The following is a 109,982-nucleotide window of genomic DNA, read 5'->3' on the forward strand; positions in this document are numbered from 1 at the left end:
ATTCCTGGTAGGTCACTCTGCTGGAAAAAATACCTGAGAATCTCTCAATACCCCAGCAGAGGAGGGCAGGGCTGTGCCTGGGGGTTCTCCAGCTTCTCTGCTCCACTACCTGCAGCTGGCTGCATCCAGGCTCCACACAGCGCCCTCTACTGCTGGGCAGGAGGCCCAATGCAGGGAGGGCATCACTCTGAGCTGCTGTTGTAGCCACTGCCAAAGTTGTCCAAAGTGCTGCCACCTCCCTCTCCACAACATGGCACCAGAGGCCCAGCTCCTGCTGTTGAAAAGCAGAGAGACACCTTGTCAAGACTGATTCCCCTCTCTGGCACTTCGAGTGCAGAAGGTGGGGACCCGCAAGCATTCTAAAAATTAATACTGGCCACTCCAGGCTGGTAGTAAACTCCCAAGGTCACAGCTTCTTTCTGACCTTGGATGGTTAGGTGCTGCCACCACCCAAGTGCAAAAAAACCCCTTGGGACCCAGGAAGGCGCACCTGGGAATTCCTCCCTGTGTGGTACCCTCAAGCCCTTTCACACACACCCCCGACCCTCCGGGGAAGAGCGGAAAAAGAAAACAAAGGAAATCAGCACCCTGTTCCCTTCTTTCCCAGAGAACCGCCTGTGGACTTTTTAACCCTTTACAGGTAAAGCAAGTAGAGAACAGCTACTAAGAGGAATTTTATAGCTAACTGGCTGGCTGAGTGTCCATGAAAGGGAGCTATCCCCCCCTTCATTTATCACACACTTGGCCAGCCCCTTCTGCATCACGATGAGGTGGCCTCAGCCTGACACTGTTGCCATCACACAGTTGCAGGCCCAGCAAAGGGACTAGGAGAAAATCAGGCCATCACGAGTCCTACTCAAATGCACTGAGGTACTTGGAGACCAGCCCTTTAAATTGAGGGACTGCCCCACAAAGTTCAGGCTGGGAACTGCATATTGTGGGGTGGGGGAGAGGAAGCAAAAAGCAAACAGGATGTTAGGAATCATTAAAAAGGGGATAGAGAATAAGACGGAGAATATCTTATTGCCCTTATATAAATCCATGGTACACCTACATCTCGAATACTGCGTACAGATGTGGTCTCCTCATCTCAAAAAAGATATACTGGCACTAGAAAAGGTTCAGAGAAGGGCAACTAAAATGATCAGGGGTCTGGAACGGGTCCCATATGAGGAGAAATTAAAGAGGCTAGGACTTTTCAGCTTGGAAAAGAGGAGACTAAGGGGGGATATGCTAGAGGTATATAAAATCATGAGTGATGTGGAGAAAGTAGATAAGGAAAAGTTATTTACTTATTCCCATAATACAAGCACTAGGAGTCACCAAATGAAATTAATGGGCAGCAGGTTTAAAACAAACAAAAGGAAGTTCTTCTTCACACAGCGCACAGTCAACTTGTAGAACTCCTTACCTGAGGAGGTTGTGAAGGCTAGGACTATAACAGCGTTTAAAAGAGAACTGGATAAATTCATGGAGGATAAGTCCATTAATGGCTATTAGCCAGGATGGGTAAGGAATGGTGTCCCTAGATTCTGTTTGTCAGAGGGTGGAGATGGACGGCGGGAGAGAGATCACTTGATCCTTACCTATTAGGTTCACTCCCTATGGAGCACCTGGCATTGGCCACTATAGGAAGACAGGATACTGGGCTAGATGGACCTTTGGTCTGATCCAGTACCACCGTTCTTATGTTCTTATGTAAGGGATGGACACAAGTGGAATGGGGAACCGCATAGCAATGAGGGGCAGGGGGAACTCCATAGAGAAGGAGGAAACAGAGAGGAAAGGGGAATGTTACAGTGACTGAGGAGAAAGGGGAACCCACAGCAGGAGGGATATGTAGGAAGAAAAATCCACAGTGATGGGGAAGAGGAAACCCTGCACTGGGGGCAGGAGAATACAGGAGAAGGGGGAACCTCAAAGCAATGGAGGAGAAAGTGTACAATGAAGGGAGAGGGGAGGAGATGCATTAAAGGTGGCAGAAGGACATGACAGTGAAAAACATTAAGGGGTGTTTGAGAGGAGAAGATGCTCCATGAAAACACCAGAGGAGGGAGCAAGTTTGGGGTAGCAGGGCCAGTGAGCTTTTCTCCAAGAAGGTAACAGCTAGGGAACAGAGGAAGGGTGGTTTTGAGTAGGAGGCTCATGGGCTTCCTGTAGTGTCTCTAGTTTCTGATAAATATTTGTAGTGTAGATGGAAAGGAAGGGTGGTTCGATGGTTCAGACTGGGATTTAAGAGACTTATGTTGAATTCCCTGCTCTGCCACAGACGTCTTCTGTGACCTTAGGCAAGTTACTTAGTGTCTCAGTTCCCCATCTGCAAAATGTGGGGAATAGCACTGTCCTGCCTCACAGTGTTGTGAGGATAAGCACACTAAAGATTGTGAGGCACCCAGACACTATGGTAATAAGGCCATATAATCACTTTAGGGTATGTCTACACAACAAACAAATAACTTGCAGCAGCGACTCTTAGAGCCCGAGTCAACTGACTTGGGCTTATGCTGCGGGGCTAAAAACAGCACAGTAGATAGCCAGGTTCGGGCTGGAGACCAGGCTATGAGACCCAGTGAGGGGGAGAGGGTCTAGGACAGTGGTGGGCAACGTGTGGCCTGCAGGGACGTGCTGGCTGCTGCTTCCCGCAGCTCCCATTGGCCGGGAACAGCAAACCGTGGCCACTGGGAGCTGCGGGGGGCCATGCCTGTGGATGGTCAACGTCAGCAAAATGTCTCGCGGCCCGCAATCAGATTACCCTGACAGGCCGCATGCGGCCCGTGGGCTGCAGGTTGCCCACCACTGGTCTAGGAGATCAACTGCAATTTTTAGCTCCACAGCATGAGGCCAAGTCAGGTGACCTAGACTGTGAGACTCTCTACCCTGGGTTTCATTGCTGTGTAGACATACCCTGAGATAGATGGGACTATAAGTGAGCTTTCTTTGTGCCGGCCTCGTTAGTTTCATGGTTCACCATCGAGATCACCCACAAACTAATTTTATTCCCTTTAAAATGGATTCTAGCAATCACCTTGAAACAGGTCTTGTGCCAGCATGCCCCTGCCTCCCTGACATAGTACATTTTACCAGCACATTGTTGGCTGTCTGGAGAGTTAAAAATATGATGAGAGTTTTGTGACAGACACCATTTTGTTAACCGAGTGGTATATTGTGCAGTCCAGCAGATTTTAACGATGGATAGCACTGCTGAAATGTACAAGTAATCCCATGATTTTCATAAATCATTTACATTTGGCTGTGGAAACCGACATTGTTACAAAGCAGTTTTATATGCTTCATTTCTGTGCAAAAAAATCCACATATACCCCTCCCCAAATAACAGCCACAGTGGGAATTAAGTGCATTTGGTACTGCAGATATATGTGCAAAAAGTCAGACTATAATATCTGGAAACACAGAAGAGTTTTCCTTGTGAACAAAGCCCCTAATCAGCTCCACAGAAGAACAGTTTATCATTTCTTCCCATCAGGAGTTTTTTTCCTTCTTGATAAATATTGGGTGAGAAACAGCATTTTAGGAGCAGTTAGAATTCTGTGCAACAAATTAAAGGCTTGGGAATGGCTTCATTGAATGCCTTTAAATTACAAGCATGTGACCAGATTGCTGTATAGCTCCCTAAACCATTTGACATTTCTTCTTGTTAGGGCGAACTGCTGCTTCATCCACTTTTGACCCTGATATCTTATGAAAGAGCAAGTTGCTCTCCACTAAGTTTAAACAATTGCCTGTACTAAATGCTCATAATAAGTGCAGTGGCCTGTTAAATGAAGTTTGAATTCATTCAGGATATGTTAATTTTATGAATACTTTTGAATAAGTAATTATGATCTTTTTGCCTGAAGCTTGTCGTTGGGATGCTGAAGTAATTAAGGTGCCACTTAGCCAGTTTTTATTTGTATGCTACAGCAAACCAAAGGAAGGGAAATGTCTAGGTAAGAAATATCCAGTTATATTCTGGGAAAGGAGAGGACTTGGGGATAAGAATTAGAAAACATTTATCATCAGGCAAAAAGGGAATGAAATAAATTCCTGGAGCTGATTAAATAAAGAGATGGTTGAAGAGTTCTGCTTATCAATAGCACTCATTGCAGCTGGGTGTCCAGAAGCAGAAGCACCAAATGGAGTGGTTTGGGAACAATTCTTTCATGTGGAATGGAGCATGACTGTCTCATGGTAGTGCACTAGCATATGTCTGGTAAACGGGACAATTCACATCAGCTGGTCATAACCAGATGAGATCAGCCTGCTGTCTAGAGAAAAGGGTGAGAACATGGAAATACCCTGATGCTCACTGGCTGAGAATTTCATGCATTTCCCTCCTTTTTGACAAGTGCCATGGTGTATCCACTAAAATCTGACAATCTATTTTTAACAAATGCTTGTTGATTTCTATGTTCTGTTGTAATAATTTTGTTAGATCCTTTTCTCAAACTTCCTTTATCTGTTTATTACCATCTGACTAAGGCCTCCGTCCTGCAGCCCTTACAATGAATAGTGCTTATTCACACGAAGTCCCACAGAAGACATTAGGGCGACTTGCTTAAATGCTACTCAAGGTGAGTAAGTGTTGCACAATGAGGCCCTTATATTATTGGGGTGGGGGGTCTTCAGAGGTGAAAGTAAGCCGGTACGAGCCGGTACGCAGTGCTGGACCCGACCGACTTCCCCAGACTGGTGATTTAAAGGGCCAGGGCTCCCTGCAGCGACCAGAGCCCAGGGCCCTTTAAATTGCCTCCTGAGCCCTGCTGCCGCTCCCCGGCTCAGGCAGTGGGGCTCGGGTGGTGCTTTAAAGGGCCAGGGCTCCCCGCAGCAGTAGGAGCCCCTGGCCCTTTAAATCACAGCCAGAGCCCTGCCGCCGCTACCCCAGGGCTACAGCAGCCAGACTTGGGCAGCGCTTTAAAGGGCCGGGGCTCCTGCCGCTGCGGGGAGCCCCAGCCCTTTAAATCACCACTGCAGCCTGGCTGCCTGAGCTCTGGGGTAGCAGCGGCAGTGCTCCGTCGGAGATTTAAAGGGCCCGGAGCTCCGCTGCGGTAGCGGCGGCCAGAGTCCCGGTCCCTTTAAATCTCTCTGGAGTCCCAGGGCTCCCAGCCGCCTCTGCAGCTGTTAGCTCTGGGGGTGATTTAAAGGCCCTGGGGCTCCCAGCCACAGCCGGAGCCCTGGGGCTTTAAATCTTGATGTAAAGGCCCCGCCTCTTCTGGTTGAGGCCCCGCCCCTGCCCAGGACTCCGGCGTACCAGTAAGTCCTTTAACTTACTTTCACCCCTGGGGGTCTTTCTGTTAAGAATCAAACTCTAATGTCTGTAAAGTGCCACGCACACATCTGACTGTAAAAGTAAAAGAGAGACGAGGTAGGTAAGGCAATACATCTCTACCCCGATATAACGCGACCCAATATAACATGAATTCGGATATAACGCGGTAAAGCAGCACTCCAGCAGATCAATGCAAGTTTGATATAATGTGGTTTCACCTATAACGTAGTAAGATTTTTTGGCTCCCAAGGACAATGTTATATTGGGGTAGAGGTGTATCTTCCAGTGGACCAACTTCTGTTGGTGAGAGAGATGAGCCTTCAAGCTACACATAGCTCTTTTTGATCTCTGTGCAGCTCGAAAACTCATCTTTCTCACCAATAGAGGTTGATCCAATCAAAGATATTGCCTCACTCACCTTGTCTCTCCAATATCCTAGGACTCACACGACTACAACAACAGTGCATATAAAATTAACAAACAATCCTAAATGCTATGGGGTAATACAAATAAATAAATAATAATAATATAATGTGCTAAGTGTGTATGACTTTAATAACAATATTTGCCTTATATTAGCATAATAAATGCGCTCCTCCAATTCTGGATGTGGCAACAGTAGCCAGAAGGCATTGATTGGAGTTGCAAGAAGCCTGCCTCACAGACTTTGCATTGTCTGTAGCATGTGATGAAGTACAGTACACTGTTGTTTCTGGAAATACTTAGAATCTGGATGTCTTGTTCAGTTGTCTGGTCATCTGTGACCACTGAATAATCATAACTATTACTGAGAATATAAATATGAAAACAAAGGATTAGTTTTTCTCTTCAGTTTGTTTGGGGAATAGAGTGATTTATTTCTGAAATTCCAAGAGTTGAGGGGAAGCCATAGAAAAGTCTCACAGCTGAGGTAAAGAGAGTGTTGTCAGATATTCAGCAAATAATACAAACCACAGAAAATAGAGGAAGGGAAATGTCATAGGTTAGCTGGTCCCTGTTCATAGAATAGGCCCAGCAGCTCTGGACCTGAACAGGTGTATCCAATCCAGCCAATTAAAAAGGGTTGGGCAACACCTCGACCTATAAAAGGCTGCTGGGGGGAAGGGGAAGAGGAGAGATAGAGTAAGACAGGTAGGTGGGGAGGGAAAGCCACAGTGGAGTAGCATGGAGTGGTGTGGTGGGTCTCCTCGAGAAGGGGGCCAGGTGCTCCAGGACACAGCCCTGAGACTGCTGCCCCAGAGAGGAAGAAGAGCTGGGAACCTGCCAGAAACCCCTGAGCCAGGTGGAGCTAAAATTTGAAAGGACTGAGTTAAAACTATTTTATTGTTTGTTTGCTGGCTTTTGTTAAGAAAACAAACCTCCTTGCAAGATAGTGGGGGTAGCAGTGTATATTTTGGAGCAGGAGAGAAATCCTGCCCGCTTATACAAAACATGTACATTTCCTGGTTGAGAAGTTGGCATATGTTTTGAGCCACAGAACTGATGATGGGTGGATGTGAATTTCCCAAGTTTCCAGTCTCTGAAAATCTAGCACAGGGTGTGGCTCTCCTGGAACAATGATCGCAGTAGGGAAAACGGTCCATTCCTCACAGAGCTTGCTGAGCAATTGGTATCTTATAAATACTCCTCCCCAGCCACGCACTAAACTACAACCAACAATGAGACAACCAGTTTCATCATCCCCACTATTTCAGTGCCTCCCTTCTCAACTTTTCATGTGGAGCTGGGACTCCAGCCCTTTCCACACCACTTTCACTCTATTGGGTTCAACAGATGTGTCTCAGTCCAGGGGTGCCCAAACCTGGCCCATTCCATGCAATTGTTTGGAGTCTGAGAACAGCACATAATTTGCATGGAAGGGAGCCATGCTCAGCTTTAATCTGGAGGTACGGCTGAGTGCATCCACCTTTCTGCATGGCCAGGCTGTCTGGCCAGGCCTGATACACTTCATGTAGTGGAAAGCAAATGGCCTAAAGCAATAATTGGGGCTTTTTAATTGCCAGACCATCTGAATCAATATGGAACATTGCATGCTAGAATCTGTGGTCTCTATGGACCTCAACCCCCATATGAAAGATGAGGGCAGCTGTGACCCTCTCTCTACCCAGCCCCACCTCAATCAATACCTACCAACATTTAAGTCCCAAAAGGTGTGATTAAGACACTGCTGCACCAAGTTAGGATTCCCTTCTCTACAGCCTATTGGCTGTAATGAAATGACCTGAAAACCCTGGTCCCAGGAGGGTCAATGGCCAGATGTCCCTGGAAGGAAGCTCACCGCCCCTCCCCCATGGCTCCAATCATTACTGTAGTTGGTTTCCCTGTGCCTTAGCTTTAGTGAGTTGCATTGAGCTCTCTCCTGGAATAAGTTACTTTGCAGCAATAAACCCAATGAACTCACAAGCAGATGATCTGGATGCTAGTTTTTTCTTTATAGTACTAACATACATCTTTTGTTGGTGCTCTTGGAGGTGTCACATACCTTTGAATTTGTATGTACCTGCAGAACTGCCTGGAGTAGGGTGAACAGAAATGTATGTCTTTACTAACCCATGGTAGGAGCTCGGTTTTCCAAATCCATGTTCAACAGTAGTCTCTCTGGAGAGGCTCAAGGAATGGGGTGATAGCCCTTGTGAGCCTGGATGTACTAGCAAGTCTTTAATTGAGCCCTTCTCTCATGAGATTAAGGATCTGAGACCTTGCAAGCTGAACATTCTGATGTCAGGAGTCTCTGCTCATTCTCTAAAGGAGGGGAAGTACTGCTGTGGAGGGCTGGAAGGAAAGGCTTCGGTTCACTGTGGCAGAGCTGATTGGGAGGGACACTAGATAGGTGAGGAGAGGGGTTGGTTTGGAGAAATGAATAAACAAAAAGCACCAGTTGTCAGGCATGTTAGGTATGGCTTATAGCTGTGTATAAGTAGTGTGTTTAGCTGTGTTAAATACCTGCACATTCTTCCCAAAAGGCTGTTTCAAGATCATTATTTCCAAGGAGAAATCTAACAGACTGCATCAGGTCAAAATAGGTTTATAATCTGAGGCTCTTTCTATATATGTTTTTTCCCACCATATCGTCATCAAATAACCCAAAGGAAGAGACTAATGCATGTATCTTGTATTCTGCATGGTTGGTTTATTATTGACTATATGTCATTCCACACAGAATACATGGTTGGATTGGCATATTGGTTAGCATAGTAAAGGTAGGGTATATGGTAATTGATGGGGCATGATTAATAATCTATGTAATGTTTTTGCAGTTATTTGTGATTTTTTATTATTTTCTACTTGCAGGTTCAATATTATTTTTGTTTTAAAATTCTGGAAATCTGGAAGAGGCATGTATACATCTATGGCTTTGCCGCCAGTGGCAGATATGATCTTGGAGAAAGAAAGGACTTATGAATATTATGGCTCATGTCCATGATTTCTCCCTTGCACGTGAGTCTGTCTCTAAGAACAAGTAATTAGTTGTCTGTTGTTCAAAGACAGACACACATGCAAGGCAGAAATAGAATCACTCATGCACAGATCAAGGAGCTGGGGGATGAGTGGAAACCAAGGTCAGTCTGGCCACAGGTTAGGCTCTAGATTAGTTTCTGCTGAAATGTCATGAGAAACCATTTGCTGATAATATTATGAGAACACAATCTAGGTCACAGCCACAGAGGGAGACTATTTGAGGGAGAGACTGAAGGCAAAAGGGAGTACATCAGACAGATGTCTGGAAAAGGGATAGGGTTCAGAGTCTAGGTTTGTACCCCAGCAGACCTGACTCAGCCCTTCATCATTCTTTGACTGGTGAGTAACTGAGTTGAAGGAAAGGTGACCAGATAAACCCAAATGTGCATATGTCTAAACAATGGCCTTGCAGTTGTACAGATAAAATGTGTGCTGTCACCAGAAGATCTCCACTTCCGCTCATACAGTTTCAATACTGGCAAATATATGGAAAAATAATGAGACTCATACAACAACCAAGATAAAGTTTCACAATATTATTGAGATCCCTACATTGTTACATGCTTCTGAAACTTAGCCAATGCTAGACACCCACAACAGGAAATGTAATGCACGTGCATGCCATCAGAGATGCTTGCAGAGAAGACTTGGAGTCTGCAGGTGGGGAAAAAATAACTAATGCTGATGTGTTAGGACTGGCCAACAGACTGTAGGGATAATAATCTGAAAAAGAAGACTGAAGTGGTTTGGGCATGTTGTACAGATGTCAAAAAAAAGTATTCTTAGACAAGCCCTTAATTGGGTACCACTTGGTGGAAGATGGGAAAGAGGACAACAGATGAGACATAAGAAAACCATTGAGAAAGATGTCACTGTCATGTACACAGACACAGTGGAGCAAGAAATGTGGCACTAGTCAGACAGAGGTGGAAAAAGTGGGTTGCTTTGTGTCACAAGGCAGGAGAGCATCTAATAAAAATGTCTATCTTAATTAGAGATATGCACTTTACTGAATATCATAGCTCACACTTGTTTTTATGATTTTTTTTTCCAGTTTCAACAGTATGGAACATGTAACTCCTCCCTTCATTTGCAACAAGCAAAGAAAGATCCTCTGAAACCATGACTGTGAGCCAAAAGATGATACACAGTAATGCTACTAGAGTTTACAATTCTGAGAAAGTAGAATATTCAGCTAGAATAATTCAGCATAATAAATATTTGGAGCTACATTTGCCTAGAAAACCATTTGTTTGCTAGCTGTGACAGAGATGCAGCAGAGAAGGTGCCTCAAAACCCCATAAAAACAAGCACTTGTGAAAGGAAAACACTGATAGAATGAATGGCACATTAACGTACCTTCTAAAAATTATTCCAGATATGGCAGCAGATAATAGAGCCAGATTCTTCCCAGAAAGTGTCAAGAAAATAATGAAGGACCAAAAGAGCCTGGAAATGAACTAAGCCTAGAATTCATCTCAAATGTAGATGACAATTGCAACAAGGATAATAGCATAATGGAGTCTATTAGTGCAGTAGGAGGCAGAAGTGCACAATATATACAGGGGCAAAGAGTCATTTAAGATTATTTTGTGATCTAAGTTCAAGAGCGACAAGGAAGGCAATCATAGTTGTAGTCATGATAACACAAAGAGAATGTGTTGAGTTACTAAAGGAAATTGGGATTTATTTTCCTTTGCATGCAGGGGGGAGGGGTGTGAGTGGCATCTTTAGTGCCGTCTCCAAAATGAGAGTTCTCTCCAACTAGCATTTGTTGCAAAACAATATGAAGTTCAGTGTCTAAGCACGGGCTGCTACCCAAGCAGAGAGGAGAGCTGATTTGACATTCCCAGCAGAGCTATGCCAGTGCTGGGCAGCCTGAGAGTGATCCCAACCTTTCCTGGAGTTCCTGGGATTGTCTTTCAATGTTCAGGAGTTTGGATCAGTCCTGTTTCCAGGAAGTGGGGATTGTGAAGCCCCTAAAGAAAAATGACCAAGGAGGAATTGTCTCTTGCTCTTTTCTTTGAGTTCATCAGAGTGAAATTTTATAATGGTATTTCCAGAGCCACCTGGTTCTTCCTTCTCACACAGAAGAGCAGTGCCACCTGCTGAAAAGAGATGTGTATGTAATAATGACTTGTGATTCCAGAGACCAAATATTCAGGGCCTGATTCTCCACAGCCTCGTACCTCATACAATAGTGAGGGTGAAACACTACCAAATCAGAGTGGTAGCACTTTACACCTCCACAAAGTGAGTGTAAGAGACAACACAAGGTGAAGAGAATTACACCCTAGACTATTGTCTCCTAAACAACAAGATCCCCACCCCTACCCCAGTGATATCCTTCAGAAGAGGATATATGTGCAGCTAATGATGAGACCAAGACAGTTTGCAGCTGACCCTGGGTCTTTATATAATTGAGATAGTTATTTAAATTCTAGTTGAATTTATTAAAGCTGGAGATGGGTCTGAGCTACAAGGCGGAGATGGATTCAGCCTCTCCCAAACTCTTGAGTGGATAGATGAAGGTTTGGCTACACGCAGAACTGGGCAGCAAGATGTCTTCCCCCCTCCACCAAAGGCTGATTAAAATTCAGTCATTGTAGAACCTTGGAATATAAGAAGCCCTCTTGAGAGAATTATCAACTTGGTGTTGGTCGAACATCTCCCTGAGGGTTTCTCTACATAAACATAACCTGGTTTAGAGTGGGAGGGAAGGATTGCTTTGCCATCTTCTATGATGGGGCCTTCTGCTACTGAGGAATGGGTCTCTGCCTTTAAGGTTTTCCAGAGATTTTTCTGGTTCACTAATTAAACTCTTCTTTGGAAATTCTAGAATTCAGGGGCTTTCTCACTTTGGTATTTATAAATACCAGGCCCCCCCAGCTAAATTCCCTTCCTCACCTCGCAGTCCCAATGGTGCAGCAGTGATGTCATAGTGGCCTAACCCATCTACCTGCCTTTGTCTCTTACCTGAATGTAAGGCCAGGAAGCTCCTAGCCTGCCCAGTGCTTTCTAGGAGGTGGAGGTGTGAGCAGCACTTGGTTGCTTTTGAGCAACTTGAGACATCTGGAAAGGTTTGCCAGATTCTCTTGTATATACAAAAATAATCTATCAATACTCTCAATAGTACTCGAAGTCTCCTAAACAGTCTAGTGCATCTGGACTGGCTACTGTTTTATTACTGACAATAGCTGCATTGTTTCTTCTCATACTGACAAAGTGAGTGAAATTCTAGAACTATGGAGAGATAGAGAGTGAAGGCATTTCATGTTAGTGATTAAATGTGAAACTTTCTTGAAGCTGTGTGAATCAGCTGGGATCCTCTCCAGCAGGGGGCAGTGTAAGTGAAGCTGTGATCCCTTCCCTTCTACTTCCCTGGCTTTCTCAGTTCTTCCTTTGCCCATCTCTTACCGTCCTCCCTCCTGGCTGCTCTGTCCCTTCCCCACTCCCTTGATGTTTTTCTACAATCTGTTGTGGAATGTCACTGCTCCAAAAGACTAGTTCAGAGATGGTTGCATTTGGATGGAAGGCAAATGATCCCACTACCACAGAATCATGGACACTGGAGATTTGGTCCATTTCCATGACATCTGGGCTGCCATGCAATGCAATTCCTTGTGGAATATTCTTGAGTATTTCATCCATTCTGAATGTAAATTCTAGACATCCTGTACCAGATTGTTCAGGCCCCTGAGGGTCCTCCAGGATGGAAAGTACCATATTTAAGGTACGTGATAATTTGATGATAACAAATGGCCTGAGCAATTTGTATTTAACATGTTTGGGGGCCAGTTCCAGGAACCATTCTTTTCTGTTATAAAAACTTTTGGGGTTAAAATGCAAGATACCTAGTGCTGAGGGATTAATTCCTCCAGGAAGACCAAGTAGAGAACTAACCTCGTTTTGAGGTGTCTTAGAGAGCTGAGGAGGGAGCTCAGGGGCTCCTTAGCTGAGAAGGTCAGCCAGGCCACTTCTGTATCCTGAGAAGAGAGGGAGATTTAGAATGCCCCAAAGTAAGTTCCACCTCCCAGAGAGGAAGGTGTCCTCTTCCTTGCTTCTGCTGCACTAAAGAACTCCCCTGACACCCAGCAATGTTCCTCACTGAGACCTTGTGTCTTGGCTTCAGTCTTTCTGACCATGAACAGGGGCCACAGTCACCAGCAGTAGATATTTTCATCTGCTTGTCCTTAAATGGCAGGGCTGATATTCTTCCTTACCAAAGTTTAACTTATAAAACTGTGTCATCTTCTACAGATTGACTGACTGTTGCTCTTGGCTGCCGTTGTGTTGTTTGCCATTGGCTTACTCCTAGGGAACATCTGTTTGATCAATAACACACTAATTACAGGTGAGAATTCACCTGGTCTTATCATATTTCTGTAATGTACTTGCCGTAATCTCCAGTGTCCCAGAAGAGAAGAGTCTCTTCACCCCAGCCAGCTTTGCTTTTATAGGCTAGCCCTTCCATTCATCTCTAAGATCTGCTCCTATGAGTTGCTATGGAATTTTGGTCTAACAAATGTATTGCTTTAAATATGGAGCATTGGCTTGAATATTGAGATCAGAGTCTGCCCTGCCTATTGCAGTGACCCAGTGCCTATGTTGATAGTGACTGGGCCAGTTATTGTATGATGGTATCACCTAAAGCAGATGTGGGCAAACGCCAACAGGACTGTCCTGCCCAGCTCCTGAGCTCACAGCCGTGGAGCCTAGTCCCTGGCCCTCCCCCGCTGTCCCCCCTCTCCCGCAGCCGGGCTGCGGGGGCGGGCTGCGGTCTGGCCCGCCGCTCCCGCTGGGCAGTGTGGGGAGCACAGCTGGCTCTGGCTGGGTGTCGCGGCTGCTGGTAAGGGGATGGGGAGCGGGGGGTCCTGGGGAGCAGTCAGGGATGAGGGGGCGGTTGGATGGGGCGGAGGTTCTGGGGGCGGCGGCCAGGGGTTGGGGGACAGGAAGGGTTGGGAGTGGGAGTCCTGGGGGGACCGAGTGGGGATGTGGATAGGGGTCGGGAGGGCAGTCAGGGGACAGGGAGCAGGGGGGGAGGTTGGATAAGGGGGTTGGGGGATCCGGGGAGAGGGTGGTCAGGGGACGAGGAGCAGAAGACAGTTGGATAGGGGGTGGGAGTCCCAGGGGGCGGGAGTGTGGATAGGGGAGGGGAAGTCAGGGGACAGGGAGCAGGGGGATTGGGTAGGGGGCGGGGGTCCCGGGAGGGGGTGGTCAGGGGACAAGGAGCAGGGGGGTTTGGATGGGTTGGGGGCTCTGAGGGGGGCAGTCGGGGGCGAGAAGTGGGAGGGGGCGGAGGCCAGGCTGTTTGGGGAGGCACAGCCTTCCCTACCTGGCCCTCCATACAATTGTGCAACCCCGATCTGGCCCTCGGACCAGAAAGACCACCCCTGACCTAGAGACTCCAAACAAGAGACCCATTGTGCTAGAAATTGTACAAACATGTAGTAAAAGTCAGTGGCTGCTCTGCAGAGCTCACATTCTCAATAGGTGACATAGACAAAGATTGGGAAGGGAAACAGTGACTTACCCAAGGTCACCCAGCTTCAACCTCCTCCATGTAAAACTTATAGGCATCTCAGGTAAGAATCCTCATGGTCTCTGCATAACTCCGTTCTTTCAGGACCCCCTCCAAGTCTTTGGTTTCATCACATCCATTAGAAGATTTGTCTGTTTCACCACTATTTAAACTAATGGGCACTCAGCATCCTGCTGTTCAGGCTTCAGCCTCAGCCAAATTGTAGAGAACAAATGTACAGGATTAACAATTAGTATTTTACCTAGCTTATTTGGGATCGGGGAGAGAAAGCAAGGGAGCAATGCTGGATTAAACTTTATTAAGATGGAGTTGTTTGTTTGCCACACATCAGTGCCTTCTGCCTCTGTACCCTTCCATTAGGGGGGACTTCACAACCACAGACTCAAACATCTAATAACCAGGAAATGACCAGTTAAGGTCTCTCGTATATCCCTTGGTGTGTGGGAGGGGTTTCCCCCCTCGTCTTCTCTCTTAGGACCTGGACTGACCAGGATTCCCTGCACCAAGCTTTCCCTCCTATTTAACTATCTTAAAAAAAAATGTAAGGCTGAGGTGGTTAGTATGTGCAGAGAAGGGGTAAAAATGTACTGAACCCAAAATGAGGCTGTGAAGAAAAGTCTCCTAGATGGCTGGATCTCCTGCATATTCCCGACCAGAACTTTGGAACAATAGAAGGGGCCATTCCCAAATAATCCATCCTATGTTTTACAAAGACACCCATGTGTGCTGGTACAGCACTTTGGGAGTTTTAATACTGTCATCTATAAAATATCATGCATACCTGCTGAAGGAATGGTCACCATAGGGACAGGTTAGAATACACTTTACAGGATTTCCCTCCAAATAACACCTTGGATATTTTTGTTCAAAAAGATAACTGGAAAGGTTATTAGTAAACCAGGTACTAAACTTGAACCCAAAGTAGTAAGGCCTGGAACAGATATCAGAGATACAGGATAAGAAATCTCTTGGGGCAAGGACCATCTTTTTATTCTGTTTGTACAGCACCCACTGCAATGGGATCCTGATCCATGACTAGGACTCCTAAGCACTATGCTAATACAACTAATCAATAATAAGAACTCTAAAGAATTGGTATAAATCTTATTTCTAACTGGGGTCTTAATTCCCTCTGATACAAATTGGTTACAGGAAGAGGGGCATCTAGATTCTAAGTGTTCTTTTCCCCTGGATATTACTTAGCAGACAGTTTCAACATGCTTTTTTTCCCTCAGAAACACAGTTTAGTCCCCTGTAGCTCTCTCACTCCTGGCTAATCCCCCCTCCCCCTGCAACAGAGAAAGAAAGCATGTGACAAGTTACACAACCTGGGGAGGATGGGGAGGAGAGGGCTCAAATCAATCTCTCTGAAGACTTCCAGATGTCATTGGGGATGTTAAATCTGTGTAGCTGCCCTCACGCTAGATAATACATACAGTAGTGTCAAAGAGAACATTCATATTCATTTTCTTTAATTCTTCCTACTATTGTCCAATGACATGAGACTTAAAACTCTTGATCATCTTACTGATGGCTAATTGTCACTGTCAAATCAGCTCTTCCTTCTTTTTTAAACTAGCATGTCTTTGAGCAATGTCTGCGTCATTGTTTCCCTAAACATAGATTACTGGTCCTGCCTGTCTGTGTAGATTTGCTCATGTGCCTTAGACGGACCATTGCTAGATTGGACTGACCTTAATTTCTTACATAAATGTTCTACAGAAGTTTTTAAAGCTGTGTCATTCTTTATTCTCAGACTTCACTTGTGAGTGGAAAAAAGTTCAGTAGCTTTATTTCTGTACTGTAGCTAAATACTGAACGGAAGAATAGAAATTAGAAATAGAAGAGAGTGATTAGGTCCCATCTTGTCCTTCTCCAGGGAACCATTGTAGGATAGCATGTTCTCCAGTTCTTTGTCCAGTCTTGTTTTATGGGGCTCAAGCACTGGACCTTTTGCCATTTCCCTAGAGTGACTATCTATAATCTTCTGGATACACAGATAGCACTATTATTTGTGTTTTCGTAGTGCCTAGAAACCCCACTCAGGGACCAAGACCCCACTGTGCTATATGGTTTCCTGTAAAATACAGCTCAAATTGAGGGAATCTTTCCTGATGTTTATTAGTAATACTTTTCATTTCCTACAGCACATTCCATTCATGGATCTCAAAACACTTAAATGTGCGTGAAATACCCCTCCCAATGACCTCTTTGTGAATAATAATACTTATCTATTACCCCCATTTTATAGATGAGGAAACTAAGGTACACAGAGATAAGAGCTCAATTCTGCAAGCACTCCACATTTAGATATCCCAGTGATTTAAATGGGATGGCTGTACAAGGAAGGTGTGCTGGATTGGAGCCCTAAGCACCCCAAGATCACACAGGGAGTCTCTGCAGCCCAGATTAGAACACCGACTTCAACTCACAGTCCTATGCTTTAAGCACTAGGCCGTGCTTTCTCTCAGAAAGAGAAGATGGTAAGGGGAGGATGTGGTTTTATGGGGGGTTGGTTGGTAACATCACTCTTTCATCTGGTTTTATGAGCAAGGGACCCAAAGCAAATAGGCAACAGTTAAAAAGTCTCACATATTGCCCTGCTCTCCCCTCCCCCTTTGTATTTTTCTTTATTTACAGTGTAAGCTCTTTGAAGCAGAGACCTGAGGGTGTAATGTGGCCCAATCTTATCCAGTAATAACTGTGCTTCCTGTTTGGGACTTATAAACTATGGTGACTGGTACTCTTAAAATCCTTTAGATTGATTTAGATACAGTAATAGCCTTACTCAGACTTTTGCACAAGCACCCTGGAACGCTCGCCTTTGCTTTCTGTGTTTCACCGAGACACTTCAGTGGGCTTCTGTCAGTTCTGATTACAAAGCAGAGGCAACTGACCTTGCTTTTTCTTCATGGTAAACTCTCCCTTGAATTCAACTTCCTCTAGGATACTGGACTCCAGCTGGGAAGCTAAGAAAGAATTCTGAAAGCAGCAAACCATGCTCGGACCGTTATACAAACATACTATAGGTATCCATTAATTTATTTCTAAGGCTCCTTTCAGATTCTGATAGAACCATTGAAAACCACCGGGCAGAACTATGGAATAGGAGGAAACTACTATGTAAACCAACAGAAAGGTTTTCAACCTGAATTAACATTAAGAGCCCATACGCCTTACCCTGCTCAAACAGCTTGTTAAAAATGTGGATGTTTGTGGTTTTAAAAACTGCCTGTTTGTTTAGGAAAAGGGTATTAGAAAACCAGAGGTCCTGTGACACTGGAAAAACATTTCAATAAGTGTCCTAAAAAGATTTAAAATAAACACGCACAAATTCTTCTGACTCATTTTGCCTCATCCACCACAGCCAGCCTTCAGCCAACTGGAGATGATCACCAGAAGTCACACTGACATTGTCCTTCTGGAGACCCCTCAAGCCTCCTTCAGAAAATAAAAGCAAGACAAAAGGGTCAGCCAGAACCTCCTAGGAGTCAAAGGAAAGGATCTCTCTGAAGACACGTCTCGCTTGTCTCCTAGAAAGAATGTCTGCAACTACCCCTGCAACATCCACCAGCCAAGCATTTACAGATCACTTCATCAACACTGTGCTCTCCTTCTAGACACTTCTTGGAGCAAATTGCTTCTAGCTGGCATGTGTCACATTGCCCTGTGTGATGAAGGGAGCAGAAGGTGATAACCTGCCCTCTGCCCCAGGTTATTTGGCTGCAGCACAGAATGCTTGGATGAGGCTTATTAGAAAAAGCTACTACAGAAAGCCAGTCAGCATGAAAGCAATGGATAGGACACTGCATACAGCAAATATATATAAAAAAGAGACATGGCTTTGACCAGTCTGACATGTAGGTAGTCTGGATCTCTCTGGGCACATCGACAAAGTGATAAAAAAAACTGTGGCTGGCCCAGGTCACCTGACTTGGAATTGTGTTTGAGAGCAGGTTGGGAAGGGCACCTGCTCACGTGAGCATTTTGCTATAAGTTGTCAGTTTGAATCCTGCCCACAATGGTAATCATTACAAATGGCTACTCTTAGACAGGGGTTTGGAGGCCTTGGTGAAATGAATTTCTGGTCTCAATTTAGCTTCTCGTGGGCAGGTGTCCATTCTACAAAAACCAGCATCATAATCAGCACCCTCAGCAGAGAACTGAAGACTGGCTCCTTCAAACCACAGCTGAGGCACATACACTTACACTACCCTGTCAATCTTAAATGATATATAAACATAATGGTAAAATCCTGGCCCCAGTGAAGTCACTGGGAGTTATGCTATTGCCTTCAGTGGAGCCAGGATATCACCCAACATGTTTCAGAATATTCATTGATTGCCCAGTAGAACTGATGGCAAAAATAGATCCCTATATAATATATTATGTAGGGTTACCATATTTAAAAAATAAAAAAAGAGGACACGCCACGGGCCCTAGCCCCGCCCCTTTCCCACCTCCGGCCCCACCCCAACTCCACCCTTTCCCCACCCCTTCCCCAAAGTCCCCGCCCTAACTCCCCCTCCTCCCTCCCAGCCACGCAAAAAGGGCTGCCCGAGCGCTACTGGCTTTACGGTTTGCTGGGCAGCCTCCAGACCCTGTGCCCCTGGCCGGCGCTTCCCCAGCGCGGCTGGAGCCCGGGAGGGGAAGCGCCCAGCCGGGGGCGCAGGGTCTGGAGGCTGCCCGGCAAACCATGAAGCCGGTAGCACTCGGGCTTTGGGCAGCCCCTATGCCTCCGGACCCTGCGCCCCCGGCCGGGCACTTCTCCTCCCCGGACTCAGACTTCGGCTCTGTTTAAGAGCCAAGCTGCCCGAGCCAGCACTACCGGCTTCGGGCAGCCCCCTTGACTCCGGACCCCAGCCGCTGGCTGGGCACTTCTCCTCCCCGGCTCCAGCTGCTCTGCTCCGGCGGCGCAGGGTCCGGAGGCACGGGGGCTGCCCGAAGCCGGTAGCGCTGGCTCGGGCAGCTTGGCTCTTAAACAGAGCTGAAGTCTGAGTCCGGCGAGGAGCAGAGCAGCTGGAGCCGGGGAGGAGAAGTGCCCGGCCGGCGGCTGGGGTCCAGAGGCACGGGGGCTGCCCGAAGTCGTTAGCGCTGGCTCGGGCAGCTTGGCTCTTAAACAGAGCCAAAGTCTGAGTCCGGGGAAGAGCAGAGCAGCCGCAGGAGAGGAAGTGCCCGGCCGGTATTTTTCCCGGACATGTTCGGCTTTTTGGCAATTCCCCCCGGACGGGGGTTTGATTGCCGAAAAGCCGGACATGTCCGGGAAAAACCGGATGTATGGTAACCCTATATTATATATGCTAAACTTTCCCTCTTTGTACATGCTTAATTAATGACTTTCTTATACTTGGTTGTTCCTGTTTTGTGGACAAAAAACGGTCATCGGTCTCAGGGCTGTCAGTACAGCATCTTCCACTGGCATTAAACTCACTTAAAAGATGTCAACAGCTCTGGTGAATGATGAAGATGAGTGGAGATCTTTCTTCCCAACAGCAATGACACTAGAGGATGAACTGTGGAGCATGCAATCTAAACATTTCTATAGCTAATGCTTACTCTGCATTCCCCCATTCTGAAAGCCACATCAGGAATTGTCTCTGAGGCTTTTTCAGCACTATGCCTCCCAAAGAGGTTTACCATTACCTGAACCTCTCCCTAGATGCTATTGTTTATCAGTGAGAGCCATGCCGGTGACAATAGACAAGTGTAGAAATCATCTTAATAAAATTTTTAAATCTGTTCATATCAGAACACTGAGAATTACTGCATGCAGCACTGAAGATAAGGAGAATTCCAGGATGCTGTCCTAAAGGTGCCACACATAGCGGGGCACTCTCACAGACAGGCTCTGGAGTGGTTTCTCTACGGGAAAGGGGTATACTTACTTCCATTTATTCTAAGAGGCTTGTTCTGGTGGATTGGAGGAGTGGTAGTTTGGTTAACTAATGTAGATTGGCTGACACATTGGATATTTTTAATGCTCGTATTTTATACATGCCTAGAGATTGCTGATAGGCAGATTTTAAATGACAACAATTAGTATCGTTCATTTTACTCTTTCTAGGTAAATCTCAAATCGGTGCAAATTTTAAACCCTATGTTAAGTACTTAAATGGGGCTGCAGTCATACATAGACCTTGCTATATATCATAATCAGTCTTTATGACTGAATACAACCCAACTCTAACATTACATATAACCAACTAATTTAAAAGCTGTGCAAGTTTCTGGCCAAAAATTTAGCCAGTTTTCTTTCCTTCTACCACTGCTTTTATTTGAAGAAACATAAGAGAATCAATTATTTATGATTTTTGTATACATGGATATGAAGTTTATTATGAACTAGAGAAAGCACTTTGAAGTTTCTAAAACTTAGCAATGTTTCAGCATTCATTTATGTTGGTCATTGTCAATTATTTGACCACTGTCAGTTTGCTTATAGAGACAAGGTGGGTGAGGTAACTTCTAAGCTGGTCCGATAACAGATATTACCTCACCCAGCCTCTCTCTCCAAACGGCTACATTACTTATATTATAGTCACAGATCTCCCTCTTGTGGCCAGTTTAATACAATTAGACCTTTCTACACGTTGCTCTTCCACAAATCCTATAATTCAAGCAAAACCCTGCCACTTCAACAACCTTTCAGCAAAGATGGCTGAGCCAAGTGCTGTGCCTGTTCACAAGTATACTACAAAGTGCCAGCAGAGGACAACCCAAAGGAGCAAGATGCTCACACAATATCCCACCTCCCGCACTTAGCACCTGTGGGTCCCACCGATGTGGAGGAGAAGAACTCCTCTACAAATTCCTTTGATCCTGATGACAGATGGGCCACTATTAATGAGTCAAGTATATAACCAGTTTGCACAGGAGGAATTAATGTGCTCTCTTCTCCTTTAAGGGTAAAAGCAGGCCAGTGTAGATACACCTACACATAGGCGCTGACTCCGTGGGTACTCCGGAGTGGGCTGGAGCACCCATGGGAAAAAATTAGCAGGTGCTCCGCACCCACCGGCAGCCAAGCTCCCGCTTAGTCCCCCTCCAGAGCGCACCACGTCCCCACTCCTCCCCCCCTGCCACCTAACAGCTGTTTGGCGGCACTTAGGACTTTCCAGGAGGGCGAGGGAGGAGCAGGGATGCGGTGCGCTCAGGTGAGGAGGAGGAGAAGAGGCAGGGTGGGGACTTGGGGGAACGGGGTGGAATGGGGGCAGGGACTTTGGGGAAGGGGTGAATGGGGGCAGAGTGAGGGCGGTGCAGGGGTGGGGGTCGAGCTCCCACCGGGCAGAGGGGAAGTCGGCGCCTATGCACCTACATAGCCCACAGGAGCAAGCCTCCCAGCCCGGGTCGATAGACTTGGGCTCACAAAGCTTATACTACTGTGCTAAAAATAGCTATGTAGACTATGCAGTTAACTCACGCGATTAACTCAAAAAAATTAATCACGATTAAAAAAATTAATCATGATTAATCGCACTGTTAAACAATAGAATACCAATTAAAATGTATTAAATATTTTGGATGCTTTTTCTACATTTTATATATATTGTATTCTGTGTTGTAATTGAAATCAAAGTATATTATTTTTCATTATAAATATTTGCACTGTAAAAATGATAAAATAGTATTTTTCAATTCACCTCATAAAAGTACTGTAGTGCAATCTCTGTCGTGAAAGTGCAACTTACAAATGTAATTTTTTTTGTTACATAACTGCACTCAAAAATAAAACAATGTAAAACTTCAGAACCTACAAGTCTACTCAGTCCTACTTCTTGTTCATCCAATCGCTAAGACAAACAAGTTTGTTTACATTTACAGGATATAATACTGCCCTCTTCTTATTTACAATGTCACTAGAAAGTGAGAACAGGCATTTGCATGACACTTTTGTAGCTGGTATTGCAAGGTATTTACGTGCTGGATATGCTAAACATTTGTATGCCCCTTCATGCTTTGGCCACCATTCCAAAGGACATTCTTCCATGCTGATGACGTTTGTTTAAAAAAACCCATGCATTAATTAAATTTGTGACTGAACTCCTTGAGGGAGAATTGTATGTCCCCTGCTCTGTTTTACCTGCATTCTCCCATATATTTCATGTTATAGCGGTCTTGGATGATGACTCAGCACATTTTGTTCATTTTAAGAACACTTTCACAGCAGATTTCACAAAATGCAAAGAAGGTACCAATGTGAGATTTCTAAAGATAGCTACAGCACTTGAACCAAGGTTTAAGAATCTGAAGTGCCGTCCAAAATCTGAGAGGGACGAGGTGTGGAGCATGCTTTAAGAAGTCTTAAAAGAGCAACACTCCGATGCCAAAACTACAGAACCCAAACCACCAAAAAAGATGCTGACCCAAGATAATGAAAATGAACATGCATTGGTCCGCACTGTTTTGGATTGTTATCGAACAGAACCTATCATCAGCATGGAGGCATGTCCCCTGGAATGGTGGTTGAAGCATGAAGGGACATGAATCTTTAGCACATCTGGCACATAAATATCTTGCGAGACTGGCTACAACAGTGCCCTGAGAAAGCCTGTTCTCACTTTCGGGTGACATTGTAAACAAGAAGCGGGCAGCATTATCTCCGCAAATGTAAATAAACGTGTTTGTCTGAGTAATTCGATGAACAAGAAGTAGGACTGAGTGGACTTGTAGGCTCTAAAATTTTATATTTTATTTTTAATGCCGTGTTTTGTACATAATTCTACATCTGTAAGTTCAACTTTCATGATAAAGAGATTGCACTACATTACTTGTATTAGGTGAATTGAAAAATACTATTTCTTTTGTTTTTTTACAGTGCAAATACTTGTAATCAAAAATAAATATAAAGTGAACACTGTATACTTTGTATTGTGTTGTAATTGAAATCAATATATTTCAAAATGTAGAAAACATCCAAAAATATTTAAATAAATTGTATTCTATTATTGTTTAACAATGCGATTATTCACGCAATTGTTTTTATTAGTGTAGACCCATTGCAGCTCAGGCTCTGAAATTCAGTGAGCCTTGACTTGGCTTCAGAGCCAGAGCCACAATTTCAAAGTGCTGTCTACACAATTATTTTTCAAGCACTAGCATGAGTCCTGCTAGCCCAAGTCTATCAACCTGGGCTGGAAGGCTCACTACCTCAGGCTGTGTAGGCATACCCAATAAGGCCCTAAGGCTGTATTTGCACTGGAATTTTCCATAAAGCCTACCACTGTTGCACTAACTGGTGCAACTCCACTGGTCCTAGAAGCAATGGTGGGAAAACTAGTGTAGACTGGCCACCAGCATTTTAACGCTGTGGTAATGATCCAAGGTTTAATGATGCTGGAGAATTCTAGACCCATGTCTACACTAGCGCTCCCACCAGTGGAGCTGCTAGCACAGTGATGGGAGATTTTGGAAAAAATTGAGAGTGCAGTGTTATAAAAGTATGATCTCACTTGTCTCCCACCAATAGACAGCCCCCCCAGCTACATTCTATTCTAGCTAAACCTCTCCTTATTTGGCTGTATGCTTAGTGGATGAACACCATCAGCCTTTGTCTTACCTTAGCACAGGTGACAGAAACTGGAACAGCCTGCACTATCAAAAATCTATGTTAAGTGCAGGAATTGAGAGACAGTAAGAAGTGCCAAGATGAATTGTGTTAGAAAGCACAAACTAGCTGCATGGCTTTGAGTAAACTGATTCTTATGAGTTTCTACCAGAAACTTGTAACCAGTAGAGACAACTTGTGTTTTCACACTTTAGGTCCAGGAGTAAGAGATTTTCCAGGGTAACACTGCAGACTTCAAGTAGCAGTATGGATGAGAGGCCGTGTTGCCCAATGGACAGAGCACTAGAGTTGGATGCAGGAGACTGGGTTCTATTTCTGCCACTGCCTTATGGGTGTCCTTGGCAAGTCACTATGCCTTTCTGTGCCTCAGTTTCCCTATCTGAAAAATTGGGGTAATGATTTGTCCTTTGAAATTCACTGATGAAAAGCACTATATAAGATGTAGGTAGGAGTATTTTATACTCATTACTCATTCTATTAGTTCCATTGTTCCCAACAGCTATTTAGGCCAGACTTTGAACTCCACTGAAATTATTCATGTAAATTACTATTCACTAGTATAAATAAGGGGCTATATATGTTATAAGAGGCTATAAAAGCCTTTGGAGTTGTATCTGCTCAATTTATACGTGACAAAGCGGCGTTTGTTCAGACCCCTTCTCTTGAACATAATTCTGCACTCCACAAGCTGTGACAGACATTTCAGAAGGTGAGGGAGGAGGAGTTTAATGCATACAGACATATCAGCCAAGGGTAGATCTATTTTTTAAAGTAAGTTTTTGTATTGAAAAGAAAAGGTGGAAAAAAATTGTGCATAGAGGGGTCTGATTCCTATCTTGTATCCATATATTAACATCTGAAATAAAGATACAACCAAAATACACGTTGTGTAATATGTTCAAAAAAGGGAGAGAAAAAGAAAAATAAATCCCAATAGTCAAAATAAGGGGTTGGGAGCAAGTTCCTAGTTGCAACATATTTTGTCTTTGTTACAGCATATTTGCTGTTCTTCAGGGGCTACAGCTCCAAAATTACTTTGACCAAGAAGATTAAAAGGCAATGGTCATTTGTTTCTTCTGATAAGCCAGTAATAGGATTCCAAACCCACAGCAAATCATCTGAGGTCCTAAAGATATAAAATGTCCAAAGACATGAATCTGAGTAGTGTGGAGATGGTGAAGTCCTTTAAGCAAGTGTCTGTTCATTTCATCAGGGTGCCCTACAACCCAACAAACAAGGAACACAAGGAATCATCTTGTTCAGACAACCTAATAATGGAGTAGCTGGTACATAGTCTCCTGTGGGCCACCTTCCATAACTGCAGGTCCAGGGACTTCCTTGACAAAAAGTTCACTGGGAGAAGATTGCAATGGTGCAAAGAACTCACACACTTGCATACTAGAGTAGCTAAGGGTGTATCCTAACTGCAGCACATGCTGCTAGGACTTCGGTAGGACCCTCAGTGAAAAGTAAAGAAACTTACATATACGGATGGAAACCCCAACCAGTGCAAGTGACCTGCTCTCCTTTGGCTGAATTTTGCCTGGGGCACAGAGGACAGGCAGTTGCATGGAGGTGTAATTTATATCTGCTATTGCAGGAAAAACGGATCTTTCCCAATCTTTTCTACCTGGAAGATCAAATATTTGATTTTGGACATTGCACAGCTGTGGGGAGGACATGAATTATCAACTTTTTAAAAAATGTCACTCTTCAGTCTGAATTTCAATTCTTACTGACCTTACAAGTAACACCTCCAACTACTTTAAATTTGTTTATTGACTTGATTTCAAGCTGACAGTGTCCCTTTATTAAAAAAACCCTCTCCTCTGCTGCATTACTAATCCACTTTGTTATTAAATTACAGAATTAATGAAGCCTAATTTACTAATTATTATCTATTCTGTTTACTTTTTGCAGTCAATTCAGCTTGGCCAATGAGAATGGTCTAGTCAATTTCACTTGTATTTAGCATCAGCTCCGGATCTGGGATCTCAGGTGCTTGGACCACATTGCAATAGTTTGTGCATCACAATTCAAACAGATGACAGCAGGGCACAGAGCTCTTTGGTTTGCTAACATTGCTCAGTGCTGGAGGAACAATAAAACATCCAGTCAAAGGGACAAGGGAATCATAGAATCATAAGACTGGAAGGGACCTCCAGAGGTTATCTAGTCCAGTCCCCTGCTAACCTGCTCTTAAAAATCTCCAATGATGGGGATTCCACAACCTCCCTAGGCAATTTATTCCAGTGTTTAACCACCCTGACAATTAGGAAGTTTTTCTTAATGTTCAACCTAAACTGCCCTTGCTGCAATTGTCCAATTCCTTTTTGTCCTAGCCTCAGAGGTTAGGGAGAACAATTTTTCTCCCTCTTCCTTGTAAGAACCTTTTATGTACTTGAAAAATGTTATCATGTCCCCTCTCAGTCTTCTCTTCTCCAGACTAAACAAACACAATTTGTTCAATCTTCCTTCATAGGTCATGTTTCCTAGACCTTTAATAATTTTGTTGCTCTACTCCAGATTTTCTCCAATTTGTCCACATCTTTCCTGAAATGTGGCACCCAGAACTGGGCACAATATTCCAGTTGAGGCCTAATCAATGCAGAGTAGAGCAGAATTACTTATTGTGTCTTGCTTACAACACTCCTGCTAATACAGCCCAGAATTTTTTTTTTAAAGCAACAGCATTACAGTGTTGACTCATATTTAGCTTGTGATCCACTATGACCCACAGATCCCTTTCCAGTTCTCCTTCCTAGGCAGTCATTTCCCATTTTGTATGTGTGCAACTGATTGTTCCTTCCTAAGTAGAGTACTTTGCCTTTGTCCTTATTGAATGTCAGCCTACTTTCTTCAGACCATTTCTCCAGTTTGTCTAGATCATTTTGAATTTTAATCCTGTCCTCCAAAGCACTTGCAACCCCTCCCAGCTTGGTATCTGTTACGGCTTTTATAAGTGTACTCTCTCTGCCATTATCTAAATCATTGATGAAGATATTGAACAGAACCGGACCCAGAATGGAAGGGGCGCTAAAAAGCAGTTTACGCAAGCTCACGGCAGCTCCAGGGAAGCGTGAAATGAACCCGAGCACCCACCTGCCCCCTGTGAATGGCCCAGCTGGATGGGACCTGGGTGCTGCCCTCAGGGCCAGCCACCCCTTGTGCCCCCAACTCTCCCTGCCTGGGCAAAGCTCAGAGGTGGCACGTAGCCCTGGCCCTAGGAAGCCGAGCGTTCAGAAGCGCCGAGCCTCGCAACCAGCACCTGGGGGCAGCCCCCGTGAGACAGTCCCAGTCACCCACAGTCCGCTCCCGCGTAGCCCAGCACAACCACGGTCTCGCCGGGGCCCCAGGGCATGGAACAAGAGTCGCCGGAAGCTGCGCTCACGCCCAGACTGAGGCTGACCTGCCCTGGCACCCAAGCCACTAGTAAAAACACTTCCCCCCAGCAACCCCCTCCTTCATTGAGCCTGGAACTGTCGCGAGAGCGGCCGCGCACGGTATCCTCCCCCACAGCTAATTCTCACGAGATCCCCGCTGTTTTTCCTTTATTGCTATGACCCAAGGTCTCGCGCGAGCTGTGTCAACTAATCGGACGGGCGGAACTCATTGTTAGTCTCGCGATGTTTGGTGATGGCTCCGCCTCCACGGCCCCCTCCCCGAGTCTTCCTCGTCCCCCTCCCCACGTAGAGTTAATATGGTCGCCAGCGATGGACCCTGCAAGGCCAGGTCAGTGCGAGCCGGGCTCGGCGGGGAGGGGCGATTCCTCTCCCGAAGGGCTCCGGCTTCTGCCCAGCGCCCCCGCGTTCCTGGTCTGGTGCGACCCCCCCCCCCGTTACCGACCCGGCTTGTACCTCGGCCCCAGCTCCCCCGGCCTGGGTCCGCGACCCCCGCTCGCAGATGGCCCCTGGAGTGATGGTTATTCCCCCGCCCCCCCCCCCGGTGCCTTTATCGTCTCATCACCCCGCCCCCCCCCGGACCGGGGCCGCTTGCGACGCCGTCGCTGCCCCCCCCTTCACACACACACCCCGCAGCCGCCTCCACTATCTGCCGTCCTTTGTTCAGCCCCTTTCCGCTATCCCCGGCTTGCACGGACGGGCTCGCAGTCCCTGGGCTGGGGGGGGGGCTCGGCCGAGTCTGGGTGAATCCCTTCTCCGCTGGGCAGGGCCCAAGGCGGCGTGGAGAGCCGCCCGTGGGCACCACTGAGCGGCACCGCGAGCAGCTGCCCCCTCGCTCCTGGCACCGCTCCGTATAGATCTAACGGTGCTGCGTAGCGGCCCCTGCTGCTGCCCCGCACCCCATCCCAGGGGAGTTCTCAGCCTTCACCCCCCGTGCCCCTCCTTGTCTGCACACCTCTTAGCTGCCCATCAGGGACCCGGTGCTGCTGACTTCTCTCGCCCCCCTCCTCCCCCCACAGCGAAATGGCCAAAAAACTGCCCTGTAATTAGGGCGGGGAGGGTGTCAGCTATACCGGACCCTGAGCTCAGAAGGGCCCTCATAACACCTGTTATGAATGGGATGGAGGACTCCCAGCGAATATGCTGTACTGGGCCCCAAATTTCTCAAGACAGGCCTTTCTGTGACCCAAGTCTCTCAATCCTTATTGGGCTCTTTTCCAAGTCATGGATCAGAAATGGGTTGAAAACAACGGATCTCATACTTGTACTCTTCTTGGGTACCTTTTACAATAGATAGGCACAGATCAGACAGGGCTTTGTTTTTTAACCTTTAATTCAAAAGCCCACCATGTAGAAACTGAGTCTTATGTAGTTCATTACTTCAAAAGGTTGAAGGGTGTAGGTTCATGTTACTATTTATTAAGCTGCCTCACTTTAAATATTTGTGAATAGATACCCTAACTCACCAAGTATCTCACTACCTTTTTTAAAACTAGTATCTCCAAATCTTTCAGTTATTTTTATTGACCATTTCTGGTTTCTCTTTAAGTTCATTATCCTGTGAACATTTAAGCACATGAGTAACATTATGCCCGTAAATGGACTACTTGAGCATGTTTGCAGATTCTGGGCCTTACCATCAAAGCAAAATAATTTGTAAAGTGCCCATGATGCTGCATTTACATTACAGTGAAAATGTAAGCAAAGTAGGAGGTGAAAACAAGGCAACCTACTAAAAAAGATAAGCTTCTATTGCTGATACAGTCTTTTAAAATCAACAGAGACCCTCTGCCTGCAAAAACTTATGCGTATACTTAACTTTACTCACCTGGGTTGTTCCATTGATTTTTGTAAGACTGGGAGTGGGTGGTGTCACAGTTTTAACTTTTGTTTTAAAACCAAATTTGAATTTCTTAAACTATATTGAGTTCTTTAGGCCTTCTTAAGAGATATTACAGACATTGTTCATTTAGGTTAATATTATTTGAGTGGCAATAAATATTCTTTTTGTATTCCTTCTGAAAACAATTTCAAATTAAGATGCAGTTCTTTTCTACAGATTTTTTTTATCTTCACTTTTTAAATAAGGTCCATTATAAAGTGCATTTCTGTCTGTTATCTTTAGGTACTTATATGGCTCTTATTACCATAGTACTTCACAATCTTTAATGTACTTATCCTCACAACTCCCCTGGGAGCTAGGGAATAATCATTTTGCAGATGGGGAACTGAGACTAGATGCCAGATTTTTAGGCACCTAAAGATGCAGAAGTGGGTTTTAGCCCACGAAAGCTTATACCTAAATAAATTTGTTAGTCTCTAAGGTGCCACAAGTACTCCTCGTTGTTTTTGCAGATTTTTAGTGGTATTTAGGTATCTAGTGGGACTTACAAAGGTTCCTAGGTGTCTAACTCCCATTGAGTGCCTGACTCCCTAAGAGATTTTGAAAATCCCACTAGGTACCTATCTGCATCTTTAGGTGCTGAAATATCTGGCCCTGAGTGATTTGTCCAAGGTCACTCAGGGACATCTGTGGTGAAACAGGGAATAGAACTGCATTCTTTTGAGCCCCAGGCTACTGCCTGAACCACTGCACCATTCTTTCTTTCCACTTATTAATTTGCTGCATTATTTTTCAGAATGCCCGTTCCAGTACCTAATTGAAACATTAAATGACAATCCAGAGAAGAAGTTCTACAATATCCCTAAACTTGGGGGCACCAAGTATGGTAATACTACTTTTTAATAGCTTTTTAGTAGTATGGTTCCACTAGTAAATATGCACCAGTTATGTGATGCAGGAGGAGTGACTACATTGTCTTTAGTAGGTTTGTATGAAAACATGTAATTTTACCCTGAACATGCTGTTTTATTAAGTTGATTAATAACTTGCTTTAAGTGAGATAAAAGGAATGATGCTTAACCAAACTTTTCTACTAAGGGAAAAGTGAGGGATACTTTTACAGGCATAATAAACATTTCCACTACAGAAAATCACCACTTCTGTTATGGAATTAACAAGTGGTGACAAAAACATAAACTCTGTGTTACCTCACATGTAAATAAATGTTTTTACTGAAATGAATTCATGGTGGTCACATAAATGCAGAAAAATTATGCATCATTGACTCATTTACTCTAGTGACAATCTCATATTTCTTTGAGGGTTTCCTTGTGTCACAGTTTAGTGCCAAAAGCATCTGTATTTCCATGCATGGTCCAACAAGGGTACCTGCTGTCAGGTTTCTGGCTCCCTCGCTGTTGTCTTTCCTGGGTGGAGACCTCCTGACTGGGTATTTCCTGCCTGAAAAGTTCCTTGATTATACTGTGTATTCACCATCAAAGTCAGACTCCCTGCTTTGCCTTTTTTCTCAGAGATGATTAACAGTGCGGTTTCCATAGTCATAAGTTACCAAACAGCACTTCCTATGCAAGAATATTCTTTGGGTATAAACATTACAGAAAAAACATTAAAGAAATAAAAGAACCTACATGCATGCTAATAAGCTTACCAGAGATCAGCCCAGCTGTCTTTAGTATGGACTCTGGCAAATGAGTCCTTCAGCACCTCTCCAAAGTGGTTTCTTTTGTGGTCACAAGTTCATAACAGCCTTAGCTCAAAACTAGTGCACACGTGAAAAATTTAGGCCCTCTTTATTCAGTTTGGAGGTCTTTGAACTGAAGTTTTCAGGAACAGGTAATCACTAGACAATTGGTTTCTCTCCCTAGGGCTTAGCTTCAAAAGGATGGATTCATAGTGGGTCATTTGCATTCCTCTGACCCCCAGGTATTTCGTAGGAAATTCACTTCACATGTATTGTTCCAAAAAGTCCTTTGAAGTTCCTAATATCTCCCAGAGATTGCACTAATCCTTCCACCTCCTGAAGAATTTTCATACAATTCCACGAGAGTGCACAAACAGCATTTTCAATACAGTGGATCCCAAAGGTGTTAAATGTAGTTCAGTAAGGTTTAATTCCATAAGATTTGTCCATGATATTGCAGAATACTATCGTAAGTGTCACATCTTGATTTTAATTTTTTGGGTGAACTTGGTGTTCATGAAAATGATGAAACTAGCTAGAGCCAGACAGACCTTATGAAAGTTTTCTTATAGAGTTCTTCAAATACACCTTTGTCCTGACATGCAGTTGACTTCTCTCCAACAATGGCTCACAAGGCTGTTCATCTAATAAGTAGAAAACTACACATACATCACTCAGGTTTCATGCATTTTGTGGAGTGAACTGTCAGGAGAGTGGGCTTAGTCCAAATAGTCTTGGTTGTTGATGACTTTCCTAAAGCCCAGTTCTGTTCAGTAGGACTACTGCTGTTAGCCTTATCTCTTTTGCACTGTTTCTTGCTATCCCATATCTCTCCTCTTCAGCAATTCCAAAAAAACAAAACAAAAAAATCTCTAGTTCGAATGGCAGCAAAGATGTGAAGATAAACATAAGTGTGAACGGCAGACAGACAGCTCCTCTGTCTCTACTCATAGCTTTTCAAGCAGCATCAGTAGAGTAGAATTAAGAAAACCAGTCAGTTTCACCTGTGCTTTTCAGAACCTTAAGGACAGCAGTGTAATTGAACAGAATTATTTCACTTTCTGTCTGACTGCTTTGGAAAGCTATGAGGAGCAGCAGAAATCACTGGAGCAATTTAGGGCAAAGGACTGTGTAAATGGAGACTGTGGAGGAGTAGACTAATAGTGACTCTCTCCAACAGTCAGAGTGCTGAGTTGTGAGAGGGAGAAAACCCTCTCTTCCAGCAAATATAGGTGCCTTCAAAGTTATCAAACACGCATTAAAATAGCCAGAGACTGTTATGAAAGAGAGAATTCCAAAGCCGAGCCCCGAGACAGCATTCTGGTAGAAATCCTAGCACCTGCATCTTACCGGGTCATCCATCCTGGATCTCTTTTGTGACTCCTCTGTCCTGCAGTTTAAAAGTTCAATTGATTTCTTTGGTTCCAAATTGCTATAGAGAGTCTGATTGCCTTAATATTTAAAGTGGGAGCAGAGGTATTCAGTTATGAAAAAAATTGTAGCTAGGTGACTGAGACACCTTTTCTGGACAGCTCTTGAATGAGCACACACTGTCTCTGTGTGTGTGTATATATACACATCTCTCCTAGAATATCAAGGTTGGAAGAGACCTCAGGAGGTCATCCAGTCCAACCCCCTGCTCAAAGCAGGACCAATCCCCAGACAGATTTTTGCCCCAGATCCCTAAGTGGTCCCCCTCAAGGATTGAGCTCATAACCCTGGGTTTAGCAGGCTAATGCTCAAACCACTGAGCTATCCCTCCCCCACTTCCAATATGGTAGTGTATTGGAATGCCTTTATTCTTCATTAAAGGGACGAACACAACTGACAGGGATATAAGATCATTTTGTTCTGGTAATTTGAATATTAAACACACTTAGTGCTAACATTACACCACATTTATTTTTATCAGATTTCTGTACAATTTGCTTTTTATATGAATCATCTAATTGGAGAATTACAGTGACTGCCTTGTAAAATGTATCTAATGTAACATAAGCCACCAAACCCTGAAGCAATAGTTTATAGGCAGACAAAGTCCAAGGACTTGGTTGAAACTGCCAAACTCATCTGTTTGTTAACATTCAGATCTGAGCTTTGGTCTCTAGAACTCAAACACTAGTACGTGAACCTGTTTTACCAGTTACCTAGCATCCTTTATATTTACTCCTATTACTGTACTCTCATTTGATCACCTGAATTATTGCTGAATGGAGTGATGTTTGTGAGTGAATGATCGTACCTAAGAGCTCCTTTACTGCCTTCAGTGGTGACTGGCAGCCCTTTCTTTTTTTTATTCTGTCTCCACCCCTGTGTTTTCTCTTCCTTGAAAGCTTCTCCCAATTTTTACTTTGCTGTTACTTTATAGTAATCAGTTTAGGTCCAGTTTTCTCCTACTTTTAGAGCCCACACTGAGATTATTTCTTGTCTTACTGTCACCTTCTGTGAACAAAGGGGAAACTGCACATAGTGATCCATATTCTGGCATTAAAGTCAGTTCTGACTTGATATCACAAAGTAATTAAATGGTCAAGTTTAGGATTCCAAAAATTATCTGTATTAATAGTTAGCAGCATAGTCTCATTGTGTCATCTCTTCTGCTTTGTCGATGATACCAGCCTTGGCCCTCCCTACAGTCATTTCTCCTACCAGCCTCTCCATGCCTTCTTTCTTTCACCCTATATATGGAGTATCATTGCTTCTTTGTTCAATCAAGCCATTAGTCTCTTCCATTCAAATCTTCCTTGAAAACTCACCTCTTCTGTAGTGCCTACAATAAGTGACTCACTATTCAGTGTTTAGTATCAGAGGGGTCACGTGTTAGTCTGAATCTGTAAAAAGCAACAGAGGGTCCTGTGGCACCTTTGAGACTAACAGAAGTATTGGGAGCATAAGCTTTCGTGGGTAAGAACCTCACTTCTTGCATCTGAAGAAGTGAGGTTCTTACCCACGAAAGCTTATGCTCCCAATACTTCTGTTAGTCTCAAAGGTGCCACAGGACCCTCTGTTGCTTTATTCAGTGTTTGTTTTATATATTTAAAACAAAATCCCCAACCCTCCCAGATGTGCACACTCCTAATCATACTGCTGTAGCCCTCATCCTAACTTGACTGTTTGTCACTCTTACACATTTTGGTCCATCTATAATAATGTCCTGACCCTGCAATGAGCTCTGTACGATTGGACCTATACACTTGGGTGGTATCCCATTGACTTCAGTGGGGCTCTGCCTTGATTCACATATTCAAAGCTCATTTTCGGATCAAGGCCATTTTTTTCATAAGCTTTTATACTAAGGACCAGGTCCTCCTCTCTTCCGTGAAACATTGTTGCACCCTTCTGAGTGCTATAGAATAATAATAGAGAACAAATGCACATTGATTGATTTAGTGTTTCCTTGTAACTGTATTGTATTCCTGTGCTCTTATGGGGTTGGAATGAATTTCACTGCCTGATTTGTCAAATCTCTTTAGTATAGTAAGGTGCTATTAGTTAAAACATATATAGGCTAAAAGTGTTTCCTTGATTAATTCATTTACTTTCCCGTAACCAGATATTCTGCCTTATTCCATACGGGTACTGTTGGAAGCTGCTGTCCGTAACTGTGATGGCTTCTTAGTAAAAAAGGAAGATGCTATGAATATTTTAGACTGGAAAACAAAACAGAACAATGTTGAAGTGCCCTTCTATCCTGCCAGAGTTCTTCTTCAAGACTTTACGTAAGTGAAATATTTTCTTTTTTTTATTACATTTTACTAACAAAGTTTTCAAAATCTGTCTTGGTTCACCTGCTCAGTGAAGTTACCGATCTTTTCTCAGGCCTGAAAACAAAATGAGGTGGAGTTTAAGCATTCCATTAGTGAATGGAAATCCATAGTTTTTGTTTTAGTGCCCTTTCAGTGATGTTCCTACATTGTAAATAAAGCCTCTGATCCTGTACTCTGATCCTGCAAGTTGGTGCAAGAAGGCAGATGCCTGTGCCCACATGGAACTTTGCTGGGACTCCATGTGGATGAAGGTTTCTGTCTGCATGGAGTAATTTGCAGAATAAGGGCCAAAGAACCAGCTTGGTGGCACTTTAACTGTAGCAGGATTGTGTGATGGTGCAATGAAATACTTAGAAATCTTACTTGTGATAACCTAAGGTCAAATCCTGCGTGTTTTACTGGTGCATGTAAGCCTCCTGAAGTCAATAGGACTACATACATGAATAAGAAAAGCAGGATTTGTCCGTTAGAATGTTACCTATGGATTATTGAGATTTGTTGATGTGAGGTGGCTAAAAGGGTAATCCTTAAGCACCTACAGATTATTAAACTAGGCACATTTAATTTTGCCAAGCTAGGTAGTCATTTATTTGTCAAGAAGCCATGCAGAATAGAGAAGAACTCTGTGTAAGCTCAAAAGCTCATCTCTCTGACAAACAGAAGCTGGTCCAATAAAAGATATTAGTTCACCCAACTTAACTCTCTAAGAAATATCCTAGTAATATAAAAATATATGGAAGTGATTTGTTAGTTAACAAATCAAATCATAAGATTTTCATAAAATTTCAGTTTATATCAGTATTCTTTTCCTTTCCTTTAGTTTTGTATGTTGTCCTTAAAGAGTGTTTTTTATCTGTAAAATGGGGATGACAGTACTTAACCACTTTTGTAATGTGCTTTTAGATCCTGAAATGAATACTGCTATAATATCAGTGAAAAACACAAATTGTAAAGTAGTATTAGAAAATATAGCCTATGCATTCATTTGTGTAGCAAAGGGGTGGTGTACAGCTACCATACATCCAGAAGTGGCCATTATGCCAAGGTTTCCTCACAATTCAGGAGCATAACAAGACAAAAGGGCAAATACCAAATGTAATCAGTTGGCCAAGGAATTTGCATATTCCTATTTGACACAGTCTTGAAATGTATTGGTGGTTATGCTTGGGGTTAGGATGGCGCACAGTTTTTATTTAGATATATTTAAACAAACCAAGCACATGAATACTTACTATTCTTTAAAACATGTTAGACAAAGTAAAACAAGCTTCTACAGTTAGCTTTATTTTACAGAATTGTCAATGCATCATAATACATGTAAAGTGCTATTTCTTTGTTCTTCTTTGTTAGTGGAATTCCTGCAATGGTGGATTTTGCCGCCATGAGGGAAGCAGTGAAAAAGCTTGGAGGAGATCCTATGAAAGTCCATCCTGCCTGCCCAACTGATCTCACTGTTGACCATTCTTTGCAGATTGACTTCAGTAAATGGTATTTAATCTACAAAATCCAGTTCTGTTTAATAATTAAATTTCAGGGGATGATCAGTGTTCTCAATTGTGCTTTGTTCACTGCTCCTTTGGTAGCATAGAGGTAGCCCATGCAACCATCATGGAATTAATATGTAATAATTCACGAATATCGTATGTTCTATACATTTGATGTAAGGGGGTTTGCTATATGATTATAAAGTGAATTCAGTTGCATATATGTAGGAAAGAGGACAATAGTCTGAGAGAACCACTCATTTACCCACATTTGAGGAACAATATTAGACCCATTTGCAAATTTGAATATTAGACCAAATCACCAGCCGCCCCAGGCTGACAGTGGCTGCGGCTCGGGCTGTCAGCCTGAGCCCCAGCTACCCCAGGGCTGACAGCCCGAGCCCTAGCCACCCATTCGCCAGTGTATCCGATCTGGCTGCGGTCCCAATTAGACCGGATAATCGGGGTTCCACTGTATAGCTGTGAAATTAAGATTATTTTGTGATATTGCTTCTCCGGCAGTCCAGTTCTTTTTTTAACCCTTCCTTGTGTTTGACGGGAAAAGCCCAAATTGTGATTCGTTAAGTCTGAAATTATCAGAAAGGCCAGATGTTGGCAAGAGATCTCAGCATGCTGCTTTGTACTGATCTAGCCAGTTCCGCTAGTTCACTGTTGGAAAGTCCACAGGAGTCTGTCAGCATCTGCTAAAGTGTGATATGAGGCCCTTCCCCAAGGTGCTACATGTGCTGCATCTGCATAGCTTCCAATTGCCGCTAGCTGAGGGATTGTGAACTGAGCTTAGATTCCCACAAAATGGCCTTTGAGGTGGTATGGTATCCTGCCACTAGACAATGGAAATTTGTTCTTTTTATTTTAGAGCAGCAGAAACATTGATAGCTCTATTTATCAATGTGACAAATGATTGAATGTAACCATTAGAGGTAAAAAGCCAATCATCTTTCACAGTGGTTTTTTTCAGTGTGTTCATGTTAAGGTTGAATGTAGTGTAAATAGAGTGTAGTGTGGTAAACGTGTAGATGGTTTTAAAAATGTTTACCTACAGTGTTTTATGTATGTACTTATATTATTTTCTTGAGCCTGAAGTATAATAATTTTATATTTGTGGTAATAAAATGTGTTTATTGCTTGAGCCCTTATTTCCAAAACACAATTAAATATAAAATATCACAACTGCTGCCTTGAGTAAACTGTAGCAAGAGACAATTCCCCAGGGATCTAATAAATGTCGACAGTACTGCAATATAGAGTAAAACCAAACACAATCCCCAACCCTTCCCTGGGACAAGACTTTCCTCACATCCCTTCCCTTCAGATCTTGAGTAAACAGTGCAAGGACAATCTGTGTCCTGTTAATAAATGTGGTGTTTGGCAGACCGATCAGGTGAGTAAGTAGTTTATATGGCAGATAATACAGTTCCTTTTAGAGAAGCTAAAGGTCAGTACAATTTATTTTTGTGTGGTCACCATGCTGTATTCTTTGGTTAACTAAACTTACCCAATGACACTTTACTTTGCACCAGGGTTGTAATAAAATGGTGACCTTTTAGATACAGTTGGTCATTTGTTGGGGATATTTTTTCAGTAGGAAAATGTTTTTATGCACTTGTTTCATTTTCTGTTTAAAATACAGTGCAATACAGAATGCTCCGAATCCTGGAGGTGGTGACTTACAGAGGCCATTGGTAAAGGTTTCTCCACAAAAAGTGCAGCCTCGGAAGGTACCTTGCAGGGGCCAGACTGGCTGCAAAGGGCCATGTGATGCTGGAGAATCAAGTCGTAACTCAGGAAAATTTTCTGCGCAGATTGAGAATACCCCTATCCTCTGTCCATTTCATCTTCAACCAGTGCCTGAGTATGAAATGCAGTTTTTGCTTAGCATTTAATTGTCAAATCCTTCTTTTGCTGGAAGGAATTATGGTTGTGTTTTACTGACTGGAATGCAGGCCCTTTTTGTGTGCTGTCTCCTAGTTCAGCACTTCCTTTTAGTTTGCAGTGCTTTTGGTTTAAATTTAAGGTTGAGCAGAACAATTGTACCATGCTATCAGATGATGCAAGCTTGTGCCCAGAGCAACAGTACAGCTTTGAAAGTGTTGGCCTGCCTTGTGAAAGCCTGTTGGCTAATTACAGCTAGCTTTTTGGAGTTAATTGTAAAATTTAAATATTGCCTCCAAAACACAAAAAAGTAAGCTGTCTGTCCTCCACAAAGCAGGCAGTGCGCCTTAAGCTGCACTGAAGGGGCCTCTTGGTTGTCATCCAGAATGCCTGCAACAGCTGACAGAGATGCTGCTCTATGCTAAATATGCCTTTCTGCATCTTTGTCCACTCCACCCAGAAACAGGCCTGAGCATTTAGGATGATGTCTAACACCACAGGTGTTTGAACTGACCTAAAACAGGAGAAGAACTTGGGTAAAGCATTCTGTAGAGGGTCATTTATCTGGTGGTTGATTCTTTTTGAATCTGAGCTGGAGACTTGCCTCATTTCCTTGTAAGGGCAGTGATACATACGAACAGTGCTCCATAAATTAGTTAATGTAATAAGGCACCGCTGAAACTTCGGTTTAAATCTGAAAGTCCCTATTGTTTTATATTTCATGTAAATGATTTACAGAAGGTTTAAACTCCTTTCTTTCCTGATAAGAATTGGACATCCCCATACTAGCTAAGAAAGCAGTCTATATAACATACCCCAGGCCACAAATAACTTTTAATCCAGTGGTCCCCAACACGGTGCCTGCAGGTGCTATGGCGTCCGCCGGGGCATCTATGTGCGCCCGCCTACTGCGCCCCACCGCCAAGGAGCGCAGCCGCCGGACAAACAGCCGCCAAAATGCCGCCGAGAAGCGGCAATGACAAGAAGCGTCGCCGCCGAAATGCCGCTGTCTCTGCAGCGACGCCTCTTGATGACGCTGCTTGTCGGCGGCATTTCAGCGGTGACGCTTCTTGGTGGCATTTCGGCGGCTGCTTGTCTGGCGCCCGCCCACACTGAAAGGTTGTGGACCGCTGCTCTAATCCATCTGTCACTGAGTTGAAATGCAGCATTACATCTTGGCTGTATGTGACACCCCACAAAGGCCTCATCTGCTTGCCTTTTCCCAAGATTCATTTATTTATAGGTCCTTTTGCAGCACTCCATCTATGACAATTATATGTAATAACCCTCATCTTTCAACTGCCACCTATCTTCTCTGATAGATTGGCTAGATCAGTCTTTCTGTGGCTGACATATCTAGAATTTCAATGCTATATCAAAGAGGAGACCCACAACAATACAGTATTTTGATTGTGTTGCAAATTTTATTTAAAAAAAAAAATTTCCATCCTCTCTTGCTTTTTCCAGACAGAAATAGAAATGTGATGAGAAAAGTTACATGTTTTCTGCAATCTGGATGTTGCTGATCCCAGTACACCCTTTTCTACCGGCAGTGGCATTCATTAAGCTGCAATTTGAGTGATGACAATCCCTTAGACCTTTGTAAAACAATACACCATATGACCTTCCTCTATTGCAGAAGAGAAAGGGGGAAAGGTCATGATGTAAAATGCAGCCCTAAAATATCATTTAGAGAAGGGCTTTTATTACTCTCTCTCTCACATAAAAGCTCCCAGAGAAGCAGTAGCTATAAAAACACAATCCAGCAACGAATTTCACTCATTTAATAAAATGACGCTTTTCATTACAAACACATACGAAAGTTAGTCATCTGCGTTTATGTTTAGACACTGTGGTGATGAGCACCTATATATAAGTAATGAATACTGTTCCTGGAAGACATTTACAAATAAATTATACAGTATCTTATTGGTCTTCTAGTCAGCAGTTAGAGGACCAGAGTTGAAAATGAGCAATTCTCTTGCCAGCAATAATATAAATCAGACACCTTATTTCTTTCTCAACATCAAATTGCTTGAGGTAAGCAACTCCTACGAATATCAGTTAGAAGAAATACCTTCCTTATTTGACAGTGCAGTTATTGTAGTCCCTCACATGCTGGGAAGGTATCTTTTTCTGATGGGTGTTTTTTGAGGTTACTTGCTTCAGGCAAATTAGAGCTAAAAACTCTCATTTATGCTGTGTGTGATGAGAAGACCAGTCCTTTTCTCTGCTGTTTTCAGAGGGCATCTTCTCCTTTCCTCACTTCCTTGTTTGGAAGAAATTGCCTCAGTCTTGTCTAAAAGGATTTAAAAGAATTCTGCTATTTGCAGCAATGAATGAGCGGTCCAGCAAATAGAAGCAAAAAGCAAATCTCATTGTTTATCATTCAAAACATGCCATTATTTATCAATTACTTTTAATTAATTTTTAGGCCTGAAACAGTGTTAAAAAACCAAGAGGTGGAATTTGGCAGAAATAGAGAGAGGCTTCAGTTTTTTAAGGTATGCCATTTTTTTCTACAGCCCTCTTATTATATTTTTCATTTGATTTGATGTTTTGTCAATCTTTCAAATGGCCTTGGCAGTTCATGATGGTAGAGGGGGATTTATTATATCACTTTCAAAATTTCAGGTTTTCAAGTTAGAATTTTTGAGTGTATATTAGTACAGCTGGCTAGTGCATAACATGATACAATTTTTTGGAAGAATGCCCAAGTAATGACTCTTAGGCATTGTAGAGCCCTAATTAAGGTGTGTGTGGTTTTTTTAAAGGAGGAAGGGTACAAAATATTAATAGAAATAGTAAATAAGCTAATATTAACTGAAACACTGGATTTATTTGGATTTAAACTTTTCCCAAGTGTTTGTAACCCAAATATCAATAGTATGGTGTTCAAACCTGAGAACCGGAAGTGATGCTAACTGGAAACAAAAGTGAAACTGACCAGACACTAAGGACTTGATACTTTGAGGTGCAAAGCATCCTAAATTTCCATTGAAATGAAAGAGTGTTGAGAGCACTCTGCACCTCAGAATTATCTGCTGCAGATTATCTGTCTGCGTCTCTACAGGTTAACTGCTTCATCAGTCCAAAAGTGTTTTAATCTAAAGTGTCATAGGAATTTTTGGTAGATAGACAATAGAGCCCATATACTTAAAAGTTGGTACTGTCTATTGAATCAACAATCATCAGCCTTAAGAGGATTGGAAAGAGGTGCCATATATGAGAGATTTTAAAGCCTAAATACAGCTGAGTTTCACACCAGCCTTATCCCTAGACAGAGCCCTGATCCTGCAAATCTCTGTTTAAGCCAATGGTCCCATTTAAATCAGTGGGACTACTTCTGAATGGGGTTTGGGTACAAGTCATTGCCACTCTGATAACCAGCTAGCAGTTGTGGTGGGGTTGCTTTACTGATATAAGTCATTTCTCCCTTCCTCTGATTCAGTGTGTTTCTGTAGTGCTTGCTGCTAGCCTAGGAACTTGTGATCTGAACTCTGATCACTATAAGGCAGCATGCTATGCGGCTACTCAATCAACAGACAGGATACCTAACTATGTATGTTGCTGATTGGCATGGGCATTTTTCTTCTGTAATACCATTACATATAATTACAGTAAAAGCTATTTTATCTGGCACTTCACCAACTGGAAAGCTCTATAAACCAGCATTTCTGATCTTCATTGAAATTTTGGTTTATAGTCCGGTTGGCATGGGGCTGGTGCGCAGGAGGGGGTAAGGAGCGCGGGCTTTGGGGGAGGGAATTTGGGTGCGGGAGGGGGTTCGGGCGTGTCAGATCTGGGGGGATGGTCACCGTGGGTGGCTCCCCCCCAAGCGGCGACTTGTCCTGGCTACTCCTAGGTGAAGGTGCAGCAGGCAGCTCTGCACTCTGCTCCGCCCCCAGCGCTAGCTCCACAGTTCCTGGTGGCTAGGAACCGCAGCCAATGGGAACTGCTGGGCCGGCGCCTGCGGGCGGAGGCAGCGGGCAGAACTACCTGCTGTGCCTCCGCCTAGGAGTAGCCAGGACAAGTCGCTGCTTGGGGGGAGCCGCCCAAGGTGACTGCCCCCCGGATCCGGCACTCCAACCTGCTGCCCCAAGCCCCCTCCCGCACCCAGACTCCCTCCCTCTTAGTTAACACATATTTTTCCACTTACCGGCACCCCGCATTCCCCTAACATGCTGGATAAAACAGCTTTTACTGTAATTTAACACATAACCAACCAACTAAGAAAGAAAGAAATTAACAATTAAAGTGCAGTTCTACTCTGAAAAGTAACTCTGAAAATTGGGTTTCCATGTTTGTGATCTGAATTTACAAGTAAACAGGTGACATTGTAAACAAGAAGCAGGTAGCATTATTTCCTGCAAATGTAAACAAACTTGTTTGTCTTCACGATTGGCTGATCAAGAAGTAGGACTAAGGGGATTTGTAGGCTCTAAAGTTTTACATTGTTTTGTTTTTGAGTGCAGTTATGTAACAAAAAATTCTACATTTGTAAGTTGCACTTTCACGATAAAGAGATTGCACTACAGTACTTGTATGAGGTGAATTGAAAAATACTATTTCTTTAGTTTATCATTTTTAGAGTGCAAATATTTTAGTAATAAATAATATAAAGTGAGCACTGTACACTTTGTATTCTGTGTTGTAATTGAAATCAGTATATTTGAAAATGTAGAAAACATCAAAAAATATTTAAATAAATGGTATTCTGTTATTGTTTAACAGCGCGATTAATCACGATTAATTTTTTTAATCGCTTGACAGTCCTATAAAAAGATGTTTTTCTAAGTGTCAGCTTTGCAATCTCAGCCAAGTTTGTGAGAATCAGTCTGTATTTTTTCCAATCTCATAAAACAATCAGTACTGAAGGTTCTGCTGGCCAAGTATTACCCTTGGTTACACTTGTGCTTTCCAATTGTCTCAATTCAGTGACATCTGTGTGAGCCCATTGCTTTCATTAGGTTTGTACATATAAGTGATTATGAATTTAGTAAATAATTTTGTTGATGAACAGGAAGGAATGGAATCCAAGTCATTCTCTCATAGCTGTGATGGCTTTGCAGTACTAACAGGAGGAGTGAAAACCACAGCCAGGAATATCAGAAGATGTGTGTCTGTATAACCACAGAAAGCAGATGTGTGGATTTTTACATAGTCACTTTTCAGAGTAGAACCATGTATAAATGCTGAAATTGCGTATTTCCCAACTTACTTGAACAGCCAATTGTATGTGAAGAGCAAGTACGATGATGATCATTTTTTTTTTTTATTCTTTATTATGTGTCCTTTAAAGTTATGTGGCTTTATGTCACTAAACAGAGTTTAGTACACCTTCTTTACAAAGGCAAAACATCCTGGTTGATTTAAATATAACAATAACCTTTTTTTTATTCTCTCTCAAAAAAATGTAGTGGGGTTCAAAGGTTTTTAGGAATGTTGCTGTAATTCCACCTGGAACAGGAATGGCACACCAAATGAACTTGGAATATTTGTCAAGAGTTGTTTTTGAAGTTAAAGATTTCCTATATCCCGACAGTGTAGTTGGCACAGATTCTCATACAACTATGGTAAATGGTTTGGGGATCTTGGGATGGGGTAAGTATTCTGTACATGATTTGATAATTTCAATTGCATTTGTAAGTTTTTTTTTTTTACTATCTAAATGGAAAATAATTACTATTTAATACTTCTTTCATATTGGATATTTCTCTGTTTCAAGCCTAACAGCATTTCAGAACTTGAAATTTTATTTAGGGGAAACATATTTTGAAGATAGTTTCATGACATACGAATAATGGACAAATTGTTTGCAGTTCTTCTAAAAGAAACTAGAAAGATTCCATATAGTAAGGCCAGTTTCATTCCCAGGATAATAGTGATTCAACAACCTAAACGGTTGGGTTTTTAAGACATTTATATAGATGAGCGTTTTGATGTTGTCATTGGAAATCAGTCAAGAACTGTGTAATCCTGAGAAGGGATTTGAAGGAAATCATAATACTGCAAAGCTCTTGTTACTGTAGTTAGACGCACATTGGCATGGCAGTGTGGGGAAGCTTCCATGGCTATTGTCCATGCTGCATGTGTTCTCTGGATGAATAGAAAACTTCTATCCAACACCTTTCACCAGAAATAAATTGCTTTTTTTCTAATTTAAAGAAAAAAATTACAAGGAAATTAATTCAATGCTCAGATAAATACTGTTTTTTTTTAATGTGTAGTATGAAATTCAGATAAATATTAGTATAGTTGTTATATAAAATCAGTAGTAGATATGGTACACAAGGCCAGCAGGATTAAAATGTGATAATTTGAGCAGTAGTTTTGCAAGATTCTTTCATGTCCAATCTTTTTAGTAGAAGACATTTGTATTGTACATATTGTCTTTCAGTTGGAGTCAGATACAAGTAAGGATGTGTTATTGTGCAGATTATTATAGCCTTTAACTTCATTAGACTTTAATATGCACTTCAAAATGTTTATTAGGTCAATTACTTAGCACAATAAAAACAGTTTAATATTCTCCCTCCAGGTGTTGGCGGTATTGAAATAGAAGCAGTAATGCTGGGAATGCCAGTTGCACTCACTTTGCCTGAGGTAGTTGGGTGTGAGCTGACAGGCTTAGCCAGCCCACTTGCTACATCCATAGATGTTGTTCTAAGCATTACTAAGGTAATTTAGAATTTTGTTTAATCCTAAATCAAGCAGACTTTGTTATTGTGGGAGTTCTACCCGAGGTGCTTGGAAAGTGAAATAAAAGACACTCACAGTCTCTGATCCAGCATCATTAACTGTAGCTATATGAAATGGCAAGATCTCTATTAACCCCTAAGTGCGCATCTGCTCATTTAAGTCATATTTATTTTATTTTTACCAATGGTCCTTTAGAGGCCTTACATATAACTATGTATTTACAGACATTTTATAAATGTAACTAATGTCAGTGTTCCCTAGTGAGAGCACTTACGCAGTCTCTGCAGTGGAAAAACCCTCCTGTTTGACTCTTGGCTCCAAAGTGTTCCTGCAAAACCCTGCTTTTGCTCTCAACCTGGGTAAATCAGGAGTAACTTTTACTGAAGTCAGTAGTTACAGTAGTGTAACAGAAATGTAGTGAGAGGAGAATGCGGCCCTGTCTCTCTGGATCTCCACTCCTGGGCTTTGTGGCCTCTGGTAAATGGTATCAGAGTGATTCATGTCGGTATGGTGAACGCTTCCTTTCTGGTCAGATCCTTAGCAAGATATAATCAGTTTCTATTTTTCAGTTTTTCACTGCACTTGGAGATTTTTCCTTATAAAGCAGAAAGTGTAAGAGGGGGTAAATATCAATGAGTCCCTGCTCTCTAAGCCCAATGAACTAGTTACAGTGGATTGCACCATCACACAGAAAAGCCTTGTTAGATTTCTGTTCCCAGTTTCTTGTTTCCCAGGATACCCTAGCTGTGAATGCAGCATTCTTGGCTCCAAGAGATGAGGAGAGTGTAATGTTTCACACTGTTCATCAGCAGCTACGCTAGCCTAAGGAGGACAGGTGTTGGCATCCTGGAAGGATTAGTGAGGCAGTGTACAGTGCCTCAAAATGAATGGGGGTTATTCCAGGGAAACTGGGGGACCATCAGGGATAAGGCAGCACTTAGGTTTCAGTGACTGCACCCAACAAACCAGTAGTGTCGCTTTGCTTAACTGTCTGTTCATTCCAGTGTGGTGGTTTTATTTTCAAAAGTTGTTCCAGCAACATGTGTGCTGCTTAGATATTTGTTATTTGTCTTCTCATCCTGACCTCTACAAATATCTTTTCCCTCAAGCAGTTATCCTATTCTTGTCATTGCCATCCACTGTTCTCTAAAATTTCACTGCCTTCACAGCCAGGGTACCTTGGGGAACAAGAGAGGGGGAAATAGTGTCTAACTAGGCTTTCCTCATGACAGTACAAAGCACTGTCACTAGTTCACTGGGCTCAGAGTAGAGCTTTAAATTCCTTCCTTTGAATCTTTACCACCTTGACTACCAAATGAAAAGCCACATGTTGCCTTGTGAATTCTTGAATCCTCCTAGCAACAGTTTAAAAAGCCTGGTACACTCACTGCTTGAAAGTCTGCAGAACTGAGTGGGTGGGGAGAGACATTTTGTGAGTTTTTACCTCTGTCAGAGTCCAGTCTAAGTGTTAAAGTTTTGAAGTTTGTGGACATGATTTAGGTATAAAGAAGTTTTTGTGCTGTATTTCATTTTGTGAAATTAGTAATTGTTACGAATTTCAAACTGTTGCACCAAACATTCCTTGTAGTATATCTTCTATTCCAGATGTTTTTATAGTTCTGTATTTCATTTTTAATAGCAACTCAGGCAAGCAGGAGTGGCTGGAAAATTTGTTGAGTTTTTTGGAACTGGCGTTTCTCAGCTGTCTGTAGCTGACCGAACCACAATAGCGAATATGTGTCCTGAATATGGTGCTATTCTGAGCTTTTTCCCTGTTGATAATGTGACGCTAAAGCACTTAAAGCATACAGGTAAGGATGAAATTAAGGTAAAAACACATGATTCAGCATATTAGCATTTTAAACTCACATGGCAAGTATTTTTATCTAAAATTGCATCATGCGTTACATTTGGACAGTATTTTTCTTCAGGATTATAACCTGCTTGATGGAGATAATGTAATGAGTTCTGCTGTGCAGTAACATTTTGTGTCATGGGGAGCTACTTTGCAGATCCCTCCCATGAATAGCCTCATGGACACAATGGAATTTTAAATTTAATAAAAATTATATTGCTTTAATGAATATCGACTACCTTTTTCTGTGGAAGTGGCCATTGGGTCTTGGAGCTTATTAGCATGTAAATTTCCTTATGGCAGTACGTTTAATTAATTACGTTTTTTCTTGTTAAGCTAGGAAATAATTTTTTAAAATAAATCTTGACAGATGGATAGCTGGCATGCCCCTGAAGCTTGTACCAAATCTGGTTATATTATGTCTGCTTTGATCAGTCTCATCATTGCCATCACTGTTCAGGGTCAACTTATTCTTGAGCATGCAGAGGTCTTCTTTGTCAAGACAGACCATTTTCCCGCCCCTCCATGAGTTATTCTATAAGGCCAGGTATGGCAACATGGTAAAGTGGTTCCTCTTGACAATTAATGAAATCTTCCATTTATATTATGGGAAAAGATTTGTGAGCATATATTTAAAAGTGGTTTCTGCCAGGATGGGTTAAACATGATTTGCCTTGTCACTACGGACCTCACAAACCATTACTTCATCTAACCAGTGTTTGAAACAGGGTTAGAGAATCAGTTATATGTCATTCAGACCAACCAAGTAAACCATGTTTAATACATATAATCAAAATTGGTTTTAACCCATGTTTAAAATGGTTTATAACAATTTGAAAACAAGTTCAGACAGAGTTTGGTGGCTGCTGGGAAATTCAGCCTGCCGAGAATGGTCTTTTGCAGGATTATTTTGGTGTGTCTCATCTTAGTTGGTTTTTGAGTTATCTTTTGGTTTCTCCCTTTTCACCTCCTATGAAAGTGAAATTCAGTCACTCCTTTTGCCTAGTTTGGCTCAAAGGATCAAGAAGTTTCTGCTGACGCTCCCCAGAGACCAGGTCATAATGAGAAGGGTATCTGCTGAATGAATGTTCTTTTTCTGAGTTCCATCTTAGGCTGCAGTGAGGCGATCAGATAAAAATGAAAAGAGCTCCTAACTATGAACTAATAGTACATATGCTTTCAGCAAGCTATTCAGTTTGTGTAGCTTGTCAGTCCTTGTTTCAAAGATTGAAGTATTTCACTTTTAGATTTTGTCGGCTCAACAAGCTGCTAATAGAACAGAGGTAGAATGTATATGGAAGATTATATGGCAAGAAGACTGATATTCAGGGCAGTTATTAAAGTGCAAAGTCATAATTGTCATGCTCTTCAATAGTGCTTGATTCATGGAATCCATGGGGCGGCACACAGATTCTGTGTGAATTTGTCACAATATTTATTTCTGAGAACCCTAGTTACAAGTAAGTTATGCTACTGAAAAAAAGCATACCTTTTCCCATGTCTGGAAATATTTTCCATAGGTTTTGACAAGGCCAAGCTTGAGTCCATGGAAGCATATCTTAAAGCTGTGAAGTTATTTCGAAATGATCAGATTTCTTCAGAGGAACCTGAGTATACCCAGGTATTTATAAAATGACTTTTGCTTTTGCAACTATTTGTATTCATTATTCATAAATTATTTTTATTGTATTGTAATTGTTGCCATTTTTAATTGACATTTGTACATGAATATCTCAACTCATAGCTTTGGATAGTTAGATACTTTACAAAAAAACCAACAACCTTAAGCACTATAATAAGTGTAGGAAAGGCTGATGAATTCCTTTAGTCAACCAGCTCTTTCAGGGTATCATGTAAGTCTGACTTCATGAGAAATTTTGGCAGCTGGCGTCAAAGCACACAGATTGTTCACAATAAAGGGTTGTTAGTCATACTCCATCTTAAAAATGGAAGCCTCACTTTTCAATGGAAAAACATCACAGAATATTCAAATTACTAAACCGGATAGGCCCAGTTGCCTTGAAAAACTAGGGCTAAATGTGCTGTTACCTATTGGGCAATGTTTACTAGCACGTGTTACTGTTTTTTTTTTTCTTTTCTTTTCCAGATAATACAAATAGATCTGAGTTCTATAACGCCATATGTCAGTGGGCCAAAGAGGCCACAGGATAGAGTGGCTATTACTAATATGAAGAGTGATTTCCAAGCTTGCTTAAATGAGAAGGTTTGTACAACTTTGCTTTTAGTGGTTTGGTAGATAGATTTATTGTAACTTATTTTTTGGCTTTCATACTGAACACAATAGATTATAAAGTCATAGTCCGTAATCTGAAGCATTTATTTTACAAATATTCACTGCCTCAGTGAGTGTCCCTTGGGCATAGCTCTATGTGCTAACCATCATAGGAATGTTACTGGGCCTCAAACAGTAGAAAATTTGAATAAAAATTGCAAAAAGCCTCAATTCATATTATGGACCTAAGAATCTACTAAGTAGAAAAGTGAAAAAGTTAAGCAATCAGGTGTTCCAAACTTCTACAGTTTGTCCATTTAAGTCATTTTTAATTGCTAAATTGGTTAGGCATATGAGTGGGATTTTTTGGGAATTTCTATTTTAAAGCAAAATTGGGGCAAAAATTATTGTACAGTGCCATTTCTTATGAATGAGTTAAAAATCCTTCCAAATCAGCCTCATTGTTTGAAATTGAAACGATGATTCTCAGTGTTTTTGGGAGGTAAATTCAGTTTATTCCGGCTTAATATAACTGTTGATTTTAATCAATTGTTAAATTAACCAAAACTTGAAAAAAAGGAGAAAAAAAAAAAAGAACGTGTCTTAGCAACCCTGAGCCTCCGATTTCCAGTGCTTTTGAATGGGAGCTGAATTTTCAATCCTAACATCTACTGTTAAGTTCAGGGATCAAGAAGGGCTGGTTACAGCACTGAGTCAGAAGTAGAATTGCAAGTAGCATAGAGTCGGATTCAAAGGCCATTGAAATCTCTGTCTACTGCTTCAGTGGGCTTTGGATAAGACCCCCACAGTGTGTAGCAATCAGCTGTGGTGGGCTTGCCTTATGTGGGAGAAAAATCAAAGACTCGGAAAAAAAATAGATGATCGCAGGGAAGCTGTTTGAACTGACTGGGAATGGTGTGTCTGGGTGGGCCATGAAGACTTCTGGGGGATTAAATGTTACAGACCCAGGCTCGGTTTATCTTTAATCCTCTCCCAGTCAAACTTGGTTTGACAGCTTCCTGTCTGATTAACTCATCTTTATTATATTTCAGATCATTATAAAATAGTGCTGAAGAAATGTAATTAATTAGGTTACAGCAGGGGTGGGCAAATTTTTGGCCCCAGGGCCACATCGGGGAATAGAAATTGTATGGTGGGCCATGAATGCTCACAAAATTGGGGTTGGGGTGTGGGAGAGGGTGAGGGCTCTGGTTAGGGATGCGGGCTCGGGGGAGGGACTGGGGATGAGAGGTTTGAGGTGCAGGAGGGTGCTCCGGACTGGGATTGATGGGTATGGAGAGTGGGAGTGGGATCAGGGCTGGGGTAGAGGCTTAGGGGGTGGGGAGAGGCTCGGGGTGCAGGCTCCGAGCGGCGCTTACCTCAAGCGGCTCCCGGAAGCAGTGGCATGTCCCTTCTCCGGCTCCTACGCAGAGGTGTGGCCAGGCAGCTCTGCACGCTGTCCCATCGACAGGCACCGCCCCTGCAACTCCCATTGGAGCATTGGAGGGAGCCATTGAAGCGTGTATGAGCCAGAGCAGGGCCGAGCCGCATGGTCCAGCCCCCGACTCAGTGCCCCGGATGGAGCAGGACCTAGCCGCGTAGTACGGCCCCTGACCCTGCTCCCCGGCAGGAGCTTGTGTGCCGGCTTAAAACGGCTCGCAGGCCGGATTCAGCCCGTGGGCCGTAGTTTGCCCACCCCTGGTTTAGTGAGTAAAATATCTTGTACATGATGCTGGAGGAATTGTTTTTAATGGACCTATTATGGTTTATAGTAAAATAGTCTTGAGCCTTGCCATATGATACTTGCATTTCTAATTTTGCAAACTATATATACCTGAATGAATGCCTATTCCTTTAAATAAGGGAATTCCCCTAAAAGAAGGGGGGAAATACTCTAGAGATTTGATCCTGCCTTTGATATATAGGTACTTATTGCCACACATTTTGTACTATTAACAATGGCAGTTATAAAGGTATATGGATGAGTGCATCACTGTTCATTTGAGGGAAATGAGTCCTTGCACTCATCTCTGAAGACTTCTTTGAAAACCTATTAGATTTCATTCCACTCATATGACTGAAAAGCACTTTTACGGAGTACATGAGTCTTAAGTGACGGTTCACATAATCGTGCTATGATGAGGTATGTATCTGTTTAAGTGAATTTGTTATAGTTGTTGAATTGTCTCTGTTCTTGACTTGTTATATATTTTGTCATCTAGATTGGCTTTAAAGGGTTTCAGATTGCTACTGAGAAACAAAATGACATTGTGCCTGTTGAGTATGAAGGAAATGAGTACAGATTGTCTCATGGATCTGTTGTCATTGCTGCAGTAATCAGTTGTACAAATAACTGCAATCCATCTGTCATGCTTGCCGCAGGTATGTTGGGACTGGTGACAACTAACTTTGGTTCACTATTGCAATCTGGTGTTTACATGGTCTTCGTCAGTTTTGACCCAATTCTGCAAATGCTCAGTGCAGGGAATTCCCAGTGTCCAGACCTTTTAGCTCAAAGTTACACTGTTCATTGTACTTTTAGGCCTGAATTCCTGTTATATGTATTGAGAACTGTGTTAATGAGAAGTGGCCTTTATTGTACACAGTGCTGTGTAATTTCAAAGTTTCTGTGGCCTTATCAGACATCTATAAAAACTAGATGCCTCTGGAGGTAGTTCTGATACATTTGTATTTGGTAATGTCAGATCATAAAGTAAACAGTCTGTTTAGGGCTCCTTTCAAAAGGCTATGGGTATCGACATAACCATTGATAGTGTCAAGAGGTTTTGATCCCTGAATGAAAGGGTGAAGTTTAGCCTATAGTCAGATGCTAGCTGAGCTTTAACAGCAGGAATTGAAAAGTTAGTGACAGAACTTGAAATAGAACCCAGACCAGACCACCCTTCCATGCTCTAACCACTAAACCATCCATTAAAACACGGAGAAGAGATTTTCTGTTAGGTAAGGGCAAGAAAATGGGCATCTGCTTGATCTGAATAAGAAAACAAGTATAACTTCTTATTGATCAAACAACTTTGTTATATTGTCTAAGGAATATTACAAATATATACCCTCTTAAACAGTTTCCTTAAGAAACAGTAAATTGTGATTTCCCTTATTTTCCCCTCATCACAGTAATTTACCTACCTGACACCATCTTGGTAGTTATAAATTCAATTGCTCTTCCAATAAATATGCACAAGTCTTATTTAACTATTGTTTTGTTTAGGTCTTTTGGCCAGAAAAGCTGTCGAAGCTGGACTGATGGTTAAACCTTATATAAGAACAAGTTTATCTCCGGGTAGTGGGATGGTTACACATTACCTCAGTTCAAGTGGAGTGTTACCATACCTCAGTAAACTTGGGTAAGTTTAACTTCTTTATTCATACTGACAGAGGGAAAAGTGGTGCATGTGTAAGTGGATTTATGTATAGTCCTTAGATTTGGCCCCAGTTCCGCAAGGTGCCTAACTTTAAGCATGTGAATAGTCCCATTGACTTTGGGACTACTTGCATGCTTAAAATTAATCATACACAAGTGAATGTTGGATCAAGGCCTTGGCCCCTGCACATACAATTTACAAGGTGCAGGTGATCTCCTGTGCCTGAGCAGAACCCTATTTTCTTTAACAGAGCTCCACAGGACTGAAGGCTTGGATTGTAATTTTTTCAAGACAAGAACCATCTCCTGGCTTGCTTGTCTGAGACCCCCTACTATACTTTTGACTGCTCAGTAGCAATAATAATCAGACTCAAATCACACTGTGTATTACCCTGTTTCCCCGAAAATAAGACATCCTCCGAAAATAAGGCCTACTTACAGTTTTGCCTCTCGTTGTAATATAAGGCATCCCCCCGATAATAAGACCTCCCCGATAATAAGGCATCCACCGATAATAAGGCATTTTTCATTTCTGAAAAATAAGACATCCCCTGAAAATAAGACCTAGCGCATCTTTGGGAGCAAAAATTAATATAAGACACTGTCTTATTTTCGGGGAAACAGGGTAGCTGTTTTATGCATGAGCTTTACTGTCCTTGCTTACATTTCACTAAATAATAACAATACATCAGGAGATACTCTGGAGACCTGACTTTTTGTAATTCACCAAGACAAATGAAAAGTAATGGGATTATTAGCTCTTTTCAGTGTACTCACTATAAAATGCCCAGTTAGCCAAAAAAAAAAAAAAAAGTTCCCTCAGCTTCAAATGTTTCACTAACCCTCATTTTAAATAATTGAATGTGCTACTTACTCCAATTTTTCAATGCAGGTTTGAGGTTGTTGGATATGGATGTTCAACATGTGTTGGAAACACTGCTCCTTTGCCAGAAGCCATTCGGAATGCGATAAAACAGGTACGGCTTAAAGATTATGACAGGGCATATACAATGTAGCAGATTCTTTTATACTCAGATGGTCAGGAAATAAAAGAATCTGTATAAAATAATATACTTTGTCCTTGGCTGGAATTTTGCAGTGCATTTGGAGATGCATCTTTGCATGCCAAATGGAGTATATAAAGTAACTAATTTGGTGTCTGAAATAATAAGAAAGTCGTAGTGAATACAACTTTATACTACACAAATCTCAGCTGTAAGATGAAGTTTGTGTATTCTTGCAAGAGTTAGTCATATTGTGTTTGATATATACATACGCTAACCTGAGTTTCTGCTATTTTCTTGTCATTGGCAAAACAAGGTTAATGGGGTGTGATACAGAAATGAGCCACTTTATTGTATATCTAGTAACTCTGTGAAGCACAAATGTGTTTTGGAATATTAAAAAAAAGTCACGAGCAACTTTTAGACAGCTAAATGGTAAGCTGCCTTTAGCCATGTCAGTGCTGTAAGCTGCTGAGTCCTTAAGGCTGCCGTTAGCAATGAGGGAGTAATAGACGCATCAGCCTGGGAAAAAGTGATGACAAGAAGTGGGAGAAAAAAGGAGGGGAGAACTAGTCCGACTGACTTGAGAGGACGAAGAGTGAGTTCTGTGACTGGGGAGACAGAGTGGGAATAATAGTGGTAGAGAGCAAATGACCTTTCCCTTTAGGGGCTTCCATAAGTACTTAGGGTGCCTTTAACTTTTTTTTTAAGACAACAGAAATCTAAGCAAACTGTCATTAATGCACCTATAAGTTTGTGGGGAGTGCTGAGAAATGTATTTGTTTCTACCTTTCAGGGTGATTTAGTTGCTTGTGGAGTTTTGTCTGGAAACAAAAACTTTGAAGGCCGTCTCTGCGATTGTGTCCGTGCCAACTACCTTGCTTCTCCACCTTTAGTAGTTGCTTATGCTATAGCAGGCACTGTTAATATAGATTTCCAGACTGAGCCTTTAGGTAACTATTTCTTTATATCTAATATTTCAGAATAGTACCAGGTTTTCTTTGGGTGTTTTGGCTTAAAATGTCTGCCTTTTAAATGGTAGCAACTTTTGCATTTTCTGTTTTGAAAGAGGACTATCAGCCTTAGACCACTTCATCTCTTCTTTTATTTATACTCAGATATTTTGTCTCATGATAGAAGGGGGAAATTAGATATTTCCCCAGTTTTTCACAACGTTTGTTTCATTTAACTGGCATTTGAGCATGCAGAGAGCATTACATTATTATAGTACTAGACAAAGAATGACCATGCTTTTCATTCCTAGCAGCTAAGAAATAAAAAATCACTTAGCTGAAACTTTTTTTTTAATCAGCTGTAGCATCTTTGAATAAAGTCTCAACAGATATGGGGTTTTTTGTTTGTTTTTGCTTACAAAAAAATCTTTTACATAGGCATTGATCCTAATGGCAAAAATATCTACCTGCATGATGTTTGGCCCACTCGAGAAGAACTTCAGCAAGTTGAGGAGGAGTATGTGATATCATCCATGTTTAAAGAACAGAAAGAAAAAATGGAGGTAAGGATAGGTCTGTCATTTTAAATAGTTTAGAAAACAGTGCTTTTCTGGATAGCTTTACTGTATCTTCTGGTTGAAACAGCAGCCGGTATGGAGGGTTCTGATACCATAACTAAGATTAAGTGACGAAGATATGGCCACCTGTATTCTATTATACTGGGGTTCTTAAACAGTGTACCGTATATACTTGTTCATAAGCCGAATTTTTTTTAGTAAAAAAGGAAAGCACCAGAGAAGGGGGTCAGCTTATGAATGGGTACAGAGAGGGAGAGGTGGGACACAGCCCCTCCCCCCAACAGAGGGAGCAAGGAGAGGCAGCACAGCCAGCAGAGCCAGAAGGGAGGAGGCGGGTCCAGAGTCTCTCCGCTTCTGGCCACGCTGCTCTCCCCCCAGCCTCTGAAGCAGCCCGTCCCAGCCCACTGGAACATGCTGCAGCCACACCACCCAGTCTGGCCCGCCGGAGCAGCTCCAGCCAGGCCAGAGACATCCTCCCCAGATAAGGTGGGAAGGGATGGGATGGGGAGAGTGTGGGGGTCCCGGGCTAGGGGTGGGGGTCATATGAGGGGTGGTCACGGGTTACTTTCCTGACCCCCAGCTTCTCTCCCTCCCCCCCCCCCCCCCCAAAAAAAAAAAAATTCCCCACCAGTTGCTGTCCTGGCCCGTCAGGGTAAGCAGCTGGCGCACCGGGACACTTTGTTTACTTAGGTTTACCTCTGTGCCTGCGGATGCTCGAGGTAAACAAACCATTTCGGCCCACCAGCAACTTATCCTGATGGTCTGGGAGCCAAAGTTTGCTGACCCCTGACTTATAGGGTCGGCTTATGAACGGGTCATAAAAATTTTCCATTTTTACTTATCCCTGTTGGGGGTGGGGTTCGGCTTATAAACGAACCGGCTTATGATCGCGTATATACGTTACATTATGATGGTATCTCCCACAATATAGTACAACCTCAGGAAAAAAACGGTTATCAAAGTTTTTGCTTTAAGACTGTATAAGATAATTGTAAATCAGTTTCCCTGATAGTCTAATTGGCTAATATACTTTCCTTTTGTAGAAAGGCAATAAGCGATGGAATTTTCTGGAAGCACCAGAGTCAGTTTTGTTTCCGTGGGATTTGAAGTCCACGTATATCCGATGTCCTTCTTTTTTTGATAAGCTTGTAAGTACAGTGGTTCCATCTAAAATAATAATTTGGGAAGTGTTGAATCCTAAACCAAGGGGAAAGTTGTGTTTCAATAAGCTTTGGTTGTATCTGATCAAGTTGTGTAGCGTTAACCATATCTAACTGTCTCTCGCTGGTGTTCACTCCATTGGAATGAATGGAGCTTGTGGATGGATGCTCCATTTTTGTCATGAACAAACCAGTTTAAATATGATTTGTGCTAGGAATCCTGGGGGAAATATATGTATTTTCTTTTTTCTTTTTTTCCCCCCCAATAGGCCAAAGAGCCAGTTTCACTACAACCAATTGAAAATGCCCATGTCTTGCTATATTTGGGAGATTCTGTAACTACAGATCACATATCACCTGCTGGAAGCATTGCAAGGAATAGCGCTGCTGCTAAGTATCTGACAAACAAAGGGTATGGATTGTAACTTATATTTAAGCCCCTTCATTTTCAGTTTAAACCAATTTTTTTACTCAAAATCTCCTGGGTTTTACAAAAAGTATTATTCATTTTTTTCTGATTTTCATCCTACTTTTGTATCTTCAAATATATTTTAAAAACCTTGTTTTATTAGGAAAATACAATACATTGCATGAGATATATGTATTACGGTAATACATTAGTTTGTATATATATGCAAAGCTGCCTGTTGAAGTAAGGCTATGTATTAGTCTAGAAGATATACACAATAAAACAGGCACACACACAAGCTCTGACATGTGTGTGCATCTGAATATACTGATGAATCTCACACCCACCACGTACACATTTCAGGCTGTTAGCAGATAACAGTTTAAAGATTTGACACACTAAAATGGAAAGAAAATAAAAATCTATCAGAATATGTTTCAGAACACAAGGAAATATTCAAAAGGAGAAAAGGATGAAGTCAAGTGCGTGTGCTGCAAATGGTGTGGCCCAATTATTAAATGTAAATATTTATAGGTAATAGTTCTAACCCTACAACAGTAAACTGTTTATTCAAATGAAAAGTTTTATTTGGGGATAAGAGATGTATTATTTTCTTAAACTCAGAGGTGACGTGTTTTGAGTTCTGTTTTAGTCCTGCAGCAGACCACATTGATGAATGGAATTCAAAGCATTATTCTACTGAATATCCCCCCCCCCCCCCCCCCCCGTCTTTCTGTCCAGCAAAATAAACCCCTACATTTACCCAGAAAAATTAATAATATTTTTGCACTGATTTTTACCTGTTTTTGTTGTTGTCGTAATAAACAAATTCCCAGGAAAAATTAAATAAAAATAAAATAAAAACTGAAAACTAAGGGCCTTACGTATATTTTATCAAGCAAATGAATCTGCTTTATTTTTTGTCTCAGTGGGGAACTTAATTTACCATATAAACAACTGATCATCAAAAATTGCTTTGTTCTGTAAATGCCATTATGCATTAGAGAAATTAATTGTGTATGTCCTGGTTAAAGTGTAAACTGTCATTCCTGTGATTGTAGGCCATCCCCAGAAATGTATTTGAAATTTCTTTTGCCTTCTGAACAGCTGAAATCTATTTTAAAATATCACATTGATGAGATAGACCATTGTAAAAGGATAATGGTCTGCTGCCAAATCCATCTCAAAACATAGATGAATTATTAATTTACAAAGCAGGTAGCACTAGTCTTGTGCTAATGTTCTAGTCTCTGTCCATTGATTTTACATAAGAAATGATGTTGCTTTCACTTCACTTGATGGATATTGAACACAGTGTAGGGATAATTGCTTACTCCGCTGCTGTTGCAAAATTATTGTCCTTGGCCAAGAGAGCGGACTGGCAAATAGACGCATGGAACACATCAGAGACCAGCTTGTTCGTAACATGCCTCGTTTAAAGACTGAATTGCCCCTGTAAGAATGTGAATTTGGCTGAAGGTTTGATGTTGATTCATCTCTCAAATAAATGAACAGTTCTGGACCCAATACAGTGAGATGTTGGTTTCAGAGTAGCAGCCGTGTTAGTCTGTATCCGGAAAAAGAAGAACAGGAGTACTTGTGGCACCTTAGAGACTAACACATTTATTAGAGCATAAGCTTTCGTGGACTACAGCCCACTTCTTCGGATGTTGAACACCCTTAACTCCCAGTGAAGTCTGAGGGTACCCAGCTTTTCACAGGAGGTGCAGAGCTCCTCACAGAATCAGACCTTCCATTTGGTATACACAAACTAATTGTACTGTACTGCACCAACAAACCCCAGAGGGTCCTGTGGCACCTTTGAGACTAACAGAAGTATTGGGAGCATAAGCTTTCGTGGGTAAGAACCTCACTTCTTCAGATGCAAGACTTCATCTGAAAAAGTGAGGTTCTTACCCACGAAAGCTTATGCTCCCAATACTTCTGTTAGTCTCAAAGGTGCCACAGGACCCTCTGTTGCTTTTTACAGATTCAGACTAACACGGCTGCCCCTCTGATACTCAACAAACCCCAGTTTATCAGCCAAATATCTCAAAATAATGGCTTCCGGAGCCCACTATTTGCCAATGACTATCTCCCTCAGCCTAAATGAAGGGTACTCCATAGAAGTAAAAATGAATTCACCTTCACTGCCAACTCGTGAGACTAGAACTTGCAGATACTGCTCATGTTGATTTCTTCTATAGACTGCTTAACCCACATTTGTTAGAAAATTAGTCCTCTAGATTGTCACCAAAAAGCCACTTAAAACTCAGTTCAGTTACGGTTGTAATGTTCATTAGCTAGTGCTCTATACCACCTAATGTTAAAAACCCTCCAAAACAATACAAGTAGACTTTCTGTTGAATATTAAATACTGTCTTCTGATATTTGTAGCCTCACACCTCGTGAATTCAACTCTTACGGAGCTCGAAGAGGTAATGATGCTGTGATGACCAGAGGTACCTTTGCAAATATCAAGCTTTTGAATAAATTCATAGGAAAACCAGCTCCAAAAACAGTTCATTTCCCATCAGGACAAACGGTGAGCATGTATTTGTTCAAATGACTCAATTAAGAGCTATGGATTAGAGCTTGTCTAATGATTTCACTTTCTTTTTTCCTGCAGCTAGATGTGTTTGAAGCAGCAGAGTTGTACCAGAAAGAAGGCATTCCTTTGATTATTTTAGCAGGGAAGAAGTATGGACTGGGTAGCTCAAGAGACTGGACTGCAAAGGGGCCTTTTTTACTGGTACTGTTATATTCTCATGAAGTTAGTTTCAAATGTATTGTTCTAAGAAGATGTCTTTAAGCATCAATTCATGTTAGAAGCTGTCTTCAGTTTAAATTTAAATATTTGCAAAATATTGTTTGCTTGAAAATGTATAATCTGTAATTTTTCCTTGGTAGGATCTGCATAGAAGGGAACAGGTGGTTACAGGACCAGCTTATTAAATTTCAGAAATGTATAATTTATCAGGTTTGACCCACAAAATGGGGCTCCAACATAAGAGATTCCAGACTTAGCTAGATAAATGACACACATACATATACTATTGGTCTAGGTCCCCCTGTCCTGTGGAGGTGCTCTGTATACCCTCCTCCCCTCCCCGCCCCCCAGCTCTCATAGGGGTTAGTGGGAATGAAGGTCAGGTTTTGTAGTAGGTAAGGTAAGGACCAGGCAGTTATTTTTGTGTGCTGCTTTGGCAGCAGTATAAGTAACTAGGATAAAAAGTACATTGAGGTTGGCTAGCCTATTAATTTACCTTTTATGTAGTTTCTTAAATTTAATTTAAACTTTTAAAAGTTTCATTCTCTCCCGTCAATTCCCCAGAATCATCGCTCTCCCATTTTAGTCTCTGTTAATGTTTTTCAAGCAAAAATTGGAATTTGCTGCCCTTTTTTTTCCCCTGGAAGCTTTATTTAAAAATTATGTTCATGTTTTTTAAATGTTTGATTTTCATTTTTAAATTCAATCCACATTTTGCAGTCTTGTGAGTGGAAAGGCTGCGCACCATTGTTTGGAGTTGAATTTCACTAGTGAGCTAGATCACCACCAATTTTCAGCTGATATTGTAAAAGTGCAACTCTTCCTCAAGAAAGGAAAACATCCAGACAAACTAATGCTCTCATTACCAATGCTCTGCATTTTTGATGGTTGTCTCTGTTTAGTTTGTGCATGTGGTGGTGACAGCCATGGGATACATTGCAGACTATTCTGATAAACTGCATTTATCGTATACCTCTTTCCGTGTCACTTGCTCCCTGCCCATCTATGTTCTCCATCTCTCTGGGAAAGCATCTAGAATTCCATGCACCTCAGCAGCATCAGATAAACATTTTTTTAAACTCTCAGAGAAATGTTTCCTTTTGTCTTCAACTGTCAAAAGATCCCCCTAATTCCTACAAAATAACAATGGACTCTGAAGCTCTTGGTGGACGGTATTCGGTCCTGCACCACTAATAGATTTCAGTTTCAGTAATGTTCTGAAAAATAACTAAAAATGACACCACCTTATTGCACTGGTCTGCTTCCTGGGTTTATTCACTGCCATTTGCTCGTTTTAGTGCCAAAAATAAGTTGTTACTGCATTTTACCCTTGCTAACACTGCAGAGCCAATAACAAGGCATGTCCAATAAACCAGACTTCCACCAGCTTACGATACAGGAGTCTGGAAGTCGCTGCCTCTGGGTTGATCAGAAGAATATTTGGTGTTTATTTTAATGGTTGTTTTCATTAAACTTCATTATTATGCAGACTGCTGGACTGAAATTGGAAACCAATTATTTTATTTACATTTTATAGGGTGTTAAGGCAGTTATAGCTGAAAGCTACGAGAAGATTCATAAAAGTCATTTGATTGGAATTGGCATAGCTCCACTTCAGTTCCTTCCAGGGGAAAATGCAAATGTTTTGGGCCTCACTGGCAAAGAACAGTTTTCTGTATCATTTCCTCAAGAGCTGTTTCCAGGAATCACATTGGATATTAAGGTATTTCTAAAATATAACATCTCTATTTCAAGGTGCAGACAATTGGAATTAAGAAGTAATATGCTGATTTACTTGAAAAAGCAAACATAGTCTTGCCTTCTGCTTAAACTGCTAGTGAACATACTTTGCCAGAATATCTTGAAAGTACATATAATTATAGTTGCCTTCTTGTTCCGTTACTTGTCTGCATGTGCAGCCCCTAATCACTTCTATTTTCCCCCAACACAGAAACTTTGTTAAAAGCCAATTAAAGTTTAATCAAATCCCACTCACATAACCTGGATTAAAGCAACAGTCTGCATGATTCCTTTCCACCTAGACATCGTGTTCAATGCCAACAATGACACACTTTGCACAGCCACAGGAAAATCACTCCTACTTCCAGCAGAGAATGCAGCACAATATGCTTCCCAAAATTATCTAAAATTGTGCACTAATATAAAACTTAATCCTGGCTTTAGCAATGCGAATATCTGGAATGGTTGGCATATGCAGATTGAGTTTTTGTCTGTCTCATTTATGGTTTGTGGGTAGAGTATGAGTTCAAAAATTGGAGACAAGTTTTTAAAAGTAATTAACACTAATTGTTCTTGTTTTTTATTTTGAAGACTAACACTGGCAAAGTGTTCAGTGTGATTGCCTCATTTGAAAATGATGTGGAAACAACAATATATAAACATGGTGGAATTCTAAACTATGTGGCTCGAAGATTCTTATAGTAGCTACTGACTATATGGATATCTTGCATAACTGGTAATTCTGAAAATGCCTTGTGTGAACCCGGGAATCCATACTATGGAACTGCAAACAGTCCCAGTCCGCTCAAAGTTATTTCGTCCATGGATGTAGAAGATTGTGAATCATTGTAGTGACCGCAACAAGATCCTTCCTGATTTTAAATAATATTCGAATGGTGCTATTAACATTGCTAAAATCGACATACGTGTTTTGTGGCAGAAAGCTGTAAGTATGGGGGGGATATTTTATCACACCATTTTGTAAATAAAGGATGTGAAATCCGAAACTGAATTGTGCTGAAGATTATTCTGTAAGAAGACTCTTCCTGCAGTTGTTTTCACTTAGTTTTGCACCTGTAAATCTGTGTACTGCTATTTGTTGGTTTAAGGGTAGCAGATGGTATGGAATGTTAGAGGCAAGAGAGATGGATTCTTCCATTGTAGTAGCTAAGAATACAGACCCGAAGGTTTGAATTCATTATCCTTTAAATTGTGGGTTGACCAGAGAAGGTCCACACAAAGCCCAAGGAGTTCTGTAACATAGGCCGTGGCTCTCTTTACCTTCACTGTGGAGATGGTGTGCTCCATCTGATCCAGATCAAACATCACTCAGAGTAAGATGAAATATTGTACACGGGGGATATGAAGTCTCCATGGGCCACACCTCTGTATTTAAAAATGAGGATGGCTGCAATAAATTCTGAAACTTTGGGCAAGTTCCTATGTCCCTCAAGTGAGTAGCTTGCCCATCTTTGCTGTAACTGGAGCAGCATGGTTGTCCCCCTTGTGTGACACTGGGAGTTAATGTGTACTGTTTGCAGTGTCGCTAACCAAAGTACTGACAAGCTGAGTTGTGAAAACCTACTTTTAAAAAATGTACTAGGCTTTTAGATTTTCTTCTTTGCTTTTAAGTGTGGCCTACAATTACTGTGTTTTGTTCCTCTTAAATTACATTGTAAAGCATTACATGGCTGAGATAACCACATCGTCTTTTAAAACTTCTAATGTGTGCTCTGAATACTCTTCTCTTCCCATGACACCAGAACTCTGCTTAAGATCCCAGTTTTCTAACCAAAGCTAGCTGTTTTGGCATTGCCGTTTGAGCTGCTGTAGTTTTGGGTGTGTCCGCACTTCCATGATAAAAGCCTATTTTCCAGGAGTTTACAATTAGAAATATACTGTCTCAGCACAGGAACTTATTTGGTTTCATTAGTTTAAAAAAACATTTTACAACTTTTAAATTATAACGATTTTTAAATCACTTATATAAATCAGAATTTCAGCTTTTTTTCCCTCTTGAAGCTCTTTTCAAATTATATTTTAAAAATTGGCTTGCGATTATCTATTATGGTTTATAGTTCCTTTTGGGAGAGAAATAACATTTATTATCATTAAATATTCGCTAGTCCACTGCACATGCCCAGTAAATTATTTCCATAATTATGCTTCAGGATTTCTACTGCAAATAACATGTATATCAAAACTCTTAAGAGAACAATTTCAGCTTTATTGCATAGATAGGGGGTTGCATTTTAATATAAATTACTAACTTCTACTCAGGCAATAGACTGTAGTAGTCTTTCAGTCAAAAAATATAGGGCATAAAAATACCTTTCAAGTTTTTACATGAAAATGTAATTTTTAAAAAATCCTGTTTAAACTATGTTACAGTTTTGACAAAGTCCTGAAAAGTCATGGTTAAAACTGGCAAACCTTTAGCACTTTCAGGTGGTGTTAATTTTCATACATGAAATAACATAGCTCTCAAACTGAACTTTGAATTCCTTGGCTATTTCATTTTATGTCACAACCCTAGTGGCATTTAAACACCTTTGTGTGTAATATGCTTTTTGAAGAAGGAAAGTTTTTCTATACAAATTCCAAAATCCTGTGTAATCTTTTACTACATTTTACCAGCTGAGCTGTGCTTTCTTTTAGCAGAGAGAAAAACCATTGACAATTGCCACTGCTTAGTAAATTAATTTAATACATTTAAGACAAAAACTACTCAGCTGTATGACTGCTGTGTGAATTAAGTATTCAAAGATCCATTTCTATCTTGGACGTTTGTAATGACAGTTGTGATTGAGGAGCAAATCTTGTTTATTGTATAAAACTGGCCTATCTTAATCTCACTCTGTTTTTCAACTGAGTGGTATATTTTCTCTGGGTTCAAGTGAAGGGGAATGTGTGTTCATTATTGGGGAGCAAGTGGAAATCCTGTTGTTTGGCATAAAAGAGTTTAGTTTAAACATCTCTCTTGTCCAACTACCATTGCTTGAGTTCAGCACACAACCTCCCAACGTCTGCAGTCTTGCAATAAAACACTTGTTGCTGCAGCAGTAAAATACTCAAGAAAAGTGATACAAGACACACCAGAAGTAAATCAATATTGTGACAGAAAATGCAATTTAACGAGACATTTATCAACCTACAGTTTTTCCAACATTAAAACAAGTAAATTCTGTTGAGGCATTCCGATGTCAGTCCTGTAGTGACTGCTTTAATTCTGCTGCTCTTCTGCTTTAAAATCAGTGAAAGAATATTATGAATGCCTCAAAGTAAGCTTTGTTTTCATAGTTTAGGTCCTGCCATTGCTATTTCACTAGGGCTGATTCAAAGCCTATTGAAGTCAATGGGAATCTTTTCATAGACTTTGGATCAGGGCCTCAGTGCCCACAAGTTTGAAGCATGGTGAATGCTGAGAGAAATGGCACCATAAATGCACCTATCTGTTTTGCTTGTCACAAATTAGCAAACTGCTCTAGAAATGAAGGAACTTGCTTGGCTGTCTTCCCCTGTCCCCGCATCACGTGCATGTGATCACAGGCGTTACATAACACTCTCTCAACACAGCAGCAGGGGAAACAAATTAATTTTGACATAGTGCTAGGATCTAGTAGTTTGGCATGCGATAGCCCGATTAAATGACATCCATCTCACAGCAGTGGCAGGATACAGTCCGATTAGAGGACTGCTTTGACCATAGACAATACAATGTTCAATAAGCTCTCTTTCCTGTATTTTAAAGCATAGGAGGGAAAAAATAACAAAGTGACTCTTCAAGTGTTAGACATATTTAACTTAGAATTTTCTCTTCAGTTTGATTTGGAAAATAACCTTATTCTGATTTTTCTAAATGTTTTCCCCCCAAACTTTGGGATAGTGTTGATGTTTATACATTTTACACATACATATAGGGACATGAAACAAAATGTATATTAATCACATTTAAGCAACTGCAAATCAGTGTCTGCTGTTTAAAGCCAACAAAACAGTATAACAGTTTTAAGTTCAATAATGTTAAGTATTGTATAGAAATATTATCTTGAGACAAAGTTCATTTGCTGACAATTGTGCATAAAATGTTACTGATGTTGTAAATTATTTTTAATAAAGAAAATTGTATCACACTACTTGTATGCAACCATCTGTTTTAAAACAAATCACATAGAATGTGTTTAAAATGCCAGCATAATTCCTTATAAAAAGGAGGCAAGGATATTTCTCTTAAAATTTGGGAACTGTTATACATTAAATCACTGGCAGTGCAAACTGCAACTTTCGTGTATGGAGTACTCTGTCTGCAGTGAACTGAACAGCTCAGAAGTAGTAAAAAATAAGCAAAGGACTGCTTCCCTCCCTCTCTTATGGCAAATACCTCTGAGATTCATCTTCCCTTCTCCTAAATTAAAGGGAGGGAACTCAGATTAAAAACTTCATTTTAAAATAAATGCCCCTAACATTAGAAATGACATCTTAGAGTACCTAAAGAAAGAATTCTTAAAATCTGGTTTACTTCAGAAAATTCATGCTCTTAATTTGGAGGGGGTGTTTGCATTTCTCCTTATGAGTCCTTTTCGCTTTTGTTTCTAATCAACTTCACTTTCTTGTTCTCACAAACTCAATGCTGCATCATAGAGGTTGTAATCATTGCAGGGAATGTTTTTTATTATTTAAGTTTTCCTTTGAGATTTCAAAAGCAAAAACATACTTATCTTCAGGGAGAGAATCTGGTATGTGAGTAAAATTTTAAGGTATTGTTAAAGCTTGTTTTCACAAAACCTATATGTGGGGTCAAATTTGACCAGTCACTTGAACTAGACTAGATGTGTACTCTGTATTTGAACACTTTGGCACTCTAAAGGACATATCCCAGATATACAAGATGCTTCAGATTTGTTATAGGGACACCATACCAATTCACAGAATTGAGTTTGGGACTTGTGTTAACCTGGTTCATAAAGGGTATGATTTTCAAGCACTCAGTGTTGGCATTCCTGCTTCCACTGTAGTCAGTGGGAGTTGTTGAGCACTTTTAAAAATCCCAACTACATTTTTTAGCCTTTTTTCATCCCTGGGCTGGGGGGATTTGAGACTATAAGAAATTACAGAAAGCAAAATAAAGATGATTAATGATGCTTATAAAGTTTTAAAAATTAATTTAACTCAGTATTAATGTGCAAAGTGTAACAGAACTATAAAACAAATATATTTTAATACCTTTTATCAATTGGGTATCTGACCTTGATCACATTCCTATTGAAAATAGTATTATCCAAGCAACTTGTAACACATGATAGTTTAAGGTTGCTTTGGCAATGAAACTTCTTCAAATGTGAAAGGGCACAATTGTAGGTCACTTACTAGCTGGATCATATTTATTACATCTTTTTACCTGCTAATACCTCATTAAAATTTGAATCAGATATAACAATCTGCTTATTACATAGACCCTCAATTACTGAGCACATAATAAGAAAGAAAAAAAATTAGCCATAGTGCTGCTTATCACATCATAGTAGTGTGGCTGGTTTATCTTCCTACCCACTTAATTAGCTCCTGGCTTGTTAGGGTTACTCCACAAAATTCTCAGGATTCTGCCTGACATTTTTAGAAACTTGGGCCTCAGGTAGGCTCAAGATTACTGGCAAGTACAGTATTATTAATCATTTAAGTCCATATTCTATGCTGTCAACATCACAAGTGACTGGTCTTAGCGTATACACAACATGCCTCAGGTGGCACGTGACCAGGACACATCACTGAATGTGGTCTGCTGGTTGGATCATTAGCTTTCCTGGCCTTGGCTGGGTACTGATGGGGAGTGCGATGTGAACACTAATCCGTGCCCCCAGCTGGCTGGTGAAAGATTATTAAGGAAACAGAGATTTGCAGCAGACTTGAGTCCCCAGAGTCTTCAGTCAGTTTAGAAAAGGGGATGAACCTGCAAGTGCCTCAGTCTGGCTGTTAGGTATATAGCCCCCATTACTGTAGTATCATGATCTTTAATGTAGTTGTCCTCCTAATGCTGCTGGGTGGTAGGAAAGTGCTGTTATCCCCATTGTACAGACCGGAAACAGGCAGAGAGAGACTTAAGTAGCTTGCCCGAGGTTCTATTATAAGACATCTGTAGGGGCTTAGGAAATTGAACCCATATCTCCCAAATCCGAGGCTTTCACCCTCATATTGTTTTTGCCACAGACTAAATCAAAATTGGCCTGGGAATTTTCCCTGGATTCAACACAAGGATTTGATATCCGTAAACCCATACTGCCTGCCTGTATCATCAAGGAAATGAACTCTGAGCCTTTCAGGAATCTGATAACTGACAAAATTAGGAGACTCCATACCCATGATGAGTTACTGATGTAGGATGTCTGTGAGCAGGGTCCTAGTGGGGAGCCAACTATGGTCACTCAATTAGGGTGAACTGCAAAGAATGGGGCAGACAATCCCCATAAAGCTGGTGGATATTCCAATACTTAGATTTACCAAGCCAGCATAAAACAGCTTCTTTATTACTTTACTGGTTACTCAGAAGTCCAAACAACACAGTTCCCTTAAAGCAGGGGTGACCAACCTGTGGCTCCAGAGCCACATGCGGTCTTCAGAAGTTACTATGCGGCTCCTTGTATAGGCACCGACTCTGGGGCTGGAGCTACAGGTGCCAACTTCCCAATGTGCCGGGGGGTGCTCGCTGCTCAAACGGTGGCTCTGCCCCCACTCCACCCCTTCCTGCCCCCTCCCCTCTGCCTGCCATGCCATCACTCCTCCACCTCAGTCTCTCCTGCATGCCACGAAACAGCTGATCGGGAGGTGTGGGGAGGGAGGAGGAGGCGCTGATCGGTGGGCGGGAGGCGCTGGGAGCAGTGGGGGGAGCAAATGGGGGGCTGCTGATGTATTACTGTGGCTCTTTGGCAATGTACATTGGTAAATTCTGGCTCCTTCTCAGGCTCAGGTTGGCCACCCCTGCCTTAAAGTGATCCAGCCTCAGACCTCCATCCAGTTACCCACATCAAATATGATATACATTTCTGTAAATCTTATTTCATCATATAAAAGAAAAGCTTCTACCAATCCCAAAGGATCGGACACATTACCTCCCAAGTTATTGAATATTTCAGATCTTACCCAAATACACACTACAGCCAATTCTTAAATGCATTAAAAAACAAGAGAGAGAGTATGGTTAAAAGATCAATATACATACAGACATGAGTTCAGTTCAATTGAGGTGCAGATTCATAGCAAAGATGGTGAGCTTCGTCGTTGAAAAGAGTTCTTTCAGAACTAGTTCATAGGTTATAGTCCAATGTCCAAATAACATATTTGGGGCGTACCAGCATAACTGGGACCTCAGTCTTTCGACTCAAACTTCCCCTGACGAAGCCTGAGCAGATCCGAGATGACAGAATCAGGACCCAAGAATCTTTTATACAATTTCATGTCTTTTGACAAGTTGGGATTTCTTCAGGGAACAAAAGGTAATTCGGATGATTTTGAAGGAGGTCCACCACCGGTACTTAGCTAAATGAACTAACTAGGCCGTCAATTAATCACAGTTAACTCACACAATTAAAATTTTTTTATCATGATAAAAAAATTAATTGCGATTAATCGCACTTATAACAATAGAATACCAATTGAAATTTATTAAATATTTTTGGATGTTTTTCTACATTTTCAATATTGATTTCAATTACAACACAGAATACAAAGTGCACAGTGCTCATTTTATATTATTTTTTATTACAAATATATGCACTGTAAAAGTGATAGAAATAGTATTTTTCAATTCACCTCATACAAGTACTGAAGTGCAATCTCTTTATCATGAAAGTGTAACTTACAAATGCAGATATTTTTTTTTTTGGTTACATAACTGCACTCAAAAACAAAATGTAAAACTTTAGAGCCTACAAGTCCACTCAGTCCTACTTCTTATTCTGCCAGTTGCTAAGACAAACAAGTTTGTTTATATTGACTGGAGATACTGCTGCCTGCTTCTTATTTACAATGTCCCCTGAAAGTGAGAACAGGCGTTCGCATGGCACATTTGTAGCCGGCATTGCAAGGTATTTACATGCCAGATATGCTAAACATTCATACACCCCTTCATGCTTCGGCCACAATTCCAGAGGACATGCTTCCATGCTGATGATGCGTGTTAAAAAAATAATGTGTCAATTAAATTTGTGACTGTATTCCTTGGGGGGAGAATTGTATGTCTCCTACTCTGTTTTACCCATATTCTGCATATATTTCATGTTATAGCAGTCTCAGATGATGACCCAGCACTTGTTTGTTTTAAGAACACTTTCACAGCAGATTTGACAAAACGCAAAGAAGGTACCGATGTGAGATTTCTAAAAATAGCTACAGCACTCGACCCAAAGTTTAAGAATCTGAAGTGCCGTCCAAAATCTGAGAGGGATGAGGTGTGGAGCATGCTTTTAGAAGTCTTAAAAGAGCAACACTCTGATGCGGAACTACAGAACCCAAGCCAACAAAAAAGAAAATCAACCTTCTGCTGGTGGCATCTGACTCAGATGATGAAAATGAACATGCGTCAGTCCACACTGCTTTGGATCATTATCAAGCAGAACCCATCATCAGCATGGAAGCATGTCGGTGGTTGAAGCATGAAGGGACATATGAATCTTTAGCACATCTGGCACGTAAATATCTTGCAACGCCAGCTACAACAGTGCCATGCAAACGCCTGTTCTCACTTTCAGGTGACGTAAACAAGAAGCAGGCAGCATTATGTCCTGCAAATTGTAACCAACCTTGTTTGTCTGAGTGATTGGCCAACCAAGAAGTAGGACTGAGGCTCTAAAGTTTTATATTGTTTTATTTTTGAATGCAGTTTTTATTTTACATAATTCTACTTTTGTAAGTTCAACTTTCATGGTAGAGAGATTGCACTACAGTACTTGTATGAGGTGAATTGAAAAATACATTTTTTTGTTTTTTTACAGTGCAAATATTTGTAATCAAAAATAAATATAGTGAGCACTGTACGCTTTGTATTCTGTGTTGTAATTGAAATTAATATATTTGAAAATGTAGTAAACATCCAAAATATTTAAAATAAATGGTATTCTATTAACAGCATGATTAATCGCAATTAATTGTTTTAATCACTTGACAGCCCTAGAATTAACATAAAACCATTTGCTTGTTCCTCCACCATTCACAGCACATTTCAAAGAGAGATGAATACCGAGATATTCCGTGTTTACAATTCATTGAAATGATAGGAATTTTTTTTTGACCTCTGAATTATCAGAATACAGCATATTCAGGGACTGTTAATTATATTGTTGACCCTACTCATACATATGTAAATACACAAAAACACAAACATCATCTCCCCACATGTCTTTTGAGGGTTATTTATTTTGCAGGATGTTTAACTCCTTCTAGCCATGCATCACAATGTCACTGAGTAGAAAAGACAGACTCACTGTGTGTGTTAGAGAACACATGAGCCAGGACAACCTAGATCTTCCTTGATTGATTTGTACTGCAGTAGTGCCTAGAGAGGCTTCAGCCACATTGTGCTAGGTGCTGTAAAAACAGGTATGAGTGAGTCCTTCTCCAAAGAGTCCAAAATCCACATAGCCAATGGACAAGAAAGGATTATCATCTCCATTTTATAGATGGGAACTGAGCCACAGCCTGATTGTGACCTGCCCCAATCAAACAGAAAATCAGCAGCAGAGCCAGGAACTGATGCCAGATCTCCTGAGTCCCACTCCACTGCCTTAACCACAAGATAATCCTGCCTCTACTTGGGAGCTCAGTTCAGGGCTGGCTTAGCATTTGAACAGGAACTGGTACTGTCCACCTCCACTATTTTCAGGATGACTGCTTCCCTGTGACCATGAACTGCCTTGGTAATGTTTGTTACAGGGCATTGCAATAGCACAGACAGTTAGCTGAATCTGGAAAAGAAAAGTCAATTTCTGCTTCCATGGCTCAGAAGTGTAAATCCTCCTACATGCCTGGTACTGTATCTAAAGCTGCCCAGTCTAGTAGAGCCTCCCCTCCCTTACTTTTCATTTTAAATTCTAGTGGGATCCACGTACCTACCTTGCTAGGCTTCAGATAGAGAGGGGCACTGTCCCTTTAGTCCACCCAATTCTTTCTTTGGGGGAGAGCCCAGGGCTGGGGCAGCAGGAGGTGCAGGTGGGGGCCAGAGCTGGGGCAGCAGAAAGTGTGGGTGCAGGGGGGGGGGAGAAGAACCAAGGGCTGGGGTGGCAGGAGATGCGGGTGGGGCGAGAGCCCAGGGCTGGGGCAGCAGGAGGTGCGGGTGGGGGCCAGAGCTGGGGCGGCAGGGGTTGCAGATGCGGGGGGTGGGGGGAGAAGAGCCCAGGGCTGGGGTAGCAGGAGATGGGGGTGGGGGGGAGAAGAGCCCAGGGATGGGGTGGCAGGAGGTGCAGGGGGGGGGAGGGAAGAGCCCAGGGCTGGGGCGGCAGAGGGTGCAGGGGGGGGGCAGGGCTGGGGTGGTAGGAGATGCGGGTGAGGGAAGAACCCAGAGCTGGGGCAGCAGGAGGGTGCAGGTGAGGGCCAGAGCTGGGGCAGCAGGGGGTGTGGGCAGGGGAGAGTCCAGGGCTGGGGCAACATTGGGGTGCAGGGGGAGCCCAGGGCTGAGGTGGGGGGGTGGCAAAAAACCTAGAGCTGGCTCTGTCCCTACCATTTACAGCAAGCTGCAGCATGCGGTTTCAGTTCTACACTCCTTCCCCCTCCCTTTCCTGTTAATTGCAGCCATGGGAATGCTGGGAAATGTAGTTCTTTCCCTGCTCCAGGGCTGGTTCTGTAGGCAGGGAGCTAACCAAGGAACTACAGCTCCCAGGGCTCCCTGTTGGTTCTCAGCTCTCATGCTGGATTCTTGCGCTCCCGCCAAACTTGCCACCGCAAGCACCTGCTTGCTTTGCTGGTGCCTAGAGCCACCCCTGGTGAAGACACCCTAAGTTACGCAACTTCAGCTTCATGAATAACGTAGCTGAAGTCGATGTACTTAGATCTACCCACTGCGGTGTCTTCACTGTGGTAAGTCGATGGCAGCGCCTCTCACCCTGGTGGAGTACTGTAGAATGAACAGGCGAGCGCTCAGAAGTCGATTTATCGTGTCTAGACTAGACATGATAAATCGCCCCCCGCTGGCTCGATCGCTCCCCCTCGGTTCAGAGCCTAAGGTAGACAAGCGGGTAGACAAGCCCGCAGGGCGTGCCTTGCCTGGTCCCTAACCCTGCTGATTAACCCAGGCTGCCTCTCGTCCAAAGGCGGGACGCACCCAGTAGCCAATCAGACGTTTCCTTGCAATCCGCCCCGGCGAAGAGCCGTGGAGCTGGAGCTGGAGGGACTCGTCGGGCCCCAAGCTTCGGAGGCGACCAGCGGGGGCGAGCGCTGTGTGCGGTATGGAACCGTTCCGGTGAAATCGGAGCCAGTCCGCTTTGCGGTGGCTGTGCGGGGTGGATGCGCTGTGAGAGGCGCAGCGTCTTTCTGAAACAGACACGGAGGCTTTGTCGTGTGTAAGGGGCCAGGATCAGAATCGACGCAATGTCCTGGCCAGTGTGTCTGTTTCTTTACGATCTGTTTCAATGCAGTTTGCTGCTAGGAGGCTGGGAAACTTGATGTAACCCAGACAGTTGGGTTGCCTAATATCTCTGATGAAGCGTTTGGAAGGTGTGGGGCACTCTGCTATCCGAGGCTGTATTCTGAGCTGAGACTTCCTAGCTGTTGTGAAAGCTGCACTCCCTCCTGGCAGCGCAACGGTCGCGGATTTCCCACCCCCGGGAAAGCGTGGTGAAAGAACCAGTTTGAAAAATGGAGCAAGCAGAAGCTTGGACATTAACAAGTGTAAGAACAAGGGGGTCTAGAGCCCGTGTAGGCTATAGGAGACAGGCCAGAGCTGTGGCACAGGTCAGAAATGGAGCTAAAACGGCGTTTGGTTCTGTCTATTACACGAGACCAAACTGGTTTATATCAAGATTGGGCCACTAATAAGTTTGTAACTGGGGAGCATAGTTCGGTTGCTGTGGGTTGGCCCTTGAGAAGCATTCACTCTCCTGTCCCTCCCTCTGTACCCACATGGGTAGAAGTATGTCCCATCCCACATCAAAAAGTAAAGGATGGGGGCTGCTGACTTCAACAGAGTCCAAGGTTCATCAAGGCTCTGCTGAGGTTTTGGGGAGAATTGTTGACTTAGCACTTTCAATGGAAAAACCGACAACTGGCATTGGAAAAAATGGAAAGGAACCTTTTGGGTATGGATTGGATGTTTTTAATGGTCCTGCTATTTTGAATGTATTGTTGATATATTGACACTGAATATTTCTTGATATTTAGTTGAATTTTGAATTATAGCCTCTGGCAGAAGGATTACACTTATTTTTTTACAACTTAACATTGGTTGAAAGGGTTATCTGATCTTGGATCTGAATTTAAGAGCCATGAATAGTATTTTGATCCCTTTTTTCTTATGAAATTGTTGGTACATTAGCAATAAGCCTGGTGGCCTTGACATTGACTGGTGATATTTTATATTTTGTGCTTATGAATTTTATTAGCTAGTATCCACTAAGTTGTTCATTTTTATGTTTTATTTCTCAACAAAAATTGTGTGTGTGTGTGTGTGTATAAAAAAAAAATCAGGCCTTATCATGAAACTGCAGCAAAGGATGAAGTGAGGTTACAAATAAGAAGCTGGAGAAGAAAGAGAGAATGCACATGGAGAATCCTGAATGGTTAAATTTTCATTAAACACGGAAGCTTTTTTTTCCTCCCTCGTTAATAAATGTATGAAGCCTTCTATCCAAGAGTCTGTTTTGTTACATTAACTTGTGCCCATATTAAATGGCAGAATACAATTGAAATCTTCTAATCTCTGCTTTCTCCTAGATACACAATGTCTTCTGGAAATGTCCAGGAATCCCAGACATTAATTAAACCAGCATTCAGTGAAAAAGAAGCCATTGAATTAGTTGAAAGGGTGTTTGGATTAAAAGTATCTGCGATCAGATCACTCCCCAGCTATGATGATCAGAATTTTCACGTTCACATTTCAAGAAGTGAGGGAACAGCAGACAGTGCTGACGAGTATGTTCTCAAAATCACCAACTGTGAAGATAGCCAGAATCCTGAACTCATTGAAGTGCAGACCCAGATCATGATGTTTTTGAATGTTGAAGGGTTTCCTTCAGCTACGCCCCATCTTACTGAAGATGGTAACATAATGTCTCTAGAATCATTAGGTGAGAGATTACAAAATCCTCCAAAAAATTATCCTCTGCTTTGTCATCCTCGTGCCACAACAAGCTACCACTGAGTATCCCAAAGGATTTGTCCCAGTGATTGCAATTGGGCCACATTCTGCTCTGTTACACTTGTATAAATCTGGAGTAATGCCACTGAAATCCATGCCAGCATGAGTGACCTAGAGCAGCTGCATATCTGCAACAGTTGCTCTCTTTCAGGTGCTCAGCTTGCACATACAGCACTCTCTGAACTGTTGCAGTAGCAGTGTGTCCAGACACTGCGTCCAATCCACTGTCCCATCGAATTTTCTATTTCTAAAATATAAGCATTTAAACTTTATAGGTGAAATATCACCTCTGCTCTGGGGAGGAGAGCCTTGACCAGAAAGCTCACTGCCAGCATATCCAGTGCACTGTAGAACTGTGCTAGGAAGACCAATTGCACCTATGCAAGTGAAATGCCAGTGCTTTCTGTCCCACACTGGCACTACCATGGTGCAGGGAGTCCCAGGGCAACAGACAATTTTTAAATTAAATTAATGGAGCTCTCCTAGAACTGGAAGGGACCTTGAAAGGTCATTGAGTCCAGCCCCCTGCCTTCACTAGCAGAACTAAGTACTGATTTTGCCCCAGATCCCTAAGAGGTCCCCTCAAGGATTGAACTCACAACCCTGGGCTTAGCAGGCCAATGCTCAAACCACTGAGCTACCCCTCCTACCCTTAAATTTAGGTGAGTCTTGCTCAGAATAAGTGCAATTGCAAAAGCACTGATAAAATGCTTGTGAACCCCTACAAGCACTTTTGTGTGTGGGCATGTGAAGTGTATTAAAAGAGATGTTCAGGTAATTAGGCTAAAATTCTCCTTGGTAGCTCTAGCAGGGTGTGACAAGGTGCTGGACAACAGCCGTTGTACCAGCCTTCTGATCTCTGAAACACCAGTTAAATTGCCCTGGAGTAAACTTGGGGACAAAGCTGTGTGTAATTGATAGTTTGGGGTGGGCTGAGGAAAACCCAGAAAGCAAAAAAGGCACGGGAATGAAGTGTCCAGGCCAGGGGGAAGAGACAGGCTGGCGGGCTTGAGAAAGCCAGAGCTAGGGGAGATCTCTCAGGGGAAAAATATCTTCTGTCTTTCCCCCCCCTCCTTCCTTGGCTGAGAGAAGCTAAGGCTTCTATGCGTGTAAATACAGAGTTGCATGAGTTTGTAAAGATGGTGGGGAGAACGCTGTAAATAGATTGCATAAGGTGTTTGACCAGAAGAAGGTCTCTGAGCATAGGTGCTGGAACTAGGGGTTCAGGGGGTGCTGCTGCACCCCCTGGCTTGAAGTAGTAATAACAACCCAAATCCATGCTTTCCATCTTCAGCACCCTCACTATAAAAATTGTTCCAGTACCACTGTCTCTGAGCAGTTTATATCTAGAAAAAAGACAGGAGTGGAATGATGCCTTGTCACACAGGGTCATAGCATGGTTTAACAGAGAACTGTGAATTCTCCAAAGGAATTTCTGCACATATTAATTCTAATTTTTCAGTTAACTTGTTTTGACCACGTTATGGCCATTTTTGTATTTGCTTTCTGCAAATGTTCTAATGTGTTTCTGGCAGGACTGTTTGTAGAAACAGCAAATTTTAGCAAATATTGCAGTGAAAGAATCACCAACAAGGAATCTGGAATTCACAATCATGAGTATTCAGACCAGAAACTTAAGCCTATGGGTTATCCTCATCCATTAAGGGAACAGAAACCTGCCATGTGACCAAGGTGGTCAGTCAAAATAGCTTGAACTTCAAATAGTGAATGCATCAAACTGCTCACAAATAGAAACAGAACAGAAAAAGACTTAGCCATAAAAATTATTCAGAAAATACATTCAAATTAATAGATGTGAGAAAACGCTGATCTGCTTGCAGGCAAATCACAAACGAAAAAAGGCAAACGTCATGAAATAAATCGTATTACAAGTTATTTCCCCAGCTCCATGGTTTGGGGCTGTAGTTTCAAACACAGTTCAGACCCATCTACAATGCAAGAACATGCATGGTGGGAGAATACTCTATTGAACCTGGTTCCCACAACACTGTAATTTCAATACGGTAACCAGGGCCATTGAGACTCATCACTCTGATAGAGAAACCTGTTATTTTAGGTTCTCTTTAGTCCTGCTGCAATCAATGCAAAGTCTGCCATTGGTATTGGATCAAGCCCTTTGTGCACATGAAAGGGGAACCTTTCCAAGGTGTGTCACTCTCATATGTAAAGGCATGGAATTGCACTTACACTCCACATGCGCTGAGCGTTGGCCTTTCCTAATGTCCCCTAGTAAATCTATTCTTTGAATTGTCTCTTTTTGAGCTGAGTTTGATTTCGTTTATGATGGGAGAAACTTCCTTGTCCTTACACACAATGATCTTCAATGGAGTGTATTGAAATGATTCACAATCTGTCTCTTTGCCTATTAGGTACTGGCTCTATGACAAAAAAGTTCATGGTGAGACTGCTGACCTACCTCCCAGGCATGACCATGGCAACAATCTCTACAAATCCTCACATTTTATATGAGATTGGGAAACTAGCTGCCAGACTGGATAAAACTCTCACAGAGGTGAGACTTTTTGTTCTCAGCATGCAAGTGGGAGTGATCTCTTCCCACCTAGTATTTTATGCATTTCATAACACGTATAACTAGCGACATATCACAGTATCAGAGACATTCACATAAGTCCTGCAGCTTCAGAGCTACCTGCAAACACCGCCTGAACACTGCAGACATAGAGTACTCAACACACGACAGTGCTCTTGTACATGGCTCTGTAATACGTAACTATGCCATAGCCATGGCTTCCCTTATTCTTTCCAGGCTTGAAAAGAGAACACAACCACGTTGTTAAGTACTACAAATCTGCAGCCACTTAGGACTCCATGTTTTTCACTGTTTCATATCGTGACCAACCGGAATGCCTCAGTGAACCAGGGTTAGAACGTGGATCCTCCTGCTTGGACTGAGCTGTCTCCTCTGCCAGCTGCCTTCACCTCAAAGAGCTTGTGGTTCTTATGGCTGCTCTGTTTTATGCCAGAACTGGTGCAGTGCAGACCAGCCCAGAGAACAGGGGAGCAGTATCTAGCATCCCCCAATCCTGTGTTGAATGGATCTCGAATGCAAGATTGAATCTAGTCCTTGGCCTTCAGCCATGTTCCTCGGTGCACATAATAGTGGATAATATTAGACAAGGTCCCCAAACCCACCCGTGGCTTTATTGTTTAACAGCATGTCTGCCCATTATTTTACCTTTTACTTTAGGGGACATGTGATGCTCTTGTGGTTAAAGCACATAACTGGGAGTCTAAAGATTGGGGTTCTATTCCCAGCTCTGCCACAGACTTACTGTGATCTTGGTCAAATTACTTCACCTCCCTGTCCCTCAGTAAAATGGAGAGAATACTTCCCGCACACAAGAGCTAAGAAGCTGAATATATAAATGTGTGTAAAGTTCTTTGAGATCCTTGAATGGAATGCACTATAGAAATGCAAAAGACTTCATAACAATGCACACAAACAATACAAGTGAAATTCTCCCTTCCATTCTGGTCCCTTTACATAGGGTTAAAGGGCCAGAGTACTATTAAGGGGTCCTAAAAGCCTCAATTCTGGTGGGGGGGATGATTTCCCTGGCAGAATCACTGCAGCAGGCAGTGATGAGGCTGTTTGTGAGTACCCCCTTGCAAGCTCTGGCGTGTAGAGGGGAGAGGGGCGGTGCTTCAGAATCTAGGAGTGTGGAGATTCTGGACAATGCTGCATCCTACAGGGAAAAGCTGTCTGCCTTATTCCAGGGCCTCTGCAACCCCTGGGGCAATCCAGGAACAGGAGGATACAAAGGTGGCTTAAAGCTACCATAGACCCCCTACTGCATGGGCTGCATATTTTAGGCTGTGCCTCACAGACTCTCGTCCTATGTGTCTTTCTTACTAATAGAGACACAAGGTGGGTGAGGTAATATTGTTTATTGGACCAGCTTCTGTTAGTGAGAGAGACAAGCTTTTGAGCCACACAGCTCTTCTTAGTCCTATTCTTCACAGAAGTTGGTCCAATAAAAGACATTACCTAACCCACTTTGATGCTCTAGTATCCTAGGACCGACACGGCTGCAACTACACTTTTTTTCTTATAGTTATTTGCCTTCTCCCTCTGGCTATTGTCTGTAATTTTATTGACGGTGTAAAGGAAATGTGTGCATTCCCAGTTTTAGATGTACTTTTATGACTGGGAGTCACTGTATTTTGAAGCACATTTCACTGTGTATTCAGAGTGAGGAATATTTTTTTCTCTTTAAACTTTAAAAATGCTGAACAGAGCAAAAGTGATGGTGTCTGCTCTTTAATGTGATTCCAGCAGGTCAACTATTTTCAATTTTGATATATCCTGAATTAGTGGAGAGTGGATTAGGCAGGAGCGATTCATATCTAATGTGTGATGCAGCGGCTCAGGGAGCAGTCATTTTTACAACACCACATGAAAAATTCACTTCACCTGCAAATAGCCTTCCCTTCTCCACCCCCTTAACCTCCTCTCCCTCACTTAAACTAAACATTCTTCCTTCTCTTCTTTCCGCCCAGTGGAGAGATGTTCAGGCAAAATCACTTATGGCCAGTTAATGAGAACATCCTTACTTTGCTCCTGTTCGTCAATTTAATTTGGCTTTCAGCTGAAAAATACCTATAGGAATTCTCAAATATGATGGTTATTGTTAAATGAGTCCCCCAGCAATGAGCCTAGTCTGGTGGGTCAGATTATGACTGTGAATGTGAAGGTATGTCTGCTCTGCAATCAGGAGGTGTGATAGCTGCACATGTTGGCAGTTCCAAGTTACCTTGCTAAAAATAGCAGTGAAGTTGCAGCGGCATGGGTTAGCTGTTAATATGTACTCAGGTGGGTAACCTGTGTCTCCACCTGTGTTGCTGCGATTTCACTGCCATTTGTAGCAAGCTAGGTCAATCAAAGCTAGCTTGCAGAGGCAGTGCTGCCCCATTGGGGTCCCTAAGCAGGAATATTTTGGGGGGACCTGCCACACATCACACTTAATAAAAAGCAAATAGGGGGCCCTCCTTGAGCTGCTTGGGTCTGCTTATGCCTAGCGCCAGCTCTGCTAGCTTAGGTATAGCTACATGAACTGCAGTCAGACCTCCCGATTGTGACGTAGATGTACCTTAACTGGCCATATGCCAGCATGATGGAGTATATACGTTTCTTCAGCAACATACTTTCCTACTTGTGATCTCGTCCAATTCCCCTTAACTTCACCCAAGAATCATTAGCCATAACTACACCTGGCAATAAGAACAAAAGAGAATCCCCCCTATTCTTTAAAATGCCTTTTAAATTGAGTGTGTGCACTGATGATTGGTGCACTGTTCTATGGAGTTCATTGCAGCTTTGGAAGCCAAAAAGCTTTCAGACCCAGTGTGCCCCACGGTTGTGCTAGACCTTTTTCAGATGAGGCAGATAAAAACTCTGATCTAAATGCCTCTGGACTTTGTGAGAATTTGGATCTGAATCCAAACTTTGCAGCCCATGAGCCAGCCATCCTTAGGGATTTTAGCAGCTAGTGACTGGGACTATTTACATTTGCAGCCTGAAAATCGCTTTCACTCATTATTACAGCTATATCAGGAGCTGCCCAGTGCATGAGAGATGCCTTGAGAGATGGTCTCTGAAGGCATCAGAACAGAGGCATGCTCTTTTTGTGAGTGAATAAAGCTAACACACAGGACAATACTGTTAGAGAGGAAGGATGGTGCAGTGGAGAGGACATCAGGAGACCTGAGTTCAGTTCCTTGCTCTGGCACAGACTTCCTGTGTGACTTTGAGCAAGCCACTTTTATTCTTTTTCTGCCTCTGCTCCCCATCTGTAAGATGAGGATAATAGTACTTCCTTACCTCACAAAGGTTTTGTAAGGATTAAATACATTAAAGATGGTGAGGTTCTCAGATACTGGTAACAGGAGCCATAAAAGTACCTAAGTTAGGTAGATTTATATGCATTAAATATATATATACCCAAGGAAAACTGGACGGAATCAGCCTACTGTGTCTGTCTGCAGCTCCTTTCTCTATTAGAGCTAACCTTCCAATGATTGTCTTCAGAGCCAGAGTTCAGCTATGGGGTCTTGGCCATACCCATAATCAGTATAACCCTTCCTGTAGGAAGAGCTTCTTCTATTAATAGATTGTCCTCCATAATAGAATTGCTGCTTGACCTTAACTGCTCTGTGGCTCATCTGCAAAATGGAGATACTATTGCCTACTAATGGGTGTTGTGAGGCTGATTTCATTAATATTTGTACTGTGCTTTGAGATCCTCACAGGGAAGGTGCTAAAGAAGGGCAAGGTAGTATTACTATTATTTATTTATTATGTGAAGTGGACATCCCAGAAGCTCAACTGGCTGAATTTTTTGAAAATTCATTTTGACCTGACTCTCTTTTTATAGTAACCATTTGAACCATGACCAGTTAACACTGGTATAGATTGGTACACTTGTAACAGAACAGCTGTGCTTAATATGTAGACATTTATGACAATTCCCTTAATGTGCTGCTTCCAGTCAAATACATTTTAAACAGGATGGAATGCAAAGTAAGGTCTTCCTTTCCTCAAACAAAGTAACGAGGGCCAATAAATCAGCTAGTAATTGAGTTTCTGTTACATAAGAGAACTTTGTACTAGGTAGTACTTTTCATTAACCTCTGCTTCTCATTTTCTGGCTACAGACTTCAGATAATTGTACTACTGAAATTTGAATTGCCAGTGTTACTGACCATGTTTTTAAATGTTAAGCGCATTTATCAGTGTGGGAAAGATAATTTAGTGTTACAAGAGTCTATGGTGTTAAAATGCAATGCGGTTGAAACAATTTAAATAGACAAGCTGCTCTCAGAATATATATACGTTACATTATCTGAAGAAAGAGAGAAGTAGATGATTAACTTTAATGGAGAATGGGGAAAAATCCATATGCCCCATATAACTTCAGTTATACAAGTTTCATTTATTTAAAAGAAATAACCTTCTTCTTGTCACTCAAGAGACGCACAAAATCTAAGATTACTATAGCTGACAGATAGTAGAGAAAAATAATTTCCTTTTTTCCCCCCAGTTAGTTTCCTTGTACATTTGACAGCACTTTGTGTATAGTCATAGAATCATAGAATATCAGAGTTGGAAGGGACCTCAAGAGGTCATCTAGTCCAACCCCCTGCTCAAAGCAGGACCAATTCCCAGCTAAATCATCCCAGCCAGGGCTTTGTCAAGCCGGGCCTTAAAAACCTCCAAGGAAGGAGACTCCACCACCTCCCTAGTTTTGCCTTTTGCAGGCCGGGGTGGGACTTTTTAAAGCACCCATGAAAGACCAAAGTTGTGTTATCCCATCTCCTAGAACTGGAAGGGACCTTGAAAGGTCATCGAGTCCAGCCCCCTGCCTTCACTAGCAGGACCAAGTACTGATTTTGCCCCAGATCCCCAAGTGGCCTCCTCAAGGACTGAACTCACAACCCTGGGTTTAGCAGGCCAATGCTCAAACCACTGAGCTATCCCTCCCCCCCACTGTTTCACTGTTTCCCCTATTAGATTCTCTGTTTGCCTGTGTGGGTCTTACAGAGCCACAGGGGAGAGAAAAACATTTTTAAAATAGCAACATGTTATGATAAAATCATAAACATTAGCAGGGGATATTTATAGGAAGGTATAGAACCTGAGTAACATATAACTTGTATTTTAAAACTGAGTAGATTTCACATTGATGGTGTCCCTCTCTCCTGAACAGCTGACATTGCCTGTTATAGAAGGTTAAAATTGCAATGTTTGATCACCAAGTGGCATTGTTCTTACTAGTGCAGTGTTTCTTACTGCATCAGAGATGCTGTAATAGTATGTAATCACATTTTAGTTTTGAGGCAGTATCCTGTTCATTATCGTATCTGTGATTTTCATCCATACTTCTATTTTCAACAATCCCAAACGAAATAAACAATACCAAACCAACATGGGGCTAGATTTGCCACTGCAATGTGCTTTTGCACTGCACCACTGGCAGAATCTGCCCCTAAAATCAGCTTAGCCAAGCCAACCCAAGGAGATTATGCCAATATAAGAGTGGCAAAAATTAAGAAAGGCACTGGTATGCCACTCCTCCTCTATGATGCTTTCAGAAATTACCTGCACATGTTCATGAGAGAGAATGGCTTAGTGGCCTAAATATTGTTTGAAATACCTAGATTCCCTGGATACACAAGATCAAATCAGAGTACGGTTGACTTGGCTGTTCATGTTTTCCAAGTAAATAAAACGAGATGCGGTTAGTTTACTGCGTGCAGATCTTATGGGTGAGTGTCTGCCTGTGTTGAATGGACATTAAAGGTCCCATGACACTTTTTATAAGCCTATGGCTTTGCTCCATTATCATTGGCCAAAGTTTCCTATCCCTTGCACTGTTGTGCAGTATGCTGAGAGCCAGCTGGTTGGCAGACTCTATCCCAGAAGTGGTTGCATTTAAATGGTCAGATTGTATCCACTTTTGGTAAATACCTTCAGGTTCTGTCTCTTTTACACTTTGGCAGCAGTTGTATGTATAGCTTGTGCCCAAAAAGTGTTATTGGATGTATGCAATTTGAGAGGCACTGTGGGATTCTTACAGATTAAAGTTTCTACGTGTATGTAAGATATTATCATCACCAGCACTTCTATAATATTTTAAAGAACGATGAATTGCTTAAATTAATCTTTGTTACTAAAAGATGTGGGTGGGTATCAATGTACTGAAACCAGTCATCTTCCAGGACACCGTTGGTATTGTTTCCCTGAGCAGCTAGTCAAATTTTGGGGTACTGGAGATGTTCCTGGTGAAAGTAGAAATTGATGGAGTCTGGTATTTTCTTTGATGCAATCTTGTATATTTACAAGGCATGTACCAAGTCCTGCTTTTCCAAATGCAGGAGGAACCAAAAACAAAAGGAGCAGTTTCTTAGCTTACTACCCAAGCCTCTTTAGCCAACAGCCCAAAAGCCCTCTCTCTAGCTTTTGCCAGGATGATACTGTGCTCAGATGCTACTGCTCGGCTTTTTGGCTTTTTGCCTCTGTCCCGCTCTCTGTTCTTGTCTGTCCTCAGCTTCTGTGTTCGCTGCTTCTTTCTCTAATGCGCGCGCACACACACAGTCACAATGGGTGTGGAACCATAGTGCTAGTTTCTGGGGAGATTCTATTAGGCCTTGTTTTTAGGTGTGGCCCTTCAGTGTTTCTTACAACTATCTTAAGGGAAGGATTTTCACACTTCAGCTTGAATGAGGCTTAAATTTCAGACCATCACAAGGTTTCACATGGTATGAAATGACTGTCAAAGCAAAGCCCCCTCTCCGTGGACTTGATCCAAAGCCCATTAAAATCAATGCATTCCAACTGACTTCAGTGAGCATTGGATCAGGCCACTTCTTAATTGTAGCAGAGCTGTTGTATACAATCTTTTTTTCTTTCTTGTTTTTTCCTTAAGAAATTCCATCATCCATCAATAAAAAGTCTGCATCGAGGGAAGTTCATTTGGAACTTGGCAAATGTTCCTCTTCTAGAACAGTATATTCATGCCCTGGGCCAGAACAGTTATCGTGAAGTTGTGGAACAAGTTATTCAGCAGTTCAAAGATAAAATAGTACCCAAGCTAAGCAATTTTCGAGCCTGTGAGTATTTTTACCATTATACTGTAATGTAATGTAAGAAATTTTTAAAAGGGAATGTGTTTGTAAGAGGTGGCAAATCCAAGGCACTGTAGGCAGAAACTATTTACTTTATCCACGGAACATTTACAAATTTCCCCACAATGCACCTTGAGCATGCCTCAGAAACAGGACTGGGAGGGAATCATCTCAAAGAATGAAAGGGGAGTTCAGTCTCAGGGCTTGTCTACACTGGCACTTTACAGTGCTGCAACTTTCTTGCTCAGGGGTGTGAAAAAACACCCCCCCTGAGCACTGCAAGTTGCAGCACTGTAACATGCCAGTATAGACAGTGCACCAGCGCTGGGAGCTACACCCCTCGTGGAGGTGTTTTTTTTAGTGCCGTGACTACACAAGCCATGTTAAAGGGCTGCTGTGGCAGTGCTTTAACATTGCCAGTGTGGACAAGTCCTCTGTTGAGACTGCCACCTACAGCGAGGGTTTTCATTATGTAGACACCAAATGGTAGAAATAGGCAGAGACTACTAACTCATTTAATATAGGCCACCAGACAGCTATCAGATAGCAATGTCTTTGAAGTCCTCTGTGCGATCCCTTGCATTTGGAATGCACTTAGCATATTGTGGGTGTTACCACAAGCTAAATAATAAATCATCACAATCCCATTGCCAGTTGCCATCTAGTCACCTATTATATAGGATTAATGAAGCTAAGGTTCTTATTAGGAAGCAATGAGACCAAGCAAGACATGATGGGTTATAGGAATATTGTCATGCCTTAGTTTTGTTATGAGATAGATCAGTATATGTATCCATTTACACTCCGAGTATTCACATATGATGAGGAAATCAAGTGCATATTTTCAGTGTGGTTTTCTTAAGAGCATGAAAAAAGCCAGAGGAAAGTTTCTTCTGTTTATTATTTACACATAATACTGTTCCCATTTTTTCTGCATTTAGGTATCAATCATGGGGACCTCAATGACCACAATATCTTATTAGATTCCAACACTGCGTCACCAGAGAATCCACAATATAGAGTGTCCGGTATTTTGGACTTTAGTGACATGAGCTATGGTTATTATGTATTTGAATTAGCAATAACTATCATGTACATGATGATTGAGAGCAAGGATCCTCTCAGTGTGGGAGGGCATGTTCTTGCAGGGTTTGAAAGCATTGTACCATTGACAACAGAGGAGAGAGACGCCCTGTTTCTCTTGGTGAGTGGTAGATTTTCTCAGTCACTTGTAATAGCCTCAAACACTTCCCTCTTGTATCCCGAGAACAAAGAATACCTAATGATCACAGCAAAAACAGGATGGAAACATTTATTAAGAATGTTTGACGTGGGCCAAGAAGCTGTAGAGAAGATTTGGTTTGAGACTGCAAAAGCATATATGAACAATGAACCTGTGTAGCTTTCATACCTTTATTACAGACACAGATGTTCATATACTTACATAAATTGTTAGGTGCATCTTTACTTGTAATTCTACAATTTGTATTCACTACATTTTAAAAAGTAATTTTAAGATAAAATAATGCATTGGGAATGTTTTCATAGATGTATCAATGGCTCTTAAGACAATGATTTTTTAAAAAAAACTACAAGGTGTCTGCTCATGTTCAGTTACCAGGGTGGTGCATGCACACTGAATACTTACACACCCAAACAACCAGTCATGTATATGCCTAGAGATAGTCACTTGGTTTGCTAAATGTGCATTGAAATTGTACACTTTTTTCACAGGTAATTGCCCGTGTACAGTTTAAAAAATTGGGCTCAACATTGTTACCTAGCAGCTCTGTGTTCTTGGGGAACCAGGGCGCAGTACCCAGCCTGTCTGACTCATGGAAGACCTTCTCCCTTTTCCCCTGCTTCCCCCACCTCTGCTTGAACCAAAACCGATCAGAAGAAAGACTTACAAAAAGCAATGAAAAGGTAGTGGGAGACACACCTAAACCCCTGGGATAAGGGTGACAGGATTAAGGAAACTCCCCTAGCCTCATTTGCATCGAAAATGGGACAAGGAGACATCTCTATTAGCATACAGAATGGAGAACAGAGATTCCAAGGCAAGAACCGCACAGAACTCTGGGCCCAGAAAAGCAGGGAAGCACTGCATGACGGGGGATCTCTGCTCCAGATGTTAATGAACCCATGCCTGCACACATCTAGCTCAGTAGTTATCAGACCAATTCTAGTAATCCGTTATTGGTAGTGAAGCTCCCTAATTGCATTGTGAACTCCCTCCCAGGAACATGGCCCATAGCCAGAAATGATCAGCTCCCATTGTCTAGCCTGAACAAAACAACTTTGGTATACTCCCTTGAGCCATCAGTTTACACATAAACAAATCTAGTGTTCTCCCTTGAACCATTGCTGTTTCTCTACAAAACCCCCTACCCATGCTCAAGTAAGTTTTCTGATGCCTGGATCCAAAATCTGCATCGGTTCCATTGGGACTTCATCTTCTCCTGACTGATCGTGCTGGGGGCTCTGCCTGTCTCCAGCACTCCAGACCCTCAACTACCACCAGCATCTGGGACCCCTGATTGATTCAAGCTTCACAGAGTGGTGAGAATCCATCTCTCTCCCTCTCTCTCTTGGTTTAGCCTTCTGACCCTGTTTTGTGCAATTAGTTATAATTTTCTAAACCTGACTTTTATAATCAAATTTAAGTTAGATTTAATATTATAACTGCTTTGTTTGTGTGGCTCCCCTATGTGGGTGTTTTTTGGTTTCCTCATTCACTCTGCAGCAACGCTCCTCGTACCTAAGGCCTTGGCAACACTTGCGAGTTACAGCGCTGTAAAGGCTCCCCCAGCGCTGTAACTCACTCCCCGTCCACACTGGCAAGGCATTTGCAGCGCTGTATCTCCGTGGTTGCAGCGCTGCATGTACTCCACCTCTCCAAGAGGAATAGCAAGTATTGCGCTGCCACTACAGCGCTGCGGTGCCAGTGCAGCTGCCCAATGTGCTGTGAATGGCCTCCAGAATTATTCAGCAGTATTCCACAATGCCTGTTCTAGCCACTCTGGTCATCAGTTCAAACTCTACTGCCCTGGCCTCAGGTAACCAACCATGTGACCGACCCTTTACATTCCCCGGGAATTTTAAAAATCCCCTTCCTGTTTGCTCAGCCCGGCGTGGCGTGGAGTGCTATCAGCAAATCTTTCCAGGTGACCATGCCTCCACGCGCCAAGTGAGCCCCAGCATGGAGCAATGGTGAGTTGCTGGACCTCATCAGTGTTTGGGGGGAGGAAGCTGTACAGTCCCAGCTGCGCTCCAGCCATAGGAATTACGATACCTTCGGGAAGGTATCAAAGGACATGATGGAAAGGGGCCATGACCGGGACGCCCTGCAGTGCAGGATTAAAGTGAAGGAGCTGCGGAGTGCCTACCGCAAAGCCCGCGATGCAAACGGCCGCTCAGGTGCTCCCCCCGCGACCTGCCGATTCTACAAAGAGCTGGATGCGATACTTGGGGTTAACCCCACCTCCACTCCGAGCACCACCATGGACACTTCAGAGCCGGTAGGCGGGGGGGAGGAGGAAAACGGGAGTGATGGTGGTGGGCCGGATGGAGACTCCCCGGAATTCCTGGAGCCATGCAGCTAGGAGCTCTTCTCGAGCCAGGAGGAAGGTAGCCAGTCGCAGCAGCCGGTCCTTGGTGGAGGACAAACAGAAGAGCAGGTTCCGGGTAAGCAGGGTTTTTTTCGGGAAGGAATTTTTTCGGTGCGGGCTCTTTGGGAGAGGAGGGTTAGGCATGCATGCCTAGATGCGGAATAGTGCATTGATGTGGTTTATCACATCGCGGTAATCGGCCTCAGTAATCTCCTTGAATGTCTCATCCAGAACATGTGCAATGCGCTTGTGCAGGTTTATCGGGAGAGCCACCATGGTCCTTGTCCCAGCCAGGCTAATGTGTCTGCGCCACTGTGCCGCGAGGGGCGCGGGGACCATTGCTGCACACAGGCAAGCTGCATATGGGTCAGGGCGGAAGCCGCATTGCAGTAGAAGACCCTCCCTTGCTTCCCAGGTCACCCTCAGCAGCAAGATATCATCCAGGATGAACTCCTGTGGAAAATGCTGGGACGGTGTTCAGTGTAGGTGCCCCCTGAAGCTGTTGGCTCTCCCCAAGGCACAGAAACCCAGAGGACAGTGCAGCCCTGAAACAATCAGTCCCCCTTACTCACCATTTTGAGGCTCCTGTGGGATATGTGTGCTCTGTTTCGGACGGGAAAATTCTGCTATTGTGTAGACCCTGTGTGTTTTCTACTCCTTAAGTGTAGGGGAAATCATTACTCTGTCTGGTATAAACAATGCTGCCTCTGTTAAATGTTGTGTTTTGCCTATACAGCTGCATCAACCTTGAGACCTCAGCCGTCCCTCTTATCGCCTGCTCAGAGACTGCAAAGACGCAGGAAGAGACCGCGAAAAAGCAAAGAAGACATGCTGCAAGAAGTGATGCGGCAATCTATTAAAGAGAATGAGAAAGCATAGGACTGGAGGGAGAGAGAAAGCAGGATCCGCCAGGAAAACTCAGTGCACCGGCGGCAAAGCACTGATAGGCTCATAAGCATCCTGGAGTGCCAAGCAGATGCTATCCAGGAGCTGGTAGCCATGCAGAAAGAGGAGCAGTACCGCAAATGCCACCCCCCACACAGCCCTTGTCCTAAAACTCTTTCCGTTGTGCCCCACTGTCACCTCCAACCCACTTTCCCCAACTTCCGTGTTCTTCATGCCACCCGCTGCCTCCAACACCAGTATCTTCACCACCCAGCCCTGAAAACCACGACCCTTACCCTCTGCACTCAACCCTCATCACCATGCAGAATAGCTGTCCTGAAGTGCAGCACTCACTACACAGCACACCAGACAGGACATAAGTGAATCTGTGATTGTACTGTTCCCCACTCCACCCCCTTGTTTCTTTTCAATAAATAACTTTTTTTTCTTTTCAATAAATGGATTCTTTGACTTTGAAAACATTCTTTATTATTGCATAAAGTAAAAGACTCCTTAGCCCAGGAAATAAACAGGCACTGCAAGTCTGCTTAGCAGACACTGATTCCTAAAGATTGGAACTACTGCACTTCGCTCCCGTGCAGGGCACCAGATATCACTGCTGGTTTTCAGCCTCAAATTGCTCCCTTAAGGCATCCCTAATCCTTGCAGCCCCGGGCTGGGCCCCTGTAATAGCCCTGCTCTCTGGCTGTGCAAATTCAGCCTCCAGGTGTTGAACCTCGGAGGTCCATGCCTGAGTGATGCTCTCACTCTTCCCTTCACAAATATTATGGAGGGCACAGCACGCGGATATAACTGCGGGGATGCTGTTTTCAGCCAAGTCCAGCTTCCCATACAGAGATCGCCAGTGGCCCTTTAAACGGCCAAAGGCACACTCCACAGTCATTAGGCACTAGCTCAGCCTGTAGTTGAACCATTCCTTGCTAGTATCAAGGCTCCCTGTGTAGGGTTTCATGAGCCACGGCATTAACGGGTAAGCAGGATCTCCAAGGATCGCAATGGGCATTTCAACTTCCCCTACCGTGATTTTCCGCTCTGGGAAAAAAGTCCCGGCCTGCATCTTCCTGAACAGCCAAGTGTTCCGAAAGATGCTTGCGTCACGCACCTTTCCAGGCCAGTCTGTGTTAATGTCAATGAAATGCCCACGGTGATCAACAAGCGCCTGGAGAACCATAGAGAAATATCCCTTCCAATTAACGTACTTGGATCCTAGGTGGGGTGGTGTCAGAATAGGAATGTGCGTCCCATCTATCGCCCCTCCACAGTTAGGGAACCCCATTTATGCAAAGCCATCCACTATTTCCTGCACGTTACCCAGAGTCACGGTTCTTCTGAATAGGATGCGATTAATGGCCTTGCAAACTTGCACCAACACGATTCCAACGGTCGATTTTCCCACTCCAAACTGGTTTGCGACCAACCGGTAGCTGTCTGGAGTTGCCAGCTTCCAGATTGCAATAGCCACCCGCTTCTCCACTGGCAGGGCAGCTCTCAATCTCGTGTCCTTGCGCCGCAGGGTGGGGGCAAGCTCCTCACACAGTCCCATGAAAGTGGCTTTTCTCATCCGAAAGTTCTGGAGCCACTGCTCGTCATCCCAGACTTCCATGACGATGTGATCCCACCACTCGGTGCTTGTTTCCCGAGCCCAAAAGCGGCGTTCCACGGTGCTGAGCATATCCGTGAATGCCACAAGCAATTTCGTGTCGTACGTGTTACGCGGCTCAATAGCATCGTCGGACTCCTCGCCCTCACTCTCACTGTCACTTTGGATCTTACAGAATAGTTCGACAGCCAAATGTGACGTGCTGGCGAGACTCGTCAGCATACGCCTCAGCAGTTCGGACTCCATTTCCCACAGACAGATCGTGCTGCACAGAAACTGTTGAAAGATGGCGCCAAAGGTGGACGGAAACAAAGGGATTTCTGGGATGCGAAGCAATGCATCATGGGGCATTGGGACAGGACCCAGAATGCCCCGCACCACGCCCCCTTCCCATAACCCACGGCGCCAGAATGGGAAAAGGTGCTCTGTGGGATAGCTGCCCATAATGCACCGCTCCCAATAGCACTGCAATTGCCGCAAATGTGGCTAAGACAGTGCGCTGGGCAGCTGTCAGTGTGGACAGACTGCAGTGCTTTCCCTACTCAGCTGCACGAAGTCAGGTTTAACTCACAGCACTGTACATCTGCAAGTGTAGCCAAGGCCTTAGCTAAAAGATTCCTGCAACGCCCAAAAACCAAGGGCCTATGAGGGTGGCAGCTTGGAAGTGCTGCTTGACCCAGCCTACTGAGTCCAGGGACATATAAGGGGTCAACTTGGGAGTTCTGATTAACCCGGTCCTCTCAGACGTGCTCTATTAATGTGTGTGTGTGTTCGTCTGATTCTGGGGCTGGAAGAACCCAGCCCTGGGGAACCTAGGTCCTGCAGGATAGTGCCATTGGGAGGGAACTTACAGCAGGGATAAGTAGAGCTCTATATGAGAACACAAGTGACACAAGCAGTACATTAATAGAAGTACAGAACCCCTCCCCCCATCAGAAGAGTAACCCTAATAAATGAGCATACCCCAAAGTAATGGACAAAGCTGGTAACAATGTGTCTCTACTCCAGTTTTGGGCCGCCACTACAGAAAGGATGTGGACAAATTGGAGAGAGTCCAGCAGAGGGTAACGAAAATGATCAGGGGGCTGGGGCACGTGGCTTACGAGGAGAAGCTGAGGGAACTGGGCTTGTTTAGTCTGCATAAGAGAGGAGTAAGGGGGGATTTGATAGCAGGCTTCAACTACCTGAAAGGGGGTTCCAAAGAGGAATGAGTTCGGCTGTTCTCAGTGGTGGCAGATGACAGAACAAGGAGCAATGATCTCACGTTGCAGTGAGGGAGGTCTAGGTTGGATATTAGGAAACACTTTCACTCGGAATGGGTTACCTAGGGAGGTGGTGTAATCTCCATCCTTAGAGGTTTTTAAAGCCGGCTTGACAAAGCTCTGGCTGGGATGATTTAGTTGGTGTTGGTCCTGCTTTGAGCAGCGGTTGGTCTAGAAGATGACCTCCTAAGGTCTCTTCCAACCCTAATCTTCTATGATTCTATGATACTCTCTAAATCTAGCCAAAGGCCATTGAAATCAATGGAAATATTCCCCTAAATTTCAGTGAACTTTGGATCTAGTTCTTAATCATACTTGTCCATCTTTGCCTGATCACATGAAGTGTATTTTCAGGTAAATTCCCCATGTTTAATTTTGGCATAATACACTAACTTTATTTTATCCTTTTAATCTTTGCCAGTTGAGATTTTATTTCATATGGACTTTTTTACAATGTCTGTTGGAGAATTCAAATGTACTGCAAGGACACAGCAGTAATTCCACCTGGATACACACAAAACTAAGTGGTATCAATGTGCCAGTCCTTCACACTAATACAGTGGTTGCTGGCATAACCTTGCTGAACATAAGAACAGCCACACTGGGTCGGACAAAAGGTCCCTCTAGCCCAGCATCCTATCTTCCAACAGTGGCCAATGCCAGGTGCCGTAGAGGGAATGAACAGAACAGGTAATCAAGTGATCCATCCCCCGTCACCCATTCCCAGCTTCTTGCAACAGAGGCTAGGGACACCATCTCTGCCCATCCTGGCTAATAGCCATTGATCGACCTATTCTCCATGAACTTATCTAGTTCTTTTTTGAACCCTGTTATAGTCTTGGCCTTCACAACATCCTCTGGCAAGGAGTTCCACAGGTTGACTGTTGCACTGTGTAAAAAATATTTCCTTTTGTTTGTTTTAAACCTGTTGCCTATTAATTTCATTTGGTGACCCCTAGTTCTTGTGTTATGAGTAAATAACAATTCCTTATTTACTTTCTCAACACGTCATGATTTTATAGACCTCTACCATACCCCCCCCTCCCCTTAGTCATCTCTTTTCCAAGCTGAAAAGTCCCAGTCTTATTAATCTCTCCTCATATGGCAGCCTTTCCATACCCCTAATCATTTGTGTTGCCCTTTTCTGAACCTTTTCCAATTCCAATATATCTTGAGATTGGGTGATCACATCTACATGCAGTATTCAAGATGTGGGCATGCCCGGAATTTATATAGAGGCAATATCATATTTTCTGTCTTATTATCTATCCCTTTCTTAATGATACCCAACATTCTGTTCACTTTTTTGACTGCCAGTGCACATTGAGTGGATGTTTTCAGAGAACTATCCACAATGACTTCTAGATCGCTTTCAGCTAACTTAGGCGCTAACATTTTATATGGATAGTTGGGATTATGTTTTCCAATGTGCATTACTTTGCATTTAACAACAATGAATTTCATCTGCCATTATGTTGCCCAGTCACCCAGTTTTGAGAGATGCTTTTGTCGCTCTTCGCCATCTGCCTGGGAAGTAACTATCTTGGGTAGTTTTGTATCATCTGCAAGTTTTGCCACCTCACTGTTTACCCCTTTTTCCAGAGCATTTATGAATATATTGACCAGACCCCTGGGGACACGGCTATTTCTCTCTCCAGTCTGGTTACTGAAGAAGAGTTGAGGAACCTGCAGTGCCGTGGCGCCAGGCCGGGCAGATTCAAGGCCTCCCCAGGGCTGGCGCGTTCTCAGCGACAAGGGGGTTTAGTGAGGCAGTTCCGGAGCTGTTGACATGACGGACACATTGAAGGGGCAGGAGCCGAGCCCAGCCCAGCCCTTGCCGGTGTGACCGCGCGCTCCCTGCTCCAGCTCGGAGGCGCCTGGCCAGGGGAGCGAGAGGCCCGGACTAGGAGCGGAGCGATCCTTCACCAGACCCTCTCTCCCCAGGCAGGGCGGTCTTCCCCGCACGCTCAGCCGCCCGCCTCGCCTCGCCTCGCCCCCGGCAGCGCCTCGCTGAGCCGGGACTCGGGAGTGCCCCGGCCAATGGGCCAGGCCATGCTAGCGCGCGTGCGCAGCGGCCATTTTGGCAGGCGGTGAGGGGTTGAGTCGGTGGCCGGTGGCAGCACAGTCTCTTCCCGGTGGACGGGCCCCTCAGTGCACCTAGCGCGGCGGTGAGTGCGGGGCGGCCGCCCGAGGGGTGGGGCAGGGTGGGCCCGAGGAGAGTAGCAACCCCGGTGTGAACTGGGAGGCGGTGGGGCCTTCCCGTGCTGCGGGGGGAGGGGGATGACTCTGCAGTGCAGCCGCCTGCGAACTGGGCTCAAGCCGGCCTCCTTGGGCCGGGGGAACCCCATCGCCTCTCTCACGGGACTGTGGCTGCCCCAGCCCCTCTCGGTAGGACGGGGCGTAAGGGGGCTGGGCAGGGCCTGCCTCTCTTCCCTCCACCCCCCGCTTTCTCAGTGGGCCGGGAGACTTAGCTCCCAAGTTCCTCTCGTGCAGGGGATGGTGCCTTGTCTGTCCCAAGATTTCTCTCTCTGGGAATATGGACTTTGCAGGAGAATGGGGGGGAGAAACCTGCCCCCGCCTCAACACTTGTACAGGCACTGATCAGCTTCATTACAACGATTTCTACTTTGACATAATGCAGGAAAAGGGATCTTTTTTACCGGGTTTACTTGCCACCTGTCAAGGTGATTCCCACGACCCCCTTTTAATTATCTTATCACTGAGATTCATGTATATTAAAAACTTAACCACAACATTTAAAAAGACCCTTCTATTAGAATAATAAAGAAATGGCGGTTCTGTTATTGAGCGCTAATTACTGTAACTAGTACTTTCGTACATCATTTTTCAATGTCTAAGTGATAAATATATGTAGTTATGGTCTACAAACCTATTCTTTGTATTGACTGTTTTTTTTTTTTTACAGTGTAACAACATACAAGCAAAATGGTGAGTTACTATGCATGAAATAGAGACCTTTTTGTGCCTGAGTTCAGCAGTATCATTAAGCTCTCTGCAGCTAAATGACTTTAAATAATAGAGGCCCCAGTCTTGAAAATACTTATACACATGCCTAACTTTAACCACCTTAAATTGGGATTTCTTACCTAAATTAAGCATGTGCAGAAGTGTTTACAGCATTAGTTGTAAAGCTTTGTGAGGAAGACAATGATTGGGATAGGGATAAAGGAAAAAGCATTGACGTAAATGCAAATTGAACACTCTGTCCCTTGACTAGTAAAAAAAAGGTAACTAATACAATGATGGCAACAAAACTACCTGTAATGCTATACGTCTCACCGATATTAAACTGAAATCACTATGTTACTGCTGAACATGATTGACAGTATTACTGAATAAAGTTTCTTCTGTTTAAAGGGAAAAAAATAACAAGAGTTGTTCTCTTATGTTTTTGTTACAGTCTCGAAGATATGATTCCAGAACTACTATATTTTCTCCAGAAGGTATTGTTCTGTAAATGGGAACCACATAACCAATCAACTTCTCTCCTTATGCCTCCCCAAAAATTTTAAATAGCAACTGAAATATGTAGACGTTTTGAGTGTTGACAATTTGCCTGAGTTCATTTGTGACACAGAAATCGGATCTTCTCATTAAGAGGAACACCCAAAACTATAAGGGAGTTCATGGCCATAGTGGAGATATGCTTTTAATTTTAATGCAAATTGAGATAATTTTAAGAATAAAGTATAAAAGTTCTTCTATCTAATTGAGATCTGCTTCTTTACATTTCTTTTTGAAGGCTCTCCAGCTTAATTTATATATGGTTCTTGCCGGTTCCATTGGCAGTGAATTACGTGTTCGTGCCCAGAGGGGCTGACTGCCACCACCCTTTTGGTAGTAAGTTTGGGTGTGTTTTTTCAGTCCAGCTTTGGGCAAAATTCAGTGAGATTTTGCAGTAAACTTTGTCAGCCAAGAGGGTTCCTTGTGCCAGCCTCGATACACCCCCAGTTTCCAGAAAGACAACCGCATTCATCCTTATAACTCCGGAAACACTGCACAAAAGTAAGAAATGCAAAACCATAAGAATTTTCATGTAGGAACAGACCAAAAGGTTTATCTACTCAGTATCCTGTTTCCTTTTGTCAACAGTGTTTAATGCTGAATGCATCAGAGGAAGGTATTAACCTTCCAAAATTCAAACCATTGTTCAGTACTATCCTAGGCAGTGGAATGACACACAGAAAACATTTCCCAGCTATTGGCTAAGTCCTGACACATGAGTATTAATAGTCCATACAATAGTATCCTATCTAGTGTAACATTTGATGCTATTTATTCATAGAATTGTCTACAACTCCTTTTTGAATCTTGAAAAATTCATGGTTTTTGTCTCTGCTTCTGCTTCAGTTAGTTTTGTAGATCAGGGTTTCTCAATCCTTTTCTTTCTGAGGCTCCCCACATCATAGTATAAAAACTCCAGGGCCCAGTGGGGAGAGGAGGAAGTTCAGGGGTGGGGGGGATTGAGCCAGCTCCCAGCAGAGTCCGGGGAGGGAGTGCCACCTCCACCCCAACTCTCTTCAGCAGGCCACCCGCCTGTCTGGATTGAGGGGGAGGGGGATGAGGAGGGAGGCGCAACCAAAAATTATAACTCCAAAGTGGAGGCTCAGCTCAAAAAGTTTGAAAACCACTCATGGTGCAGGGAGGTGGTAGCTAGGGGCTGTGTGCGGGCAGAGGGGTAGCTAGAGGCCGTATGCCAGGAGGCCTCCCTTGCAGTCTCTGTTCCCTGAGGGCTCTGCCAGCCATGAAACCGGGTCCCCTTGCCCAAGCAGCTCTTGCCAGCTGTGTGAGCAAAGGGGGCTGGGAGCTGAGGAGCAGCTTCAACCACCTGCACTAGCAGCAGCAGGAGATGAGGGAACTCCGCAGGTGCCTGCTTCATGGCACCAGCCAGAGCAGCAGCTGTCCTGCACTGCCTGGCTCTGGCTTCTCACCTCTTACCTGGCCGTGGGGAGAGGGGTGGAGCTGCCCCAGGACTGGCTCTGCTCTTGTACTGTAGTTTCAGGGGGGCAACACCCCTGTGTCCTCCCAACTCTGCCCATGGGCTCAGGGCATCTGCCCCTCTGGAATTCAGCCCTGCTGCTCCCAGCTTCAGCCCTGTCGGGGGTGCTGAGGATTGGGACTTCAACCCCGCAGTTCCTGGCTTCAGCCCCGCGGGAGCTGCTGGGGCTTGGGCTCTGGGTTTTATCTGCGGGGCCCCGTGGGCCCTCTGAAAGGGTTTGCGGACCCCCAATTGAGAACCACTGTTGTAGATAACTTGCATTTAAAATTCTCTATAAGGGCAAGGCTTTTTTCTATCTGAACCTGCCACTGTGCGTGTTCATTGGATTTCTTACTTGATTCTGACCAATTAACTTGCCATCAGTGACAGACCTAGGACCTGATCTTGTGATGTGATGACTTCAGTGAGAATTGGTTAAGTTATGCTTATTATGTTGTGCGAGGTGCTCAACACCTTGTAGGATTGGCCCTCTTCAGAGTTAAATGGTTGAATTTACCAACTTAAACCTCTTTTTCTAGGTCGCTTGTATCAAGTTGAATATGCTATGGAAGCAATTGGACATGCAGGCACTTGCCTTGGAATTTTAGCAAATGATGGTGTATTGTTAGCAGCAGAACGGCGCAACATCCACAAGCTTCTTGATGAAGTCTTTTTTTCAGAGAAAATATACAAGCTTAATGAGTAAGTTGAGATGTTGGTGAAATATGTTCACTGCTGTTATAATTGCTAATAGGGTATTTAATTACCTCTGTCATTCAGACAACTTGAAGAGTTTTGAGTTCTTGAGTGAAATTATTTTATCTGTGTTAACTTTAGCAGCTCTCAAAAATTATGGTTATAGCAAAATCTTTCTTTTCCAGACAGAATAACCCATATGTTAAAGTGAATATGGGAATGTTTTTTGTAATGGGAGCTAGTATTTCCCAATACGGGGTGCTATCACTGCATTAGTATTTATGTGATAACGCTCTGCTCTCTGATTTCCTCATTTCTCCTAATTTTCAAATTTACTCTTGAACAAATTTACCTATTGCTGATAGGTTTTCATATTTCAGTGATGTGCACTCTGTTACATACATTACCTTCCACTCCCTGATTTTCTTCATTTGCTCTCTGTTCTGTTTTAAAACTGAACAATTCTGCACATTATTTCTGCAATAATATTGGTCCCTGTCTTGTTTATGTGTTATCTTTAGTTTGTAGAGGCTGCAAGTCACATTTCAAATCATGCATTTTTGTCTTTTGTATTTTCTGTGAATATGAGTAAAGCATGCATTAATATTCTATGACATAACTGTAGTAGAGATGATCCATTTCTCAATCTTTTTTTCTAATTATTCAGATTTTTACCACCAGTGTTACCAGCAAGAATCATACTGTGGATTGTTTTCCACTCTGCCCAATAAAGGTCTAGATACTCATGTTCACTGGAGTTCTGCTCGGTGCACGTGAGGCATAAGTGACTTTGTCCTCTTTCCCCCCTCCTTTCTGCCTCAATCCTGGGGGCAGCCAGGGGCTTATTCAGCAGGGGGGGAAGAACTGGGTTATTCAGGAATCCTGTTACTTACAATCAAAGGGGTGATTACTTGTGTCTGCTCCTACTTTTTTTCCTCTAAATCCACTACCTGGATTATTTTTCTACTTTTGTATTTGATCCTGTCTGCTCGAGCAGTGGATATTTTATAGCCATCTCAAATTCAGCAGGAGAAACACTAAATTTAAGCTACTTGGCACAGTTAAGGATATGCAATACTCTTTGCTAAAAATAAATACAGCTAAGAAAATTCTCATCTGTTCTCATCTGAATCAGTTGTTTCTCTCAAATTGTTTTTCCAGTAACAATTAACCAGGTTGTCAGTTGCGCACACACTGAATATCCTCTAGAATCTCCATTAATAAGAATTTAAAGCTTTGTTTTAGTTGGTCATTGCACAGTATGTTTGACCCGAATAAAAGGTTGTCAGAATGTTACTGTGCTGTTACGGGAGTGGTTACAACATGTATCTGACATAATGCAGTGGCAGGAGCTTATGGCCTTTTTTGTTTTACAGTATGTGGGTTTCATTGTAGGTATGAAACGGTATTCTTCCTCTGCAATGTTGCATAATGATATAACTATTGCTCGGGAATGAATAACAATCCAGTGAACGTGTGTATTTATATTTCAGGGATATGGCTTGCAGTGTTGCAGGGATAACTTCAGATGCTAATGTTCTAACAAATGAACTGAGACTTATTGCACAAAGGTATGGTTACAGATATTCTTGTAGCTTTACTTAAGAGCTGTAACATGTGAAAATGAGGACTTAAGACTAACCCTGACTTCAAATTTAATCCTCTAACAAGGAATATGCTTCTCTTTTGGTCTCCGTGTATGTATTAAAGTTTAATCAAACAAAAGGAATAAATGTTCTACATTTTTGCCCCTGACTAAATTAAGTTTTGCTTTTACTTTCATGTATGGTTGGCTCATGTGAACTAAAAGGAGTAGCTCTAACAGAGCTTTAACATTTACCAGAACCTAACCAATGGCTTAATGAATACCTGGTACCAGTCAACAAATTGAACTTCTGGATCTGCTTATTTTATAATTCCTATTTACTATTCTGGTCCAATTGTATACATGTTATAAAATCTAATGCCTTGCATGTGAGCCTCCTTTTTGTGGCCTATGTATATGGCGCATATACCCAACTTTAACACTATTCAGATAACTAAATATACTAGCAGAAGATAAATTTGTTCAGTTTTAGATGATTTGACACACCAGGCCAAGAAAATGGAAAATAACAATCTGTGAAACTGTGTTTTACATTATCTTGTTATGTATTCCAGACAGCTCCAGTTTCTAGCTGAATCTCTAGTCATATAGCGCAATAAAGGAAACAGTATCGTTTCCCCGTTTGTTTACATTGCATAAAATAGATAACCAAAATGGTTGGATTACATCCACTAAGGATTACCCTGTTCCAGTGAAATGCTAATCAATTTATTGTCAATATGTTAGAGGTAGTTAGTGTACTTTACTTCAGAAATGTCCTTTTTTAAAAATGAAACACTTAACTACTGGATAGCTAGGTAAAGACCTAATAAACGTATGCAGCTTCAAAGTTGTCTGATTCCTTAAATAAGGAATAATATATAATTACAGAAAGTGTTCTCAAATATAAATTTGGTTTCTAATAAAGAAACATTTTATTTGCCATATAACCTCATGGAGTACAAAGCCATTCATATAATTTAAACTATATTTGCATACTATCACCCAGACCTGTGAAAGGGTACACTTTCATTATACCCAAGGATCTGGTCCATTACTTTAATACATTTTTCTTAATTTTTTATTATTATTATTATAGCTGTAGTCTTATAGTAAATTTACAGACGTTGTGATGGTAATGTCACAAGTAATAGAAGTTGAGTTGAAATGTAAAGTTACAGGCATGTGTACTCTTTACTAAATTGCTAACCTCAGTCCTTTTTGGGTAACTCGTTATTCCATTCTTATAGCCATCCTTGTAAGATTCACGCTGCTTTCATTTTTTAATTTTTACAATACACCTGTCTTGCCAACATGTTTTCTCTCCTAATTTATCCTGCTCCAAAAAGATTGTTCCAGATTCATTGGTCTCTGCTCATGGGCCATCATCAGGTAATATACTGAGCCCACTCACTTTTGTGACTAATGTACAACCTAATCATTATGGACAAATTCAAAGTGATTTGTTTTTTTTATTAAGTCTTGTGAAACAACTTTGGCACATGTCTTCCATTCGAAAGTTTGGTAACAAAGACATCAGTGCCAGGGATCTTGTTCAGAGACTTGTTTTGTATTACCTTCTGCTCATTCTCATCCTTCCACTAGCTAATTTTATTTTTCATTCCCCTGTTGCAAAAAAGTACAGTTTCCATGGAGGTTGCTATCACAGCCACATTGCAAATTGGCTGGTAAGAATTACTAAATAATAGGGAGGCCTAGTACTTTTTGCTGTGGTACCAGCTGTGTGTTTTGGGATTTCCATTCTCATTCTGATAGAACTGTGAATCAAAATAATATCTTAAGCATTGCTGTGCTGAGCTCTGTACCTGAATTATGGAGCTGAAAAACAAAAGGAGTATTTTGAAAAATATATTTTTTATATTTTTTTTTAATATTAGGTATCTATTGCAGTATCAAGAACCAATTCCTTGTGAGCAGTTGGTAACAGCACTGTGTGATATCAAGCAAGCTTATACACAGTTTGGAGGTAATAAATGAAACATATTTGAACTTTTAAATGTCTAAAGAATGATTTTATGAAGTTATTTACAATACTTGGTTACTGGCCTATAAAATTGCTAAGCGCAAATGACCCCTGAAAAATTGCTGAAGGAATTTACTTTTGTTTTCAAGTGATGGCATTGAAATGATGATGAATTTATAGATACTAAATTTGCTGGTATACACACAGCCATTAATCACTATTGAAAAGTTGGTGGCTGAGATGTAGGGCTTTTTGAGCACAGGAATGCCCTGAATCCCAACAGGAAGAAATTAGTTTTGTGTATTTTATTTATTTATTTTTTAAATCTAGGACCCATATATTGTACCAATGTAACTATGGACTAGCAGCTGTGGCTAGGGGCATCTGTCTTCAAATACTTTTTTTAATTATTAGTGTGGGTCAGACGACATGGTTCTGTGACTGTAAGAGAACAATGTTATAGCCTAGGGAGTGTTTCCAAATACACAGAACTGTGATGTTTCCACAAACACAAGCAATAAAAGTGTTAAAACACAGAAGACCCTAACTGGCTGATAACCTCCATTATATCTGTAGTGTGGCTTGACCATTAATGTACTTTGGTTTCTGGAGCTCTTATGCTAAAAATTTAAGGATGGTCATTGAAGATTTGTTTTAAGATACTAAGGTGGTAAATTCCAGTTTGTTTACATGGAAATAAATTGCTGGTAGTGTAAGAGATTGAAATAAGACTCCAGCATTCTTCCTCACATCTTAGAAGGAAACAATAAAAGGATTTATAGTAGAGCTTATCTAAAATACCAGAAGTACAGAGCAGTCTATTAAATCCTAGCTCAGAGGAAAGGATTTAACATTTTCCTTGACTCTTTTTTTAAAAGCAGCGTTCGGGACCAATCTTGTTACTAAATTTAGATTACTAATACCCTTGTATTTTAACAGGAAAACGTCCTTTTGGTGTTTCATTGCTGTACATTGGCTGGGATAAACATTATGGATTTCAGCTGTATCAGAGTGATCCTAGTGGAAACTATGGAGGATGGAAAGCCACATGCATTGGGAATAATAGTGCTGTAAGATATTTTTTCTTAATAAAACAAAATAAATGAACTTGTCCATGATAAATAGGTTTACAGTTGTACTGTACTAACCACAATTCCATATTCATTACTACTACAAGCAGAAATAGTTGTAAAACATTTCCTACAGGAATGTTAATGCCAGCAGTATTAATGATCTCTGACGACTGACACCGGAACTTTAAATTGCCTATATGCATTGCTTTGCATTAAATAAATCTCCATTCTTTGTCTGACAGGCAGCTGTGTCAATGTTAAAACAAGACTATAAAGAAGGAGCAATGACCTTGAAATCTGCACTTGCTTTAGCCGTTAAAGTGCTAAACAAAACCATGGATGTTAGTAAACTCTCTGCAGAGAAAGGTAAGCAGTATTGCTCTCCCATATTTAAAGGTGAACCTGCTTTAACTCCTTGCTGCTGAAAAACCCAAACACTTGCTGTAAAAAGATTACAATAAACTGGATGTGTTTCAAACAATTGCTTTTTAATAAAAAAAAAAAGTCAGTGATAATGCAGTTTTAGAAAACAAACTAATGTATTATATTGCCGCACAGGGTAGTTTTAGCCGTGTCAATCCCAGGATATTAGAGAAACAAGGTGGGAGTGGTAGTATCTTTTATTGGACCAACTTCTTTTGGTGAGAGAGACAAGCTTTTGAGCCACACGGACCACTGTCTTGCCTCTCTCACCAACAGAAATTGGTCCAATAAAAGATATTACCTCTCCCACCTTCTCTCTCTATTATATTGCCACTCAGTTTCAGTGGACAATGGCCAGTTTTGCAGATGCAGGAATTACTAACTCTCAACCTTGAGCCTGCAAACAAGCACGTGCTTAACTTTGTTTATATGGGCAGAGCCATTCCTAGGGTACAGTGAATCGGGGTAACTACTCCGGGCCCTGCGCTTGGGGGGGGGGGGGGGGGGGTGAGGAAGAGCCCTCCTTCCAGTGCCTCCCCGCTGATCAGCGCTTCCCCCTCCCTCCCAGCGCCTACCAACGATCAGCTGTTTCCCGGTGTCTGAAGGTGCTGCGGGGGAGGGGAGAGGAGCGAGGGCGCAGAACTGCGTGGGGAGGGGGCAGGAGGGGAAGAGAGAGGGTGGATGGGGCCTTGGGGAAGGGGTAGGGGGAGCACCCTCTTCCCCCCCTCCTCCCCTCCCCGGCAGAAACTTGGTGCCTATGTCCCGGGCCCTGCACGCCCCTAGGGACAGCCCTGTATATGAGAGTAGTCCATTTATTTTTTTTACTACTCACTCATGTGAGTAACACCTGTACAAAAGTGTTGACAGAATCAAGGCCTTAAGCTGAGATTTTCAAAGGAGACTGTTTTGAGTTTGGTGCCTAACTCCCTCGGGCTCCTTTGACAATCCTAACCATAAAGAACCTTGGCTATTAAGTATTACTGATTTTAGGTAAAAGTAACAATGCAAATATTTTCTGTCTGTTTCAGTTGAAATTGCAACATTGACAAGAGAGAATGGAAAGACAATAATTAGAGTACTAAAGCAAAAAGAGGTGGAACAGTTGATAAAAAAACATGAGGAGGAAGAAGCAAAATCTGAGCGTGAAAAGAAGGAAAAAGAACAAAAAGAAAAAGATAAATAGAACTTGAAATCAGGCATTTTATAGATTATATAGGACCTGCTTCAATGAAAGATTTGGATTTCCACTTTATGAAAGCCTGCAAATCTGATAAAGTGGAAAAGCCAGAAATATTACTTATTGAGCCAGGCCTTCAGTCATCATAAAACTTAATACTTGATTTACCACTTCTTGCATTGAATTACTATTACTTTAATTCTAGAATTCATTTATTTCTTACATCTTTTTGTTTTGTATTACAGAATAAAATGTTAAAAGAATGGTAATGGGTATTTTATTTCATCAGTAATATCTAAATACACTGATTTGAGGGAAGTTAAATATTTTAAATCAGTCTAGAGCCTATATGTAGCTACTTGGTAAATAACAGTTATGACACTACTGTGAAAAATAAAGCCTTTCAGAAGTTTAGAACACCTTTACAGAACATTTCCTATTTAAAATTCTAATACTGAATGAAAGTATATTTGTCACACAAGATTATCTATAATTTTTTGGCATATTAAGTTTTATAATATCAAGGCTGCTCCACTAATATTCCTGTAAGCAGTAAGAGTACTTCTAATTTGTAGTAAATACTGTTAGTTTAATAATATAACCTTCCAGAAAAGTATACACTTTCAAATAAACTAATTGCCAAAGTTTAAATGATTAAGATATCAAAATAAGCTATTTTCTCACAAGTAAGTAACATTATCCTCCCTAAAGAAGGTATTTGTAAGAAAAAGTAAACTATCTTTAAGATCCATCTTTAAATCAACCACTTCCACAGAACTTAGGCTGTTTGACTGTTTTTTTGTATTCCAAGGGCATTAAACAGTTTCATCTTGTTTTCATGTCCTAGCTTGATGCTACTGGCTTTTCTGACATTGTAGGGAAGGATTAAACCGCTCCCAACAGCTGTATCCATTTGCTTTAAAATTTATGAGAATACTTAAAAAAAAATCTGAATAAACCTAAATCAATGTGCAGTGCCCCTTTTTAATACTCCTCACTAAGTACTGACAAACTAGACATTTAAATTATTGGGTGAGGTAAAAAAAACAACAACAAAAAACTAGCCCAAACTTAAAGTTCTACCCATTAAGTATGAAATAAAAATCCATATGGAACAAATATTATACGATGAAGTCCTACAACTTAGAAGAACTAACTTTTCATTCAATGCTAAAGGGATTTCATCTAGGGTAACCAGCCAAATAGGTATTGTATAGGTGGTGATGTGCCTTTTTTACTGTCCTTTCTATTCAATAGTCTCAATTCTCTGACACATCCCAGAATATCACAGGTAATTCTAAAAAATAAGACTGTTCCTTAACTGAGGGGGCTTTAACTGATGGATTTCAAGCTGTAATATTGGTCATTGGGCCTTTAGTTTAATATTCAGTATTTCTTACTGTTCCTCTAAAGGAAACCAGGTTCACAGGATTGAAGTTGATCTGAAAAAAGTTGAGTTCAGTTTCATGTGTCATTTTATTTTGTATAATCTATCCCAGATAGTTTTGACTGGTAAAGTACCTCCTCCAAATGTGGCCAAAAATTGCCCGCAGTCTGAGCAAAAGTAAATTTATATAGCCTGTTGCCTCAAAGGAACATAGAATTCTATCAGATTGTTTCCAAACATCCAGCATTAAAAGTTTAAATGATTTGGGGATCATAACTATGATTTATTTTAAAATGAGGCATGTGTTCTCATATAATATATAGCATTCTTCCCGTTTGTTTTTTAACACTTATCTAGTTGATACCTGCAGGTCATACTGAATTCTCTCAACTTTTAGTAGCACATTATATATCAAAGTGGACTTCAAAATATTTTAATCTCAAGGCTTTACATTAATTGGATTTATGTGCTGATTTACTACTAACTATAACTCAGTGTAGTTAAAGTGGGAAGAATTTTTGACATTCTGTTTCAGCTTTAACCATAAGAGCAAGTTTGCTGAAAAAATGAAATCCTGACTAAAACTGTTCATTATATAGACTAATACAAAGTATTAAATTCCCTTCATTATATATGGCCATCATAAAAATGAAGCTTAAACTCTTGTACATAATAGAGTTGCTCCTGATGCATTAGTCTAGACTAGTGTAGAAATGCCAAAGTTTTGAGCCTTTTCACTTTTTAAGATCACAGAAGCACACATATTACAGTGATGGGGGCCATATAAGTACCAAGAATCCCAATAGTGATAGTTCCAAAAGTAATGAACTATTTTCGAAGATATTAACATCATCTGAAAAAGATTGGGTATGCACAGTAAGGGCTGGTCTACCCTTGGGGGGGAGGGTGGAATCGATCCAAGATACACAACTTCAGCTACGTCCACATGGCGTGGGATCAACAGCCGTGGCTCCCCTGTCAACTGCGCTACCCCTGCTCGCTCTGGTGGAGTACCGGAGTCGACAGTGAGCGTGTTCGGGGATCGGTATATCGCGTCTTAATGAGACGCGATATATTGATCCCGGATAAATCGATTGCCACCGGCCGATACGGCGGGTAGTGAAGACGTACCCTAAGTGTTCTCTCTGGCTGCTGGGAATCGAATGCAGCAGTTGGCTTGTGTGCGTGCTCTATAAATGATGTACACACAATTATTGGCTTAGCATAAATATAGTTTGGAGGGGCTGTCACAGTTCAAGTTAAGCGTACCCCACTTAAGTGTCAGATGTCTAGTCTAGCTGACACCTTTCTCAGGATGGGATCTGACAAAATAGCTGTCTCCATTCAAGGGTTTTAGGCTCCAGACTCCTGGAATTCATAGTGATCACCTCAGCAGGTGTGAATTCAGCAGCTGCAATTCTTGTCTCTCCAGGCAATAACAGGGTTATTTGTGACCATATACTAAGGTCAGGGCTGATATTTTGTACAGTTTCAAGTCCTTTGTTGTCTTAGTCATCTTAAACCAGGTCAAACCAGTCTAGGCTATTGCTTCAGGGGGTGTAGCTTCAAAAAACTTAATCTGCATTGTTTCAGTATTGGGAATTTACATTATTTACCCCCAAGTGTCTAGTTCCATTAGTTCACCCACTGATCCAGGAAAACAATCACTAACAAGCCCATAAACGTGCCTATAACATTATATAAGGTTGATAAAATAGTCTTTGGCCCAGATTTTTAAAGGTATTTGGGCATTACTGCTCTCAGCATTGCAATGCCTAGCTGATTTACGAACCGAAATCTCATTTGAAAAGGGATTTAGGCACTTAGGAGCCTAAATCCCATTGACCAAATGTCTACTTTTTTAACTTGTACTCCCATCTGTTAGTATTCATATATTGTCTCGTGTCTTATAACTAGATTATAAGCTCTTTGGAGCTTGGACTATCTTTGTGTTCTCTGTGCAGCACCTTAGCAGAATGAGGTCCTGGTTCACGACTGGGGCTCCTTGGCACTATGGTAATGCAAAAAATCAGAATAAAATGATGAGTAATACTACATTTCTAAAAGTTCTGTTTTTTTTAATTTAAACTGTTATAGTAACAGAGAAGGCCAATATTTTATTAATGTCCCTTGAAACATTGAAATGGATGCAGGCCTGCAGCATTACCAAGACGATGTTCAATAACCAGCATTCCTCTAACATCTGAAATATACAGACAAGTTATAGTACACATGAGTCAGCTTCCTCCCAATTTCTGGCTGTATTTTGATCAGAAGTAGAAAGGTATATTCAACACTAAATGTATGCCACAGATCCTTGTAGAGGTATATTAACACTATACCCAGACTCTTCTTCGCTTTTCCCAGAAGTATATCTAATATTTGACCATGCTAAACCTATCTTCTACATTCCTTAGCCTTGCAAGAATGTATTTCTTGTGCCCACCACAGTATCTGTGCCTCTTTCAGAGCTAAATTAGGAATGGGTTATAACACCAACAACAGATTTTAACAGTATGTTTATTTCAGGTTTAATAATCCGCATTGTCTTTCTACCTATTTACATATTTATTTTTAGTGCACAAAATAGGAACAGGTTACAATATACTAGTACCTAAGTATTCTATTTAGCTGTCCCTCTAAATTTAGTGTTATTTTCCAACATGTAAGCTCATGTGGTGTTGTCTGGTAAGGTGCATGTTTCAAATTAATATATTCCCTCTCTGGAAATGTTTGCATTATATGATGATACTGAACAATAATATATAAAAATAAAATGAAGTGTAGTTCTCATTTCAGTGGATGCTGTATCTGGTTAGAGTCAGTATTCACTAATGAATTGTTAGAAATGTGAGGGTCCTTTTGTAATCACAAAAGTTATTTAAATTATTTAGTAGCAAATTAGGACTAACTATAATCAATATATCATCTGCATAAAATGCAACCCTTTTCTGTTTTCCTTGTAATCATTCCTAAAATATCTCTGCTATCGTTGGCCTATACATAAACAGTACCATAATAATTACAAAAAGGAGCAATGCCAAGGGCTCAGTAAACTTGTTCTCCAGATTATTATGCTCTCTTTATTTTTTATGCTCTATTCACTTCTATGGAAGTTCTTTGTCTGACCTACTGTATTTTGCCTGCGTATAGCAATGTATCCTTGGTAGACAACCAGAGCTTCTCTCAGATCTACCCTCTTGGTCCAATCAAATATCTATTTGGTATCTAATTATAAAAGCATGCAAATTAAGAAGGCCACCCCAGCAACTTATATAAATATGTAGTCGTGTATATCATAATACTATATAAATAATGAAAATAACATTGTCCATTATTTGACTTATTCTTATTAATCATGTTTAATCCCTTTGGTACTGGGGAAGTACATATCCTCTATCAAAGCCAAAACTATTCAAAATCAATAAGTATTTGCATTAAGGAAGAAAGGCAAAGTACAAAAGTCATGTGGTGGTGTAAGTTACACATAAGTAAGTGGGGGGTAAGGAGTTTAAATGACAGAAAGTTAAATTAAAGTGGGAGAGAAGAACTGCTTGAATGTATCCTTCTGTCTTAGTTTCTTTCCTGCTGCACTTCTCCCTTTTTGCCACTTAATGTATGAGTTACACCAGTTAAGTCCCTGATCTTACAGGCTGATCTGTGCAGAGGATCCTTTATTACCTGTATGGAGACCCATTGATTATAATGGAGCTCTGCATGGCTACAAGGATCCAGTGACCTCAGTGGGTCTCTATACAGATGCAAGGGATCATCTGCGCTGATTATCTTGCAGAATTAGAGCTTTAGTATCAGACTAAGGAGGGGAATGATGGTCCAGTTGTTAGGGCACTAGTCTGGGACTCAGGAGCACCAGGTTGAATTTCCCCCTTTGCCACAAACCTCCTGTCTGACCTTGGGTAAGTGATTACATCTGTCAGTGCCTCATTTCCCCATCTGTAAAATGGTGATAAGAGTAGTTGGTTGCCTCACAAGGGTGTGCTACGAAGACAAATACGTTAAAGATCATGAGACACACACAAATAATATGATAATGGAGACTACGTAAGTACCTAAAATAGAGAGATGATAAACTCCCGTACACCTACTGACAAGTGAGTAGTATATATCACCTTGGCACAATGAGCTTATGCTTCCAGATAATTGTTGTACAAGTATGCTCTCAGACGAGACTTCTAATTAAAAAAATGTCATTCAAATATTTTCCCAATTTCTTTCAAAAACTTAAAATACTCTTCATTAGGACTTTTCAACTCTAAAGACCCCTGCTTTTCAGGTTTTAATTGCTTCATTCATTTCTATTGTAACAGATTTTTCAGACAGGGCTTTTAAATTAGCGTTTTTAAAAGGATTGATTTTAGTATCCCATTTGCTAATTTCATACTACTTTGCTTTAAAAAAAAACCGCACTTCACAGAATTTTGTGAAAACATCTTATTTTACTAATAGAACTGAGCAGTTTGCTATTTTTATCTGTAATTAACTTCCAATTTACTGGTTGCATTACTGGCTCTGATGGAAGATTCATAGAAGTCACTTTAGTGTGGACTTTTAGAATCTCCATTTCTGGTTAAGTGGATCCTATTAAAGATACCAGAAATTAAAGTATTACTTATGCAGTTATTTTGATATGCACAATTATATGCTTAATGCTAGCTATTGGAATGTTAACATTTTGTTCAAGTTCAAAACACCAGTGGCAAATTAGTTTCTTATTTATATATGTTATTTACTATCTTATTAAAAATATATACACATGCACCAGATGCAGGAGCAGATTTATCATGAAACAAACAGTGTGGTGGCACAGTGCCCCCAATGAGAGGGGAGCCCCCAAAATGCAGAACAAATCTCTGACAGCCTGCCCCCGAGTCCCAGCCAGCAGGGCTCAGGCAAGCAGTCTGCCTGCATGCCATGGCCGGTAGCCCCAAGCTGCTCCTGGAAGCGGCCGGCTGCTGGCATATCTCTGCATGCCCCTGGTGGGTGGGGAAGGTGGCTCCGCATGCTGCTCCCACCCTAGGCAGCACGCGGAGACCTGCTGCTCCCCTCCCCCCAAGGGGCACGCAGAGACATGCCAGCAGCAGGGTTAAGGCAGCTCCCTGCCCGCTCTGCCTCCCTCCCTCTATGCCGCTTCACTCCTGGAAGCGGCTGACATGTCCCTGTGGCCCCTGGAGGTATGTGTCTCCGTGCACTGCCCCTGCCCCAAGCGCCAACTCTGCAGCTTCCATTGGCCAGGAACTGCGGCCAATGGGAGCTGCAGGAGCGGCGCCTGTGGGCAGCAGCACGCAGAGACCCCCTGCCCTCCTCCCCACACCACCTAGGAGCAGCTGCTGGAGGGGTGTGTGTGCCGGTCGCTTTGGGAGCCGCGCTGCCCGAGTTAAGGGCCACTCCTCTGCCCTCCTCCAGCATTCCAACCCCTGCCCCAGCCCAGAGCCCACACCCAAACTTCCTCTCAGAGCCCACACCCCTTAACCCTCCTCCTACACCCCAATCCCCACCCCAGCCCAGAGCCCGTACCCAACACCCAAACTTTCTCCTAGAGCCTGCCCTC

At 42.2% G+C, this 109,982-nt stretch overlaps 3 protein-coding genes and 1 long non-coding RNA gene across 7 annotated transcripts; 3 read left to right on the forward strand and 1 right to left on the reverse strand.

The window, feature by feature from the left end:
- Nucleotides 1-9,246: 9,246 nt before the first annotated feature.
- Nucleotides 9,247-16,967, reverse strand: LOC128844626 (uncharacterized). The gene is made up of 3 exons (XR_008446512.1): nt 14,259-16,967; nt 12,629-12,711; nt 9,247-10,833 (listed from the first exon to the last, which is right to left on the reverse strand). It is a non-coding gene; the product is annotated as an uncharacterized LOC128844626 (long non-coding RNA).
- Nucleotides 16,968-27,458: 10,491 nt separating this feature from the next.
- On the forward strand, nt 27,459-64,841 carry IREB2 (iron responsive element binding protein 2). Its single transcript, XM_054042889.1, has 22 exons — nt 27,459-27,564; nt 29,873-29,962; nt 34,332-34,497; nt 35,896-36,033; nt 37,681-37,902; nt 40,357-40,426; nt 43,343-43,526; nt 44,464-44,603; nt 46,264-46,435; nt 48,000-48,100; nt 48,587-48,703; nt 50,935-51,094; nt 51,942-52,077; nt 52,987-53,071; nt 53,895-54,051; nt 54,490-54,614; nt 55,673-55,777; nt 56,059-56,201; nt 58,596-58,743; nt 58,828-58,950; nt 60,506-60,691; nt 61,300-64,841. The coding sequence occupies exons 1-22, from the start codon at nt 27,459-27,461 to the stop codon at nt 61,408-61,410; spliced, it is 2,985 nt and encodes a 994-aa protein (XP_053898864.1). The 3' UTR covers nt 61,411-64,841.
- A 7,103-nt stretch (nt 64,842-71,944) lies between these two features.
- On the forward strand, nt 71,945-88,658 carry HYKK (hydroxylysine kinase). Of its 4 annotated transcripts, XR_008446584.1 has the most exons (6): nt 71,945-72,135; nt 73,621-73,973; nt 76,435-76,577; nt 83,512-83,695; nt 84,652-87,397; nt 88,058-88,658. XR_008446584.1 is itself a non-coding variant. In XM_054043190.1 (5 exons), the coding sequence occupies exons 2-5, from the start codon at nt 73,628-73,630 to the stop codon at nt 85,110-85,112; spliced, it is 1,134 nt and encodes a 377-aa protein (XP_053899165.1). In that variant the 5' UTR covers nt 71,945-72,135; nt 73,621-73,627; the 3' UTR covers nt 85,113-88,658. The 4 variants fall into 4 exon arrangements, 3 of the variants coding, with proteins under 3 accessions (XP_053899165.1, XP_053899166.1, XP_053899167.1); XM_054043190.1 differs by having other exon boundaries at nt 84,652-88,658; XM_054043191.1 differs by lacking the exon at nt 71,945-72,135 and adding an exon at nt 72,159-72,579 and having other exon boundaries at nt 84,652-88,658.
- A 4,413-nt stretch (nt 88,659-93,071) lies between these two features.
- On the forward strand, nt 93,072-103,289 carry PSMA4 (proteasome 20S subunit alpha 4). Its single transcript, XM_054042516.1, has 9 exons — nt 93,072-93,257; nt 94,016-94,038; nt 94,511-94,553; nt 96,628-96,790; nt 98,278-98,355; nt 100,268-100,356; nt 101,293-101,423; nt 101,669-101,792; nt 102,878-103,289. The coding sequence occupies exons 2-9, from the start codon at nt 94,036-94,038 to the stop codon at nt 103,030-103,032; spliced, it is 786 nt and encodes a 261-aa protein (XP_053898491.1). The 5' UTR covers nt 93,072-93,257; nt 94,016-94,035; the 3' UTR covers nt 103,033-103,289.
- Nucleotides 103,290-109,982: the final 6,693 nt, after the last annotated feature.

Source organism: Malaclemys terrapin, chromosome 10 (genome assembly GCF_027887155.1).
Source record: "Malaclemys terrapin pileata isolate rMalTer1 chromosome 10, rMalTer1.hap1, whole genome shotgun sequence".
Taxonomy (NCBI): Eukaryota; Metazoa; Chordata; order Testudines; family Emydidae; genus Malaclemys; species Malaclemys terrapin.

Coding starts and splice junctions, on each gene's coding strand:
- HYKK (XM_054043190.1), top strand. CDS start 73,628: ATGTCTTCTGGAAATGTCCAGGAATCCCAGACATTAATTAAACCAGCA. Junction 73,974..76,434: donor AATGTCTCTAGAATCATTAG/GTGAGAGATTAC, acceptor TTTGCCTATTAG/GTACTGGCTCTATGACAAAA. Junction 76,578..83,511: donor TGGATAAAACTCTCACAGAG/GTGAGACTTTTT, acceptor TTTTTCCTTAAG/AAATTCCATCATCCATCAAT.
- PSMA4 (XM_054042516.1), top strand. Junction 96,791..98,277: donor AAAATATACAAGCTTAATGA/GTAAGTTGAGAT, acceptor TTTATATTTCAG/GGATATGGCTTGCAGTGTTG. Junction 100,357..101,292: donor AGCTTATACACAGTTTGGAG/GTAATAAATGAA, acceptor GTATTTTAACAG/GAAAACGTCCTTTTGGTGTT.
- IREB2 (XM_054042889.1), top strand. CDS start 27,459: ATGTTTGGTGATGGCTCCGCCTCCACGGCCCCCTCCCCGAGTCTTCCT. Junction 29,963..34,331: donor ACTTGGGGGCACCAAGTATG/GTAATACTACTT, acceptor TCCCGTAACCAG/ATATTCTGCCTTATTCCATA. Junction 34,498..35,895: donor GTTCTTCTTCAAGACTTTAC/GTAAGTGAAATA, acceptor CTTCTTTGTTAG/TGGAATTCCTGCAATGGTGG.